At 41.4% G+C, this 144,179-nt stretch overlaps 2 protein-coding genes across 4 annotated transcripts; one reads left to right on the top strand and one right to left on the bottom strand.

Moving 5' to 3' along the window:
* Positions 1–210: 210 nt before the first annotated feature.
* On the top strand, positions 211–8,819 carry DIMT1 (DIMT1 rRNA methyltransferase and ribosome maturation factor). Of its 2 annotated transcripts, none has more exons than XR_003995099.1 (12): positions 211–596; positions 787–860; positions 1,296–1,382; positions 1,761–1,822; positions 1,931–2,024; positions 2,111–2,160; positions 3,892–4,015; positions 4,127–4,219; positions 4,371–5,111; positions 5,386–5,449; positions 5,959–6,065; positions 6,795–8,819. XR_003995099.1 is itself a non-coding variant. In XM_030512465.1 (12 exons), exons 1-12 carry the CDS (start codon positions 536–538, stop codon positions 6,835–6,837), a joined length of 924 nt encoding a protein of 307 aa, XP_030368325.1. In that variant the 5' UTR covers positions 220–535; the 3' UTR covers positions 6,838–8,819. The 2 variants fall into 2 exon arrangements, 1 of the variants encoding a protein (XP_030368325.1); XM_030512465.1 differs by having other exon boundaries at positions 220–596; positions 5,047–5,111.
* KIF2A (kinesin family member 2A) lies at positions 8,772–80,130 on the bottom strand. Of its 2 annotated transcripts, XM_030512463.1 has the most exons (21): positions 79,846–80,130; positions 51,149–51,243; positions 49,640–49,759; positions 49,148–49,202; positions 47,005–47,127; positions 46,338–46,438; positions 43,924–44,019; positions 43,094–43,148; positions 32,479–32,641; positions 31,206–31,296; positions 30,999–31,062; positions 29,948–30,039; positions 29,559–29,701; positions 28,630–28,834; positions 25,182–25,292; positions 19,422–19,489; positions 17,623–17,736; positions 16,319–16,469; positions 14,820–14,921; positions 11,963–12,098; positions 8,772–10,598 (listed from the first exon to the last, which is right to left on the bottom strand). In XM_030512463.1, the coding sequence occupies exons 1-21, from the start codon at positions 79,907–79,909 to the stop codon at positions 10,513–10,515; spliced, it is 2,235 nt and encodes a 744-aa protein (XP_030368323.1). In that variant the 5' UTR covers positions 79,910–80,130; the 3' UTR covers positions 8,772–10,512. The 2 variants fall into 2 exon arrangements, with proteins under 2 accessions (XP_030368323.1, XP_030368324.1); XM_030512464.1 differs by lacking the exon at positions 17,623–17,736 and having other exon boundaries at positions 79,846–80,119.
* Between the last annotated feature and the right edge of the window lie 64,049 nt (positions 80,131–144,179).

A 144,179-nucleotide genomic window follows, 5' to 3' on the forward strand; every position in this document is an offset into this window, starting at 1 on the left:
GCAGATGAGGCCCTCACTGACATAGTTTAGGGGTGGACTTGGCAGTCCTGGGGTAATGGTTGGACTTGATGATCTTAAAGGTGTTTTCCAGCCCAGCTGGTGCTGTGGTTGCACGTCGGTGCCGGCACGGAGCGGGGTGTGCGATGCTCCGGACCCGGCTCCGTGCGCTCTGGGGATACCGGACACTCGACAAGCGCGCTGTCGCTCCGCATGACGTCAGGGCTGCACCCACTCCCGGCCGCGGCACTCGGCCTAGCAACCGCTCCCGGGGAGCCTCCTCCCGCGGGCAGGGGCTCTGAGGTGCCGCGCCGCCCGGCCACCGAACCGGTGCCTCCGCGCGGGTGCCGCTGCCGCAGAGCCCCTCCCGCTCCTCCCGCCGCCGTGCCGCCGCCGAACCTCCCCGCACGCACCGCCGGCCCGCTGCGGGGCGCTGTGCCCCGGGAACGCTGCGGCCCGGCGCGGTGCTGGTAGGGAGTCGTAGGGCCGCGCGGCACGTGTGCGGGGAGCGGAGCGGCGCGGGGCCGGCGCCGCCGTCATGCCCAAGGTGCGGGCGGGGAAGCGGCCGCGGCAGGAGCGCGGGGAGCGCTGCGCCTCCGGTGAGTGCGGGTCGGCGGCCATGGCCGGGGCTGCCGCCCGGGCGCGGCCTGCGCTCAGCCCTGGTGCGGCGAAGTGTGGGTGTTCGGTCGGGCTCGAGGGGAGCGCGAGTGCCGGCGGCGGAGGTGAGCGGAGGCGCCCCTCGCCGCGCGGCCGCGCTCGCAGCGGGTGTGACGCCGCTCTCTGCCCTAGGCATCCTGTTCAACACCGGGGCCGGACAGCACATCCTGAAGAACCCGCTCGTCGTCAACAGCATCATCGAGAAGGTGGCTGGCGGGGCCGGGAGCGGGGCTGGGCGCTGGGGAGCGCCGGGCAGAGCCGGCCGAGCGTTCCCTGCGGAAGCGTGTCCCGAGCACTGTCCGCTTCCCTGGCTCCGGCCTCCCCGGGCTGCGGAGGCACCTGCCCTCTGTGTTGCGGTTACTGCCTTTCCATGCTGCTGGTGTTCGGACTTGGCTCGTTATTTTTAGTTTGCTTTCCGAAAGATTTTTCATAAATTATCATTGGGACACTCTTGTTCTCACCTTTCCCCTGTTACCACTTTCTTAATTATGTTCATGCTCCTCTGCTAGCTTTTAGCTTTAGGTTAGCTTTTAGCTTTAGATTTTAGCTTTTTACCGAGCTGCATGTACCTTTCGTTTTAGAATGAAAAGGTTGCTTGAAATCAGTTCTAGAAAAATAACTGGAATGCCGTTTGTTCTTAGGCTGCCCTACGGCGTACGGATGTCATTCTGGAAGTGGGACCAGGAACTGGTAACCTGACAGTAAAGATGTTAGAGAAAGTTAAAAAAGTACGTGTGAATTTGCCACATACATACCTTCCCAAGCTCCAACCACATTGTGGCTTAGACTCTGGCAAGCAGAAGGATCTTCACATGCTTGATTCAAATAAGTAGAATTACTCTATGAATGTTTTTCTTAACATTTGCATGATTTCATTTATTTTTTTTTAAGTGTTTGTATGGTCTTATCAAACTGTATTGCTCTTACCCATTTATGTGGTAAAGCTTGCATGTTTTTGGGGAAGGAGGAAGGTGCGTAGACTAAGAGGGAATTTGTAAGGATTATTTAAAGCTGTAGCAATAGATACAGAGGTTTTTTTACCATTAAAGTCTTAATCCCAGCTAGGAGAAGTTGTATAAAGTTGTAATGATATACTTTGTTTTCAGGTTATTGCTTGTGAAATTGACCCTAGACTTGTTGGTGAACTTCAGAAGAGAGTCCAGGGCACGTGAGTATCAAAAGTGGAAATAGCGAGCTCTTAAAGCAGTGGAGCTGCGTTGGCAAAAACTTTGGCAACATGCTTCTCTGAGGATAATCACACCATATTTCACTCCAGGTGTCTGGCAAACAAACTAGAAATCAGGGTTGGAGATGTCTTAAAAACAGACTTGCCGTTCTTTGATGCATGTGTGGCTAACTTGCCTTACCAGGTATGGCTAAACAACACGGCAAAACTTTTTTCTTTTTAAATGATAGTTGCCTAGAAAGTATACTCACACTATTACTCTTTCCTCAGATTTCTTCACCTTTTGTTTTCAAGTTGCTGCTTCACAGACCTTTTTTCAGGTACGTGGGAGAACAGAGCTCTGTATTGCCTAGTTGAAAATAAAATAGCTTTAAAAATATTCCCAAATCAAATTTTTTTAGTTCCTAAAATATCAGTTTGATGGGTCAGGGCCACACCCCATATTTTCTATAATGCAAAACCTGCCAATGCCTGGAAATTAGTTTCTGGCAATGTATTGAATATGAGGGGAAATCTTAGTCTTGGCATCAGTGAGTGTCCAACTGGCAAAAACTGGAGTTGGACCTCTTGACACTAGAAATAATTGTTACTCCAGGGATAAGTAGGGCATTGTAGCACTTACAATCATAGAATTATAGAATAGGGTTGGAAAGGACCTTAAGATCATCTAGTTCCAACCCTCCTGCCATGGGCAGGGATGTCTCACACTAGACCATGTCACCCAAGACTCCATCCAACCCGGCCTTGAACACTGCCAGGGATGGAGCATTCAGAACTTCTTTGGGCAACCCATTCCAGTGCCTCACCACCCTCCCAGTAAAGAACTTCTTCCTTATATCTAACCTGAACTTCCTCTGTTTAAGTTTGAACCTATTCCTCTTGTCCTATCGCTACAGTCCCTGATGAAGAGTCCCTCCCCAGCATCCTTGTAGGCCCCCTTCAGATACTGGAAGGCTGCTATGAGGTCTCCACGCAGCTTCTCTTCTCTAGCTTGAACAGCCCCAACTCTCTCAGCCTGGTCTCTCAGACAGGAGGGGCTCCAGCCCCTGATGATCCTCGTGGCCTACTCTGGACTTGCTCCGACAGCTCCATGTCCTTATATTGAGGACACAGAACTGCACGCAGTGCTCCAAGTGTGGTCTCATGAGAGCACAGTAGAGGGGCAGGATCACCTCCTTTGACCTGCTGGTCACGCTCCTTTTGATGCAGCCCAGGACACGGTTTCTGGGCTGCGAGCGCACACTGAAGCCGGCTCATGTTCGGTTTCTCATCTGCCAGCACCCCCAAGTCCTTCTCCTCAGGGCTGCTCTGAATCTCTTCTCTGCCCAGCCTGTATTTGTGCCTGGGATTTCCCCGACCCAGGTGTAGGACCTTGCACTTGGTTTGGTTGAACTTCATGAGGTTGGCATTGGCCACCTCTTGAGCCTGTCCAGGTCCCTCTAGACGGAATCCTTCCCTCCAGCTATCAACTGAACCACACAGCTTGGTGTCGTCGGCAAACTAAAACTTCATATGTCTTCTTTCCTGAGAAAGGAAGAATGGAAGGGGTAGGATTTCAGCTAAGACACTTCTGTTGCCTGGTCTAAAAATGTAACTGCCCAGGTACTTCTGTGCTTTGTTCAGTGCACATCAGTTCTTGAATTCTCTCCCTGAAGTGCTGATATTAGTGGTATTGCTGGTCAGGTTTTGGAGCTTGGAGAGTTTGGATTTGAAGGACTCATTGTAGAATTATTCAAAATGATTACTTGCAGTCAGACACAAAACTCTTGACACTAACCTCCTCTTTGATCCTGATCCACTTAGCAGTATACAGAATCAAATTCTGCTCTGTCTTTAAGGAGAGGTAGATGTCTTTAAAAGGTTTTCTGGGGGTTTTTTGTGGTGGTTTTTTTTTAACGCGCTCTGCGCTAATTAAGGCAGAGTTTGTTTATGGCAAACTTGTATTGTTTCTAAGCACTGAGGCAAACACTGTGCTTTCCAAGCATGTTAGTTGGGTTTTGATGTAGAAGTTGATGCCTTATAATTCATTTTCTCATTTCTGTTATTCTCAGGTGTGCAATACTTATGTTTCAAAGGGAATTTGCACTTCGTTTGGTTGCCAAACCAGGAACTAAACTATACTGCAGACTCTCCATTAATACTCAGTTACTAGCTCGAGTGGACCATCTGATGAAGGTATGTCATTCTGCATTAGCTAACAGAGCTATCAAAGACAGAAGAATGTTTCCAGGAATGTGTGGATTTGCTGCCTATTCATGCAGCTGCCTGACTTCTCCTGACTAACAGGTTGGAAAGAACAATTTCAGGCCTCCTCCCAAAGTGGAATCCAGTGTTGTCAGAATAGAGCCAAAGAACCCACCACCACCTGTCAACTTCCAGGTGAGCATCTACAACAACGTAACATACTAGTGGTAATACTTAATTTCACTTTTCACTTATTACTCAGTTCCATGTGCTGCTTTTACTATGAAGTATCAGCTATTCACTGACATTTACATAATTCCAAAACACTTATTCCTCTGTTGATCAGGCTTGCGTTAGGACATTACCTGAACATGCCGCCATCAATTCAGGTCCAGTTTTATTTACACTATTTCTGACAAGACTGAGGAGCCGTCTCCATGTCAGTTGGAGAGTTGCTAGTAATAATGTCCCTTTCATGGTGGTTTTTATCTTCCAGAGACTCTTTGGGCTGATGACTTTGTTATGATCAAAGGAGTATCTGTGAGAAGGCTTATCTTCAGATGAGTGTGCACAGGATAGTAGTCTTAAAATTACGCTGAATGCTCCATCCCTGGCAGTGTTCAAGACCAGGCTGGACAGGGCATGAGCAACTAGGTTTGAACTAGGTGATCTTAAGGTCCTTTCCAACCCTAACTATTCTGTGATTCTATGAAAATGCTTTTGATCTTCAGGACCATTTCAGCCTTCCCCAAGGTTAGCCAGATTTTCTTCAATTATCTTTCTTCTCAGCACATGAGGACAATTTCAAGGTTTTCAAGAACAATTCAGAGGTTTTTGTGGTTGAAGAATTTTCTCCTCCATTTGTATTGCTTTGTCCAAATCAGGTTTTGTATTGTTTAGAAAGATATTTTCCAGAATTTAGTTTCTGTGTTCAATATTCTTGTTCTGAAGTTGTTAGTGACTTGACTTGTTCGTAGTAGCTGTATGTTCCTCTCTGTAAATTCTGACCTTTTTAATTTCAGGAGTGGGATGGTATGGTAAGAATAGCCTTTGTTAGGAAAAACAAGACACTCTCTGCAGCATTTAAGTAAGTAGCTTCTGTTAAAGGAAATCTTTTTACAGTTTGAAAGCCCATTTAGTTAACCATTTCTTTGGTGCAAATGCTTAGCAGTGTTACATGCACGCCAGCACAGTCTGGGATAAACCATGATGGAGGATTCATGCTGAGGTCTTCCATTTTCTTTTAGAAAAGAACAGCTCTGTGTAGGTGTGACAGTTTTTTATAGTAAAGATTAACAATGAATCGAGTCAAGAAACCTAGTTAAAGTTCAGTTTCTATTCTGAACTTGCATTTCTTTTAGGTCAAGTGCTGTAGAGCAGTTACTGGATCATAATTACCGAATTCATTGTTCCTTACATAATACAGTAAGTTCCTTTCTAATATATTAAATTCTATTTTTGTGTATTTTGTCCTACATACTGACTTTTATAACAGTAAAAAATTAACGTTGAAAAGCTGCTTTAACATGCTAAAAGTTTTTCCGAGACAGTTTGAGGGAGGAGGAGCTTGCCTCTTAAAGAAAAATCTAAAAGGGTCACTAAATCACTGTGAAAGAGCTGAAGGCTGAGTATGTTACTAATATATTAGCTGTACATATCTCAAGGACTTCTACTAATTAAGTAAGAATCTAATGAGAAAACTTTCTGTGTATGCTTAGCAGTACTGTTGTGAGTCATTTACAGTGCATGAGTTGAGGTATTAAGATGTAAGAATACAAGAATACAATAATCCAAACAAGAAGAGAAAAAAAGCCCCTGATTTCTCTACTTGACACAAGGGCCATTCTAAAAGTGGGAAAAGAGTAATTATTTAAATGAACATTTTTCTGTGCTATGAATAAAAAATTAATTTATATGCTATTTTTCATTGACAGGAAATACCTGAAAACTTCAAAATTGCAGAGAAAATACAGTCTGTCCTAGAAAATACAGGTTACTCTGAAAAACGAGCCCGTTCAATGGATATAGATGATTTTATTAGGTATTCTTTTTTCCTTTATGCCTTTCTTTTAAGCTCCTTCAAATTCTATCTGTGCCTGTGTAGCACAGATTATTATTGGGTCACAGAGGAGCAGGACTAATTCTGTTTTCCTCTCAATACTAGACACCCCTTGCTTCCAGTCTGGAACGTGAGCACTTAAACCCTACGCATATTTTAGCTGCTGCTTACATTGTTGAGAAGCAACTAGCTAAAGATCCCTATTCAGGTGTTTGTGTATTAGACCCTTTAGTCTCCTCTAAAAATGGCTTTAATAATGGAATTGATTACTGTAATATCCCTGGAGACTTCCACAGCTCTTCTCTGTCTTGAGGATTAGGCCGTAGCATATAGCATAATTTGGAAATTTGTGTAATTAACTGCTACATTCTGCTCTTACGTCTGGTCAGTCAGTTTAAGTGGCAACACGAATCCTCTAATTTATGATAAAATTCCTAGCTGTTTCACAGTGTGACAATTAATGCAGCTACCACTCTTTAAAGAAACGTAGTAACTTGCTAGGATGCAATATAACTGCCTGAAAATACGCCTACATCTGAAAAATGGCAAATATGCTAACATCTAGTTTAAGATTTTGTAATAATTCTTTTTTGCAGTTGGACAGCAATGGCTGCTTTCATGCTATTTTTATATATTCTTCACCAGCCAGCCCCTCTTAGAAATGCCTTAAGCTGAAATATAAATTGTAACATAAACCTTTCACTCTTTCAGCTTGCTACATGGCTTCAATTCAGAAGGCATCCATTTCTCATAGATTCTACTAGAAGAATTGAAAGATCTTCCATATTTCATCTCCGCAGACTTGTCTAAGTCAGAGTGACTGCAGTGTACGTGCACATTCTGGTTCTTAAAATGTTACATGCAGTTTTATCACAGAGAGTAGGGAAGAAGCTGCTGCTCTCTATTTTAAGAGAGAAATTCTTCATAACTGAAGTGAGGTGCTGGATCCCACATGACAGTATATTTTTAAATATACCAAATAACATGGATGGATGCTGCTGTGATTGAAATCTGTGTTCTCTGATCATGGACTTTGCCTCAGTAAATTCTTGCACCGTACTCAACAGTACAACCCTAAGTCTGGTCTGGGCAACAAAAACAGTTGTAGTTATTTCTTTTGTTTGGGTTTGTTGTTTTAAAAAATGATTAAAAAAAAAAAAGTATATTTAAACATTTTCTTTTCATTTGAAATGCTGGTGTCTTCCACGTGTTCTCTGCTAGCTGCCCGCATTCCAAGTCTGTTAGCAATCTGCTTCTCTTGGAGAAATCCCAGTAACACTTTCTCAGGAAGAGCAGCATTTATCTTGCCAGCTCAGTATCATTTACAAAAACATTACCAAGGTACCTGAAAGTACCAGTGTCATCTCCTTACACCGTCTTTATTGCCATCAAACCACTGCAGGAACGAGCAGAAAGCTACCAAAGGGCTTTCTCATTTTCAAAAAGTCTCATAAGCATGGGCAGAAAGGTTATTTTTGTCAACTGTAAATTCAAGCAGCTATTTTTATAAGAAAAATACTTCACCCATCAAGGGAGGGAAAGGTTTTAGCATAGATCAAAGCTTTCAGTGAGTCTTAGAGGAGTGCATGCCTGTGTCCTGACACAAAGACTTACTGAAGTGCTTTAATATCGTTCAGATTATTATGTATTTGTTATTAAGGACAAGGCAATTTTCCCAAGGAGTTTTGTATTAACTGTAGCAGCTGTCAAAAGAAAAATCCACTTTGGTCTGTCTTACAGGAAAACAGTAACTTTTAACTCTGCAGCATCATGCAGGGGTGAAGGCATGGCTCCATGTATTAGCTACCGTAAGTAATTTTTCCATGTGTTGCACACCTCTTTCAAGACAACCACAGTAAGCGGAGAAGAGGCAAATTAGCAAAAACTCTTCTAAGATGTAACTTCATTTTATACACATCCAATGTTAATTCTCACAAGTCATTGTTTCAGAGGCATGTACAGAAACAGGCACTTGAATTTACAGGCATCCCAAGAGGTTGTCTTGAAAAACCAAACTGCTCATTTGTTTTTTAATTTAATGATTTTAGTGCTGGTTCACTGCATATAGAACCAATGTATGGGTGAGGTAAGCAGCAACAGCAGTATGCTCAGACTAATACAGAAGGAGCAAGTGGTGGAGATCTGTGTCACTTAATAGGAAGCTGTTGAAATATAACTGAGTCTGTCCTTCCTGTCTGCTTTGGTACCTGCTGTAAACCACAGCCTGGTTGTGGCTCTAGGCGTGCATGGAGGAACAGTAGGGAATCTACTATTTCTGATATAGGGTGTCTCGATCTTTAGAGGCATTTTAGAAAGTAAACTGCCGGAGAAGTCTTCAAAGAAGCCCTCTGGTATTGTACGATCACCTGTACTGTACTATCACCTGCTAACAAAACCCGCTGCCTTCTATTTCACTTTTTTTCTTATAATTGTGGTGGAGGACATTCTTAAAACAAATGTTCAGAAAGACACATGATGTTTCTTTTAAGACTTGCTGAAAAACTTTTAGGACAGTGTTCTGGGCAACTTCTTCATGCATGACAAATCTGTACGAAGAGCTGGCTCTTGAAGTAAATACTCATTCTGAAATCAGAGGCCTTTTGTTCAAAAGTGCAACTCCAGTGCGGTTACAAAGTGAAACCCTTCCCAAAGCACAACAGAATTTCCATAGAAGTAAACTCTCAGATGTAATTCATTTAATAGCTTAATTTTATTAAACACATTATGTAAAATCTACATTGTTTCAGTTTTCATGTTTACACACAGATAGATTTTTTTTTTATTATTTTTTTATTTTTTTTTAACCATGATGCGACAAGAGCCTCCCATAGCCTAGCATTCTATGGGAGATAGAAACATTAAACACTACAAGAATTCCTGGCTTATTAACAATCTTTTCAATTGCCTTCCTTTTATCCCCTGCCAGGACTGGCACAAACAAACAGGCTTATATTCCAAAAGTATTTTTTAAACAATTCCAAGGGAAAGTCTGCTAATACAAACTCCTGGAAACTGGGAGAACTCCTAGAGAGGTCTACAAGTCTTCATTTGACAAGAAGTTCTTACATGAAAGGTCAACCTTTTTTGGATACTGACTTGCAAAAATAACTTAAGTGCCACCACCTAAGAAGTGCTGATACACATGGCGCCATTAGTAAGAATTCAGGTACTTGTGTGATTTCTATTAGCGCCAGGTTAAGAGGTATTGTGCAAAATCCCCAAATGATGCAAGTTCAACCCACTTTTCAGCTGCTGGCACTGTACAAAGGGAAAAATAGGTATTAGCTACATTTTTCTTAAAAGCAACAGAGCTACTCAAACTACCTGCAAGCTACGGTTAATGAACATGTAAGTTTGTCATGCATTAAAAGCCAAATTTTAACAGTATGTGAAAGGCCAATATGTATGCATTTAGCTGGATCCCTGAACTTTGACAGTTATCCATATGCAGAGGTCAGATCGTACCTTTACTCTGACAGCATTACCACATACCATACCACATACTGTATATCTGCATTATCCAAAGATACAACTTTCCTCAGTACTTAAACATTAACCCTTTATTATACATCAACTAATTTTTATTTTTGTGGTTTTTTGATCAGTTTTTTGTTGGGTTTTTTTTTTTTTTTAATTACAGAGTAAAACGTTAGAATTATATCACCATTATTCATGGTACTGAAATAAATCTAAATACCATATTTTTACAAGGAGGATGGAATGTCCAGCTGTTTGTACATTTGTAACAGCTCTTGCAGTTCCTGTTCAAATGATATGGCACATCCTGTGAAATGAAACTAGCCACCAAAATAAAAAAAGGTCTCAAAACACAGATGCACACACACTGGAAGTAATTCGTATTGACAAATAAGGAATGTTATTCATTAAGGCTGTGCTTCAGGAAGATGATGTTGAGGGTTAAGTAGCCTTCATCAAGGCACAGAATGGGAAGAAGTAAAGCACAGCTGTCTGTAGAGGAGTAGTTATGTACAACCACTAGTGAGGTGTGCATGCACGCAAACACAAAACTGCACAGCTGGTCTTTGTAACAAAACTGAACATAGTCAAAAGGAAACACTGCGGCTTTTTAATGGCCACAGCTTTACTTCATTGTTAAAAAATGGCAAAGATTCCCAAACCTAAAACTCACGATTTGAGTAAGTGAAATATTTTAAACAAAGTGCTTCACAGATCTGAACCCTGCATGGTTGTGCTGTCTGGTCTAAAACCATTTTGTAGACATCATAGGAGCATTTCACACAAAACTTAAAAATGTCATTCAGGTGAATAAGAAACAGGACATTTCCACAGACATTTCTAATGTTTTTACACTTTCAAGTAGTTGAGTTCTTACAGCCACTGGGTTTTGTAACAAATGTGTGCTACAGCAGTACGGGTTCATGGACTCCTTTAGCAGCAAAGGCCTGTTTCAAAGGGCACGTGGTTTTTTCAGGCTGATCTGTTTACTGGCCTGTTCCTCCTCTTGCAGAGCTGCCCGGAAAGATTTCACTTTGTCTTTAATGAAAAAGAGAGAATAAATACTGATGTGCCTGTGCTCAACACAGATCTCAAAATTAAATCCTGATGCTGCACGTCCCAGCCCCAGTGCATAACAAAGAACATTCCTCCACAAAAATAGCTGACACTACAAACTACAAAAGGATCGAGACAAGCTTAAATTCAATACCATACAAACAAGTTGCAGAGCAACTTAGTCCCTTCTTAGATGCTACCCCTGTCTCTAGGCAGGATAGATCTGGAAACTGCATAATTGCATTCCCAGCATGTAACCTGTTCACACATAAATTCTGCTTCTAACTCAGAGCATGAGGAGATGCACACCACTTAAATCCTTTTCCTTCTCAGCAGCTTCCAAACCATCCTTAGAGGCATACAAAATTGTAATTAGTGTACGATTCTAAAACCTGGCACGGTAAATTCTACTCCCCCCTGTTCTATGAATGTGAAAAGCATCTGTGATCAAATTTTGGAAGTTATTCACTGTAAATAGGGAAATGCATCTTTCATTAGTTTCATCAGAACTATAACAATGGGAAAAACCTAGGAAAGTAAGCATGGCATCCTTTCATAGTTCTATTCCTGAGTAAAAACTAAGGTTTTATCATATAAGGAGTTTCCTAACACAGATCAAAACCACCCCAACCTCACCCCTCAGCCCCCAGCCCCACCCTTGAACTTCTACCAGTACAGCCTGACTCCTGGAGACCAAACAGTTACAGAAACTAAAATGAAAGATCCACCTCCATGAGGTGTACCAAGCCGACAAACTGATTTTAGAAGACAAGTGGAAGGGTCAATTTTGGGCTCTAAGAATTATCTGCAGTTTGTTTTTCAACAAAGAGAGGCTAACAAAATGCAGATAGAAAGGCTGCTGAAGAAAAGTAAGCTAACCACCAAGCTACCGAGAGCTCGATGATGTTCTTAAGCACAGTCTTAAAAATGAGATCAGTGTCCCCTCTACACTACAGAATGCAACAGAGCAGGAACTACGAGTTCCTACTACTTTGTCCTCGTTGCATCACTTTCTTTTTCATACAGTCCATTTGGACTTTCTTTTTCTTTCCTTTATTGTTTTGAGGCAAAGGAAAAAAACCGGAAAGTTACAGGATTGAGTTTACACTTCCTGGAGGTAAAGCATAGATTTTTCCTTAAAACTAAGATGAGCATTGATGCGAACACGTTCTTAGGCAGCAGAAAAAGTGCTCCTTCCACAGGACACAGCAGGGCAGCAGAAGGGGAAAAAAGACCCTAAAACATAACCAAACTTTTTTTTTTATCCTCGTTATTACTGCAAGTCTCCATGGCATATGAAAATACATTGCTAATAAAGCACATCAAAGTGATGAAAAGCAATCTACCTCTAAGTTCAGTCAGAACTTCGATTTTTTGATCTAGAATTACTTCAAGTTGGGTAGCATAAGAATCCACATCGTAGTCTACTTCTTCTGTCATCTCAAGAAGAGCTCTTTCATCTTCCATCCATCTAAGAGATTCCTGGGTAGAAGTTAAAACAAACAAAACAAAAAACAAAACAAATCAGCTAAATACATAAGCAAAGTTTACAGACAAGTTTCAAGACAAAGAGCTGAATTAGACCTTTCCTCAGGACAACCACCTTTTCTCTATATAGTCACCTTACTATAAACAGATTTCAATCTTAAAATGAAACCTTATTCCTAATTAAGCAAAATTGAAACCTTATTGCTAATTCAGCAAAATTGTATGTTTTCTACATTCTTTCTTAATTCCAGTGGTCATACTAGCACAGCAGGTAAACCCCAGCTACCCCAGTTGTCCAAATTCAGAACATAAGATGGTTGTAAAGCTAAGAAACTCAGAAAACAGAACTTTACGTCACAGTTATGTCCCCTTAGGCAGGTATCTAACTTTGAAGTCAGGCTTAAATTTTACATATGGGCTGGTTGCCACTGATTATAATCATAGTGTCCTTACTACAGTTAAGGAGCCAAGATAATTCCATCCATAATCAAATCCAGTTTTGGGAGAAGCTGTGTGAAAGAACTATTTTAAACTCACTATTGAGTGAGCCAACTCCCCAGATAGGTAAAAGAACAGTGAAAGTTGGTTAAAGCAGCTCTTAGACATCTTTGCATTCTGAATATTACCATAAAAAAGGGGGGAAAAAAAAAAAAAAAAATCAGTCTTGCAGCAAAGCAGCATGCAAACAGGAGCTTAAAGCTTTCAGAAACACGCAAAGCTGTGATCAGGAGAACTGATCCCCTTTGAAATGCTTTGATTTAAAAAAAAAAAAAAAAAAAAAAAAAAAAAAAAGGAAAGCAGCTGCCAGTTGTAGGCATGCTGGGCCTAAAATACTAAAATTAAGTCGTCTCCTCTGCTCAGTAGCCCAGGTAATATTGAAAGCATAGTCCAAACCCCATGTATGTTTTTTGGCTTTCAGCACAGATGGAGCTCATGTTGGGATAGGATTCATCTAATGTAAACTCATACACACAAGACAAAAAGGAAGGCCAACACCACTACAGCACAATTGATTCCCCTGATCTATTTCAGATATTTTTGTAAGGAAAGGATGTTTTGTATCAGCACGTTCCAGGAGGAAGCTGACAGGAGACAACTTCTGCCCGGTTACTACTACTTCAGCTAGTAGATTCTGGTGCAACCCACCTCCCCCAGTGGCATAAACTAACAAGCCAGGCTGCAAATGAAGAGAGCTGAGGCTCAGACACATTTTCTCCCAGTGCCTGCTGGGAGGAGCAGTAATCTTCAGAGGACACAGAGACGTAGTAAGATCTTACACTAATGCAACTTGTCTCTCCAAAGTCACAAGCACTGGGACACAGCTATGGCATATAGCGCATGAATTTCACACATCTGCATGTGTTACTTCAGGGCTAATGTTTCATAATAACTAAATCTCTACAAAACGTGTTATTTAGCATCTTACTGCATTATGAACACACATCAATGTTCCACCAAGTTGGACACCTAAATTGAGGATGTGTGTGCATTTCCTACAGGTTTAATGGTCTGCTGTTCTCTTGCAGCAGATGTGTCAAATGGACAGCCTGCCTAAAGACTCTAAGGTTATGAACAGAAGCAACTCATGTTTTCTTCTGAAAACTAGTAACTCATACTTACGACTACACTTTATTTTGTGAATGCAAAAGGCTCCGTGGCCCTGACCAGCATCACACTGCACTTTCTTCCAAAGTCCCTGACTAAAGCAAGTGAAAACCTTTATGCATCTGTAAAAAGGAAGTAAACAGGCAGTAAGAAGTACATGTGTCTCTTCTGTATCTCAGTATCTCAGAGGGAGATGTCACAAAAGGATACTCAGGTACAATACTTGGAGGAAGTATTGCAGTATCTTAGAGGGAGATGACCAGACAGAAATGGTGTTGATCAAACCATTACTATTAGCTTCCAGCCCTGGCATAGGAATATTGGTGGTGAAATTGAAAATTTCAAGACCAATCTGAATTAATACCCTGTGACTAGAAAAAATACACAAATGCTGGGAAACGACTACAACAGAAAATATTGTGAATAATAAAAAACCAGCAATTGTTCTTACAATGAACACAGTCCATCTAGGAATGTTTCATAGAATCATAGAATGATTGGGTTGGAAAGGACCTTAAGACCATCTAGTTCCAATCCCCCTGCCATAGTCATGTTTGTTGAGAAGAAAAGGAAAACTTTACTAGATTTCTGGAATGATATAAAAATATGCTTCTCTTTCATCATAGGGACAAAGTTTAGCGGTTATGGGATCTGTTCCTATTTGTTTGCTGTAGGTAGTTAAGGTCTGGTGGCCGGAAGATATCGCGCTGTACGGAAAGAGAGAGCCCCTCTCCTGACATTTCTGATAGCCAATAGCGTTTAGCTTAGCTTATGATGTAGGCGGACGGAAGTGACATCATAAGACCTAAAGCTATATAATGCGATGTTACCTAACAATAAACGCCATTTGCCATCCACCACATTGGTGTCTGTGAGCTGATGGCCCGAGCGGCCTGGGGTTGGTCGCCGTGCCGTTCCTGAGCCAGGTCGCCACGCCTCAGAAGGCAACAGTTTGCTATACTGGGCTTAGCCTAATAAAACAATTTAGAAGTCTCTGACAGCAGTGGAATATCCAGATGATATCCTACATGTCCAAGAGTATGTGCATTTCCACTAACAAAACCTTAATTCCTGGATTAGGATAAAACAAAATAGAGGTCCATCTTTTACCTGGAAGACAGTCCTGTGGTCTTCTACTACTTGCTCTTCCATTTCCACCATTTGTGACACAGCTTCATGGAAAGTAAACAATTGTGGAGAAACCTCCTCTTCCTGAAATAGTTAAGCTTGTTAGTCTAGAAAGAACCGTAGTTACAGGAAATACACTGAATGTGATCCATCTTACCACAGAACACAAAAAGAAATATGCAGAAGGCAGAACCTGTCAAAAATAGAACTCCATACTTCCAACAAGAAAACCTCCAGAAATGAGTGGAGAGCACAATAAATGCAAAATTTTCCAAAAAAGAAAACAGCAATTACATTCACTACAATTTAGGAAATCAAAATTGAATCAATGCTTTGGGAAAAAGGTGGTATAAATGTAAAGTGAGAAATCTAAAATGCACATAGTGATCAGAAGAACACACAACATGAATTTACAAACTGGGGCAAATGGAGCTTCTTTAGAAAAGAATAGGTAACGATCAAAGCGGAGAACACTAGTAGACTGTAGTTCATGTTTTAGCAAGACAGTATAGTTCCTTATATGATGCATTTGAAATATTTTTTAAAACATATTGTAAAAGCTTAATTTAATTCCACATGAACAATCAAAAAGTAAGATATGAAAGGATATCTGGCTGGAAGGACTGTCCAGTGGGAAGCTCTAGGAATCACTAGCATGATCTTATAAAATAGAGCCCTGGAAGAAGAGCCAGTTACTAAAATGAGAAACACAGCAGATGCCCTGAAGATGTGTCTGAGAAGGCAGATTCTTACAAAAAATAAGTTAGGATGTTGATGATTTTAATTTCCTCTCTTTCATCAGCATTTTCATAAATCAAGTTTTAATCTCTCCTGAACATTTAGGGAACCAGGACTAGACCTGATCATCTGCAGTGAGGGGAAAACGCCCTTTAGAAGATGTCTCTCAGCTCCCTACTCCTGCAGCCCAGCGAGATATGGTGGGAACATGATGTGGCTCTCTCCCAAACAGGACACTGGGGGTTTCATCCCATGAAAATCTGGATGTTGGGAAGAGGAATGACAAGTGGCCAGGTTTCTAAATGCAGAGAAAGGCAAACTCACTTCAAATGGGTGTTGCATGCAGGGTAAGTAATGCTCAAAACCATGAGTGTGTTAAATAAAACAGATGAGTGTCCCAGGATACTTCCAACTGCCTAAAAAAATGTGAAGCTGTACTGGAAAAAATGCACACTAAAGAACACCAGAGCCTAGCGCAGACCCTGCCTAGACATTAAAAGCTCTAATCAGCAAGGAAAATAAAGAAAAGTAAAACATTCTCCTCTCACCTTTCAAGAAACATTTTTGGTTTAGGGTTCTTTCTCCTATGGGAACGTACATAATACCGTAAAAGTGAAAAGGTGAAGAAAATGCTGTATTTTCTTAATGATCTTGCTAACAGGCTATAAATACACATTACTCTGAATTTGTTCTGCCATGCATTTATCATCATCTCTTCCCATGTAATGCTGTAAACCACTCACATTTTGTTCACAAAGCAGTTTGAGATCATCTCTCTGAGGAGAGCTCCCCACACCCCACTGTGTCTCCAAGTCATCAGTCTGACTGGGAGGATGGTGTATAGTGGGACGGTTATCTCCTGTGGCAGTAGGATCGACCGTCAGCTCCTTCACCCTATGAGCGGAAAATGTTTCATTTGTAAATTAGCAACTTCCTATGCAAAGAAGTCAAAAAATAAAACAAAAATAAAGCTCTATGGGTTTATACACAATTAATTCAATTAATAAGGATGATGATGATGTCAGCTTCACAAACTTAATGCACTTTAGTGACAAAAAGATCTTATTTCAACTCCTAAAAAGCATGGGTCATTGAATTTCAATTACTTGGAGGTGGATTACAGTTCATTTTCTAGCAAGAGGCATTTTCTGATTGAAGCCTTACTACTCATTAACAGGGAAGAAGCGGGCAAAAATCTCCAAAATTTCAAAACTAACTTTTTAATAATGAGTAATATTTGAAATAAAAGTTTATTCAGCACCCTAAACCTGACCATCTTTCTTCTTCTGTGCACACAAAACTGTGATTTAAAAAAGTTAGTCAATCACTGCCCCACTAGCTGTTATCCACCACACAAAGCAAATCAATCCCCTCAAGCAAATCCACCACAAATTCCGAAGAAAGTAATGATGCCCAACCAGGTATCTCAGAATGAATAAATCCTTCAATGAAAACAATTTCAAAGGTGAAAATATCTTATTAAAATATTAGGGTCTTTGCGGCATGAAAATAGTTTGAATGGTTTATAACGATATCAAAAAAAGCCCAGTTAAGAGCAAGTTTATGAAACAGACATGAAGTATGCAAGTGTAGCAAGGTTTTTTTCATTTTTTTTAAAGGAAAGAAAACTTTTTTTTTTCCAAGTACCACTTCTATGCTACAATGGAAATTGTTTTGTTCAGAGTGATGAAAAGTTTTACAAATATGTATGCATTAAAATTGTTTTCTTTTTCAATTAGAGGTATTTAAATTACCCTAAACACAGACTTGTCAGATGTGGTCCACTAAATGTATGAAGGTGACATCATCATTTATTTTTTTTTTTAAGTATGAAGGAAACTAGCAAGAGCGTGGATGTTTAAGGAAGATGAGCAAAATACTGGGAAGATGATTGCAGATCATGCAGAACCATTACCTGCCAAACAAAATAAAAACAAAGTATGTGTGGCTCAAGGCAAGGGGACTAAATGAAAGGTTGGTCTGTAAAATTACACAGCCAAAAAGAAAACTTTAAGAATAAATATTCCATGTATAGAACGAAGTAGACCTGGTGATTGAAGGAGAAAAGTCGTCATACTCATAGGAAGGAGAGAGATCAGAGCGACTGCCACTACCCTGTGAGAAGGGAATGTCCGAAGGACTAATTCCAAATTCCTTTACTCTGCAGCAGCAAAATACAGCAGCAAATTAAAAGAAAATGTTCTCATAAACACAGTTAAAATGACAACTCTTTGTTTAGCATTCTCCTTTAATACTTTAACTATGAAATTATTTTTATATTAAAACACAAGTGTGCCAACATATTTAAACCTTCTGCAAACAGCCTACAGATCACTAACAAAAATCAATGCTGCTAATTCGCAGGGAACGATAACAGCAGTGTTCTCAGAAGTGTAATTCCAGATTTCAGTTTCTGCAGTTAATATAATTTGTTCTACATTCAATATTCCATTAAATGTCTCCTTTTAAAATATAAAACCACTCCAGCTACAAAACTGAATTCTATTCTGTCCCCCGTCTTACACTGCACACATTGGTGTCCATCACCTAAAAACTAATTGTGCTATGAAAACTATATATTGCCAGAAAAATCCTAAAATACTACACAATACACATGAAACAACTTTACAGTGATAAGCATTTACTCCCCAACAACAGACGGAGGAATCAAGCACCAGGTTACAATGCAACTATTTAGTATACTAGATACAGATGCTTAATTAGTTCTGCAGTGTCTTTTTCTAGAGACACTTCAGCAACATGTATTCTGTAAGGAGTAAAAGATCCATCGAGCCTTGATGAATGTGCAAGGTCCTTCATTATGTTACTGTAAGAGAGGAAGCCACGTCCTCACCAGGAAGGAAATCACAGAGACTTATCCAAGCCAGGCAGATATGCTACTAGCTTGCTTGATGCAGACACAGAGACTTTCGGGTACCGAGAGAAGCGGGTGGTAAGCTTTCCTAGCAGCCCTTTGTGCTCAGCTAGCAACTGTCCGGAATACCCAGCCAAGCAGGAGCAGATGTGGTTCTGCTCTGCCTGTCACTGGGGCAAGCAGGCCACTAGATGGTAGCCTCTACTAGCAAAAACAGGCTTTCTGGTGGCCCAGAGGCATGTTTGCCGTCTTTGTTCTTCACAGCACTGTTTGGGGGGAGGTCCGTGGGTCTAAGGGCTGACTGCAAGGACACACAGGACCTGATCACCCTATCTCCACAGACACTAAACGAAGGAGAACTGAAGCAGGGAAGGCTCCTTTTGCACTCACTGAAGAGAGACAACAGTTTCAGAGAGTAACACAGGTTTCAGAGGTGCTGCATTAGCCGCTGCAGTGTTAACCTCTATACAAGCGATTGTAAACTCACTGTTGGATTAACTATTTAGGGATCTCAGATATTTGCCTGAATTTGGGAAGCATAAAATTTCAGGTGTGTATATACATATATATATATACGCACACACACACTGCAACTGCATGCAATTCTACCACGGGAATTAAAAGAAAAAAACAAATCACACTGCAGAAAGGTATTTCAGCTAACACCACCAGGAATCACCATGAACACTGACTACCCCTAATGCAAGAGATGGTGCTCAACACTAGTCATGGCATCTCCCATGTTCCCTGCAATCTACATTATCCATTTCTGCATAATGGCTTAAACACAGTTTCTACTGATTCTATTTTAATCATTGTAAAAAGTGACAATTTAAATGTGAGTCTGGATCAGCAATTTGTATGGTTAAATTATTCAAGTCCCTAAAATAATTATACATCGTGGAACACCACTATTCCAGATGTCAGTAACCAACTGCCAATACAGCTATAAGCAATAACATTTTCTGTACCTATTTGCGTATCTCAACGTATTCAGAGTGTTTTCACATGATGCCATTCCTGGAGAAATTGTAGCAATCTGCAGAAAAGAAGCCACATGTTAATAAATCACTTTGTACAGATGAAAGGGTAGATGAATTCAGGTTAACTTTATTTTTCTAATCTCCAGTTCCATTTGAGATCTTCTACAAAAAGTGTGTACGACGTACAGCTGTCCTTATACAGTCACATCTCAAGGAGATAGATGTCAAATCAAAGCTTCAATTTAATTTTTTTAACCATACCTGCAACATTAAGAATTCATAGAAATTCAGTCAATTTCACTCATCTCACTGTCTTGGTAACATAATATGTTAATGCAAAACTCTAACTGAAAAAATAAGGACACCTCAAAAAGGGAAATAGCAACTCAGGAAAAAGCAAGCCAAATATATCCTGCAAACAATTACCAGGTTATTTTTTTAATACATTTTTGCAGGCAGTTTGCCATTCAAGCAATCTGTATACTGATTTGAGAGACCTATTTTGACCACAATCCAAAACTGTACTTAAAGATAAGCATGTGTTTAACTATTTTCCTAAGTAAAGATATACTTTTCCCCTCAATTAAAAGTTATCTGTAAACAACACTTGACAGCTAACTTATTATCAGACGTATCTGGAGTCTACAGGTCTTCCTTTTCCAGCTAAATAAAATACCCTGAAGATCTCATCTTTCCATCACTTAGCAAAAGTAATAACTATGACCAGGCAAGAGTAGCACCATTATTTCGCCTAGTCTCTTTCAGTAGTCCAGTTGTTTCATCTGTGCTCCTTTCAGGTGAGCCATAAGGGCACTACTCAGGACAAACACTTCTATGATCCTATACACTAACATTTTTTGTGGCAGCACAGCATCAGAAGACAGAAACTGAGGCAGATTATACAATCCTGGTCTTCTCTTTCATCCTGCTGCTGACATGACTGTACAAAAGCACAGGTAGTCATCCTGAAAGGAATTTCTCCTACTGGGGAGAAAGGAAGAATATGTGGTGGAAGGGGGTTAGGAAGTTATTACAGTTTAACCCCAGCTGGTACCTCAGCACCACGCAGCCACTCACTCTGCACCACCACACCCTGCCCAGGCAGGATGGGAAGGAGAATTGAAAGAACATAAACCCCACAGGCTGAGAGAACAGTTGGGTAAGTGAAATAAAGTATAATATAACTAGTAAAGTACAATATGATAATAGGAATAATACAAGCAATAATAATACTGATAATAATAGGGAACAACAAAAAAGGAGAAATGAAAATTCAGAAAAACACAAATGATGCACAATACAATTGTTCACCAACTGCTGACCGACACTCAGCCCAACCCAAGCAGCAATCTGAGCCTTCGAAGTAACTCCCCGCAGTTATATGCTGGGCATGATGTGCTGTGGTATGGAATAACCCTTTGCCTAGTTTGGGTCAGGTGTCCTGTCTCTGCTGCCTCCCAGCTTCCCGTGCCCCTCCTCACTGGCAGAGCATGAGACTGAAAAGTCCTTGATCAGGGTAAGTGCTACTGAGCAACAACTAAAACATTGATATGTTACCAGCACGTTTCTCACACTAAAACCAAAACACAGCACTGCACCAGCTACTAGGAAGAAAATTAACTCTATGCCAGCTGAAAGCAGGACAGAAGTCTAAAAAGCCTGCTACCATAGAGACTTAAGTTCAAACTTCCAATACTGATCCACATCAGCAACTAACGAAAAGAAGCGTAGCTTTTAAAAGTTCATATGATCGCATGTCTCTTTATAAAAAGTGTTCTAGCTGCTAATTAACAAAACCTACAAGTTCTTAAAATCCTTCTAAACTCATTTAACGTGAAAGATGCATGCACCTCTTCCACCAGTTTAATGTTCAGAGCACACTACACACAGCAACCGCCACAGCATCAGGGGACTGCTCCAGCGTTTTGAAGCATATACTGCAGGTGCTGTCAGGTACTCCATTCAGGGCACAAAAACCCATGCACAAGACTCAGGCTGTTAAACGCAAACATCCAGTACATCACATGTCCTCCCGCCCCAAGAGGCCCAGTCCAGGCAAGAAAGCAGGACTCCAACCTCTCTGTTGCTCGCTTCCTCATTTGTAATGCCAAATGACAAAGGAAAAGGCTGCACTATTTATGAACGGGAATATCTTTAAGACCCACAATTACCTTTCTTCCTAGTACGTCTACATTGCTCATAAGACATCACAATGGAATCAGTGGCCCTTTTGGGACACAAAGTCTGCAGGTTCCTACTCCCACCCCAGAGGTCCAAGGTGTCTGGCACACCAAGCTATGGCTGCAACACTTCAAGGATGCAACACATCAAGGATGCAGTACTGGTTAAAAAATTAGACTATTACATGTAGCTACCTTGAAAATTTCAAATGATGATACATTACCCTACTATGTAACTCTTCAAAAACAACTTCAAATGGTTTTTTAAACTACTTAAGGACAAGAACTTTCATAAAACTGCAATGACTAATAAAGTTCAAAACAACCTACTCATGCTGACTGTATGCCTCTGGGTTTCTCTAGAATGAAGCAGATCCTAGCCATAACTGTCCACATTGTGAGTTATTTTGAAAGTACTTCTTCTGAAATTTGGAAAAAAAAAGTTTCCAAATCATAGTTTAACCTTACATGCAGAAGAAAATGTTCCACCCCTAGAGATGCAACTTCAAATTGCAACAGGAAGCCCATAAACAATAAAAGGAAAAGTCAAACAAAAATGAGGTGTAGAAATTACCAAATCAATTTGATTCAAATATCTCACTTACAGATTAGAATGTCAAAAATCAAGAGGAAAAGGCCCAGCAGGTATTTTACACCAGGACATTAAGAATTTTAAAAACTTGAAATCACAAGTTTTTACTACATCATTTTATATGCACTCCATATTGAAAAGCACCACCTATTTGCAAAACATCTTACTTTCTAGCACATGCTGCTACAATCCAGAATACTGGATCAAGCCTTTGTTGACCCCTTTACAATAAATGCTTCTTATTGACAAGCAAAAGCAGCATGTTAAAAGAGATCTCACACGATCAATGAGTAGTATTTTCCAATTGAATAGTATTTCTATGTTGCAAACTCTATTTATTTTGCCTGTAACAGGCTAAAACATTTTGCAGAAAAAACAATCATGACCTACATATTTCCTTGTAACAGTTATAATGGTTATCACTAAAAAGTTCTTCTACGCTTTAATTTATTTCACAACTAGACACTTCTAGAGAACACAGCAATGATCTATGCCGTCAACTGTAGGAACGTGAAAAGAAACTACTCCTTATTAAACAATTTTTGCAGTAATTTTCACAAGTTTGAAGCACCACAGTTAATTACATGGCTCTGCTGCAAAATAGCAGTCAGCACACCTGCCAGATAAGCACTCTTTTAATAAAATATTGTTCAACTTCAGCTATCATAAACCATAATGACTTGCCCTTTTCTTTTCCTGTATATTCATCAGTAAAATTTTGCTGGTGCATGATACAAAAATCTACACACATACATGCTTACAAACTAGGTACACCCTGCCAAGGCGCTAAGCGTAAATACCACATTGCAACACTGAATAAATTGTCCTGTTAAAAGAGACAAAAGAAGACCCAGAATATGGGTAAAACTGCTGATCATTATCAACTATTCCTACCACTTGACCACTGGAATGCAAATCTCTCCTTTTCCCAGGGAACTGGAGAGGACTACAAGTAATTCCAGGCTAAGTTATCTCCTATACCTCCCCCAATTCAAAACATGCCGTTCAGAAAGCTCTCAGATCTCTTCAGGCAGCTTTACTCTGTATCCATACAGTTATTGCAGAAACAAGTGCTACAAATGCGAGAGCTCAATTCAAACAAAAGTAAAGATGCACTGCATGTTTCTCTTTTTTCCCTGCTTCCTTTCAACTATAGAGTACAATACAACAATTACAACTTCAGAGTAAGCCACAAGGGAGGGAAGGACATATAAACCTTCTTCCCACATCAGTATCTGTCCTGGTTTTGGCTGGGATGGAGTTAATTTTCTTCCTAGTAGCTTCTGCAGTGCTGTGTTTTGGATTTAGTGTGACAACAATGCTGGTAACACACCGATGTTTTAGTTGTTGCGCAGTAGCGCTTACTCTGATCAAGGACTTTTCAGTCTCTCATGCTCTGCCAGAGAGGAGGGGCACAGGAAGCTGGGAAGAAGCAGGGACTGGAGACCTGAGCCAACTAGCCAACTACAACTACAGGCTGCGCAGAGAATGGACTGAGAGCAGCCCTGAGGAGAAGGACTTTTGAATGCTGATTCACAAGCAGCTCGACATGAGCCAGCAGTGTGCGCTTCCAGTCCAGAAAGCCAACTGTACACCGGACTGCATCAAAGGACGTGCGACCAGCAGGTTAAGGGAGGTGATTCTCCCCATTTACTCCTGCCTCGTGAGACCCCACCTGCAGTACTGTGTTCAGCTCTGGCGTTCCCAACACAAGAAGGACATGGACCTCTGTCAAAGGATTCAGCATGCTCAAAGGGCTAGAGCACCTCTCCTGGGAAGACAGGCTAAGAGTTGGAATTGTTCAGTCTGGAGAAGAGAAGGCTCAGGGGAGACCTTAGAGCAGCTTCCAGTCCCTAAAGCGGGCCTACAAGAAATCTGGAGAGGGACTTTTCACAAGGGCATGTAGTGACAGGACAAGAGGGAATGGCTTTAAACAGGGAGAGGGGAGATTTGGATTAGGTATTAGGAAGAAATTCTTTACTATGAGGATGGTGGGACACTGGCACAGGCTGCCCAGCGTAGTTCTGGATGCCCCATTGCAGGAAGTGCTCAAGGCCAGGCTGGATGAGGCTTTAAGCAACCTGGTCTAGTGGAAGGTGTCCCTGCCCATGGCAGGGGGGTTGGAATAGATCATCTTTAAGGTCTCTTCCAACCCAAACCATTCTGTGGTTCTATGATTCTACCAGCTAGAGGAAAGATTATGCTGCCCCAACACCACGGTTTTCATGTTGTGGTCTGCAGACTTCTCTGGCCTCTAGACTAATTAATTCCAAGGAATCTGTGAAAAGTAACCAACATAAATAAGCCTAGCAATTGGTATCTACTGCAGAAAGTTTGCATTTCCATAAGGCGAAATGTTAAGGATGCACAAAAAAAATGACTGCACACCAGTACTTTTATCTGACAGAAGAATTGTTTTTCACGCTGCTGCAACTGCACATTTATACAATACACAACTATGTCTCCCATCTATCCCAACTACTCCTCCCCTCAACAGCCTAGAACATATTCTGATGTCTTTGATACCAACTTTAAATTTGTCTTTGTCATTTAAAGACTGTAACTCACCACTGTACTTCCAGTCTACATCCCTTTTTTCAAAATTCTGAGTCAACAAACACTACTCTTATCATTCAGACATTACTAAAACAAATCAACCAAACAAACAAACTTCTTGAACTAGAAGTGTTTCTAGCTAGATGCCTAACTAGAAAACTAGAACCAGCAATAAGAAACACCAATAAAAAGTGAGAACGGAGCAAGTTATCTGAAATGTCTCTGCTGAAAGTCTCATTCCACATATAGTGTTAGCGGATAAACTTAAGTCCAAAACATTGCCAGTAGCAAGTGACCAATTTTAAACACAAGAGTTTTAAACATAAGAGTTGAAAATTGGTCACTTGCTACTGGCAAGTGACTAAACTCCCAGTGTCTTTCCTTTTTGTAACTGTTAGAACAAACAGTTAATCAACTTACCATACAGGTACGGGAGTTTTCTCCAATGAATGAATCTCTTAGCACCTGAGTAAGTTTACTTGCTCTGAAGGGTGTATGAGGTTTATTTCGGCCTAAGGCTCTAATGCACTCCTGAAAGAACAAACAGGTTCATGTATTTTAATTTAACATGCGTTGAATAAATATAATACAAATACAACTCAATCATTATACGCATGCCTTAGTTATGTTGCCGTCCCCTAAAATATCATTAAAATTTACCATTAAAGCTTGGATTCATGAAGTGTTCAGTTTTTACATCTCATTAAGCTCAGTAGAGACATAGGAACTTATGAAGTGCTTGAGAACCTACAAACTTTCTGAATCTCATCCAAAATGTTTACATCTGTTGTATCCAACAATAACAAAACAAAAAAAACAAACAAAAAAAAAAAATCAGTGTTGATGTTAAATTTCTGATTATCAGCTGTAAAAGCCAGAATGATCTACAACCTCCATTAGCAGCAGCAGTGTGGACAGGGACACATGTTAAGTCTACCAATTAAAAGGAGTATCTTTCATTCTGGCTCTACCACTGACTTTCTTTACAGTTGAGAATCTTCTGAAAGCTTCCACAGGTCACAAACCTAGTAAGCATAGTTCTCTATTGATGTACTTGATGTTGGAAGACACTTGAAAAAGTAAGTCATTCCCTATTTTAAAATATTCTTCATGTGAATAAACAGAGATAGGTCTCCTCTTTCACTCAAAAAGGTATGGGACCAAACTGGTATTTGCATTTAGTTGGTGAGTTCAGTGAGAAATACTGTACAGATGTAAATATTACAAAATAACTACAGAAGTTACAGCAGCAACTAACTACAACAGTGCAAACCAAGATCATGTTAAACTAAACATTACTTCTGGCCATTCAGAGCTCTAACATCAGTTAATAAATTACTTCTTACACAAAGAAAGTTAAAATTTGAATTTCCGTGGCATTGTTGTCATCTCCATATTTTAATCATTAATTCCAGGTGCTAACTTTGCCTTAATATTTTGTCTACAGGTATCTCTTCAGATGCACAGCTTCCTTGGTACAGTTTTGACATGTCTACACACAAAACTTCCTTGAACAACGATGCTTCAGAATCTTTTCAAATTAGAGCTTTGCTTTTAGCAGCACTAACAGATGAAATGGCTTTTGTGTTACACATAGTTCTACAGTAGTTCTGCGAATCCTTCCACTACAGCCATAATCTTGCTGCTTTTCGAAACTTTCTGGAAACAGCTTCTTCCAAAAACCTAGAAGCTGTGGGATGATAATCTAAGAAAGCATTGCAACTGTGAAACAGCATAAAACAGAATTAAAAATGGGCTCAGAATAAAACTGCCATAATACAGAACAGAACAAACACAAGGGCAAGTTGGTTTTAACTGAAGTGATTACTGAAAAAAATCACCAGCTGAATTTTACAGAATGGACGCAGCTCAGATAAACAGAGACTGAAGCTTGCCGAACATGAATTTCCCATGCAAATGCTAAAGAGGACTCAATACTTACAGGCAAGCAAAGCAGTGCATTTCTTGATTATTTTTTTTAAATTTTTCCATTAATACTATACTTCAGGAGAAAGATGATTAGATACGAAGAGGGGCAACAGATTTTCAACAAGTGGTATTACAAACAAAAAACAGTAACACATGTATGTTGAATTACTGATACAGCAAGCAACAAGTTTTATTATGATATTTTAATTTGCTATAATCTTTTTTAGTTTGCTTACTCCTGAAAAATTAGAATTGGATTATCTCCTTATTTGTAAAAGGATCATAGGAGGACACTACCAGCTTATAAAATTAATGGAATTTTAACTACTTTTGCTTCTCATCACAGCTCAGAAAATGAGGTAACAAAAGAACAACACTAATTTCATGTAGAGACATTACAGAAGTAACTTCCTGTACAAAAAATGTGAACAGATTAGCACAGGTCTGATAGCCAGATGCAAATAGCAAGTCATGGATTAGCACCAAAGGCGACTCCTCCAAACATGCCAGTTTAATTTGAACTTGACAATAACTTCAAGGGTCTTGAATATAAATGGAAAAAGCTGTGTTAACATTTTTAGGGATAGACAAAAAAACCTGAAAACTAACATATCATTGAGAAACTTATTATCTTCCTGTACCACTGTTTAGACATCCACTTGTTTTTAGTTCCCCTTCCCCGTATAATTTAGATCACAACCACTAGTACAGCAGCAGCAGAACCTTTCACTGTAATTAAAAAGCCAAGTTGAATGAAAGCAAACCAAGTATGTTGTACAGGTATTGCCCTGAAGGTACTAGCTAGTACAAAATAAACAAGTAAACTGGAAAAAAAAAAAAAAAATAAAAAATGAAACCCCCCAGAACAAACCAGATTTATTTAATTACATTTGGAAACAGGTGATAACATCAACACAGTCTTGCTTCATTATTTACTTTGATGCTAAGTCAAAACAGGCCACAGTTTTGGAATTGCTGCTTCTACTTTTTCAACATGCCATACAATTCTGTAATAACACATTATAGGTTACAATTTCGTGGTGTTTTATGAGATCTGCTTAGAGTCAGATACCAGTCTTCTCCCATATTTATACTGGGGATAAAAAAGTAAGCACAGTGATTTTGGGATTCAGTTTCTTTATATAAAACCACAGTGTTGCTGCTGAGAGTAGTAAAACTAAGCAAAACTAACCAGCAACAGAGGTTAAGTTTTGCAAGATTCAAGATTAGTCTCCCCAGTTAAGACTAAAAAATTACTTTCTCTATTCAGACTGAACCTCTTCCAAGCATTATAAAACAAACACACAAGGCATGTGAATATTTAAATAATATTTCTTAGCTGTCTTGATATGTCCTGGACTGATGTATGAAAATCTATAAAGTGACTGTATGAGACAATCTGCTGTAAAGAAGATTAGTCAAAAATGGATTCCAATTTTCAAGGATTATTTTAATCTATTTGTTAGTTCTTTATGGATATGTTGTTGTGTTGCTTTAGTGAACTAACTAACAGCAGTAAATAAATATGTTGTAAAGGTAACTTTAATTTTTTTATTGAGAAAAAACAAAATGAGATCAGTAAGAATATTTCCAGTTAGTATTTCAGATCTTGAGTAGCAAAGTCAGTCATCTGTTCCTCCCATTTTAGACATATATCACTAAAGTCTTCAAATTCCACTACTGGTGAATTTCTGTTGAATTTTTACTTTTCTTTTTAAACTACATGCAAGTCAATAGCATATTTCCACAATGTTCCTACTTGGTAATTAACAAGTGTTCCCTCAGGCATTTAGAGGAAAAATCAATACATTATTTTACCTGTCACATCAGTAGACAATGTAGAAAAGCAAAGCCTGCAAAACCACTCATTTTAATAGTCATTGCTATTCTATGTAGAAGGCTTCCACCTACTCAAAGGCAATGGAAACGTTTCAGTTACCTTGAGTGCTAAAAGGCTCTTGTTAATTTCTGCACCTTCCAGTCGAGTCTGCCTATCTGCACTGGAAGTATCTGCTCCTCTTTCATTGCCAGCCAAATCAATCAGAGAAAATTTACCATGCAATTTCCCTTTCCTTCTGAGAATAATCTGAAACACTGCATGGCTTCGAGATGAGTGTGCATTTGCAGATGTCTGGCCAGACGTCCTTTAAACAAAAGGAGAGAAAGGAAGGACATACGAACAGGTGAAGGACCATACATATTAAACACATTAATCTCAGAACATTAGTTTTTCATAGCAGAGTCCTGTATTTGCTTACACGTGTTGACAGCATGTCTAACATTGTTGTGGACACTAGAGATACAACCCTAATAGCTGGATGTACATAGCACAATTATACCCATTTCATCTCTTCAACCAGAAATAGAAGATTAGTAACATTTTACCTCCCTTTTAAAAGCAATAGTCAGATCTTCAAAGATTTCAGATTATCAGAGAGTTTACAAGTAAGATGCCGATGGCACTTTTATCTGATCAGGCAGCTGTCTTTGTACCAGGCTGATTTTAAAAACAATGAAGCTGGGTTTTTAAAAAAATACAAGAATTTTACACTTAACCTCTGCCACTACATATCAAGGCCTTTAAGAGGTGAAGAATCTGGCAGTATTCCAGATTACAAATCACATGAATTCAAGTCAGTAAGACGCTTACATAATGCATGCAGTTCACATCCTGTAGGAAATTCAGTTATTTCTCTCTAGGAGACAGAGAAATTCTAAACATTTAAAAGGTAGGCAGATTCCTAATTTGCAGCCAACATCATCAAAACACCTATATTAAAAAGCCATCACTACAAAGAGCCCCCCAAAAAATTATTATTCTGAATCTTTAATGTACAATGAAAAACTGCAATAAGTTATGGGAGATACCTGCAGCTGTTGCCTATATCAATAAGCTTAAGAACATCTTCAACACATTTAACTTCCCGCTCCTGTAATCCCACCACTTGGACTTGCTGTTTGCCATCTTCTAACACTCTTAATTTTGTCTTCCTGTTCAACAAGTCAAAAACCTTAGGGAGGGGAGAAGAACAGAACAGTTAAAGAGAAGCTTTAAAAGACACTTTTGTTTCAAATCCTGTATCAAAATATGCAAAGCATTCCATGGAAAACATGACTGTAAGAGAAGTACAAAGAATTATTTGAAATACAGCTTTTACTACAAAGGGGGAGGGGGGAACCAACTTTTATGTGACAAGCTCAAAATCTTGTTTGTGAAAGAGAAGTTCCCCTTCCTTAGAGAAAGATCAGGTACTCACCTTACCACTGTAGATCTCAAAAAATGTTGCATATACTTGGAGTTCTAACTTCTTATTGTTTGGTTTCTTTAGCATGAGAAAGACATCTCGAGCTGTCAATACATTTCCACAATAAAAAGAAATCTTGTTACGTATTTTCATTAAGTGAAGACTCACTAATGTGTAATAGTCTATTTTACAGCATCTGTCATATTTTGCAAGTATAACAGATATGGTCAATCAACCAAGCTTAAAACATTGCAGTTTAAACTACCACATTGTACCAGAAGATGTGAAAGACTCTAAAATTATAAAATTACTCATTCATTATTACATTTTTTGAATAATCTATGTATACACATTTACTGTGTAAAAACTACATGTCTAGGAACTACTTATGATGTTACCAAAGCTCCACTGTAATGCAAAATATCATAGAATGGTTTCGGTTGGGGACCTTAAGATCATTTATTTCCAACCCCCCTACTATGGGCAGGGACACCTCACACTAGACCATGTCGCCCAAGACTCTGTCCAAACTGGCCTTGAACACTGCCAAGGATGGAGCATTCACACCTTCTTTGGGCAACCCATTCCAGGGCCTCACCACCCTCACTGTAAAGAACTTCTTCCTTGTATCTGAGCTGAACTTCCCCTGTTTAAGTTTGAACCCGTTACCCCTTGTCCTATCGCTACAGTTCCTGATGAAGAGTCCCTCCCTGGCATCCTTGTAGGCCCCCTTCAGATACTGGAAGGCTGCTATGAGGTCTCCACGCAGCCTTCTCTTCTCCAGGCTGAACAGCCCCAACTTTCTCAGCCTGTCTTCATACAGGATGTGCTCCAGCCCCCTTATCCTTGTGGCCCTCCTCTGAACTTGCTCCAACAGCTCCCTGTCCTTCTTATGTTGAGGACACCAGCACTCCAAGTGGGGTCTCACGAGAACAGAGTTGAGGGGCACATGTAGACATATGTAGAGGGGCATATGTAGACTCTTCTATTTGTACTACAGGGAGTAGAAAATTTATTGGTATCAACTAAACTGCAAAAAGCCAAAAAGCCAATAAGGTCTCACCTGCAAGTGCATATATGCCTTTAGAACAATCCTGGTTCTTTCCTGAAAAGTCACCACCCATAGTCTAAATAAAAAAAAAAAAGAAAAAAAAAAGAAAAAAAAAAAATCACAGAACTGTAACTTACATATTTGTTACTTATTAGAACTTAGCTAAGCGTACCACACATAGAAAGAAGTGTCTTGCTTATATGTAGAAGAAATACTTACATGGGTTTTTCCACTGCCTGTCTGCCCATATGCAAAACAAGTTGCCATCCCCCTTTCAAATATGGTCTCCACTAATGGTCGAGCTGTAAACCTTAAATGCAAAGAACAACAGTACTTAAACTGAATTACTTTAAAGTGCCATTGCTATAAATTTATAAACCATTAAGGCCAGAAGAGACAAAACGGGTCCTGTGCTTTGAGAGCACAAAGGATATCTCTACATTAATTCCTGAACTAAAGAGACTACCAGCCCTAAGGCATTAAAATATCCCAAACAATCAGAGAACAGCTACAAGGTCCTTTACACTTATTTTCCAACAATATTATCCTCCTTCAAGCCCTGAGAAGGAAAAAATTGTTTTAGTTATGTCCCACAGCATAGCTTACTACCTGGAGTTTTGAGCTTCCTATAGAAAAACAAACTAAAAGACATCCAAGTAGGACAGTGGAGCAGATAAATACTTAGGTTTTGCCAATACTAAAATTCTGCTGTATTTTTGGAGGTTTTTTTTCTTCCCAAACACATTTTTTAAAGCTTTGTGTGCATTATTCTGTGCCAGCTGAGGAAATGAAATAGAAAAATAAAAGAGAAAAATGGAGATCCAAATATCTTGGGGCTGAAAGCGGATGTGTGTCTCTGTTGTCGTAGTTCTTTTAAATCAGAAAGATTCAATATTTCAAGCAAGATAACTTAGCACCTGTATGTTACATCAGCCAGATTGCTTTCAGTAGTCAAGCTAGCTCAGGCATCTCAGTAATACAACAATATAACCTCTCTCGCTTTCTTTGTACTCCTTCTGTACCCTCTCCTTATTTGTTTCCATCTCTTAATTATCTTATATTCAGTCTACATGCTCTTTGGGGATGGAGCTATCCTTTTCTTCCAAGTTTCCTGAAGACTAAAAGCCATGACTCAGGTTCCTCAGGTGCTGCACACACACTAATTAGTAAGACAACAAGCCTAAGGCAAATAGAGAGCTCAAGAAGTTGTTCATGAGGAGGTAGGCAATACATGCTAGAGCCTGGAAACCAGGCGGGCTTGGAGGAGAAATGAGAGCAGGACTGAGGTCAATAAGGTGGAGATGACATTGCAGGTAAATAGCTCAGGATATAGAGTTAAACAAAAGCAAATAGGTAAAAGAACAGAGGTAACAATATACGTATCTGATAACATAGAGAATACGGCTAAATGACCAAGGGTTAAGCCCACAGTTATTCACACGGAAGACCCTCAAGAAACAAAGATTCACAAAGAAAAAGCATATACACATACCTGTAAACCATTTCATTAGGAGACGTTTCATCAAAGGTATAATCGAAACGAAAAGTTTGGTTTTCTAGGTACCTTGTTAAATCCACCTTTTGTTTTGGTTCATGTACCATCACAACATCTTTACTAGGAATTGTTATTACATCAAGGTCTTTCATTAAAGTTTCTGTAAAATACGTGAAATATTTAACTAGCAACATATTTTTTCATTTTTTTCATTGTGTACACTCTTACAACATCTCAGATAACACAGCTCCTCTAAGTAACAAGACTGCAATGGATTTGGGGCTTCCAATGCCTAGATAGTAATCTGTTTAGTAAGAGATTTTATTTTGGAAGTCTAGCCATCCCATCCTACCAATTGCTAGAAATTAAAGACAGGTTGTACAAAGCTGGTAAGAAAATAATCATTAATTTTAGCACTATCATTGTAACTTGTTATGTATTCTATATGTATTACATATTCTATGTATTGTTATGTATTCTATAATAACACTTCCCAAAGATTTTGCTTTTTTCTCAGGGCTTCTATACTGTTTTAGGCATTACTGACATATCCTTAAGTTTTTATAACTTCTCTACTTGACAAACTGGATGCTTATTTTCCCTAAATCCTTAACGTTACAGTCATAACCTTCCAAAAGAATTTTGCTTTCATTTTACACAGACATTTTCGTTCATGTATTCCTCCTGTAACATGAAGTATACATCTTTAATATAGAATTTCTCTAGAATAAAATCCTTTCTGAAGATTACCTTGTAAGCAGAAAAAGCTGAAAATACTAATAATCCTTCCTATCACTGGGAATGAACAAAAGCCATCTAGATGTGATTTCAACAGTGAGGTCCCAGGTTATAATTACTACAAAGCACTACAATTTACTGGTAATTGTCGTATGAGATACGAGTCAGCAAAACAGAGAACCCAGTGATCCATGATATGCACAAAAATAAAGATCCTTTGTGTGTACATTCAGGATCACTAATGTGCCCTACTTCCATTTCTATTTAAAATTTCTTAAGGCATGCAGTTCAGGAACTTGATGTGCCTGCATGCAATCAGATAGAAATCTTTTCATCGGCTAACAAGCTGATCAAACTGTACAATGGTTGCCATTGCATAATATTATACACCAACAGAAATATGCATTCAATCACTACATAATCATTTTTTCAACTGCTCTGCAATAAAATAAGATGCAATTACTCTGCAGTAATCACAGAGAAGAAATAAGGAACAGGGATGAGAAGAGATGTAAGTTGGTCAATTCCTTGCAGCAAAAGCTTTCTAGTTTAAGCAGTCAAAAGCTGTTTTTTTCTTAAACAATTGTTCAGAATAAGACATTTACCTGCTCCCAGCTATTTGTTACATTCCTTGCTGTCCTGGGTTCAGCTATAGCAGTCATTTTTCTCCTGCTTAGTAGCTGGTGCAGTGCTGTGTTTTTTAACTTTCAGCCTGGGAACAACGCTGATAACACCGATGTTTTTAGTTGTTGCTAAGTAATGTTTATTCCAACCAAGGACTTTCTCAGTCTCATGCTTTGCCAGGGAGGAGGGGAAGCCGGGAGGAAGCAGAGACAGGACACCTGACCCAAACTAGCCAAAGGGGTATTCCATACCACAGCACGTCATGCCCAGTATATAAACCAGGGGGAGTTACCCGGAAGGCCCAGATCACTGCTCGGGTCGGGCTGGGTATCGGTCGGCGGGTGGTGAGCAATTGTATCCTCTCCCCTTGTTATTTCACTAATCGTTATTATCATTGGTGGTAGCAGTAGTGGTTTTGTGTTATACCTTAGTTGCGGGACTGCTCTTATCTCAACCCGTGGGAGTTACGTTCTTCCCATTCTCCTCCCCATCCCTCCGGGAGCGGGGGGAGGAAGAAAAGGGGGGGGGGGGGAGTGAGCGAGCGGCTGTGTGGTTCTGAGTTACCGGCTGGGCTCAAACCACGACAGTTCTTTTTGGCGCCCAACGTGGGGCACGAAAGGTTGAGATAACGACAGATCTGACCAGAGTATGTTTAATCATATTTGTGATAAGCATTCATTGTTACTACTCGTCACAATGGTGATTATTTGGCTCTCAGACGTGTTGCGCTTGATCTCAGAGTTTCAGCATGTTGTACCTTACTTACAGCCACTATTTGCTGTTTTAGCGTTTATCGGCTGGGGGGCCTGGGCTAAGGTTCTTGTTTCACTGTACTTCATGGTAATGACTTGTAATACAATAGACTCATTGATCATGAAACTGATCTGGTTTGTGCTTCCAGCGTGGCCATCACCACTATACATTGGGAGGTATATAATGAAATATTTTAGCAATTGCATATCTTTTTTTTTCTCCTCGGGGGGTAAACTTACGAAGGAAGCATTCTCTTTCACCCCCCGTTCCCCCACCAGCCTATTTGCAACAGCAGTTGAGAGTTCTGAAGGTTTTAGATGGCCTTTGAGTACCCTTGAAACCTGCCTGCTGATTGTGCTGGGGATCAGCATGTTGGCAAACATACGGAGTGTGTTTTACCCACGGCCATCCCGTCGTAGGAACATCCTATTTCGTTTAATGTCAAAAATTCAGCAGTATCAGGTTCGAATCTGGTCTAGGGTTAGACGACGATATAGGAGGACCACCAGGAGATTTTCCCTGAGGCTGGACAGTTATGAGTGGCAGGGTGTGTGGGATAGTATGGGCAAGTACCTAGGCCAGTGGGCCCCTCCAGTGCTTTGGAACTTCACCACTGAACAAGTGCAACATCCGGAAAAACTAGTAAAACACTTAAACGAGGTGTGCTGTCGTCCTGGTTATACCAGAGAGGGACAAATCTTGGCAACGTGCTGGGGCTTGGCCTATGCCTACAGAGCCCTGCTCAACACTATCCAGCACCTTCAAAGGGAAAAAAATGTCTCTGGATCTGATGGCAAAGCAACAGACAACGCAGCTATGCCAACTACAAGCACAGCAGCTACTCAGACCCTGACCACAACAGACAACACAGCTACTCCAAGTACAGCAGCTACATCAACCCCAGTGACAAGCACAACAGCTACTCAAACCCTGACCACACCAGACAACGCAACTACTCCAACTTCAAATACAGCAGTTACACCAACCCCAGTGACAAGCACAACAGCTACTCAAACCCCGACAGCAACAGACAATATAGCTACTCCAAGCACTGCAGCTACACCAACCCCAGTGACATGCACAGTAGCTATTCAAACCCCGACAGCAACAGACAATATGGCTACTCCAAGCACTGCAGCTACACCAACCCCAGTGACAAGCACAGTAGCTACTCAAACCCCGACAGCAACAGACAATATAGCTACTCCAAGCACCACAGCCACACCAACCCCAGTGACATGCACAGTAGCTATTCAAACCCCGACAGCAACAGACAATATGGCTACTCCAAGCACCGCAGCCACACCAACCCCAGTGACAAGCACAGTAGCTACTCAAACCCCGACAGCAACAGATAATGCAGCTGTTGGTGTTACTCAACTCCCAAGCACAACAGCTGCACCAACCCCAGCAATAGACATTGCAACCACTCCAATCCTAGTGGCAGACACTGCAGCCACTCCAACCACAGTGACAAACACTGCAGCTAAACCAAATGTCCAGTTTGTGACAATGTCTGTTGCCCCTGTAAGCAAAAGCAGACGAAAGGCACAAAGAGCAACCCGCGAAGCGAAGAAAGATGAAGACCCAGTGCCATTACTATATTCAACAGCACCTGAACAAGAGTTACTACTACGTGGGTCAGAGGAAGAGGAAGAAGAAGAAGAGGTCACTTCTCGACCCCGGACCTCAACCGAACTACGGAATATGCGAAAAGATTTCACCCGTCTTCCAGGGGAGCACATTGTCACCTGGTTGCTCCGGTGCTGGGACAATGGGGCCGACGGTCATGAACTAGAAGGTAGGGAAGCCAAGCAGCTGGGATCACTTGCTAAGGAAGGAGGAATTGACAAAGCGATTGCAAGAGAGAAGCGAGCCCTCAGTCTTTGGAGGCGGCTCCTGGCAGCTGTGAAGGAAAGGTTTCCCTACAAAGACGATATTACGAATCACTCAGCCAACTGGACCACGATAGAGAAAGGCATCCAGTCCCTGAGGGAATCAGCCATTATAGAGATGATCTATCGTAGGCCGGATTCCAGGAACACATCCGTAGACCCAGATGAAGTCGAATGTACACGACCCATGTGGCGGAAACTTACACGGAGTGCGCCATCATCATATGCCCACACATTGGCATCAATGACCTGGAATGACGGAGTATCACCAACAGTGGATTGTCTGATTCGTCAACTCCGAGAGTTCGAAGACAATCTCACCCCTTCCATCATTTCAGCTGTGGAAAAACTGTCCCAGGAGTTCAAACAATTGAGAGACGATTTATCCGATCTATCCAGCTCCCCACGCGTACCAACCCATGTCTCAGCTATCAACAGAAGGCGCCCTACTGCTCGAGAAAGAAAATATACGAGGTACACGCCACGGGCCACCCTATGGTTTTACCTGCGGGATCATGGAGAAGACATGAGAAAGTGGGATGGAAAACCTACTTCAGCTCTGGAGCAACGGGTGCGTGAACTGAAGAGGAGAACAATGGTCAAGGATGATCCTCCCAGGAAAGCTGCTGCTCCAGTCTCTGGCGAGCAGTTTCCCAGATGGAGCGAAAGAGCTGATTTTACTCCAGCTCCTGTGATAAGGAATACTAATCCCTTTCTACAAGACAGAAGTGGAGAATTTTGTGATCACTATTAGAGGGGCCCTGCCTCCAGCCAGGTGGAGGAGAGGAATAATCGGGTTTACTGGACTGTGTGGATCAGATGGCCTGGCACATCAGTCCCACAGAAGTATAAGGCTCTAGTAGATACCGGTGCACAGTGTACTCTGATGCCATCAACGTATCAAGGGGTGAAACCCATTTCTATTTCTGGAGTGACAGGAGGATCCCAAGCGTTAACTATGCTGGAAGCCGAAATCAGCCTGACTGGGAGGAAGTGGCAAAAGCACCCCATTGTAACTGGTCCAGGGGCTCCATGCATCCTTGGCATAGACTATCTCAGGAGAGGGTATTTCAAAGACCCAAAAGGGTATAGATGGGCTTTTGGTATCGCTGCCTTGGAGACAGAGGAAATTAAGCAGCTGTCCACCTTACCCGGTCTCTCAGAGGATCCTTCTGGTGTGGGGTTGCTGAAGGTCGAAGAACAACAAGTGCCAATTGCGACCACAACAGTGCACCGGCAGCAATACCGCACCAACCGAGACTCCTTGATTCCCATCCATAAGCTGATCCGCAGACTGGAGAGCCAAGGAGTGATCAGCAGGACCCGCTCACCCTTTAATAGCCCCATATGGCCAGTGCAAAAGTCTAATGGAGAGTGGAGATTAACAGTAGACTATCGTGGCCTGAACGAAGTCACACCACCATTGAGTGCTGCCGTACCGGACATGTTAGAACTTCAGTATGAACTGGAGTCAAAGGCAGCCAAGTGGTATGCCACAATTGACATTGCCAATGCATTTTTCTCAATCCCTTTGGCAGCAGAATGCAGGCCACAGTTTGCTTTCACTTGGAGGGGCGTCCAGTACACTTGGAACCGACTGCCCCAGGGGTGGAAACACAGCCCCACCATCTGCCATGGATTGATCCAGACTGCACTGGAACAGGGGCAAGCTCCAGAACACCTGCAATACATTGATGACATCATCGTGTGGGGTGATACAGCAGAAGAAGTTTTTGAGAAAGGGAGGAACATAATCCAAATCCTGCTGAAGGCCGGTTTTGCCATAAAACGGAATAAGGTCAAGGGACCTGCACAGGAGATTCAATTTTTGGGAATAAAATGGCAAGATGGACGCCGCCAGATCCCCACAGACGTGATCAACAAGATAACAGCAATGTCTCCACCAACTAACAAGAAAGAAACACAAGCTTTCTTAGGTGTTGTGGGGTTCTGGAGAATGCACATCCCAAATTACAGTCTGATTGTAAGCCCTCTCTACCACGTGACCCGGAAGAAGAATGATTTCAAATGGGGCCCTGAGCAACAACAAGCCTTTGAACAAATTAAACGAGAAATAGTTCACGCAGTAGCCCTTGGACCAGTCCGGGCCGGGCCAGATGTGAAAAATGTGCTCTATACCGCAGCTGGGGAGAATGGTCCTACCTGGAGCCTCTGGCAGAAAGCTCCAGGGGAGACTCGAGGTCGACCCCTTGGCTTTTGGAGTCGGGGATATAAAGGATCCGAGGCCAGCTACACTCCCACTGAAAAAGAAATACTGGCAGCCTATGAAGGGGTTCGAGCTGCCTCAGAAGTGATTGGAACTGAAGCGCAGCTCCTCCTGGCACCCCGGTTGCCTGTGCTGGGCTGGATGTTCAAAGGCAGGGTCTCCTCTACACATCATGCAACGGATGCTACATGGAGTAAGTGGGCCGCACTAATTACACAACGAGCTCGAATAGGAAATCCCAGTCGTCCAGGAATTCTAGAAGTCATCATGGACTGGCCAGAGGGCAAAGATTTTGGGATGTCACCAGAAGAGGAGGTGACGCGTGCTGAAGAGGCCCCACCATATAATGAACTGTCAGAGAGTGAAAAGCAATATGCCTTGTTTACTGATGGGTCCTGCCGTATTGTGGGAAAGCATCGGAGATGGAAGGCAGCTGTGTGGAGTCCCCTGCGACAAGTTGCAGAAACTGCTGAGGGAGAGGGTGAATCGAGTCAATTTGCAGAGGTGAAAGCCATCCAGCTGGCCTTGGACATTGCTGAACGAGAAAAATGGCCAGTACTTTATCTCTATACTGACTCATGGATGGTGGCAAATGCCCTGTGGGGGTGGTTGCAGCAATGGAAGCAGAGCAACTGGCAACGCAGAAGTAAACCCATCTGGGCTGCTGCATTGTGGCAAGATATTGCTGCTCGGGTGCAGAACCTGGTGGTGAAGGTACGCCACGTAGATGCTCATGTACCCAAGAGTCGGGCCACTGAGGAACACCAGAATAACCAGCAAGTGGATAAAGCTGCTAAGATTAAAGTGGCTCAGATGGACTTGGATTGGCAACATAAGGGTGAATTATTTTTAGCCCGGTGGGCCCATGACACCTCAGGCCATCAAGGCAGAGATGCAACATATAGATGGGCTCGTGATCGAGGGGTGGACTTAACGATGGACACTATTGCCCAGGTTATTCACGAATGTGAAACATGTGCTGCAATTAAGCAAGCCAAACGGTTGAAGCCTCTCTGGTATGGAGGACGATGGCTGAAGTACAAGTATGGGGAGGCCTGGCAGATTGACTCTATCACACTCCCACCAACCCGCCAAGGCAAGCGCTATGTGCTTACCATGGTGGAAGCAACCACCGGCTGGCTGGAAGCATACGCTGTGTCCCACGCCACTGCCCGGAACACTATCCTGGGCCTTGAGAAACAAGTCTTGTGGCGACACGGCACCCCAGAGAGAATTGAGTCAGACAATGGGACTCATTTCCGGAACAACCTCATAGACACTTGGGCCAAAGAGCATGGCATTGAGTGGGTATACCACATCCCCTACCATGCACCAGCCTCTGGGAAAATCGAACGGTACAATGGGCTGTTAAAAACTACACTGAGAGCAATGGGTGGTGGGACTTTCAAACACTGGGATACACATTTACCAAAAGCCACCTGGTTGGTCAACAGTAGGGGATCTGCCAACAGGGGTGGCCCAGCCCAATCAGAACTTTTACGTACCGTAGAGGGGGATAAAGTTCCTGTGGTGCACATAAAGAATTTGTTGGGGAAGACAGTCTGGGTTATTCCTGCTTCAGGTAAAGGCAAACCCACTCGTGGGGATGCTTTTGCTCAGGGACCTGGATATACTTGGTGGGTAATGCGGGAAGATGGGGAAGTCCGATGTGTACCTCAAGGGGATTTGATTTTGGGGGAAAACAGCCAATGAACTCAATTGTACGCTGTTGCCTGCTCTATAACACTTTTATAGCCCACCAGCTAGATATCTTCAGGTCACCAGCCATTGACCTTGACTTCCCTCCGATCATCACCTCAACAAAGAATGAATTTTGAGGAAACCAGACGAGCTCAGCAGTGACCAGATGAGTTTGGCAGTATCATCAGCAGGCAACAACCCAACACTACGTACCGTCCCTCCTGCCCTGAAAGACTATTACAAGGGACGGAGCCTGACATCATGGACTGGATGAGTTCAGCAATTTTGCAGGGATTGGTCCATGGACTAGGGAACGATATCTTTCTCTGTGTGTGGGTGTGGGTGTATATATATGTGTATATATGGGACAGGGGTGATGGTGTGCTGAGAGATGTGGGATCTGAGCATGACGTGAATGGTATGGAATAAGGGGTGGATACTGTCCTGGGTTCAGCTATAGCAGTCATTTTTCTCCTGCTTAGTAGCTGGTGCAGTGCTGTGTTTTTTAACTTTCAGCCTGGGAACAACGCTGATAACACCGATGGTTTTAGTTGTTGCTAAGTAATGTTTATTCCAACCAAGGACTTTCTCAGTCTCATGCTTTGCCAGGGAGGAGGGGAAGCCGGGAGGAAGCAGAGACAGGACACCTGACCCAAACTAGCCAAAGGGGTATTCCATACCACAGCACGTCATGCCCAGTATATAAACCGGGGGGAGTTACCCGGAAGGCCCAGATCACTGCTCGGGTCGGGCTGGGTATCGGTCGGCGGGTGGTGAGCAATTGTATCCTCTCCCCTTGTTATTTCACTAATCGTTATTATCATTGGTGGTAGCAGTAGTGGTTTTGTGTTATACCTTAGTTGCGGGACTGCTCTTATCTCAACCCGTGGGAGTTACGTTCTTCCCATTCTCCTCCCCATCCCTCCGGGAGCGGGGGGAGGAAGAAAAGGGGGGGGGGGGGAGTGAGCGAGCGGCTGTGTGGTTCTGAGTTACCGGCTGGGCTCAAACCACGACACTTGCTCAGAAAAATTCGGAATACTGTCTCTGAAACCCACCATATATTTCTCAATTATAAATATATGTCACCGGAATAAAACCTCAATGTCAAAATAAATTGAAGATAAGTTTTTAAAATTTAATTTTAAAAAAATAAATATAAAAAATATTTTTTTAAATTTAAATTAAATAATGAAAATATCAATGTGAACACTCACTTCCTGCAAGGTCAATCCACAGAATGATTGGTACTGAGAACCCTAAAGATTCAGGTGATAATTCTGTGTTTCTGAGACTGACGAAACAAACTGATTTTATTTTTAACTCTTCAGGGGGTTAAACACTAATATCTTTGATTCTTTTTTACTCTTCAATTCTAAAATATGGCATGAGAAATACTGTTTCTTATGAAGTGTGTGTTTTCAGAAAATTGTATCGTGGGTACTAGATTATGTCTACAGATTATTTCACTAGTACCTTTTTACTACAGGTTATTCTTGAAAATGCAAAATAACTTCAGTACCAATCTCATTTTCATAAACTCACCTTCCTACAAACAATTTTAACTATTTTTTTAAATAGCCTAAACCACTAATACCTAAGATATGCAACTTTCACAAGATCAAATCCTACTTCTGATCCCAGTTCATGCTCCATGACAACTTGTTCTCATTTACTGTAATCTCATTTTGTCCACTTTTAGCAGAAGGTGACATTTTCCCTAAAGGCATGAGATTTCTCAGTCATATTTTATTCAAGATAACCTCCAACAATGAAACAGAAATTCAACTGCTACCAGACCTGTACATTGAAAGCCCTTATTAAATAGATTGTGCAAAATATTTTCAATTAATGAATTTTTGAGATTATGCATTCTTTTCAGATCGGTAAAAGAGAAAAATAGAGGGAATAGGAAAACAGTAAACATAAAAATGAAGAAAAAAAATAAAGTAGGGTAAGTTAAAGGTCTTTTCCAACCTTGTTGATTCTATGATTCTAAACAGCAACATGGGGGAGGGAGGGGGGGGAGACAAAAACCGTATATTGCTATCAAAATGTTTTCCCTTTCCCACACAATTCTCCTGTTTGCCTCTGAAAATGCTCCAGATAATCTTGCGTGTGTAGTTCTGACAGTACAAAAGTAAGAAAAGCATGCCATGTTGTCTCAGAGTTAGAGTGATGCTCTTTGAGCCCTTTAGCTGAACAAAATATAGAATCACTGAATCATAAAATGGTTTGGGTTGGAAGGGACCTCTAAATATCATCTAGTTCCAAACCCCCTGCCTTTGGCAGGGACACCTTCCACTAGACCACTAAAGAGAAGGAAAAACATCTTCCAAAGTGAAAGTCATCTTACTTAAGCACTGGATTCAGACAGAAGCATCTGCATTCTTAATTTCCCACTGAATGTAAAGAACTTCATGGGAAGATTGAGATTTAATTGGAGTTGAAAACCTCAACTTTTTTTCTTTTATACAGGCTCCAGTCTGTCAAACAGACAGTAAGAAGTTGTAATACTAATCTCATATTTAAAAAGTGAGAAGTAGTGTAATAGTTTCACCTTTGATCAGTATTCCTAGATCTCTAACATGAATAATATTACTATCAGAAGCAGCTTTTCGGGGGGGGGGGGGGGGGGGGGAATAAATAAAATCAGCAAAATCTTTAATGGTCATACCTTTTTTATTGAGTGGTCGTTTCCGTACACAAACACATATCCTGTGCTCATCAATCTGCAAAGGAAATAATCTTTCAGTGAACTATACCCCAATTCCAGTTACACAATAGCTTACTTATTTTACTTCTATTCTTGAATTAATTAACCAATAATTTAAACAAAGAGAAATATTCAAGACAGTGAGTCATCTGAACATGGAAAAGCCCCTTGTGTTTGCACAATAGCAAAGAACCCAGAAGGGAGAACCATGCGTTAACAAAATCCCTGCAGACAGTGGTCTAATCCTGCAGCGTCCCAAGTACATCTTGGAATGTTGCAAGCAAATCCAGCCCTAACAGGGTAGATATGCTATTGGCAGAAATGATCACCATCTCCAATTTCCACAGAGATCTGAAAATCTTCACCATTTAAGAATCCTGATCTTCTGACTTCTCTGCAAACCAAAGGCCCTCATCACCTTCAAAAATCAAATATTAATCTTTATACTCAACAAGGTTTCTGAGAGAAGCTTAATGGTTCTGTGTGCATATCCCCTGGCATCCCAGGAAAATTTACAATACAGAGGCTGAGTGACAACTTAGTACATATTGGTACTATTTTATAGTAAAAGGATATTTAAATAACATAATTAACAATAATTTAGGATTTTCAATACCTACTAAGTTCTATATCATCAAATTACTGAAAAAAAACCATGTCATAATGAATACTAAAACATATTAAACTACTTACTTTTCATGTTTATAGACAGAAGTACACATTGAAAAAATGGAAAACACATAGCAAAAATACAGATGGATAAGAAATATTGATGTTATTGGGGTACTTACAGGATCTGCATTTGTCAGTGGTCTGTAATCCAAACTTGCCCTGAAATCTCTTATCATACACATAATTTCATAATTTGGGTTTGTAGCATCAACATCCTAGGGAAGTAAACAACAGAATTTCTAACATTTTTTACTGAAACTGACTATCTTCAGCATCTTCTGTATTTGTTTATGAGAAAAACACACAGTACCCGAAATCTTATTTTTTCTCCAAAACGCCAGAAACATCCCAAAATGCAAGTTTAATGCCTTTTTGCATTCTGATGCAGCTAAACCAAACCAATTATATGCCTTCTATTTAATGTTTTTGGTTGGCATGTAATAGAAAATAATTTTTACTTTAGGACTCATTAACAGACTACTCAAAAAAGAGAAATGATTTCTGCCTTTGACAGATTCTTCACACCTCTGAACGACTGCACAGCACCTGATAGCATACACCATCAATGCTTCTTAATCAGAGGTAAGGCAGTTCAATAGGCTGATGGATACACTCCATTACACAGGTACAACACACACCCAGGTGCCCCAAACACAGCTCTGCTGGATTCAACTTGGTTAAATGAGCTTTATCCTGCTACTGGTTCTGAGTTAACTCGTACATTTACTTGGATGTATTGCAAACACTTCTAACACTCCTAGACCCTTGCTAACAAAAGCAATTCCAAGGATACAAAGTAGGCTACATCCAGGCTTAGGCAGCTTCCCATCCCTAAAGCTGGAGCCATCAGTACCAGAGCAAATGGATATATAAGAGGCCATGCATGGAGCCTCTCCAAGCCTTGCTAAGCCTAAACCTACTGTGAGCTGAACTGGTTCTCTGCAGAACTGATCAAACGTCCTTCTTGCCACTTCTCTTTGAAACTGTATGCTTTTACAGCATTTCAGGACATGCTGATGATGCCATACATAGTCAGCTCCGGTGCATGTACCTTAAGTTTCGCATGGCTCCCCCCAAATTATAGAATGATTTCAAAGGATAGGAAACTCCTTCGGGGTCACAGCTGGTTATGGAAACAGCATAGGCACTCTCAGAAAGCACTGCACCGGTGTTAACAAGCCAAAAGGGAGCCAGCTCATGTCCCTGCACCTGTGACATAGCTGATCCTCAGCTCAGATAAGACTGTCCTGGAAATCAGAAGTTGACTGTACTTGGATGTTTTTCAGCCTGACAACAGTGAACTAAAACTGCTGTCAGTAAGTCCACAAAAAAAAAAAAATGTATTCCCGCTGAAACATTTCCTTCTAACATTCAGAAAGGAGTATTGCTTATTACGGAAAAAGTGTTTGCCTAAAATCCTTTAAGCCCTGCTTAAAGATCTTGTCCACTAGACAACAATGCCTGGCTAATTACTGCTGCATTTCACAACAGTAACAACAGAATACACAAAGCATCAGGAAGCACAGATACATACAGGTTATCAAGACAAACAGAGCTTCCTCATACAGAGGTTTAAGACTCAGACGCAAAGGGAGGCTTCACAGGAGTGATAAAATTTTAGGTGTAATACCAGGCTAAAGTATTTTAATGTTGCAGGATTTTTAATGTTTGTTCCTCACACATAAAGACATAGTAATGTTTTGCATTTGTGTAAATGATGGAAATTAGAGAACATGAATTCAACATAGGTGATTTTAGGTCAACTTAGAAACATCATTAAACCCTGATGTAAATTGTCTGAATTATTTACTTGGTGGTGGTACTTCTCCTGTCAGTAGCGGATTCCTAGTACCTCTTTAGAGACTAACACATACGCACAGGACTGCCATCAAGATTACACTACTAGTTTTGATGGAGCTTTTACACCACTGTGACAAAGTCATTTAATATTAAGAGATTTTTCTCACAGGATTAGCAACTTCATTTTCTTTCACACAAGTTTCTAACAACTTGCTGCCAAGCTGCTTGCATGATGAATATCTAAATTATAAATGCATAGACTGGTTTAAAGGGGGAAAAAAAAAAATCCTAAAAGTTAATGATCAAACTTGAGCCTTAAAATGGGTCTCCTACAAAGCATCAAAGATCATATATAACAATTTATCATCATGTTGCAATACCTCACATACAGTAACCGGCATATCTAAAAGCGAAAGGTTTGAGTATTTTCAGTAATATATTTTCCCTAAGAAACAGCTATCACCAGTACTTAATCTTTAAAGAACACTCAGCAAGATAGACAATTGTAAGCAATTATTTCTGTAGGAAGAAAAATAGGGGCAAAACTGTCTAAAGTAATAGTTATGAGAGCAATGCAACCAAGCACCAAAATATTTATCAAACCTGTATACAGTATGAAAACACTTAATTTCAAGATTATTGCACTACATACATTGAACAGTGAAAAAAGCACAATGATTTTGCAAACTTCTCTTACTGTCATACATTTTCCATCCAAGCTAAATATACTAACCTGAGCTCTTTTTTCTCTAAGTTCCTGCTGCTGTAATCTTCTTTTTTCACGTTTCTCTTGCAATTTTTCAACCTCTTTTACACAATTAGATTTTCTACGTGCTTAAAGGAAACGACATAATTTTAAAATATTTTCAGTGTTACATGAATTTAGTATTTATGCTGAAACATTTCAATTATATTAATTTATCAACCATTGGAATGCATTTATATCAACTATCTTCTCGAGCAAATCAGTATTAGTACATAATAATTATGGCAATTTAATTTATAAAATTAATCAAATAAATGAATTGGAAAAAAGTACTGGGAATGGTACAGTAAGTAGACGACCAAAAATGTAAGGACAATGACCATTAAAAAAATAATTGGACAGTTACATGTGATCTCGTGGTCTGAATTAAAGAAAGCCCAAGCAAACAAAAAAAAGAAACAAACAACACTGCCATGGTTAAAACAAGGTAAATTAAAAACAAATTCCAAATACCAGTACAACTGTGACAAAGGTGAATATTGACTTAGCCACAGCTCTCTGAAAAAGCTCCTCAGGGAAGCCCAGAGACAACTGTGCATGTAGACCATTTGTCATTTATGGACAACAATGTAATCCACGAGAACGTACACGTAACGCCCAGAATGAATGAATCCTTGATACAAGGTTTACATACAAGGGGGTCCAAATTCCTTTTTTGCAGCTTGAACTGGAGATATATCTGAAACACTACCATTCTGTTGAGAGGCGAAAGACTGCTCGGGAAGCTGAGAAGGTCGTGCACGTGCAGAACCAGCCACTGCAAAAGAAAAGCACAAAGCTTATCTGGACAAGGAAGAGTAACATTTCTACCTGATTCTGAAATGCTTTGTTATGACAAGATATAACATGGCCTCTTTCCATACATTTAGAAAGTCTATTAATAAAGATATTTGGTATGCAGGCTTTTTTATCCTACTGTTATACACCAACACAAGATAATTATTAAGCACCAATGCTGCATGTGCACATTTTTAAATACTCCACTGCAGGATTAGTACAACTATGTGCACAGGCTGAAGCACGTACTTGAAGATATTCAGTCCTTCAGTGCTGAAATTTTATTTACATTGTGATTATATGCAAAAAATTAGTAAGCAAAGAAGCCCCACTGTTCCACAGTCTCTAGAGCTCCAAATGGTTCCACCCCCTCGACCCTATGATCTCAAAGATACAAATGAAAGGCAGCAGAGTGCAGCTCAACCTGTGAGTGGAAGAAAAAACAAAAAAAAGCAAAAACAACTAAAAAAAAAAAACCCCACCCAAAAAAAAAAAAACCAAAAAAAAACAAAAAACAAACCACAACTTTTTAACACTGTACTGGAAGGGATACAGGTAAAATCAGTATGGCTAAACTTAGGCATTGACTCTGTATATGCCAATCATGCCAATTTCTGAAGATGCAGTGTTGTCTGTTCCCAGTGAATGCAGTTGGAGTGGTGAGCATGCAAGATGCTTTGGTAGAGCTAAAGGCTGTTTTTCAAAGAGCTGCTTCAAGCAGCTCTGCTTCAGCTGGCCTGCTTCCTGCACATGCTCCTAACAGAGTCTGCCAGAAGAGTACAGAAGGTATCCGCTTTGATTAGCAGCCAGAGATGGCACTCTGAACAAATGCCAGCTCACATGGAGACAACTACAGAAACAGGTATTGAATGGGACAGACAAGACAAATGCCCAGACCATTACAAATATGGTAGGAGATCTAGTTTGTACCACAAACTGACTACACAAAATAAGACTGTGTTGAGAAAAACTTAATTACAACGACAAGAAGAGACAAATACTTAGGCTGAACAGTAAGATGCATAGGACCTATTAAAAGGACCTATTAAAAAGTTACAGCACTATTCCATATTAAACAGACCATTTACCACAAACAACACGTATGGATGTGAGGACAGTCCCATCAGCAAAATGGGTCAAATTTAAACCACATTACTTCGAAAAAAATTAGCCCCTCCTTAAGAAATTTCCAATCTGCTTAACAACCCCAGAGGCAAACGGCAGAACGGCAAAAGTGGTCCCAATCATCCACCAAAAGAGTCTGAACACTTGCAAAGATATGCAAGCCAACTTGTTTTTCAAGTTTAAACAGATGGACTGGAATCTAGTCTGAATTAATGACAGCAGATTCATGTTTGGAAGAAGAATCATCGTCCTTATCAATACAAGTTAACTAAGTTTAACACAGAGAAAATGAAAACAGTAAGCAGCCACTATTTTTTCTCATGTTGTAGATACATTACATCTGTATTAATCCAATATATTCTTTTCACATATCCTCCTGTCGTATTTCAGCATTTTTTGTAGATTTTCCACTATTAGCTGAGAGTGAAAAAAACCCCTAGGGCTTAAGTACTCTTTGAAAGAATGTTTACACACAGACTGTTAAAAAACTAAGTTAAAAAAATTGAAAGTGTAAGAATTTTAAGTGCATTACTTAGAATATATTGAAAATCTCAATTATACTGAAGCAAAATTGAGGGTGCTTTAACTTGGAAAAGGCCACACAGGCTTTAATGTAGCATAATTTAAAATTTTTGCACCTTCAGTTCATTCAGCTTAACTTTCCTAATGCTACATTGCTCAAACTTGCACATAAATATTAGTCCTACAGCATGAATTTCTAAATATACATAGGAATTGTAGGAATGATGTATCATGTCTTTTACATATCACATGCATACATGCTGAACGAGAAATACAGAACAATTGAGTGTTAGATGAACAGGAGGTTAAAATGTTCCCACATTTTTTACTTCCTTGAAAGAGAACACATTTACCTCTGTTATCTCTGATGGGGTTGTCATTCTTAATAGGCATCACACTTCGACGAGTCTATAAAGAAAGAAATCACTGTTACTCGATCACCATCTTATTGAAAATGTAAATTGCAGCCCCACCTCTGCTCCTTTCCAGTGAATGAAAATAATATGACATCAGCAATAGAGAGAGGTGATTGCTGCCAAATCCCTCCATGAAAGCCTAGGGTGAAAATTGCTTGAACTATACATTCTGTTTCAAAACAACCTCCCTAAACCTTTTTGTATTTTTCCTTGAGACATATTTAGTTATATAAGTATTAGTTCCCCAGTTCCTCTCCACCAAACCTACTTTTAGAAAAATTTTAGAAACCCCTATTTATCATAGGAAAAGAAAGGAACACAGTTATCAAACAGCTCCACAGACACAAAAGTTGAAGTAAAAAATTCAAACATAACATGTATAGGAGTACTACAAGTTTAACATGAACATGTTGCATTGATATTACCAACCTTCAGGATTTTGTTTACTTTGGCAGATGGAGCAGGTGGTGGTAGTGTCTCTGGACCAGGTTCAATGTCTTCATCAGGTGCAAGATCTGGGTTAAGTGAACATATACTCTCCAAGTCAATCTGAGTAAAAGAGTATAAAACACATTTATGAGTCTTACAACAATATTCACCCTCTTCATTTCTCCTGCTACATTTGAGAATAAACATTAAATGTATTTAGTGATTTTATCCCACAATTTGTTAATTATACAACCTGAATTATCTTGTTTTATGTTCACTAAAAACAGTGTAAGCTTTGGTCTTCGTATTAATTGAAAACACACCCTTCGAGAAAGGTATGAATTAAAAATGACCAGGAGATACTTATGATTTTGCAAACTGATTAAACTAAAACAAAAGTAGATAGTATTACTGTGGTAATTTGACAATTACCGCAAAATACAAAAGATATTCTGTAACATAAAGATATCTCAATTCTTTGAAATTTCCCTGGCAGTGAAAAATAAGCAGACAAATTACAACCACCCAAGAAACAAAAGCACAGTTCATGCTAAATTTATCATGTTTTGGTTTTTGGTTTGGGGTTTTCTTGTCTGGGGGGTTTTTTTGTTTTTTCTTTTGTGTGGTGCGGTGTTTTGGTGGGGGACTGGGGAGGAGGGGAGGAGGTGTTTGTTTTTCCTTTCAGTGTTTCTCATTCAAAACACTGTAAAATGTATGGGGGGAGGGGCAGGATCTTAAAAATAGCTGGCTTCAGCTCTATTGAAACTTGGTTTTCTAAAAATCTGAAATAGCTTCGGTCTCTACAGACTGCCACTTCCCCTGGCTGGACCTTTCAAAGACCTCCCTACTGTATAGATTCTGTGTGTCCAGAGGGACAAGCTCTGCTAATGAGATCACCAGGACAGTCTCACATTTTTTTTCCTCTTTCCTGTGTTTTCACAAAACTGGTGAAGAGCAATTATTTCTGAGATGCTTCTCCAAATCTCAGCAGAGACTGTCTAACATGGTCCAAAATTTAAAGGAAGAGGGAATAGAGAAGTGTTACACGCAAAGACATGTTTCTCAAAGAAAGCAAGGCTGGAAAATTATTGCCAAAACAAAATACATAGTAAACACTAGCAGTTAAGTTCCTCAATAATACAAACACAAAAAAATCTTTCTAACCTAGCTCTTACACTGGTTTCCTGTCCAAACTGCAAATCACTTCTCAAAAAATTGATTTTTCTACTTGTAAGAAGAGGATAATAAGGTCAGCCTTTGTTAATCAGGTTCAAAATCAATAGATGAAAGTAACTACTTAAAAGCTATGACACAGCTCAGGAAGTCAAATTTAATACTAAAGAAACCAGCATCTGCCCAGCAGCTTCCATACAAAAGTGTCTATAACCAGAGAATCATCAAGTACATTAAGATTTATATCTTCTTTTTGTTTCCACTGCAAACTCCAAAGTTATATTCATGTAGACTACACATATAAAAAGAGGAAAGTTCTAAAATAATTAAATTTACCTCTTTGCCTTTAGTATCTCCATTTTCAATCCATTCAACAGTCACGCTTTCGTTTTCTTCATTTAGGGATGTTACCATAGCTTGGTGGATTCGGCCTAGAAAGCAAACACAAATGATCATTTATTAACTGGTGGAAAAATTTTCCATAAATGATATTCATTCCTGCACTAAGACATGCAGAGAGAGGCAGGAAAAGGGTTAAAAAGTATTAGGTGATAAAATACAAGATGATTCCTGGCCACACACTGTGAAGTGGCTCAGACCTGATCCATCAGTGGAGAACCTAATAGCCAGCGTACTAGTGAAGAGCAAAATGAACAGAAAACTGAGTGGTAAGCAAACACAATACCACATGAAAGCCACACCACTTAGACTCTCTTTTCATGAGAGAGGAAAACCCCAATACCACGAGTCTCCCACAGGCCCTAAGTCTCCCAAGGTATGCTCCACATGGGTTTGTTTGTCCCCCTTCTAGGCTGATACAACATTGTATGTCCAAACGCAGGAGCAAAGCTCTCTGAAATTGTACTCTGATATCCATTTCTTATGGGTATCCAATCGGTTGGTAATTTAACTACAACTAAACTGCCAGCAACTACAATACAAATCCTCATTTTAAAACCAGCTGTTTACACAGACTGCTGAGCTGGAATTAAGGTGCCATTGCTTTGACTTCTCCAGTGAAACACCCAGCAAGCTCCCGAAAAGTACAATAAAACCAACAGGAGTAAGGATTTTTCTTCTTAAATACTTGGTGTGTAGCAATTTTATGTCCTACTTGCTAAGCACAGTTGCAAGGAGCAATTGGAAGAGCAGAACAGGCATGCACTGACATAAAAGGATCAAGACCCACGTGTCACACTGATTTCACATCTTTGCTTTTCTCTAAGACTCCCAAGAATCAGGGTTTCTAAAGAAAATGAGCCAAATGAAACGGTTCCTCTAAGACCCTCCTTTAACGAGCCATATCATGGACAAGCAATCCCTCATTCCACCCACCCCAAGCCACCCCTTATGTGCCCAAGATCATGTACAGCTCCCGTTCTGGAGTAGTCCATGCATATGCTGCTGCCCAGCACCCACTGCCAGGCAACAACAGCATGGTCATTACACATCTGCTTCAGTCTGAATCTCCTCTGCCTTGCACCTTCTATTCTTCTTCCCTAAAGCTCCCAGACCACAGATCCACTCCGATGATTGTTTCAAACTTTTGGTTTAGCTATTTCAGTCATAATTTGACAGTTTTCCAAAGTTAATGTTTTTACACAGTCTAAGCCTCTCAGGGCCTGCTGAGGGACAGAATGGAAGAAAAACTTTGCCTGATATCTTGAATTATCACACTGTCATGGTTTAAACCCAAGTGGTTCTGTCTCTGCTCCCTCCCAGCTTCTTGTGCCCCTCCTCACTGGCAGAACATGAGAGGCTGAAAAGTCCTTGATGAGAGGAAGCACAACAGAGAAACAACTAAAACATTGGTGTGTTATCAGCATTGTTGTCACACTAAATCCAAAACACAGCACTGCACCAGCTACTAGGAAGAAAATTAACTCTATGCCAACCAAAACCAGGACACCCACCTAACAGCACAAATAACAAATATATACTGTTAATATTTCTTTTATTGCAAAGGCTGCCTAAATATTCACACCTAGTTAAAAATTAAGCAAGAAGAGTGTCTATGGGGAAGCATCATGGAAGGTAACAGCAAATCTGCATACTCTAATATGATGTCCAGAGGAGGAGACTAACTGAAATTCAGGCAAGGCACAGCACTAAGGGGGCTCACAGAGCAGCCAGTCCCCTGGGCAGCACTGCTCTCACATCTGCAGTGCTCACCTTGCCAGCAACACACATTACACATGTATTTACAGCCTCTGAACTTGTCCTTGGCCAAAGCATAACACTCGCTCGACCACTAAAGAAGGTTAAGTGGGCTTTTTACCTAAAAAGCACCTCCCCCTTTTCTTCATTTGGCTCCTTTCCTCCAGCATTCACTCATTTTTATTTCCCTGACCCATGCTTTGTCTTAACAGGCCCTTCCATTTGTGCTTCCCAAGCACCATTCTCCTGAGCAACGCAGCTATGTGTGCTGCAGGGACCACCTGTCCTGCATTCCCCACCGAGGTGCTGCCAGATGTGCAGACAGGGACCACCAGCATGGTGGGGCACTCCTGCCTTTCCCCTCGCCCAAAGAAGGTTGTGCAGGCATGCATCCTGCCCTCAGGACTCTGCCCAAATTCTGCTGGTGGCTGGGCTGAAGCAGACTCACTGAGCATGATGCGCTCTCACTTTATTTTCTTGGAAAAGCATTTTTTGTGGAAGTTTTCTTTGTGTAATGTCCTCAGCACCTTTCCATTAATTTTTCTGCATTTAATAAACTCTTTTGTACAAGAACACCTGTCGTGGTTTGAGCCCAGCCGGTAACTCAGAACCACACAGCCGCTCGCTCACTCCCCCCCCCCCACTTCTTCCTCGCCCCGCTCCCGGAGGGATGGGGAGGAGAATGGGAAGAATGTAACTCCCACGGGTTGAGATAAGAGCAGTCCCGCAACTAAGGTATAACACAAAACCACTACTGCTACCACCAATGATAATAACGATTAGTGAAATAACAAGGGGAGAGGATACAATTGCTCACCACCCGCCGACCGATACCCAGCCCGACCCGAGCAGTGATCTGGGCCTTCCGGGTAACTCCCCCCGGTTTATATACTGGGCATGACGTGCTGTGGTATGGAATACCCCTTTGGCTAGTTTGGGTCAGGTGTCCTGTCTCTGCTTCCTCCCGGCTTCCCCTCCTCCCTGGCAAAGCATGAGACTGAGAAAGTCCTTGGTTGGAATAAACATTACTTAGCAACAACTAAAACCATCGGTGTTATCAGCGTTGTTCCCAGGCTGAAAGTTAAAAAACACAGCACTGCACCAGCTACTAAGCAGGAGAAAAATGACTGCTATAGCTGAACCCAGGACAGTATCCACCCCTTATTCCATACCATTCACGTCATGCTCAGATCCCACATCTCTCAGCACACCATCACCCCTGTCCCATATATACACATATATATACACCCACACCCACACACAGAGAAAGATATCGTTCCCTAGTCCATGGACCAATCCCTGCAAAATTGCTGAACTCATCCAGTCCATGATGTCAGGCTCCGTCCCTTGTAATAGTCTTTCAGGGCAGGAGGGACGGTACGTAGTGTTGGGTTGTTGCCTGCTGATGATACTGCCAAACTCATCTGGTCACTGCTGAGCTCGTCTGGTTTCCTCAAAATTCATTCTTTGTTGAGGTGATGATCGGAGGGAAGTCAAGGTCAATGGCTGGTGACCTGAAGATATCTAGCTGGTGGGCTATAAAAGTGTTATAGAGCAGGCAACAGCGTACAATTGAGTTCATTGGCTGTTTTCCCCCAAAATCAAATCCCCTTGAGGTACACATCGGACTTCCCCATCTTCCCGCATTACCCACCAAGTATATCCAGGTCCCTGAGCAAAAGCATCCCCACGAGTGGGTTTGCCTTTACCTGAAGCAGGAATAACCCAGACTGTCTTCCCCAACAAATTCTTTATGTGCACCACAGGAACTTTATCCCCCTCTACGGTACGTAAAAGTTCTGATTGGGCTGGGCCACCCCTGTTGGCAGATCCCCTACTGTTGACCAACCAGGTGGCTTTTGGTAAATGTGTATCCCAGTGTTTGAAAGTCCCACCACCCATTGCTCTCAGTGTAGTTTTTAACAGCCCATTGTACCGTTCGATTTTCCCAGAGGCTGGTGCATGGTAGGGGATGTGGTATACCCACTCAATGCCATGCTCTTTGGCCCAAGTGTCTATGAGGTTGTTCCGGAAATGAGTCCCATTGTCTGACTCAATTCTCTCTGGGGTGCCGTGTCGCCACAAGACTTGTTTCTCAAGGCCCAGGATAGTGTTCCGGGCAGTGGCGTGGGACACAGCGTATGCTTCCAGCCAGCCGGTGGTTGCTTCCACCATGGTAAGCACATAGCGCTTGCCTTGGCGGGTTGGTGGGAGTGTGATAGAGTCAATCTGCCAGGCCTCCCCATACTTGTACTTCAGCCATCGTCCTCCATACCAGAGAGGCTTCAACCGTTTGGCTTGCTTAATTGCAGCACATGTTTCACATTCGTGAATAACCTGGGCAATAGTGTCCATCGTTAAGTCCACCCCTCGATCACGAGCCCATCTATATGTTGCATCTCTGCCTTGATGGCCTGAGGTGTCATGGGCCCACCGGGCTAAAAATAATTCACCCTTATGTTGCCAATCCAAGTCCATCTGAGCCACTTTAATCTTAGCAGCTTTATCCACTTGCTGGTTATTCTGGTGTTCCTCAGTGGCCCGACTCTTGGGTACATGAGCATCTACGTGGCGTACCTTCACCACCAGGTTCTGCACCCGAGCAGCAATATCTTGCCACAATGCAGCAGCCCAGATGGGTTTACTTCTGCGTTGCCAGTTGCTCTGCTTCCATTGCTGCAACCACCCCCACAGGGCATTTGCCACCATCCATGAGTCAGTATAGAGATAAAGTACTGGCCATTTTTCTCGTTCAGCAATGTCCAAGGCCAGCTGGATGGCTTTCACCTCTGCAAATTGACTCGATTCACCCTCTCCCTCAGCAGTTTCTGCAACTTGTCGCAGGGGACTCCACACAGCTGCCTTCCATCTCCGATGCTTTCCCACAATACGGCAGGACCCATCAGTAAACAAGGCATATTGCTTTTCACTCTCTGACAGTTCATTATATGGTGGGGCCTCTTCAGCACGCGTCACCTCCTCTTCTGGTGACATCCCAAAATCTTTGCCCTCTGGCCAGTCCATGATGACTTCTAGAATTCCTGGACGACTGGGATTTCCTATTCGAGCTCGTTGTGTAATTAGTGCGGCCCACTTACTCCATGTAGCATCCGTTGCATGATGTGTAGAGGAGACCCTGCCTTTGAACATCCAGCCCAGCACAGGCAACCGGGGTGCCAGGAGGAGCTGCGCTTCAGTTCCAATCACTTCTGAGGCAGCTCGAACCCCTTCATAGGCTGCCAGTATTTCTTTTTCAGTGGGAGTGTAGCTGGCCTCGGATCCTTTATATCCCCGACTCCAAAAGCCAAGGGGTCGACCTCGAGTCTCCCCTGGAGCTTTCTGCCAGAGGCTCCAGGTAGGACCATTCTCCCCAGCTGCGGTATAGAGCACATTTTTCACATCTGGCCCGGCCCGGACTGGTCCAAGGGCTACTGCGTGAACTATTTCTCGTTTAATTTGTTCAAAGGCTTGTTGTTGCTCAGGGCCCCATTTGAAATCATTCTTCTTCCGGGTCACGTGGTAGAGAGGGCTTACAATCAGACTGTAATTTGGGATGTGCATTCTCCAGAACCCCACAACACCTAAGAAAGCTTGTGTTTCTTTCTTGTTAGTTGGTGGAGACATTGCTGTTATCTTGTTGATCACGTCTGTGGGGATCTGGCGGCGTCCATCTTGCCATTTTATTCCCAAAAATTGAATCTCCTGTGCAGGTCCCTTGACCTTATTCCGTTTTATGGCAAAACCGGCCTTCAGCAGGATTTGGATTATGTTCCTCCCTTTCTCAAAAACTTCTTCTGCTGTATCACCCCACACGATGATGTCATCAATGTATTGCAGGTGTTCTGGAGCTTGCCCCTGTTCCAGTGCAGTCTGGATCAATCCATGGCAGATGGTGGGGCTGTGTTTCCACCCCTGGGGCAGTCGGTTCCAAGTGTACTGGACGCCCCTCCAAGTGAAAGCAAACTGTGGCCTGCATTCTGCTGCCAAAGGGATTGAGAAAAATGCATTGGCAATGTCAATTGTGGCATACCACTTGGCTGCCTTTGACTCCAGTTCATACTGAAGTTCTAACATGTCCGGTACGGCAGCACTCAATGGTGGTGTGACTTCGTTCAGGCCACGATAGTCTACTGTTAATCTCCACTCTCCATTAGACTTTTGCACTGGCCATATGGGGCTATTAAAGGGTGAGCGGGTCCTGCTGATCACTCCTTGGCTCTCCAGTCTGCGGATCAGCTTATGGATGGGAATCAAGGAGTCTCGGTTGGTGCGGTATTGCTGCCGGTGCACTGTTGTGGTCGCAATTGGCACTTGTTGTTCTTCGACCTTCAGCAACCCCACACCAGAAGGATCCTCTGAGAGACCGGGTAAGGTGGACAGCTGCTTAATTTCCTCTGTCTCCAAGGCAGCGATACCAAAAGCCCATCTATACCCTTTTGGGTCTTTGAAATACCCTCTCCTGAGATAGTCTATGCCAAGGATGCATGGAGCCCCTGGACCAGTTACAATGGGGTGCTTTTGCCACTTCCTCCCAGTCAGGCTGATTTCGGCTTCCAGCATAGTTAACGCTTGGGATCCTCCTGTCACTCCAGAAATAGAAATGGGTTTCACCCCTTGATACGTTGATGGCATCAGAGTACACTGTGCACCGGTATCTACTAGAGCCTTATACTTCTGTGGGACTGATGTGCCAGGCCATCTGATCCACACAGTCCAGTAAACCCGATTATTCCTCTCCTCCACCTGGCTGGAGGCAGGGCCCCTCTAATAGTGATCACAAAATTCTCCACTTCTGTCTTGTAGAAAGGGATTAGTATTCCTTATCACAGGAGCTGGAGTAAAATCAGCTCTTTCGCTCCATCTGGGAAACTGCTCGCCAGAGACTGGAGCAGCAGCTTTCCTGGGAGGATCATCCTTGACCATTGTTCTCCTCTTCAGTTCACGCACCCGTTGCTCCAGAGCTGAAGTAGGTTTTCCATCCCACTTTCTCATGTCTTCTCCATGATCCCGCAGGTAAAACCATAGGGTGGCCCGTGGCGTGTACCTCGTATATTTTCTTTCTCGAGCAGTAGGGCGCCTTCTGTTGATAGCTGAGACATGGGTTGGTACGCGTGGGGAGCTGGATAGATCGGATAAATCGTCTCTCAATTGTTTGAACTCCTGGGACAGTTTTTCCACAGCTGAAATGATGGAAGGGGTGAGATTGTCTTCGAACTCTCGGAGTTGACGAATCAGACAATCCACTGTTGGTGATACTCCGTCATTCCAGGTCATTGATGCCAATGTGTGGGCATATGATGATGGCGCACTCCGTGTAAGTTTCCGCCACATGGGTCGTGTACATTCGACTTCATCTGGGTCTACGGATGTGTTCCTGGAATCCGGCCTACGATAGATCATCTCTATAATGGCTGATTCCCTCAGGGACTGGATGCCTTTCTCTATCGTGGTCCAGTTGGCTGAGCGATTCGTAATATCGTCTTTGTAGGGAAACCTTTCCTTCACAGCTGCCAGGAGCCGCCTCCAAAGACTGAGGGCTCGCTTCTCTCTTGCAATCGCTTTGTCAATTCCTCCTTCCTTAGCAAGTGATCCCAGCTGCTTGGCTTCCCTACCTTCTAGTTCATGACCGTCGGCCCCATTGTCCCAGCACCGGAGCAACCAGGTGACAATGTGCTCCCCTGGAAGACGGGTGAAATCTTTTCGCATATTCCGTAGTTCGGTTGAGGTCCGGGGTCGAGAAGTGACCTCTTCTTCTTCTTCCTCTTCCTCTGACCCACGTAGTAGTAACTCTTGTTCAGGTGCTGTTGAATATAGTAATGGCACTGGGTCTTCATCTTTCTTCGCTTCGCGGGTTGCTCTTTGTGCCTTTCGTCTGCTTTTGCTTACAGGGGCAACAGACATTGTCACAAACTGGACATTTGGTTTAGCTGCAGTGTTTGTCACTGTGGTTGGAGTGGCTGCAGTGTCTGCCACTAGGATTGGAGTGGTTGCAATGTCTATTGCTGGGGTTGGTGCAGCTGTTGTGCTTGGGAGTTGAGTAACACCAACAGCTGCATTATCTGTTGCTGTCGGGGTTTGAGTAGCTACTGTGCTTGTCACTGGGGTTGGTGTGGCTGCGGTGCTTGGAGTAGCTATATTGTCTGTTGCTGTCGGGGTTTGAGTAGCTACTGTGCTTGTCACTGGGGTTGGTGTGGCTGCGGTGCTTGGAGTAGCCACATTGTCTGTTGCTGTCGGGGTTTGAGTAGCTGTTGTGCTTGTCACTGGGGTTGGTGTAACTGCTGTATTTGAAGTTGGAGTAGTTGCGTTGTCTGGTGTGGTCAGGGTTTGAGTAGCTGTTGTGCTTGTCACTGGGGTTGATGTAGCTGCTGTACTTGGAGTAGCTGTGTTGTCTGTTGTGGTCAGGGTCTGAGTAGCTGCTGTGCTTGTAGTTGGCATAGCTGCGTTGTCTGTTGCTTTGCCATCAGATCCAGAGACATTTTTTTCCCTTTGAAGGTGCTGGATAGTGTTGAGCAGGGCTCTGTAGGCATAGGCCAAGCCCCAGCACGTTGCCAAAATTTGTCCCTCTCTGGTATAACCAGGACGACAGCACACCTCGTTTAAGTGTTTTACTAGTTTTTCTGGATGTTGCACTTGTTCAGTGGTGAAGTTCCAAAGCACTGGAGGGGCCCACTGGCCTAGGTACTTGCCCATACTATCCCATACACCCTGCCACTCATAACTGTCCAGCCTCAGGGAAAATCTCCTGGTGGTCCTCCTATATCGTCGTCTAACCCTAGACCAGATTCGAACCTGATACTGCTGAATTTTTGACATTAAACGAAATAGGATGTTCCTACGACGGGATGGCCGTGGGTAAAACACACTCCGTATGTTTGCCAACATGCTGATCCCCAGCACAATCAGCAGGCAGGTTTCAAGGGTACTCAAAGGCCATCTAAAACCTTCAGAACTCTCAATTGCTGTTGCAAATAGGCTGGTGGGCGAACGGGGGGTGAAAGAGAATGCTTCCTTCGTAAGTTCACCCCCCGAGGAGAAAAAAAAAAGATATGCAATTGCTAAAATATTTCATTATATACCTCCCAATGTATAGTGGTGATGGCCACGCTGGAAGCACAAACCAGACCAGTTTCATGATCAATGAGTCTATTGTATTACAAGTCATTACCATGAAGTACAGTGAAACAAGAACCTTAGCCCAGGCCCCCCAGCCGATAAACACTAAAACAGCAAATAGTGGCTGTAAGTAAGGTACAACATGCTGAAACTCTGAGATCAAGCGCAACACGTCTGAGAGCCAAATAATCACCATTGTGACGAGTAGTAACAATGAATGCTTATCACAAATATGATTAAACACACTCTGGTCAGATCTCTCGTTATCTCAACCTTTCGAGCCCCACGTTGGGCGCCAAAAAGAACTGTCATGGTTTGAGCCCAGCCGGTAACTCAGAACCACACAGCCGCTCGCTCACTCCCCCCCCCCCCTTTTCTTCCTCCCCCCGCTCCCGGAGGGATGGGGAGGAGAATGGGAAGAATGTAACTCCCACGGGTTGAGATAAGAGCAGTCCCGCAACTAAGGTATAACACAAAACCACTACTGCTACCACCAATGATAATAACGATTAGTGAAATAACAAGGGGAGAGGATACAATTGCTCACCACCCGCCGACCGATACCCAGCCCGACCCGAGCAGTGATCTGGGCCTTCCGGGTAACTCCCCCCGGTTTATATACTGGGCATGACGTGCTGTGGTATGGAATACCCCTTTGGCTAGTTTGGGTCAGGTGTCCTGTCTCTGCTTCCTCCCGGCTTCCCCTCCTCCCTGGCAAAGCATGAGACTGAGAAAGCCCTTGGTTGGAATAAACATTACTTAGCAACAACTAAAAACATCAGTGTTATCAGCGTTGTTCCCAGGCTGAAAGTTAAAAAACACAGCACTGCACCAGCTACTAAGCAGGAGAAAAATGACTGCTATAGCTGAACCCAGGACAACACCTCTTGTAGAGCTGTTTCAATTAGCTATCTGGTTCATCAGCAAAGTAGCAACAGAAGCCACTGTCTTTCTGTAGCAATGCCACTCCTGCCACTCCTACAAAGAGCATGCTGATAAAACACAAGGAGGACATCAGTGTGTTATCAGCATTGTTCTCAGACTAAAGCCAAAACACCAGCTGCTAGGAAGAAAATAACTCTATACCAGCCATAAAAGGACACAAAAACTGTGGGAACTGGAAGACACTTAATTGGTATAATCTGCTTCAGTTTTAAGGCTGGATCTAGCTGTCAATCCAGAATCAAGAGAAATGTGATACATAAAAAATGCAAGTTTAGCAAAACACATTCTATACAATACAATAATAAGCTACAGTATGTTACCAAATTTTATAAATTTTGAAGAAAAGCACTATTCACAGTTGAGATGTGAGACACTGTATTAGTCATGCAGCCACCAGGTAAGTCCTATTACCTGCTCCTGTGCTCTATTACTTTTGACTGAGAATGAATAATAAAAATAATAATTTAAAAAGGTTTTATCTTTGCCATAACAAGTGAAAGGAGATCAAAGCACGCTGATGAATGAACAGAAAATACTGAACACTCTCACAAACACAATAAGCCAGCATGCTTTAACAAAAGAATCACAATAAATCTTCCATCTCGGTGCCAGATTTCGTCCATTCCCTGGCCAAGAAAGTCAGGATTGAATAAAAAAAATAAAGAAAAACCCACACTAAACAAAGTTATGTCCATCTTCCAAATATTCTCAAAATATTCTCAGCTTAAATAGAAAATGTATACTATAATGTTTAAACTGGCAATCTACCCATACAACTTGTTCCTAAAAATTCTTTTGTGTTACTAAAAGTTACATGTTATTGACGTGCCAGAAAGCACATTTACATCTTTACAATTGCCTCTTGCTCTCTGCAAACAGTATTCCATTATATTTTTCTAGTACACAGCTGAATACAGCAGCTGGGAAATTCAGGAATGCCAGCAACCAATTAGGCTGGCATAAACCTCGTCTAGCATATAAAGCAAGACCAAGCTGCAAATACTAAAGCATAAGAGCCAAATCAATCTGCAGAGAATGGTTGAAGGTAACGTCACTGATTTTTGGTGCATTTTCTAGAGTCAGTATCAAAATATGAAATGTAAACATGCCCATGTAAACACAAACATGCATTAGGACAAAGTGAAAAAAGAACAAGTGATTCAAGAAAGACTATCTTCACACACATATCAAAAACAAAAGAAGAAAGTAGAGCCATAGTGCTAACACGCTGACTCTTCACTTGGCATTTCTTTAATTTCAAGTGCCTTTCCTCACATGATTAGAATTCACATCACAGGCAAAACTTTTTCTGCGAAGTCATTCCATTGCTATAGGGCTCAAAACTAAGGGAGAAGTTATTTGAAAAGCCTATTACTTGTGTGAATATGTTCTGTCATATAGTGTGTGGCATCTGGCTTATCTTCTACTGACCAGAGAATGCAGAAAATACTGCTGCAAATACAGCAATGCAACACAAAAGTATGTGAAGCCAACACTTTACAATTACCTAAAATACACAAGTTATAAAATTCTCCCCCTAATCAATACGAGTGAAGAACATCAATTCTCCATTCCTTGCCTTCCTAGTCATCTGATGGACATTTGACAAACAGAAGAAAGCAAGCATCAACATCTGCAGAAATATCAGATAAATCTCCTCCACTGTAAGAGTTCTTAGGGCAGTTATTCATGCAGAAAAAGGTTCAGGAAGCACCAGCAAAAGCAAATAGCCAGGACTAAATCAAACATTTTAACTAACCCTCAACAAAGGTAGCAGTGGCAACAGACTGCAAATACCAAGCTGTCCTTAGATTCCCATCCCTAAGCAAACTGAACAGCTTCTACCTGCAAAATTTCTCCAAACCACCAAAATTTTGAAGCAGTGATCAATGACAGTACTAAAACCACGGTCCTTTCATCTTCTTAATACTTTTCAGAAACCTGCATTAGCAGTATTAAATATTGGTTGATGTTTTCTAAATTACAGCCCGGGAAACAGCATTGGCTAACATGTGACTCAAACCCCTTTGTGCTCTCCCAAATCACTCAAGAAATAAGGCTGGAAAAAGACCACAGCCTTCCCCACCCTTCCTCGTAATTAAAAGTTCACCCCCCCAAAAGACACTGTACTCACAGATCTCATGGAAGAGTTTTGTGAAATGTTAGAAATATCTTTGAGTTGTAATAATTAAAAATCTACACATAAGCTCTGGATCAGGCCATGGAGAAGAAAGGTTCATCATTTCTACTGTGACCCTCTCATTCCTCCCCCAAAAACAGGAGCAGGACTCTGCCTGGCAGTGTTATGCTATGACCATACTACAGTTGTTTAAGCCTTGTCAGTTCAAAGCCAGGCAATCATTTTTAGCAGGACCAGGCTATGTCAATGTTAACAGACCCAACACTCAGTAAAGGAAACTCACAGCTTATGTTATATCCTTGCTACATCTTTAGGAGCACAAACGCATTATATTAGCTCAGGCAGTGGTCCACCAGCAGAGCACTTAGCTTTCTAAGTGTATCAACACTAGATGTTTCATAGGCAAATGCAAAAATATACTACAGCTTAACATCTGCTACAGAGTCCTGCTGAGGATGACCACTGCAAAAGAAGCTGCCCAATCACTGAAAGGATTGTAACAAGTATTTGTGAAATAGCCAAGATTTTTCTAATCACATTAATGAGGGACTCATCTCTCATCTAGAGACACCTGGACGGGATTGACCTTCACCTTCTGCCACTTGATATTCAAAAAGTAGGATTACAAGAAGTAAAATTTTCTTCACTCTTTTGAAGATAATACAAACCCCAAGTTACATATAAAATATATATGTGTATGTACATATATGTTTAGGAGGAAAATGAGGCTGCAAATCCAGAAGCAGCATTTATTAGAATTACCATGTTCCAGAAAATAGTCTCCTGTGCTCTGGGCTCCAATCCTGGCAACTCTTATGGAAGGATTTTCCTGCTGTCACAGAGCTCAGGGAGGTGAGAAATAATCCTCTACTCACCCAACAATGCTTGTAACCAAACTTGCAAGGAAAAAGATAATTCAAGACTTGGTGCCTCCAGCAATGTCAACTGTGGCGACATCTCTGTGCAAGTGATCAGCGCTTGTCATGGTCTTCCCTGCACTAAACATACAGTCCTGCTGCTAATCCCCCAAGGAAAAACCAGCAGTTACCAGTGACAGATGTTTCCGTCTCCACAACAGGAAACACGTTTGATGTTATTTTGTTTCAAAGTTTCATTTACCCACAAACAAGTAGCCTCGTATTTTCTTTGTATCTACCACAGTTACACTTTAGTTTTGTCTAACTTAATCATACAGATACCGGTTTTGCCAGCCTTCCTTATTGTCTTTTCTCTTACCTTAGTTACAGTGTTATCATACACAGTACCTGACATATTTCTAAGGCAAGTTCTTAAATATGTATAAAAAGATAAATATATTTATTTTGTGAATGATCCCTAGTTACTAACTCATTTTTATTCTCTAAATTATTACAGCAATAGCCAAGTCCTTTAAACAACAAGCATGTTACAACACATTTTATGACCTCTACAGCCTCTACAGTGTAAGAGACAGGGATTTTTGAGAAAGGAAACTAGTATTCCTCAAATCAAGTTTCCTGTATCTGCCTGTGTATTACAGCTCTGAATTAAAATTCAACTTAATCTATTCTTGACCCCATCTAGAAAGCTACCAAACTCAGAAAAATCCCCATCTAAGTCATGTATCTAATTTCTGTACAAAACCCAGTCAAACACAGTGTTTTAGAAAAACAGAAGTTCACAGATCTTACTGACAGTCCACTAACATATGAGGAAGGGAAAAAAACCCAGAGACAGGCCACAAACAGCACATTTAATGTCCCTCATCCAGCAAACAGGACGAGAGTGATTTTTTTCATTCCTTTTGCATTCGACACCAACAAGCCCATCGACTCCAAACCGCTAAACTGTCCTTTGCCATGCTCAGCCTAGCTGAACTTGTTAGCTGTCCATACTGTGCACCTTCCCTAAAGCAGTCACCTAGAGCTGCATCCCAGCACTGCTGCCACAGCTTTTGTTTCTCTAATAACTGTCAAATCTCCAATCTTTTCACATTGTGATTCATTGGGTTTTTCTGCTGACCCTTCATTTTGCAAGCCAATATGTAAAATTTCCCTTTATGTTCAAAACAAGTTTCCTGTGGTTTCCCCAATTAAAGGAACATTTTGGGGTTTTACTTCCCTTCAAGGCAGGTCCAGTTTCTTTTTGGGGGTGGGGAGCTAATGCTCTTTTAAAGCACATTTCAAAGGGCATTATTTTACATTAATGAGCTCCTCCTAAAACATATTCCCTTTATTTGCTTTCAGAAGCTTCAACTGACAGTGAAATCAATGGCAGCCATCCCATCTGTCATAACAGTCTTTTAAGGCAGAAAAGATAGTGTGTGGTGTTGGATTGTTCCAGGCTAGCATCAGTTCCGATGCCATCACTGCTGCGCTTGCCTGGTTTCATCAAAGATCCTTCCTCATTACCATGGCAATAGAAAGGGAGTGGGATTCAGATCTCCAAATCTGGAGCAACAAAGATGGGTGCTGTGCCCAGTGTGGTGATGGGCATACAGCTGCCACAGAAGTGATAATATATCAATTAACATCATAGTTCTATATCAGTTAACATCATAGAAGTTAATTTATTGGCTATTCTCCCCCAAAATCAAATCCCCTTGAGGTATACACTGGACTCCCCCATCTTCCCGCATTACCTACTAAGTATATTCAGGTCCCTGAGCAAAAGCAGTCCCACAAGTGGGCTTGCCTTTACCTGAAGCAGGAATAACCCAGACTGTCTTCCCCAGCAGGTTCTTTATGTGCACCACAGGAACTTTATCCCCCTCTACACTACATAAAAGTTCCGATTGGGCTGGGCCACCCCTGTTGGCAGATGCCCTAGAGATGACTAACCAGGCGGCTTTTGCTAAATATGTATCCCAATGTTTGAATGTCCCACCACCCATTGCTCTCAGTGTAGTTTTTAACAGCCCATTGTACCATTCGATTTTCCCAGAGGCTGGTGCATGGTAGGGGATGTGATATACCCACTCAATGCCATGCTCTTTGGCCCAAATGTCTATGAGGTTGTTCCGGAAATGAGTCCCATTGTCTGAGTCAACTCTCTCTGGGGTGCCGTGCCGCCACAAGACTTGTTTCTCAAGGCCCAGGATAGTGTTCCGGGCAGTGGCGTGGGACACAGCGTATGTTTCCAGCCATCTGCTGGTTGCTTCCACCACGGTAAGCACATAGCGCTTGCCTTGGCGGGTCAGTGGGAGTGTGATAAAGTCAATCTGCCAGGCCTCCCCATACTTGTACGTCAGCCATCGTCCTCCATACCAGAGAGGCTTTAACCGCTTGGCTTGCTTAATGTTTCATGTTCACAGATAACCTGCATGATAGTGTCCATGGTCAATTCCACCCCTCAGTCAAGAGCTCGTCTATATGTTGCATCTCTCCCTTGACAGCCTGAGATGCCATGGGCCCACTGGGCTAAAAATAACTCACCCTTATGTTGCCAATCTCAATCTATCTCAGCCACTTCAATCTTAACAGTCTGATCTACCTGTTGGTTGTTCTGATGTTCTTCAGGAGCCTGACTCTTGAGATACATAAGCATCTAAAATATGTACCAGGTTCTGCACCAGGGCAGTGATATCTTACTACAGTGCAGCAGCACAGATGGGTTTACCTCTGTGCTGCAAGTTACTCTGCTTCCAGGAATGAATAACTAATGAATGGGAAAATCCAGCCAGCCAGTTATAAAACTGATCTCAGAAGGCACTCTATTAGGTCAAAATTATTAGGTACGCTATCAAATTCATTATCATTCTTGTATTAAACTTAATCTGAATATTTTTTCATACTCTGTGAAACATTTTACTGGTATTCAGAGAAACTTGTGGCTGACCTTTGTAATGGATCAATACCAGTAATGCTGCACAAAGCCCCTACCATACTGACAACAAAGCAGGGCTAAGCTCAGGTCAGGTCACCCTGCACTCAGCTCCAGGACTCAGCACTACGTTTACCTGCTCCGTCCCCAACACAGCAGAGACTAGAAGCACTTTGGCATCTGTCTTCCACTGTCTGCTACTACTTTTAACCAAGGAACTACACATTCCTACAAAGCTTCGGTTTGTAATTTTTCCCCTTGTTTTAGTGTAAAATCAAGCAGGGTGAGCTGTTATCACTTCTAAAATTGATGTCAACGTTATGGCCAATTGCACCATGACCTAAAATCCTTCTATTCAGTTATGCTGGTTTTGTTGTTGGGGTACCACTACATTCATTCTTTTTTTGACAGGGTGTGGAGGCAACTCCTGTAAAGCCCTGTCACTTGCTGTCAAGTTAGACTCTGTCATATTCTTAGTGAAACATGGCATAACCCATGACCAAACTTGTCATTCTCAAGCTGCAGGCAATTCTAGGTTGCGGGGAGGGGGGGGGGGGAGGAACAAACAACACCCACAAAAAACAAACAAAACAAAAAAAAAAACCACACAAAACAAACAAACAAAAACACACCACAACACTCAAATCCTGGAGATACCTCTGTGTCTTTTGTTCTAGATAACACCATGGACAGAAACCCTAAGAGGATTAGTATAGGTTGGTTCATGCCCACAACAGCCCTTGGACAGACCTTTCATGGCATATTGCTCACAACTACAGCACTTATTGCTCAGCCCAGGTTCATTAGCTGTGCCTATGACAGCAAGTAGCAGAGCTGCAGAGCAAAGCAGGTGGTGCTAGGGATCAGACACTCACACCACACATTTCAGAGGGGACTGGAGAGAGCCTAGTGTCACAGACTGAACTCCCCTATTAGTGCATCATGTACGTATCTGGAGTGTACCCTGCAGCTAAATTTCATCCAAAAGGAATTTAGTGTGCACCAAGGCCACTTTCAAAGTGAACTAAAGCATAGCATGAGGAAGCAAGGGATGATCAGAAGATACATGTCCAAAGTCCATTTTCAATCTGAACTGAAATCCTTCTAACAGATGCACCCTTGTGGTCCCAAGTGGCATGCCTTGAGCCCTCAGATCTCTCCATTTTTTTTTTATGGTTACCCACCTTAACCTAAACAAAAGTGAGAAAACTGCTCTGCAGCCTCTGACTATGATGCTTTTAAGAGCATGAACAGGAGCATATGCTGTACACCTAGGGACATACACAAGCACATGGAAGTGCAATGCCTACCGAAACACAGAAGGACTATCTGAGCAGTGAGAAACAAAATGATGCAGTTTAGGTCTCTTCTCAAGAAGCCAAGGAAGTTTAGGTTTCCTGTAAGAGGTAGGTCATCTGATTCTCTCCAGACGCGAGCCTCGAAGTGAACTAGCACATGTGCAATGAGAATTTTCATGGTACCAGGACATGAGACTAAAACCAGATGCAAGATAAATTCACAATCAGAACAGTCCAGACCATGAAATACTGTAATCCTGTGTACAAGAGGATTACATGCAAACAAGTGCTAACAAAGGACAGGACCGAGGAAATGAAGCGCTGTCTTCTTTTATGATACAGGCCTTTGAAAATACTAGCTAGAAACTTATACATCATCTTCCAGCCTGGTGTTCAGTCACACTCTGAATTAGACTAGTTTTGGAGTCTGACCCAAAGATGGCATTTTGGGTAGTCAGATGCCATGACTTCAAAAAAGCCTCTCAAATAGAAGGGAATACACAAAAAGATGGCAAATAAGCTTCAACACAGACAAAAGATAGCTAATGCTGCTAGAGAAAAATAATCTGTATTATGGGTATACAATCCTGAGAATGGAACTATAAGTTACACCTCAAGAGATCCTTTAGTTAAAACAATTCTCTTAAAACTTAGACTCAACATGCAGCTACAACAGAAAAAAGTCTGTAAAACATAAAAGCGTCATTTTCAAACTATACATAAAACTTTGCTACACACACATCTCAAGTACTGTGACACTATTCTTCACACCTCAAAAAAAGATGTAGTGGAATTAGAGGAGGTATGGAGAAGGACATTTAAGACAACAAAGAGAATGAAGATACTAAGGGTGGGTGAGACTGCTCACTTTTGAGGAAAAGACTGGGTGGATTTGGTAGCACACTACAACAATAAAGGACAAAATGAGCAGAAATCGTTCCTCAACAATTCCAGCAACACTGAAGGTGGGAGCACTCCCTTAAGGCCCACTGGTTGCAGTAATGTAAACGTAGTAATGTACTTTTCCATGCAGCAAGCAGGGAACTTCACGATCTTGCTTCCACGAGAGGTTGTGGAGGCAGAGTGTAAGTTGGGTCAGAAAGGTATTCAATAAATTCACAGACAATAGGTCTATAAATGGTTATTTAATAGGACCAGGCAAAGCTGTAGTTCTAATATCCCAGATAAAATTCTGGGTATGGGGGAAAGACAAAGACTGCAGACAGTAACAAGGCTGACCTGCTTTCCCTATATAGTCTCTCCTACTGTTGTTGGGCTCGATGAACCATCAATCTGATCCACTACATACTTCTTATGCAGTGGTAAGTGTACATTCAGAAGATGGAAGAACTTCCAAAAAAAGCAGAAACACTTCATAAGTGTTTTGTTGTGGGTTTGTTGGGGTTTTTTTTAATAAACACATTCTCCAATAAAAGTCTTGTAAAGGGGAAGGGTGAGGGGGGGGAAGTTTTCGTTTGCTTTTCTTAAAGTAAACTTTCTCACAGAACAATCTCCCTTCAAAGTGTAAAAAAAAAAAAAAAAACAAACAAAAAAAAAAAAAAAAAAAAAAAACAAACAAAAAAAAACCCCAAAACAAATCAACAATAATCTGCCTGTTTTCAAAATTCCTGCAAGGTTTTCCAACACACACTGTCCCTTTCATGGCCCATATAAACCCCCTCCAGTTCTCCAACTTAAGAAAGATGAAGCAATCAGAGCAGCAAACTTTATTCAAAAGAGAAGATGTTAATGTATGCCATGATAGTATTACCCATCCTCTATCACACTTTCCTTTTACTGCTGCTGTGTAAGTGAAGGTTTTCATTCAATTTCTGGTATGACATTCACATATTTGCTATCAGTTGACAACTTGTAAACAAGTTCCAGGAATAGTTCAATGTCCTCTATATATTTTAACTTTGTAAAACTGAACATAATTTGACATATTTTTGTACATTTAGTCAGCAGTTCCTTGGAGACTTTAGGACAATTTCACAGGCAGCTTCTTTAAAATCTTTTAAAACTGCTTCTGAAAATTCCTCTCCAGAATACTTTGCTATATGCTTTTGCAGATCAAAGTCTTCTGTGTTCAGTATAGATTTCAATACAGTTATGGTATATAGAAGCTAAAATAGATTCAGTCAAGTATCTCTTTCAAACAGTATTGGGGTTTAGGGGATGTTGAAGTTTTTTTAGCAACAGGATTTAAGATTGTGGCGGATTCAAATAGTGTGGTGAATACCCTCTGCCAAAAGATTGAGATGACTTGGCCAGTCTTCTGCCTCTCTTTCCCCTTCCTCATTTTGTTTGTTACCTGAATAAATGGCAGAGACCTCCTTTTTGTGATTTTCTCTACTTTCTCTGAAGCTGCCTAGAACAATAGCTTCCTGCTTCACACAGAAAATTTCTACCAGCACTTTCTATAGATGTTTTCAAATAGTAGCATTTGCTTTTCATAACCCACCATGTCAAATAGTGTTTTGTTGTTTGTTTGCTTTTTCAATTTCCCTTACTTTACTATGTTATGTTTAGTAAGAATATTTACCATTACTTCATTTCTTAGAGCTGCAAACTGTTTCTTCTGGTTAAAAAAAATCAGAAACCTTTACTCTCAAAGGTTGTATTTTTTCCCTACCTGAACAAGGTTCTAAAAGCTCAAACCAACAAGAAAACTAGGTAATATTTTAATTCTTCTTTGTATTTAATGAAAGCTTATTGTAACTTAAAAATCATCAGTTGTGATTTATAGTCACCTCATTCATCACCATCTGAATTCAACTACATGAAAACATAACCCAAAATTGAATCAAAAGCTTCGAGCATTCCAAAATCCAGGTGTGTATGTGCTTTTCAAGCTGAATTCATTCCCCCTGCCTTCTTCCTAGAGCCAGAGATCCTCATCACCACATCACTATGCATGCCTGCATCTCTAGCAAATGCTTTTATAGATCCGTCAGAAATACACTTCAAACTCCATCTGTAATTCAGCCACAAGGAGAAAGTAACACATTTGAGTGACTGTAAAATATGCACCACTGTGCAACAAAAATTCTAAAGCAAAACTCTGCAAGGGCACAAGTATGCTATGCATCTTTCTTCTGATAAAAAAGTTTTAAGCAAAGCCCACCTCCATCCACTCACACATTCAGTGCGCTCATCTACTGAAGGCAGCTCCTAACATACTACCTGTAAGTAACAGAACACACCAAAAATACTCATGCTTCCAACACCTGAGATTACACAAAACTGTCAATGCCTGATAGGAGCCATGAGAAGCTCAAACTTGCACTTGACAAAGTTTCAGTGGTAACTTGAGAGCAAGTAACATTCCCTTGCATGAAAAGCATGACCACCTCTCATAAAAATGAAGTAACAGTAAAAGACACTTATCTGCACCTTACCTGAAGTTACTTTGTTACTGCTTGGGATTGGACAACTAGTTTTACAGTGCCACTGGTACTGAAGTGGCAAGGAACGCCACAGACTATCCCCTTCACAAGTCTGGGAAACTTAAAAGCAGCTTATGCCTGATGCAAAAGCAAAATTTAAAAACTCTACTACCACATTCAAGTATTTAAGCAGCAAAATCCTCATTCTTTTTTCTCAGAAGTCAAATACAAGATCAGACTCAGTGTTGCTAAACAAGACCCCCTTCAAAACAAACAAACAAACAAAAAAATCAAGTGGCTTAATTACTAAATCTAACTGATAATTCACAGTTTTTAAAATGTCACTTAAAGCTTTGGTCGGGCACGCAGTTTTATAGCATTATCTTCAATAACCTCTACCTACTGCTTTTAGCTAAGCAATTCTAAAATTAACTTGAGTTCCTAGCAACATGGAACAACTGAATTTAAACGGTAATAGTAAAGAGTCTTCTAGGCATGTTCTGCTCATGTAAACAGTTTAGTGCGCTACACACATTTTATAAAAGCTAGCAAGCATAAGCCTGAAACTCATTTTCTTTTCCATGAAAAGTAATTCTAATTTTTCCACACAGCTTTATTACCTTTTGTCTAACAGATGTAAAAATCCAGTTTTACATATTTAGCAATGGCCAAGTTCAAAGACAGTAAAATTAACTGCACGGAACACTTTTCAACAAGGAAATGGCAACGTCACCTTTGTAACATCCTCCCAGAGAACGACTGCCTGTGGCTGCTCTATTTCCCAGGTGTGATTGCCAGGAATGGAGAACAATGGCACAAGAGAACAACATCTAACCCCCTCCTTTACCTCCAGTGGTACCTCTGCTTGAGAAAAGCATTTAACACAGTAGCTGTACTTCACCAACTTCCAGCAAATCAACTGTTTATGGACGCTCTAAGCCACAACTGACCTGTTTACTGTGTGTGCCTTCCTGGGACGTGAACAAAATGCATTTCCAGAGTATCAGACACAGTCAGTACTGTTTCACAGCTAAACACTTACTACAGAATTCAAAGCATCCCTTTACAGAGATCAAAGATGTGGGAAAACCATGTCAATCACCCGTTATCTATATACTGGGAACACTATAGGAAACTACAGGCTTTTTAATTCTTTGAGTGAAAATAAAAAAATAGTACTCAAACAGCAATACAAAAGTGTGAATGTTTTAAGGAATAAGAACAGAAAAAGAAGGAACAGCGCATGTGTCTGCACATACATAATATGAACAGATTTGAGGATATAGCTAACAGTAGTTTAAGAAAATCTACATCTGGATTACAATAGTTTTAGTTCCCTGCCTGCCCTCTCACCCTTCCTCCCTCCCTCACCTCCCCACAACACATTTAACTAAAAACTAACACAGACAGAGTGCACAGACAAGCAATCCAGAGTTAAACATGTGAAACAGCTGTGGAATCACATCAATAGTCAAAATTAACTGTCACTAACTGAATTATGATGGATGTCCAACAGTCTTACATGAGTACAAAAATATGTACCAAAACCCAGGAAAAACTGATCCAAAGAGTATAGCTAGGAACATTTGTTTTAGTGTCAGTGTTCAGTACTAAGAACAATTTAAATAAAACCCCAAATACCAAGTCACAATAAAACCCCAAGTACCACATCACAATAAAACCCAGCAGTTTGGAATATATAAGTGCAAGCAAGTTTTAAAAAAATTACGTTAGAAGGAACTGTAACTATTTCCTCCAAAAATGCAAAAAGACTTCTGAAAAGATGCAAGTGGTAAAACTGGAAAACATACATAGGCTTTCAAACAAGCAAAAAGAATTGTTCATATACCTGCAAGCTTACTTATGGTTTTGAAGCAGATGAACAGATATAACAAAGAATGTATTACAGCTCCACAAAACCTTTCTACCCTACATCTGGAAATACACACTGAAAGCATCTATGCTTCCAAATAGTTTTAACTATGCTAGAGAGGCATAATGACTATTAAAAGCCAATGTCTTCTTAAAAACTCTTCAATTTTAAATTACAAACACCATCATGCCTGATCATGTATTTTGTTTACGAGACATTCCTACTACTGGATAAAGTCAAGATTGTTTCGTAGTCCTTACTGTGGATTTCCATAGTTTGCATTACATTAGAAATTTAACTTAACTCTGAGAGGTTAACATAAACCTTTAAAGTACCAGGAGTCATTTAATTCTTTTCCTCTACGGACTAAACATACTGTGAACAACTATAGTGAAGACCACATCTTAGCGCTCGCCATGGGCTGAACACAGCATTCTCTTCCTGATCTCAGATCCAGTCATACGGTATGGTGAGGAAGACAAGCCAAGCCAAAAAACAATATGGGAAAAAGCTTCTTTAAACAAAACAAACAAACAAACAACAACAAAAAAAAAAAAACCAAAAAACAAAAAAAACCCAAACCACACAAAAAGAAAAAAAATGCTTTATGATGTAAGCAGTGAATGTTTACAAAGGAAGAACTTAAACAAGAACAAAGCAACAAAGCACATTTAGTACACTGTCACTTACTCCTCAAGCACAAAAATAATCACAGTGGCCCATTCCACAGGTCAAACCAATAAATACACTACAGATTTTGTGCTCCAGGAAAAGAGCTCACCTTGTAAATGCCTCATACACACTCTTCTACGTTGTCCTAGAGTAAGTGAATCTATTAAAAGACCTCAAAAGACTAATTTATCTTCTAGAGCAAGTAGAAAGAGGTACTTCTGCAATGACATTACTCTTACGTCAGGCATGACCTCTTCCCAGTGATTTATTGTCTCTTCCCACTTCAGCAAGGTAGGAAGCTGTGCTTGGTGCCACACTAGCACAGCAAAGTCTTCATTTCATAAAGACGTAAGAAGAAAAGATAAGTAAAACTGGGTCCAGGCAGCAGGCCACTATAAAAACCAGGAGGAAAGAGCAGTAACCTATCAGAGACACAGGATAGACTCTCACAACATGATCAGAGAGGAAAAAGACATGCAATGCAAACTGTGTAATCGTAGTAGCCACATACAGCTCTAAAGACATTTTGCCAGTATGTAATGCTGTATTAGACACACTTACGGAGCAAAGATGAGAAGATTGTCTGAAGACTCGGACTCAACTCTTGTCATTCAGAAGTTATTTATACAAAATACAGAAGGCCTACAAAAATATCCGAGAATCTGCGAGTTACAGTGAAAATCCACTTACTGATTAACAAAAGCTGAACTCTTAAAAAGTGATTTTCAACAGAACAGAGAAACTCCAACACTTCTGTAGGAACAATCCCCACGAATGCCATATGAAACAATATGAGAGCCATAGATAAGTAAACCAAAATTTTGGACCCATGAGCTCAACCAGCAAGAGCAGACATGAAACCCTGTGTGTGATCTGACCACAAGAGAAGGACAAAGACATGTTGTGTCTGTATGGCTTACATAAGGATTAGGTAATTTAGTCAAATGATCCAAATGTGGCAACAAGAAAGTCTAAATCACAGGGAACAAATAGATATATGTTACAAAGGAAAGAGTAAATGCACATTACCACTTAAATCTATCCTCAAGAGCTTGTAAAACAGGGTGACTACCCAAACCTGAAGAGAATTTTTATAGCACTGTTATGCCTTCTATCCTACTATAAAATCATTGTTGCTATTGGGAGTTGCACGTAAAGATCAAGATCATCATACAGAATTATCCAGAAGACAAGAGGATGCTACAGACTCTCAACTCTGAAAAGCATCAATTTCACAGAAGCTGGACTTTAAAGAAAAAGAGGTACAGCCCTGACTGCCACAAAAATTTAGACTTGTTTGTGTTTGAAGGTGAAAACAGTTACCATGATGTTTTGGCAAGCCTAAGGAGAGAGAAGCTGCCAGTAGGTTTTCTGGACTAGATGGATTACCTTCAACTGTGACCAGCTCCAGCTGCTTCAGAGACAAGATAATTCTTAAGTAGGCAATTAAAAAAATAACACAGCCACAGGCAAGATTCCTTCCTACCTTCCATCAGTTAGAGGTTATTTAAACTCAGGATGAACTACGTTCTGGTTGCTGTTGTATTTTTTTAATTTTTAGTGTAAAACTGGATATTCCTACCTTAATATTCTGCTATGCTTCTAGCCTCCACCTCCCCAGTAACAAACTCCTCACAATAACTGTACCTAGCCTATTCTCCTTTATCAGTTTTAGATTTTCTTTCAAGCACTGCAGCTCTCCTGTTCTTGTGTTATGAAAAAATGGGCACAAACTCATGATCTTTCTTTTTATACCATTTGATTGTTAATCCCTAAAAATTCAGCATTTTTTCTTTCCTGGAAGTTCCCTTGAATCTTCAGTCACTCTTCCAACTACAAGAATGTCCCTCTCCTCATACCTGCTACATTATTTCTGACACCATGAGATCAGAATTGTAGTCCTCCCACTTTCAAAATGAGCAAATATGTAATTAATTTCTCTATGAGTAGTGTTTCAGATCTCCAAAGACAGGGAATAGGAACAGCCTGAGGAGGAAATGGACAGAACACAACTGGACTGCGAAAGGAAAAACTATCAGTCAACTAAAGGGCTGCAGGGAGTAAAAAATTCATCCTATTTCAGAAGACTGAATTTATGGGGGGAAAAAAAATGTCAGATATTCTTTCCCAAAGTAGTTATATAAGTCTTTCTTATCATTAATGAGATAATGCACAAGAAGTGCAGATACAAGTATAAGTTCAGAGATAAAGTGGTGGGCTATTATTTAAGTAAAGGGAATTCATCACCAGACAAATGCCCGTGTTTAGACCTCAACAAGGAGCATCATCTGGACAGGAACACTACAGCAAGTCTCGCAGATACCTTCCGTTTGCCTACTCACTTCCCTAAGGTTCCATGTGTTAAGGCACATGTTTCAAGACTGGAAATGCAGTCCACTCTTAGCGATTCACAGCCTAAATGGAAGGAGGACTTTCCTGTTTCCAAGATGGACTACCAAGGCATATTTCAAGCAACATGCATAAACTATATTGAAATAAGTAGTAAATCTCAGTAGCAGAAGTTATTATAAAAAGTCAACTAGCTGACCACCCAGTACACTCTTATGTTACATGAACATAAGTAGTTATTCGAACTATAACTGGAAATATTATCTGCAACTCTAGACAACATTTACACTAATGTTTACCCACAGAGAAAAAACAGACACACAGTAAGCAGCTCGGCAGCGTCAGTCCTTGAAAATGCCAAGTTTTATTCAAACACTGTTTTTCATGTGTTTTTGGCCATGATTTCTAACAATGCCTTTTGTTTGTACAACATCTATTTTCTATTCAGTCCTACAAGAAATCTCTCATGAAACACTTTAGCCTAATTAGAACTTTTCAGAATGACAGAATATGTAACTTTTCTTTCCAGAACATTCTGGTTTCATTCTCACATTTATTGTGTTTTGCATGTCTTTGCAATTTTATTGTAGTGACCAAGTATGACTTCTAACATTCATGTTTCACAAAAAATTCTGGTAGGTTTTCTTTTTATTTAAGGAAAACTAGAGTTATCTGGAATTAATAAAACTCTGCATGCAGAAAAGTGTTTAATGTAACGGGTAGATGGGGAAAAGTGCATTTTTCAAATGAACTAACAAAGCAAAATATTATTCTTCTCCAGATTCAGCAAATAAACATGTAAATAAGGAATCTAAAAGAATTACTACACATACCTCTCAAGATAAAATTTAGTTTTTAAAAAGGACTCCTTATAGACAAGAATATATATGTGTGTGTATGCATATATATATGCATATATATAAAAATATGCATATATATATTTATAAAAAAACAAGAAAAAAAGCTCAGACCAACACACTGCTTTCTCCAAAAGTTTCTTTAACAGTTTTAATCTTGCCTTCAGCCAGGGGTAGCTGGTATGATACACAGCCCCAGTTCTCTACCCAGTTCTGGGTACGGCAGATCCAGATTTCTGTTACTGAACCAGAATACCATATGTGAAGACTTTCACTTCATCCTGGCCATGCATTTCCTACACACCAATACTGCTGGGGTCAGTTTCCCCTGTGAGCTTCTGGAACTAACTGATGATGTAGAACACGAGCACACAGAGAAGTTTTCTACTGTGTTTAGTGACTAAAATCATCAATTACTGTGTTAAATCTTAAGGAAGAAAATCACTGGCCACACTGGATGGCAGAGAGGGTTTATAGAACACCACAGCTGACAGAGGCACGGGCAGCAAGACCCTCTTCCCTTGTTCAAAGCAGCTAGATCAATTTCAATTGCCTGTGCAAACACAGCTCAGGCTGGAAACCCACGTTCTGAAAGGCAATGCAATTTATTGCCAGCTGTCCTTCTTTATCTTTCTCAAAATGCTCCCTTCCACATACCTAGGTCAGTTTCTCCTATAGCTTAAGGAGAAGACAATGACAAAGCTGCAGTAGCCTGAGCCAGAGCAGGACACCTCCTCCTCCATTCCCAACAAAAACCAAGCAAACCTCACAGTAACTAGGACTGGTATGACATGGCAGTCTGGTTGCTCACATGAGAACCAGCACAAATGATCAAAATCCTACAGTTCAAGCAACTGCTGTGAAGGCACCCCCCCCAGTATACTGCTGATCTGTAATGTATTTAATGTGCTGCATTGTATGTGAAAGTGATACAGCAAAACATGTAAACCACTAACAGTAATTAAAATAAGTATTATTACATTCAAGAGTTACTGTCCTTACTTCTCACATTAGAAGTGAGCAGAACCCTGCAGAGGCGGGGTGGGGGGGGAGCAGCAAAGCACTCTCCTGCCTTATTTTCTGAAGACATAGAAACCAAACAGTAACATTCATCAGAAGTTCACACAGACCACAGAGAAACAGCTTTACAAGTTGCTACAGCGAGGTTTTCTGAAACCCCAGGCAAAGATCTGCAGAAGTTATGCAAATAGCAGCCAGACCTATCAGATTCCTCATGTGACACACAAGCCATTAAGCACAAATTGATGGGTTAGATATAACAGTGTCCAGTCAACACCGACCATTACTTTATGACAGGGTTGAACTGCAGCGTAGGACACAAAACAGGCAAACTGCATAAAGCTTGTCAGCTGCTTGTTTCCTGCCTCATGACAAAATCAAGCTAGCTAACTTCAGTGCCTTTGACCTCCAGATCTTTCCTCCCTTGGAAAGATCTGCTTATTCTTTAGCAAGCTCCTCAACCCTGAGGAAATTTAACCAAAAAAAAAAAGGAAAACAAAAAAAAAAAAAGGAAAAAAAAACCCCACCAACAAAACCACATCCATCTTTCCAGAAAATCCCAGCAGAACCCCACCCTGGTTCAGCAGGCTTCACAGACCTCGCAGAGGCCGAGAGCAGATGACATATTTGCACTCAAATGAAAGAGCTGAGGTCTCGGGTGACCTGCCATTGATTCAGCCAGTGAACTTCCCATCTTAGCTCTCCCCTACCAGACAAACGTGAAGGGTTGGCACCCCAGACCTGTCACACACGCCTCCTTTATTCACGTGTGTTTCTAGACAGCACCACACATCCTCCCGCTAGGAGATGCTGGGCAAGATGAGGAACACTGGGTCCCCAGCGGAGCAGTAACTACTCGTGGGCATAAATAGCAAGCACTCGTCTTACATTTTAATCACGACGAACACCTGAAATAACACCATCAACCCTTTTGTCCAGGGATGGAAGTGCCCGAAGGCATTCTGCCCGCTGTGCCGTGTTCCCAGCGCGCTGCCCGTGTACCAAACAAGTTATTCCCCCGCGTCGAAGGCTCTTCCGCCCTCCATCACCTCATGCCCCCACCCCAACCGCCCCCCGCCCCGCCCCTCCCCGCTCCCTGCCGACAGCTCCCCGGGCTCTTCCCCACTCCCCCCCCCACTCCCCCACCCCGCGACCCCCCAGCCCCGCTCGCCGCCGCTGGCCCCGCCATTGCCCCCCGCCCGCTCCCCTCCCCCGCCGCACCCCGCCCTGCCGCAGCCCCCCCCGGGCCCCGCCGCTCGCGCCCCGCGCAACCGCGCTGCGCCGCCAAGCGCGAGCGCTCCCCTGACAACCGCAGCGCGCGCCAGGCCCTGCCACTCCCCGGCCCCGCGCACACAATGGGCCCCGCGAGCGGCTCCCCCACCCCGCCGACCCCGCCCCGCGGCCCGCCGCCGCACTGACCATCGCTGCGCTTGATCTCCACGTAGATCCCTATCTGGATCTTGCCGAAGTTGGCCGCTGCCATCGCTTCATGGGGCAGCCGGGCAGGTCGCAGGCGCCACCGGCCAGGCGTGCGCGGGGCGCGAGGGCAGCGAGGGAGGGCGCGCGCGGGACCGGTACCGACCGCGGCGGCTCCGACACGGCGGGAGGGAAGGGAAGAGGGAAGGAGGGAGGGATAGACGGGGAGAGAGAAAAGGCGCCGGCCGGATATAAAAGGCGCTGGCAGCAGCTGCGCCTGCGCGCCTCGCGTCACGGCCCCACCGGCGCGCGGGGGAGGGGGAGGCGGGGGCATAGGCGCCGCCGTCGTCAGCTGCCCGCGTTCGCGTCTTTCTCCTTTATCTCCTCCTCCCGCCACGGTTGGGAAGCGGGGGAGGGGGGCGTCCGGTGGCCTTACCTGCGGCCGTGGGCAGCCCCGCCTCGCCCTTGTTCTCCCTCCCCGCTCCCCGAGGCCCGCAGCTGCTCCCCACCACCGCCCTTGGCGGTACCTCGGCCGCGCTGGCACAAGATGGGCGCTCCCGCCGCCCCGGGGCCGGAGCCCCGCGGGAGAGCCGCGCTTCTGGCCCCGCTGCCGCTGGGAGCCGCCCGTCCCAGCGGCAGGGCGCCTGTGGAGCCTCGACCTCTTGGACCTGTCCCCGACTTAGAAGCACGACACGCGCCAGTTTGGCACCAGATGGTGACTGAGCTGCCCTAAGTTTTAATGTAATAGCTTTATCTACCTACAGTCTGCTCATACGGTTCCCGTGTGCCAAGTAGCACAGCCTAGAAGCGTTCTTCATGCTTCCCAACCTGACAGCAGCTCTTGGGTCCAAGGAAGGCCACACTGACAGCAGTCATCCATCTTGACTTCCCCATGCCTTTATACAGCTGAAATAAAAAACAAAACACACTTTGTTCCTCATTTCCCTATAATGACTCCTGTACCTCAGGCAAGCCACTTCGTTAAACATTGTCCCTTGGGTTTCTCTTACGAGGGCAGTTCCTGGTGTGATGAAGCCAGCATCAATTTAAAATTGTCCTTTCTGCACAGCTTCCTGGTCACCTTGAGCAGCATCACAATAAATACCCCAAACACACAACCACTTCTTGTCCAGCAAAGCCAGTCTGTTAAAAATAATCTCTGAATCCAATCATCGACAGATAATATGTAATGACAGCTGACACTGAGACACACCCCCCCCCCCGCCAAGAGCTGCACCTTCCCCCCAGCCTGTCATCCTCCTTCCTTCACATATTATGCCTGCCTCCACTGGCAATTTCAGACTAAAATCGGTATGATACGCAGCAAATCAGAGTCAAGAAATTATGGCTTCCAATTCTTACAGGCTTTATATATACACACATACATATTAGAGAGAGCAGCTCTCTGGAAAAGGACTTGCTGATACTGGGGCATGAAAAGCTGCACATCACTCAGAAATGTGTGCTTGCAGCCCAGAAAGCCAACCGGCAGCATCAAAATAAATGTGTCTAGCAGCCAGCAGGTCACGGGACCCCTTTACTCTGCTATTGTGAGACCCCACATGCAGTACCGCATCCAGCTCTGGGGACCCCAACACAAGAGGGGTGTGGAGCTGTTGGCACAAGTCCAATGGAGGCCATGAGGATGCTCACAGGGCTGGAGCAGCTCTCCTAAGACAAGAGGCTGCAAGAGTTGGAGTTACTCAGCCTGGAGGAGAGAAGGCTCAAAGGAGACCTTAGGGCAGCTCCCAGTACCTAGAGGGGCCTACAAGAAATCTGGACTGGGACTTTTACAAGGACCTGTATGGACAGGACAATGGGGAATGGCTTTAAACCGGAAGAGAGTAGATTTAGATATTTAGATTAGGTATTAGGTATTAGGAAGAAGTTCTTCCCTGTAAGGGTGGTGAGGCCCTGACACAGGTTGTCCAGAGAAGCTGTGGCTGCCCCATCCCTGGCAGTGTTCAAGGCGAGGTCAGACAGGACCTTGAGTAACCTGGTCTAGTGGAAGGTGTCCCTGCCCATGGCAGGGGGGTTAGAAGTGGATCATCTTTAAAGTCCCTTCTAACCCAAATCATTCTGTTCTATACACACACAACCAAGAGCCAGAAGAGAAACTCAGAGAAAGTTAAAGCAAACAGCAGCAACCATCTTGCACAACTTGATTGCTATGTGTATTGGCTCTAACTAGTACAAATCACCCTTTTGATGAAGTCTTAAGGAAAAAATCACGAATGAAAGTTTAACACCTTTTTAAAACTGGGCTTTACTCTTATCCTTGCCCACCTTTTTTTTATTTTTTCTTTTTTCATGTGAAATTTAGGTCTTAACCACGTTACTCGTGGAAGGTGTTGCTCACTGTGGTATTGGTGGAATTATAATATTAAAGATATCAAGATATGTCCAGCAAAATCACTTTGGCTTTTTAGTTTTGTCACTGTCCATTTGATTTAGACTACTGACAAACACCGCGAAGAATTACTTCTTTGAAAAAGATCTCATGCAAATAATACCACAGAGTCCAATGCCTTTAATAAGGCCTCTTCTAATTATAACAGAATTAAAGATATGCTCTTTTTAACCCATAGATATTTTTGAAATACAACTAAAATGTAACAAAAATGTTTTAGACTTATGTAAGAATTAGGCAGAGACGAACTTTGATTTAAAAAAAAATAATTCTTCTACCCACTGTAATTCCACATCATCTCCATGACTTGAACTGAACATTTCAAAATGTCCTTTCTGTACAAATTCTGCTGCATAAACATACATTTTATAGTTCCACTTTGGTTTGAAGAAGTACCAATGACAGACTTGGATAGCCATTGCTTGGTCTGTCTTTAACTGTTACATTTCAATGATCAATTACTGAAGCTTTGGCACTCAGTTGCAAATTTTGGCTGCTTTTGGATTAGACAGGTATGAAATTAGTGGAAAATTATCATGCACCAGTTATGTTGAATTCTTCCGTTTTCAACAAACGCTAGCATCTGCTTGCATTTTACACAATCATATTAATTAAAATTATTAATTTGCTGTATTTGTTGTCAAAATCAAGTTATGAATATCAGTCTACCTCCCTGATAACTTTAAAGTCATTAATTATTAAGTATTTGGGCTATTTCACAGCACTAATGAACAAATATGATAAATCATTTGTAATCATACTGATATGAAATGTTTTATTTTTAAAGCTCAACTCCAAAAATATTTTTCTAGTTGCATGCATTCAGCTGGTATTAAATGTGTATGCAACGCAGTCAATAGCCAGGTTTAAGGAACATATGGTCATTTGTAAGATTAAAAAAAATCATCAACATATTTATTACATAATGACAATTTTAAAAAAGGAACCACCATAGTACAGTAGCTTCTTAGGTCATCAAGATAACCTATTTCAGCATAAAAAAGAGTTGCAAAATTAGTAATGCATTATTTCTTCCACTTAAGAATGAGTAAATACACAAGAAGTGCCTGAAGTACTTTGAGATCCCCACTTAGACTGGTAGACTCTTCTTGTTCCATTCAGTACCTTTGTGAAAACAGTAGCAGCTGAGCTGCCTCACAGATCTGTTCCTGCTCTTTTTTCCTTTTAAGCATCTCTTCACCTGTATTGTATCACTATTTAAAACTTCTCCCCTGCTGGACACAGCACTTCATGGGTAATAGCGCTATACAATAGTATGAGAAAGTGATAAAAAGAGGGTAACCGCCTTACTTATAAAGTATTTTAATGTATTTCCCACTGCTTTATTAGATATAAAAATCTGATTTTCATGTAACTACCCCTGGATAATAAATTATTGTGACATTCGTAGCTTTTTGACTCCCAGCTGCCTTGTCTGGGAGTCAGAATATTTTAAACCAGGCACTCAAAGCTTCATAACTAACCTCTTGTCTTCCACAAATGCATCCTAGATTCTATTGCATTAAGTGTCTACAAATTCTGCTGGTTATCTTCAGCAAGTGAACTGATGACTCATTTGAGCTACAACACTTTTGGGATAATAATTAACTAATTATATGTTAGAAACAACATAGATGGTTAGGTTTCCTGGTTTAAGCAAATATGTCTAAGCATAATAGCTTTTTCTGTATTAGAGAATGCACGTGCTAAAACTCAAAATTGATGTAAAACTCAAACATGCCTGTCATATGTCCACCATAACAGAGCTGTTAATGAGCTACCAATGTTCATGCATGATGTGAATTGGAAGCATTAAGTTGTTCTTTAGCTGTGTTTTGCTAAGAGAGCAAATTCGAGCAAAAGTTTGCAATTGCTTTGTGAGTCATCAGTGACATCCCACAGCACTCTGACAATTCCTAACATGGCTTTTCTGGTCACTCGTCAGTATGATTCCTAAGAAGGTCAGGTTTCCTAAAAGCCTGTCATCTGCTTGTATGTTTTTGCAATTCTATTTACTTTTCTTAAATGACTTCATTTCCATGAAGCTTCTCAGTGTAATTCTGGATCTCGTAAGAATCCTTCTAGCAGTGTGCATCGGGCTGGCATAAAGGTGCATGATCAGGCCAAAGACTGTAAGAAAATATGAGGATGACTTGCCTCTGCCATTGTGAAGAACATCACTCCATGTAGAGCAATTTTGGTACGCTTCTACTGGTTTGGATAGTCAGCCAAAAATGCAGAGAAAAGTAATTATTGAGCAAATTTGCCCCTAAAGCAAGTGCAAATATACAAATAAAATTGTTATTTCACTTACTGCTTTATTATACCAGAATGAGGTGCATTTCTAAAGAACTTTTGCATGCAGGAAGGTGGAGCATTGCTAGATGCTAGGTAAAGAATTAGAAGGTGAAGAAGAGTGTGAATGTATTCCAGTCTCTTCAAAGCAGAAGATGTGAGAGAAACGAAGTACTCTGGGAAAAGCACACCTCCCTCTCTTAACATGCCTTTCACTCCAGCTTTGCATTTGTAGCCATGGTGACAATATCTTTTGCTCTTCCCTGTGTTCATAGCTACTTGTGAACATCAGTTGAATTAGTCATAATATGTAGCTAAGGTTAAAATGACAGTCCAGAAAAACTACGCTAGTTCAAAAGTCACAAGATGATAGAAGGGCTGAAGAATATCAAAGCTGGATGTGCTTATTGTAGTAGACAGTGGTGTGGTCATTATGGCTGTGGCACATACGCTACGTATTCTCTTACTCATTCCATATGCTGCTGCTGAGTGTCTGGCCTAAGGCTGCTATGTATCTGGGGTCATATTTCATTATGCTTTCCTATTGATTGCATGAAACGGTCAGAATTTCTCCTAGATAGCAATCTGCTTCAGAAAAAACATGAGCAAAAGAAGACGAACTGCTGTCCGAGCCTCTTGCCACCTACAGGTAAGTCCAGAACAACTGTACTGTGCATATTTATATTTAGTCTTCAACCTCCTCTTCCTTCTTTCTTTTCTCACTTTTCTCTCCTCTCCAGATCTCCGAGGGAAATCTCAGAGGGATTGTGGTAAAACAGTGTTACAGCCAGGCTATTCAACTGAGTGATAAATATAGATTTCCTACATTCTTCTGCTATCCAATGTAACTTTTCTGTCAGAAGGAAATATCCTGTGTCATATTATATATGAAAATAATATTAGCATGAATGCATCTGCCTTGTAGCTCAATCTGATAATTACATCCCATCTTTGCACCACCAGTAGGGCTTCTGCGGCAAGTCATGTAGACCTATTCTGCCTTGTAAAAATTGAATGGTTTCTTTACTTGTTCTTAGAAGTTGTTCTATTGCTGACTATATATTTCTGCATCATTAGCACACAGTATTAGAAAAATACCTCATATGTTCATATCTGAGGAATTTTTGTCTTCACACACAGTGTCTTAGCACATTTTTGTGTTGAAATTTGAACTCATGGATTGTCAATGTGCTTGTGTATGATTTTAGCCCTTTTTAATGCCCTTTCGTAAAGCCGGTGTAACATCTGTGTAATTAGATAGAACTACATTGCTCAATGCCACGGCAGCATCCAAACAGACGCTGGGCTTGGCAGTGCACCCAGAGGACATGGAACTCGGTCCTGAACATGCCTGTTCCTCAACACACAACATAGAGATGAAAAAAAAACCCAAACTAGCTATTTACAGTTTCTCAATTGTGAGGGAGTCAGGACCTAAATCCAGTCTATTTTAAAGGAAGATTTGATTCCACATATCCTGGAAGATAGAAAGCATTGAAATAAGTATGACGATATATCAGCCCCAACCTTCCTTCTAAGTGGTATCACAGACCTCTGACCATAGATACTCTTCTGCTAGTATGCTGACTGTGCAGCCGAAGCACATTTCAAACTATAATGATGCATACTTTTACAAAGTAAAAATAGGGAGGCTTTTTTTTTTTAATCAAAGTCATTACAACTGCACTTTTCGTATCCACCATCCTGCAAGAGAGAATTTGCTGCAGTCAGGTGCATTTTTGTTCTCTGTGTTTTTCTATATAACAAACTTGTGTTGAATCTTCTAAAACAAAAAGAGATAGTAAAATTTGCTGTAGAAAAGAAAATCACTGCTAAATAGAATTATTTTCTTAAAATGCAATTGTTGTCTAGTAATTTGATTAAAATATGTTTAATCTCTCCTGACAGATTCCTTGGAAAAATAAAGAAATTTGCTTGCAAATGTATTCATGCATGTTTTTGTCTTCATTAGTGTTGGAGAAAAAAAAAAGTTGAAAAGATTTATCAGCTTTTGCACCACTGCATATCTCACTGCATTTCCTACCCATTCACCTTGGAAACTAGACAGAAATGATACATTCAGACTATTCTGATCAACAGTGCATTGGACAAATTAAGTTGCTTGCATTTATCATAATAAAGATTTTTTAAAGTATTTTAAAAGTAATGCTGTGTCCTTACAGTTAAAAAAAAAAAAAAAACAAAAAAACCAAAAAAAAACCCCCAGACATTGTAATTATTTATTGTAATAACCAGAAAAGCTAAAAGTTATTAATGCCCTTCTTCTATCGTAAACCAGCCCATATGTTATTTTCCTATACAATACATAAGGAGGTATAGTCGAACTGTGTTCCTTTTTCCTGGGTTTTAGAAACAGTGAAACTTATAAAACTGAATAACCCTAATGACTTCCAGTCCATAGGCAAATGTCTTACTGCTCCTCACTTTGCCATAGCAAATATTGTGATTGGAAGAAATTACTGCAGTAACTTCCCTGTCAAAGCAGATGTTAATTACAGTACTGTTTCAGCTGAACTGCTGCTTTAAGATTATTTGAAAGCAAGGATTCCTTTACATTAAGTGAGTAGGAGGGCAACCTTCTGAAAGAACCTAGGCTCTTTATAGCAGGTGACATGCATAAACACTTAAATCCTACCCATGTCTTAAGAAGTGAGATGCACTGGAATGGATTCCATGGCAGACATCTGTCAGGTTCAAAAGATAGATGGGGTGAGGTTGCACTTTGGTGTGGAATGGCTCCAGCAGGCTTCAGTGCTTGGGCAGGTCCTTTTCTGCCCAGAGGTGGTGGCAGGAGCTCTGGTCTCTCTGAAGCTGGAGGCACAAAAGCTGTCATATTGAGCTGTGGACAGCGGCACCTTTGAAGAAGATGCAGTGCCTGGCTGTAAGGCATGGCATGGCTATGGTCAGAGGCAGCTGCTGCTGGCAAAAGAGAAGTTATTTGGAAATACCAGTATGCCCCAATACACTGTGAATCTAGTGTAAAGTTCTTTCACCTGAAGCCTGTAACTCAATTCAAATGTTTTCAAGCTCACTAGATCAAGAGCAGGAAGGAAGAAGTGAGACTAGAATATTTTGAATCCAACTACTGGAATATATTTAAATATATGTAAGGTTTTTACACTTGTACTAAGTAGTACACACATAGTGAAAATATATTGGGGAAGAAAAATGATTTTTTTCTTTAGCTATGAAAGTGAGTAGGCAATGTTTTGAGGTTGTTTTCTTTCAGCTTAAAGAAACATCTTCATTTAAATTTCTGGTTACTAAACTTGTGGATCTATACTTTTGGAGTGCTGCATTTTATCATCTTGAGTCACAGAGCCTTCCATAAGGAAGATAATTTCTTACTTTCCTTATTTCTTCTGGCAAAGGTTTAACAGAATTTCTCTTTTTTAGTGCGGCATTGATGAAAATTCAAGCGTAGCTAGAAAGGCTTGTGAAAGACAAGCAAGTTTCATTTTACCCCTTTTGGACTTGTCCATAATGATAGCCTGCAGAGTGCCTTGAAGAGCACCTCCACAAGACATATTTTTTCCAAGTTTTGTTTTAAAAGTGACATTTAGTTCTTCTTCTTAACACCCTGTTAGAAAACAGGGAGTGTCAAAGAGACACACAATGGTAGATAGTATTGTGATTATCTCAAAAATTTAACCCCAAAGAGCAGCTTTGTCCAAACTTGCAGACCTTTGCCATACACAGCTTCTTGCAGGAGCTGAAAAGAGGGTAGTGGGATAATGTTGGCTGGCCAGGCAGGCAGGCTGATCTGGCACAGGCAGGCTGTTGATACACTGAGTGTGTGGAAAAAATTTACAATTCCTGAAAATTAATACATCGACAATACTGAATGTGATAATGACAATGTTAGACTCACAAATGACAAGCCAGATCTTCAAATGTACTACTACAGGACACAGTAATAGTGCTTTGAAAAGTCCCCTGGTTTATACCATAATGCTGAATACAACCGAGGGTCAAGCTCTTGCAGAAGCAGCAGCCAGTTCAGCCTGGATGTGTTCATAAAGAGTACTGTGGGATACATTATAGGAAAAAAACTTTCAGTTCAAGAATAGTTTAAGCATAGTTAAGCCCTGGATCAGATCATACAGGGCGTTTGTCATAATTCTCCAGCAAAGGTGATTCAAGAACAGGTTAAGTATCTGTTAGAGGTGGTACATACCCTGTCTCTGAGCAGGAGGATGGGCTAGATGACCTTTCAGATCCTTGCAACCTTACATTTCTATTGTATTATGACAAATCCTTTTTCTCCTGCCTAAATCCTCTGCCCCACCTGGATTAACAGATTGCATTTGAACTTCATGGCAGTTACAGTTTTAGCGATGAGTTTAATGCTGTGTGTTCAATGACCACTCATATGATTTACCTGATAACTTGGGCGTGCCTGTACTAAGGCATCTGAAGAAAGAATCTCTGCGTTTCAATATGTTAGCAGAAGAGGCAGAGGCTTCTTTTCTGAATAGTTATATACAAAACCACTGAAGTGCCCTTCAGGGGCATTAAAATGAAGTTACTTAGTAATTACTGAGGCTGTTACAGTTTCTATCATTTTTCATTTCTAATTCTGAGGTTATAACCTCCGCTAAAGAAATGCGAAACAACACAAAAAACCAGGCAAACCCAGGCAATTCTGGGATATATACATAGGTGTACATGTCAGAAACTTTCCTAACAAGTTGTTTTCTGTTGCTTATGGGACAACAGCCATCAAGATAAAACAAATAAGAAAACAACAGGGCCCAGTTATGGCAAGAAAAAAATCCCTATCCTGTAACTTTCCTCCCTTCGTGACTTACAAATTCTTTGTATTAACTTCCTTCTAAAAGAGCTTTACACAAAGAGGAGAAGTTTTTTGCAAATTGTTCATCCTCAGAGAAGAAAGAATTAGTAAAACAAAGCCAACATACTGAGAAACAATGAAATGGTGGCCATAGAGGGTTCCACTCTGCAGGTTACAACCCATGAGGATGCCACACATTTTAGAGAACAGTGTTTCCTTTCCAGGTGTTAGCTTACAGAAATTTTAAAATTTTGTTCTCAGCTGTGATTATTAATTAAAAAAAAAATAAATAAATAAAAAGAATAATTTTGAAGTCTTTAATTCTTTTAGGTCTTATGAAGGCAACTGTGGGCACTAAGACCTCACCCTGAGAATGAGGGTAGTCGAATATTTAATTTTATTTTAAAAAATCATCTCATAACTTCAATGTGTTACTATCTTATAGGTGGTCACATCTTTATTAAGCCATCTTTCCACAATATCCCAGTGTTCACCAAACAAGAGGCAAACAGAATGACTCTGGATGATGACCTGTGGTCAACAATGTACAGCTTTTTTGCATGAGGTTTTGGTGTGTTCACACAAATGTATTTTATTTGTAATTGTCCTGATTTGTCTGGGATAGAGTTAATTTTCTTCCTAGTAGCTGGTGCAGTGCTGTGCTTTGGCTTTAGTCTGGGAACAATGCTGTTAACACACCGATGTTTTAGTTGTTTTGAAGTAGCACTTACCCTGATCAAGGACTTTTCAGTCTCTCATGTGCCAGGAAGCAGAGACAGGACACCTGATGCGGTGAATGAGTGAGCAGCTATGTGGTACTTATTTACTGGCTGGGGTTAAACCAAGATAGAGATGTAGAATTGTTTATAGAATGTATTCCTAAGTAGTTTAAGGAAATAAATAAAAATTCAGCATCTTCAAAAATTATAAATTTTTAAAATCTTATAAGTTTGAATTACTTAAATTGCAATATACCAGCTTGACCAAAGTGATAACATTTACTGCTGCTGTGCTGTTTTGATGAAATGCGACTCCCGAGTGCAGGTGCCAGTTCCCCTTTCACTTGGCTAATACATTTGTTAGCAGTGTAGCTTAGAAGCCATGGCATCTCCCATGAGATGACTCAGAAGCACTTAAGACAGTCCACTTACTAGTTATTATTTTAGGGAAGGATCTGAGAATTTCATTCTTTTTGGAGAAGAAAAAGCTGTTGAATTTTAAAGCTGAACATGAAAAGAAATCCTCTTTCATAGATGAAGAAGAAACTGTCATTGCTTCATCGCTTAAACTTATTCCAAATATTCTTGTGCCCTAGATTTCTTCTCAGCGCTCAGTACATGGTTTGAGATTAAAGTTGTTCTTTTTTATAATCAGAAATAACGAATATGGCTGCAGCGGCTTCATACAATGTAATCGTACTAGTTTTGGCAGTACTTTGGAACTCCAAACATCAAAACCTATTAGAAAGCATAGGAAAAAATAATATGAGGGGAACAGAAGGAGATTCTTTTCTTCCCTTTGCATTTTTCCTGATTATTTTGCCTGATAAAGGACTGCAGTCACTTAGTTTTGTTTACTTCCCTACAAGCATGGTATGCATATGCAAGGTATAATTACTGGTGCCTGGAAATTAGTCATTGCTGTATCAGCCTCTGAGGCACCTGGCCCAACAGTGACACCTAGAATCTTGCCACCCATTTTTCCTGGCTGAGAACATCACCATAAGGATTCCAGCCCAGGACGGCATGCTGAGCAGGAACCTCGCGGGCTAAGTGGGTACACCAACAGTGTTTAGCAGTGAACCCAGCTCACAGCCGTCCTTTCTGAGATAGAGAGAGCATGTTGAAGCTGCTCCCTAACTGCAGTGAAAGATTGGTCTCAATGCAAGCTTTTTCATGGGTCTGCTACTCATAGCATCCCTCAGAGCACCTACATTTTTGGGACATCATGAGTATCTGGATCATGTTATCTAGAATGACCACCATACCAGAAAGGTGTATTGACTTTAAATCCACCAAAACCAACGCTAACTAGTCTGTCCCCTTGATGTGTGAATTCTGTCTATTTTGAAGATCTTTTTCTTCCTAGTAGCTAAAATGTATGCAATTTTTTAATGGATCTTAATTTTTAAATGTTTTGTAACAAACTGAACTTGGCAAACTCGCTGTGTGTGTAAAATGCACTCATTTTGTATGTCACTGTGACCACTGACCAAATACCAGCCAAGAGCTAGTCACTACTATTTGAAGAAATTTGCACAAAAATATACAAAATATAATATTTTGTCTGTTTTACAGAATGTGATTCTTTAATCCAAGTGACAGTTATATCAAAATAATAAATTGATTACACATAAGTGCCCATAAAAAAATGAAAGTATAATTCCTTCTGAAATTCCTTTTTACTGGCCTTTAGTGTGTTCAGAGCAGGTCTTTGAAGTACACATGCCATTAATCTTTTCAAAAAACTTTTGATGTTCTGTAATGCTGGCAGCTTTACTACTACTTTGAGAACAACCTGATGATATTAGATTTTGTATTGTTCTAAAGGTTCTGCACATAGATAGATGGCCTTGATGTCTTCACGGTGCCTGCAGAGAGAGCATGTCACATCCTAGACAACTGTTTGCAGAGAGACCTTTCAACAGCGATACAGTTCTGTTGTAGCTAAAGTAGGTTTCTAATTGACTTCTCTGGGGGCTGAGTTGAATGTCAACAGTAGGGAATGGGACTATTGCCTAAATTAAGCATAGGAGTAAAATTATTCTTTGCTAAAGTGGCATTCAAGAAAGCTGTGAGGCTTTCAGAAATTCTAAAAATGGTGCTTGTTGTGGAAAGAATTTTGTTCTCGTCAACAGTAATCTTACTCTGTAATGTTGGTGGATTAAGATTGTGAGCATTACCAGTGTAACTGAATACAGAATTTGATACAAAATCCACACAGCCATTGCATTGTTGGGGTCTGTTGAAGATTTGGTCTACTATGTGTGAAAACAAAGGTGGACTGATGCTGGCTGTCTAATACTAAACTTCCAAGTTTGGCACTCAAGCCACTATATGGGTTTTGAGATAAATTTGCCTGTGTAAAAGACTAAATGGTACAACTTTGGTAAGAGAGACAAGAGGAGCAAAGAAGGGGTTTTGGAACAGGGTAAGCAGAAACTGGATCTCTTCTAGCACTTCTGCAGACAGCATTTCCGCAGTTTGCTATTCTCATAAGACAACAACCAGAAAGAGCCCGTGCTGGAGTCTGACACTTATTTTTGTGGTAAGCCACAAAAAGCATCTTTGATGTTTACAGTAGGAAGCAAGATCAGAGTTGATCAGACAGCTGCTGACAAGCTTCCCTGAAAACACAGCACAATGAGGTTGCTATAGTCAAGAGTCTATTTCTGTTTCTGTTAGAATGAAGCTAATTTGTTTTGTACAACATTAGGAGAAAAATCTTCAAAGTGAAGCCTGGAAAGTTCCATTTCCTGCTTTCTGCCCTTGGTTAGCTGTCTTGTAATAATTAATAAAGCTCGTGGTTGAATAACTAGCTCCCCAATATACCATGATTACAGTCCAGAAATTATGTTTTGTGTAAGTATAATAAAGAATTTTTTTAGAAGCTTGGTTTTATTTACTGTCTTCACGTAGTGTAAGGGAAAAAGAAATTAACAAGGACCCTCTAAAAGCAGAGGAAGTAGAACACACTGAAAGCTTCCCCATCTCTTCTTTTCTAAAGCCCCGTAAATAACTCAGTGGGCACAGCAATTTCATAGCAAGTGAAAATAACCCACCCAAATATAATATAACATGTGCTGGTTTTGGCAGGGGTCAACTTATTTTTCTTCTTAGTAGCTGGTATGGGGCTGTGTTTTGGATTTGTGTTGGAAACAGTGTAGATAATACAAGGATGATTTCATTATTGCTGAGCAGTGCTTACACAGAGCCAAGGCCTTTTCTGCTTCTCACCCCACCCCATCAGCAAGCAGTCTGGGAGTACACTAGAAGCTGGGAGGGGACACAGTCAGGACAGTTGACCCCAACTGACCCAAGAGATATCCCACACCATATGGCATCATGCTCAGCGTGTAAAGCTGGGGGAGAAGGTAGTGAAGAACATTCAGAGTGATGGTATTTGTCTTCCCAAGTAACCATCACACGTGATTGAGCCCTGCTTTCCAGGCTGAAAACCTGCCTGCCCACAGGAAGTGATGAATAAATTCCTTGTTTTAATTTGCTTGTGTGTGCAGCTTTTTCTTCCCAATTAAACTGTTTTTATCTCAACCCATAAGTTTTCTCATGTCTTCCAATTTTTTCCCCCATCCCACCGGGAGGAGTGAGCGAACAGCTCTGTGGGGCTTAGTTGCTGACTGGGTTTAAACCAAGATGAAATGTCGCTGTGGTTGAGTTGGTACAACAGGTCAAATAGTAGTCAAACCCCAATCTTTTCATAGGATATGAAAAAAATATGAACATTTACCCTTGTCAGAGCTAATCAGAAGTTACATAATGTCACTTCATAGATTTTGAAACATCCAGGGATGGAAAAAGATGGATGTGCTGCCATAACCCTGGAGACTTTCAGGGCTCCTGCGGGAGTTCATGCAGCAGATGGTAGAGGCCACTGAGTTATTTCAAAGCATTTTCATAGAATCATAGAATGGTTTTGGGTTGGAAGGGACTTTAAAGATGATCCAGTTCCAACCCCCTTGCCACTAAGTAACTGCTTAGTGAAAGAAATTACTATAGTGTTAGTAAAGCACAACTTTTGGTAATTCATTCATTTTTTGAAAAATGGTACTATATCATTTTCACCTTTGGAAATTGTATTGTATTATCTAAATATATCAAACTTAAAACCTTCAAATGTTACGTACAAAGGAAGCAGGGTCTTATTATAGCTGCTGAAATACTGTTGAGACAGGAGGAAGTTGGAATTCATTTTCATTGTTCTGGATACATGTGATTTTCTAATCACCTGGTACATGGCAAGAAAAAGATTACTGGAAGAAACCACAGATGTTAGTATTCTACATAATGAGAGAGCATTAAATTCTAAGTACAGATTTGCATGCATGCTTTGCTGTTAAGCACCTGCATAAAGAGGTGGTTTAACCTCTGGGTGGATGGAGTATAGAATTGGCCCCAGTTGCCCACATGGATTTTTGCAATTACTTTTGCTTCACATGCATTCAGTTATACTATTTTAACCGGGCAGATACTCTTTAGGCCAAGAATTACAAAGATATACCTGTCTGCTTGTATCTAAGTGGATTTTTGTTGACCATGAATCTTTTAATAAAAGGTCTTGATTTTCTGCCATGATTATGAATTTTGTTATGTGTTCCATTTTTTCACTCAGAAGTCTGTGGTATTCTTGACTTTCTATAGGAATGAAGCTTGACAAAATCTGTTTAAATATAGCCATATGAACATTGAAGTCAGTCTGTTGAAATGATGCTATTCATTTCAAATGCGTGATAAAAATGTTGTCACAGAATAGAGCTATAGAAGGTGTTTTGGCAGCTGCAGCAGAGGCATTTGAAGCATCTTCATAATTAGAGTTATCTAAAGCTTATTTACTATTCAGATTCACTGAAATTTGCTGCCCAATTAACAGTTTCTGCTCTCTTAGGATTTTTTAAATAACATGGTCCAGCACACAGTTTTATTTCCAGCTTGCCTCAGTTATCTTTTTTTATTATTATTTTTTAATAAAGCTGACTATTTGCTTACATCTTTTCTTCTCTTTTTCTGATGTCCTGTCTTCTTTTTCTTTAAAAGTTCAAAGTAAAACATGTACAAATTTAGGATTAATACAGGAAAACCTCTACAATCATGAAGTTGTAGGGAAGGGAATGTAAGTATAAGGGAATGAAAAAGAAATCTATGGTGCATAATCTATATGAATACTACTGTTGCCTCTCCTGGCCTGAGCTGTTATTTGGTAATTGAGGCAATCCATTAGAAGGAGACATTAATGATGCAGGAAACCCTGTTTATTACCACAGGCACAGTCAGAGTATTTTTTGTTGTAAATGAACACCTAATTTCTGAAGAGGGGTAGAGGCTATCTATCTCCCTTTGGCAAATGCCAGAAGACCAACTGCTGTTCTATCACAAAAGTAAAAGGACTCCAAAACTGTGGCTGACAGACTGGTTTTGTGGTAGAGAGAGGATTAAGCTATGAGTTTACCACTTGACTTTTTAGTCCTATGTGGAAGAGTTTTAACTTATTCCTCCCCAGGTCATTGCTGTACTCTCTCTGTCGTCAGTAACAGAGTAAGGTTGCTGTGTTGTTCTATACATCAGTTGGGAGAGAACCAGCCTTTCAGAAAGGCTGACATTCAACTTACCTTTCCCAGATTCAGCCCTGGCCAGAAGAGGTGAAATCCTAATGCCTGATACATCTGCCTGTGATTCAGCACTCACTGTAGTCAGCCGAAGTTTTCTCCCTGACTGAAGTGGTCTTGGGTTTTGGGGGTCTGGGGATGAAGGCTCTGCCCACTGGATTTTGCCTTCTTGTGAGGGTCCAAAACAGCTACATGAAACAGCCTTACCCAGTTTGGTGATCGGCTCCCTTCGGCGTTGGCCTGTACACAGAGATTGATTGGGTGCGTAAGACTGTCCAGAGACAGATAAGTAGTGGACCTGAAAGGTCCATGAAGAAATCCATAGGAAGGAGACACTGAAAACCTCACCGGTGAGTACATGGAGACTTTGGGAAGTAAACAGTAAAGGACATCCAGGGAGGGTAGTAAAAGGGGTCAGGAGGGAAAACTGACTGTTGGGATAACAGTCCTGAAATACCCCTGTTAAGCCTATTGGAAAGAATGTTCAGGCATTGGGATGGCCTGAACATTATTCCTCCAAAAGTATGGGGACTTTGAGGAGTAAACAGGGAAGAACATCCAGGAAAAGTGGTAAAAAGAGGTCAGGAAGAATGACCTGAACATTCCCCTGAAAGTAACCAAGGAAATAACGGTTATCTAGGAAATGCAGATTACCTGGAAGGATTAGGATTTTCTGTTAGGAATTGTGTTCAGGCCGCAAGAAAAATGGATGATCTTGCAAAAAGCCAGTCAGCTATGTGAAGATGAACATTCACAGGTGGCAGGAGGCACAGGGCAAAATGCGCCTCTGGTGGATGATGAAATACCTCAAGGGGACCCACAGTGGGACCCTAATAATCAAGTCAGTTTGTCCCATCTTCAAATTATCGAGCTTATCTAATTAGGGCAATTAAGACAGCGGTCCCTAGAACTAATAACATATCCAAGGCCGTGTCTCTAGAATAGGAAAAAGATGAGAGCCCCTTCCACTGGTTGGAACGAGCTAGGGATGCAATGTGATAACAGGGGGGTTAGACCCTGAAAAGCTAGCCTTTGATGCAATATTAAAAGTGCAATTTGTTACTAGACCATGGCTGGATATAAGAAAAAGGATGCAGAAAGATGAAGTGTGGCAGGATAAGCCCCTAGAGGAGTTAGGACAGCTCAGCAGGTATCTGTATGAAGGGGTGAACAAAAGGTGAAAGTAAAAGCAAAGGTGATGGCTCAATTGTTGCAATCCCAGGGAGGGAAAATGCAAAGGGCTCCAGGGCCCAAGGGAGGGGGATGACCACCAGAATTTGTTAAAAAAGTATCTTCTTCAGTAAAGGGTGGCCAACCCGGATATAAATTGGGAAGAAATAAGTGTGCGGTCTGCAAAAAGGAAGACCGTTGGAAGAGAGAGTGTCCACAGAGACAAGTGGACCCTAATGAGGAAGAGATTCACCAATTGATGGAAATGGATTGCTAGGGGTGCCAGGGGCTACCAGGGACCCAATGCATTGGAGCACTTGATAACCTGCAGGGTGGGTCCAGGCTAGGAGGAGGTGCACTTCCTGGTGGATACAGGAGCCTCTCGATCAACCTTGAATTTTATTCTAAGGTGGGAGACAACTGTCAAAAGGATCTCAAATTATCCAATGAATAAGTGGAAAACATGAGTGAGTACTGTTCCTCCAACCACTATTAGCAGGTGTGGGAGTCAAATATGAATTTTTGTTCATTCCAAACTGTGACTGCAGTTTGTTAGGGAGAGATTTAATAGCTAAATTAGGAATACAAATTAACATTGAAAAGAAAAGGGCAGAAGCAGACACAGTTATAATCTTGTGCAAATTATCTGATGGCGCTTAAGCCAGGGTAAATCCAGAAGTACGGGCAGTACTGGGAAATGGTGGAAAATTAGAAATGGAACCTATAAAAATTACTCTGAAATAACCTGGTCAAGCAGTGTCTAAGAAACAATACCCTATTTCAGAAGAGGGGATAAAGGGGTTGCAACCTATTATTGAATCTTTACTGAAGGCGGGCCTGTTAGAGCACTGTATGTGCCCTTATAATACTTTTATCCCACCAGTTAAGCAACTGGATGGAACCTACAGAATGGTACAAGACTTGAGGATAATAGATGATATTATTAAACCAAGGCACCTCACAGTCCCAAATCTTTATACCATCCTGAACCAGGTTCTCTTCTCACACCACTGCTATTCAGTATTTGATTTAAGGGATGCTTTTTGGGGATGCCCACTTGCAGAGGATAGTAAACAGTATTTTGCCCTCGAATGAGATCAAGAGGAAGAATGAATAATAGTAAAGCAGCAATTGACATGGACAGTCCTTCCACAGGGATATACGGAGGCACTGGTCCTGTTTGGGCAAGACTTGCAGAAAACATTGCAGAAATTTACTCTGCCCCCATGGATTAGGTTATTCCAATATGTGGATGATTTACTCCTATCAGAAGAATAAGACGATATGCTTGAGGAAGCCACTGTAACAGTGCTTAATTGCCTAGCTAAAAAGAGGCTTAGAGTATCTGAAAAGAAATCACAAATGGTAGAGAAAATGGTTAAGTATTTGGGACATATTTTTTCTGAAGGCTTGTGGTGTATTGACCCTGAAAGGGTCCAAGGAACTTTAAAAGTACGTTACCCAAAACTAAAAAGGAGTTGTGACAATTTCTAGGACTAGTAGGATATTGCAGAACCTGGATTGAAGATTTTCCTGTTTTAGCTCAACCCCTGTATGACTTTTTAATGTAAGACAGCCCCAATGTGGTGGTATGGACACCAGAGGGAGAGCGGAGCTTTAAAACATTGAAAAACAGACTGAGGATCCGGCTCTAGCCCTTCCAGACCGGTAAAAAGAGTTTGAATTACATGTGGATGTTAAACAAGACCATGCTAAAGGAATTTTAGTGCAAGAACACGGGGCTACTCGGAGGCCGGTAGCTTATTCTTCCAAAATTTTAGACCCAGTGGCTAGGGAGTGGCCTCATTGTTTACAAAATTGTACAGCCACAGCTTTAATGGTTCTGAGGCCTGAAAACTGATGGCAGGAGGATCTCTTATTGTTAATGTCCCGCATCAAATTAGGCTTTGTTGAGTGAAAGAGCTTCTGAATGGATGACCAGCGCTAGGTTATTACAGTATGAAACTTGTTTAATGGAACAGGAGGATTTAGAATTAAGAAGCGGCAAAAGGTTTAACCCAGCCTCCTGTTTAACTGGTCTCAGGGGAGGAGACTTGGGGGAAACTCATGACTATATTCAAGTAATAGATCTCCACACCCGGGCTAGGGGAAGATTTACTGGATACTCCATGGCCAAATGGAGAAAATGTGTTTATTGGTGGATCTTCAAGAGTAATGGAAGGAAAACAAGTGACAGGATATGCTGTAGTAAAACGAAGAAAACTGCAAGAAGGAGAGAAGCTACTATCCACATGGTCAGCACAGACTGCAGAATTGTATGCCTTAGTAAGAGCCTGAGAATTTTATATATATATATATGCATAAAAAAGGTAAACATATTTACAGATTCAAAATATTCATATGGGATAGTACATGTATTTGGAAAACTGTGGGAAGAAAAAGGTTTATCAACCTGCAGAGTAAAAACATTAGCTCATGAGGGTTTAGTTACTTGCATATTGGAGGTGGTGAATTTACCAAAAAAAAAGGTGGCAATAATACATATGAGGGGACATCAGGCAGGATATTCAGAAGAGGCAATATGTAATTGGCTAGCAGGTGAAGAAGCTCGGAAAGCAACACTTTTGCCGGAAGTATCTAAAATCCTCCCTTTGCTCCCAGTGGTTCAACTGCTGCCTGAGAAAATGTCTTCTCCAGCAGAAAAGTTGGAAATAATTAAAAATAACGGGGCAGAAGAAATGGGGGACAATTGGTTTAAACAATGGATACGCAAGGCTTTGGTATTACAAATATTGAAACAACTTCATGAAGGGAGTCGCTGAGGCTCCCAAGGATTGGCAGAAGCCTTCCTTAAAATCTATGCTGCCTTGGGTCCTTTTGTTCTAGCAAAACAAGCTATTGAAGGTTGCTTGATTTCTGCCAAAGCAGATAGCCTGGTTACAAAGAAAGTTACCAGGGCAGGGGAACCCTGGGCTGTACATCCATTCCAAAGGTGCTGTGTGGACTTTACTGAAATGCTCCAAGCAGGAAGGCTCAAATATGTTTTGGTAATAGTATGCCAGCTAACAGTGTGGCCAGAAGCATTTCTGGTCACTTCAGCAAATACTGGGTCTGTTATTAAAGTATTTTTGGAACAAATAATTCCTATATATGGAATAATAGAAGCAATAGATAGAGAAACTCATTTTACAGGAAAAATTCTTCAGGGGGTTATGGCAGCTTTAGGGATACAATGGGACTTACACACCCATTGACATCCTCAGATTTTCAGGCCTCAGATTCATTTAGAGAAAATGAATGGGGAAATCAAGAAACATCTTTTGAAACTGGTCTTAGAAACTAAAATGCCATGGACATGACTCTTGCCACTAGCTTTGGCTAGAATAAGACCAAGACCTAGAGGTGTTATTCAACTATCTCCCTTAGAATTAATGTTTGGAATTCCCTATCCTGTTAACTCTTGACTGAGTGAGGAGATAATAATAAGTGATGTGTATCTAAACCATTATGTGTCCAGAATACTGTCTCTTGAGAAATCTCATCAACAGAAAGTTCAGCTAGCACAGACCCTGCCTTTAGACTTTGCTGTCCACAGCATCCAGCCTGGAGGTTGGGTCTTGGTCAAGGTGTGGGAAGAAGCACCGTTGGTGGCAAGGTGGTGTGGACCATACCAAGTGTTGCTAACCAGAGAAGCAGCAGTTAAGGCAGCCAAGCACAAGTGGACCCATCATACTCAGCTCAAGATTTCCAAAGCCCCAGAAAGCTGGACCTCTCAATCAAAGGAGAAGGACAGAAGACCGTGGTTAATGCTCCGCAAAGGTGGACCCAATCGGTAACTGGAGTGCACTCGTAGACGGAAGCCTCACATGTTCACGTATGGTTGTCCACTAAGTCAGCCTATGATGACATACTTCTTGATTACTGTGCAGGAGCTCAAGATGATACCCTGGATGATGTTTGCGATCTCTTTCTGTGGCTAGCAGGCTCAAGGGCTAGAATGGGAAAACAGATTTTTAACCTTAGGGGAAGAGATAGCAAAAATATTTAACCTTAGCAATTGCTAGGTCTATAGAAGTCCTGGAGAATCTGAGGACTGAACATGGGTGGCCAGTCCAGTCCAACCTAAATGTTGAGTAAGCAATTTAAGTACAGTTCTTAAGGGAACTGAATTTTAGACTGAAGAAGGGAGTCCGTGTCGACTCTGATTCCCTGGGAAGGGGACTTATTGTTTAAATAGAACAAAGGAAGGAGGGGTAGATGTAGGTAAAAGTACTTGTCAATGGACATTCTTTCCTGGGAATGACTGTCTAAGCAAATCTTGTCCACCAGTCAATTGCTTTAAATATCGAGAAAAGTGGAACTGGACTCATGCCCAACTTTCTAATAACCACTGGGTAAAATGTTCATATAATGACTTCAGAGGAAAAGAATGTAAACAAGTTAGTGCAGACCGCTCATTTAAGTCTGCAATTCTAACCTGCCAACAAGCCAACACCACTGATGAGAAACATGTACCTCGGGTATTCTGACGGGCATGACAACATTCAAATGGAACCAAAACTGATTTTCAAAAATTCTGGTCCAGTACTAATTGGAAAGGTTGTAGTTGCATTTGGCAACCATTTGTGGGAGCATGGAGGTGCTCTTACGAGTGGACCAGCTGCTATATAATAGTAGGAATTCCCCTTGGACATAACAGTATCCTGTATTATGATGCTTCTAAAAGAGATGAAGGGATCTGGAGTGGTCTGTACCCCAACGGAACATGGGCCTTAAAAGGTCATTATCAGATTTGTGGACACGATGCATATCAGAAATTACCTATAAATTGGTCAGGAATATGCTATGTAGTATATATTATGCATTTGTTTTCTTAATACCACAAATCCAGGGAAATCATTTAGGAATCAGTGTAAATGATGATTTGATAAGAGAAAAACAGTCTATTGATACTTCCCTAGTTGGAAGTAGGACCCAAAAATGGGAAAAAGGTGAATGGCCACCCAAAAGGATGATACAGCATTATGGGCCATCCACTTAGAACCTGAATGAAATAATATTGAGGCAAGAGAACCAATATACAATTTAAACAGAATAATCAGGTTGCAAGCTATTCTGGAAATCATAACTAACCAGACAACAGAAGCCCTCGACTTGTTAGCAGACCAAGCTACTCAAATGAGAAATGCAATCTTTCAGCACAGAATGGTCTTAGATTATTTATTAGCAGAAGAAGGGGGAGTTTGAGGGAATTTAAATGAGCCCAACTGTTGTTTGCAGATAGATAATAATGGGAAAGTAGTAAAGCAAATCACAAAAGAAATAAGAAAACTAGCCCTTGTGCCAGTCCAAACATGAAAAGGATGAGACTGGGATATGTTCTCATGGTTACCAGGAGAACTGTGGATAAAAACAATGTTATTCCTCTTTCCCTGCGCAGTAACCACGTTGATTTTTGTAGCATGTATGATACCTTGTTTCATGCAGCTTATCCAGCATGCAGTTGAAGGAATGCAAGTAGTAGCGATACTTAATGATCCTGAAACTGCTAGTAAAGGACATAAGATCATGACCTTGCAGATATTCCCAAACTGATAGAAAAAAAAATAAAAAGAAGATAAAATTAAGCAAATGATAGCAAGGGCTTGTAAAAACAATTATTAAGAAAACAAAAGGAGGGATTAGAATGAAAATAGAGAAGGGGAATATCTTTTGCAAATAGATTAGAGAAGCTGGGAGGACAGGAAATGGGGGTATCTTTACAAATAAATTAGAGAAGCTGGGAAAACAGGGAATGAGGATGTTTTTACATAAGTTAGGGAAATTGTGTAATCAGCAAACAGCACAAGAACGGAGACAGGTGTGCCTTCACAAAAAGAGTGTTATCTGCAAATAACAAAATGTTGCAAAACTGTGAAGTTTAAGGCCGTGAAGTAAAGAGTATACATACTAAGGGGGAACATGTAGTAAGCATATTGGGAAGTCTGTACCTCCTGAGTACCTTAGCCAATGGGGAAACAGAGAAGGGGGTATGCAGCTGAGTGCATAGGGTTTAAAGAGGCTGCATTCTCTAGCCAATTTGAGAGACATCGCAGGGGACTGTTCCTGTGAACTCTCCTTTTATTAGAATAAAGTCATTAAAAGACTCCTCTGTCTCTTTTTTGGACATTAATTGGCGATTGCAAGGTACGCTTCTGCACAAGAAGCTGGGGGATAGATCACATACCTTCCTTCAACCAACATCAGCAGCTCAGTGAGAAGGCTGTTCCCCTATACCACACCCCAGTGTTGATTCCATGTGAAAAGCCATAGGGAGGTCCTCTGTTGTTTTGCGAGTGGTAGATTGTCATACTGTGTGATGTAAGGCTTGAGGAGCTCAGCAACTGGAATCAGCCTCCTTTTACTCTTCTGCACTGATGTCAAACTCTGGCCTTTCTCGCGTGCTGTGTAATACTGCTTCAGAGAGTGTTCATCCCTTCAAGAAGGATCTAGTCCCTTGTTAAAAACTTAAACAACAGGCATTCTTCAGAAGCATTAAAAAAGATGTTCACTGCAACTCCCAGTAGGTTGTCAGATTTTTAATGCCCCATGTGGAATCTTACCAAAGTTTCTGAGATTTTCTCATGGAGGTTTATTTCTTTCTGAGTTTTGGGAATGTAAATCTACAAAATGCTTGCTTTTTCCTTCTTGTTGTGAAGACAAAGGAATGCTAAATATTTTATTTCCCTGTCTGACAAATCCATACTTTATAGCATTCAGAGCTTAGTCAGAGTGCTATCACCATTTAAAACAAGGCTGTTGCAAGGTTGAAAACCTGTGAAGCTAAATTGGGCTACATCAAGCATAGCATAGCTAGCCAGCCAAAGAAGGTGATTGTCCCACTCTGCACTGCACAGATGTGGTCCTACCTCAAGTACTGGGTGCAGTTTTGGGGCACTTCAGTTTAAGGGCTTCAAACTGTTAGAGTGTTTCCAGAGGAGGGCAAGCAGGATGGCGAAAGGCCTTGAGGGCCAGACTTAGGAGGAGCTGCTGGGGTGATTTGGTTTGCTTAGGTTGGAGAAGTGAAAGCTGAGGGGTGCTCTTAACTGCCTCAAGAGGGGCATTGAAGCCGGAGGTGCTGGTCTGTGGACGATGCTCTTGATCATATGACTTAGTCTTAGGTAGTCCCGCAAGGAGTAGAGAGTTGGACTCAATGATCTTTATGGGCATCTTCCAACTTGAGATATCCTGTGATTCTATGTCCTTTTAAATCATTTGTAAAAGGTTCTGCTCAAGATAATCAATAATAAAGGACGAAGAGTAATTCTTTCCTGTTTCATTAGTTATCCAAGTTATGGAATGAGAAAGAGAAGAGGTGAGTAAGGGGATTTAAATAACCCGTAACTTTTTTAGTTTATCAGTAAATACCACCTGGCATTAGGTAACCCATTGCAGATCATCAGTCATGGCAGGGAAACACCAACATGGGCTATACCTGCTGCGAAATCTCCTTTGAGAAGGGCTGGACAAGCACATGTGAGGGACAGTGTAGAATCTGCCTGGTGCAGGCTGGAGCTAAAGGGCTTTCTCCCTATCCTCTGGCCCTGTGGCACTTCTTTGTATGGCTCTGCCAATTTGGGAAGGATGCTCTTAGCCGTCCTTCTTCAAGCGTGACACTGGCCTGTGGTGGGATCTCACTGTTGTCCCTGGATGGGTAATGAGGTAGCTGCGCATGCATGGGTTTGGACACCACTGATGGAAGGGCACATGCCACTTGCTGCCTGACATGGGAGATGTCTCCCCTTTTCATTGTGCCCTGTGCAATATCTTTCCCATGCCTGCTTCCTGCTTTGAGATCTAATTACTTGTAGCAGTGAGTCCTCTTCTCCTTCCAGTGTGCTTTGATTGGTTTTACTGAGCTGCACATGAGCCTCTTCTACTACAAAGCTGGTGTGGAGATGATGGACATGAGTCGATGATGGACAGCTGCTTTTCAGGAGGGTTTTGTTCTTCATGCCCTGCACATGGCAGGGCACTGTAGGGACCAGCAGCTCTCCAGGGGCCAGGACCATTGGACTTCCTGGGACAGCAGAGCAGGACCTTGCTGCCAGTGCTGTCCCACCTCCCAGCCAAGCAGATGGAAGAATGCAGGGACAGTGGGTCAGCCCCCTCCCGAGCACTGGTCATCTCCCTGGGGATGGGGACAGGCCAATAGCTGCAGCAGGTTGCCGCAGCTTTACATATATGTATATAAAACATATGCTTGATTTGAAGGAAACAATATGGGCATATAACAAGTAGTTAGAAAGGGACCTAAATTTCTCTTAAGTGCTCTACTTGCCCACTTTCATTGGACAGCGTCACTACTGTCTCTGGGAAAAAGCAACCCAGAGGCCCTACAGCAACTCCTTGTAGCTTTGCTGAAAATAAATGGTGCCTTTTCAAAAAATAACTTACACCAGCAACTGTCTGTGACTCCAAGGACTCTGTTAAAGGCCACCAGGCAGTGGTCATTAATAGGGCATTCACCCATTAATGAATCAAGTCTGTTCCCATTCCCTTTGTTTCCCCTCCTAAGCCCCTCAGGTGCTCTGCTGCTGGTAAAAATCCATTCCTGTTCTCTCAAATGATCTGAAGTCTCAGTAACCAACCTGCAGGCCTCTGAAATAGAGAAATGATGCTTTAAGTGATAATAACAGCTTCAGAAATACAGACTGACAGTCCCAGAAAATGACAGCTGACAAGCAGCAATATTTACAAATCTACTATTGCTGGGTAAGAAATAAGCACCCAGCAGTGCTCAAGCTCCTAACCCCATTGAAAGTGGTAACAAAAGCCCCATTAACTTGTAGGGAACTGAGATTTCAGGACTCATATTTAGCAATTCAGCTGCAGAGTTTGTGGCAAAATGTAAGGTATTTGTATGCAATGCTGACCACCCAAGAGATGGGACAACAGCCCTGGCAGTGAGCACAGAACAAAGGAGTGTTGAGCTGGATCCACATGCACTGCACAATACACTGGCTGCTTTTGTACAATTAGACCGTCATGACGTGAGTCACAGATAATAAAGAGCTGTCTGTAATCCCACACAGCAGCAGCAGGCAGGACATGAGGAGCTGTGGCTGCGGCTCTGCAGGCAGGATTCCTTGAAGAAGCATAATCAGGTCACTTGACATATGTTTGGCATCTGCATGGCTGTGAAAACAACTCAGCCAAACACCTGGAAACATCATGGGATTGGTAAAAGCAAATGTGTGACTACAGGAAAATTCTGCAAGCTCAGTTTCTTCTTCGTTGCTTTTAAAAGTGACCATCATTTTCCTTGTGCACTCACTGGGGCAAATACAGATCTATATCCACTTTTTTGTAATTAAACCAATTTTTTAAATAAATGAAATGTTCTGGTACTTTTGGTAAAATGAGTCCCACATGTGTGTGAGTTAACAAGAGCAGCAAGTTTTCCAGGAAATGTTATCTCAGCTTTTCAGGACTTCAGTCTCAGCCAGCAGACATTATCCTTTCATACATCTGTAAGAATGCCTCTTCATTGTTCAGCTTCAGGCTTTGTTCATTTGTGAACCCTCATAGAGACAAATGTCATCTTGGCTAGTTTGACAGAAAACCAACAGTTCTCTCTTCTCTGCCACTTTTATAATGGACACCAAGATCTCAGAGGCTGGCTGCAGCATGACAGGCAGAAGGCCATAGAAAAGTGTGTATAGCTGAAGTTTGGTTTTCAAGTTCAGCAGACTCCTGTGAATATCTCAAAACTCCCTGAGAAATGCTGGAGTGTTGGCAGTGCTCCATAGCTTGAGAAAGATAGGAAATCAGGGATCTGAAGGATTATAAACTAGCAAAATCTAGCACTCAAGACTTTCTGCTCTTTTTGTGTCCAGTTATAGGTAGTTCGGTCAGCTCAGGCTCATAGTTGCTTCTGTAAAACTAGATTGTGAAGGAGACCATCACTCCTGCAGTGTTTCTGTTTTCAGTGATACGCTCAGGCTAATGTTCTTTTGGACAATCCTACTCTCAAATAACTGACTCTGTTACTAGGTTTGTGTTCCTTCTTGCAAGGAAACATTAACATTCACTGATCTGTTAATATAGCTATCATCCCTGTTGTTGTTTTCTATTGCTTTTTAAGGTGTTTTGGTGGGATGTGTAGTGGTGGTTGCTGCTGTCTAAAAAGTCTGGATTCATTTGTCCTTTGATTTAAGCAAAGATTTTAAAATAAATAAGGAAAGCTCCTTCCAGCAGAAAAACACTGACAAAGTATTCGTTCAAAAGAGCTGGTGATTACAACAAGAAGGTTTGATTTGAGTGTCACTTAGTATCCAACTTGCTGCCCTGCACTGATGAACTGAAGTGGTTTGATGGGAGATTGCTTAAATAAAGTACACAGGGGCAAGCTCATTCCTAGGGCATGTTCTCTGCTCAGCATCAAGAAAATATTCGTTAAGTCTGGGTAGGCCAAGCTAGAATTTTTATTGCTTATATTAATCAGGGAGAGGTTAGAAAAGGATTTAGAAAAATTACTGTTTACGTTTAAGCCTTCAGTACATAAACCTCCCAGATCGGTGCTGTGTCAGAGACTCTCTACTCCCATCTCATGGTGATCAGAGACCACCGCAGCTCTGGGTCCAGAGACCCTGTCCCTGGAATGTCTGTATTTTGCGGGGACTGCAGACATTTCCAAAATATATCCAAAAAGTCCAATAGACAAAAAGTCCAATAAAATCACCCCGTTGAATAAGATATTTTCAAGTCATACACGTTAAAATCAAACGTACCATTCTGCTTTGATTCAGATTTTCAATAACATGTATCACATCATCCAAACTTATTCCTTTCTTTTGAAGCTCTAGTGTTTTAGATCCACTCTTCAATGCTGCTAGGAAAATAATCCTCTGTGAACTCTCACTAGTACAACTGAGTGAGAAAGAAGATAGATCAGTAATGGATACTTAAAAGCAACTCCACCATTTATGAATTGCTCCTACTTGGAGAACCCACCCTTCCCTCAGTGACATGTCTCTTCTGAGAATGACCAAGAATGTTTCTCCTTTCTTCTCTGTCACACCTATATTTTAGGAGTACCCCCATATACAATGGCAGATCTCCTTAAGAGAAATGAAACAATGAATTTCTTTCTAAACTGGAGAATAAACACCGGATGCTTTTCTATCCATGACCCAGAATCCATGGCTGGGCACTCAGAGGCTGTGACAAGACCTGCTTCAATGCTCGACTATTCTTGGGAAATCGGGTCCTATTGCTGGCATGCAGAGCTGTGCTTGGAAGAGGTCAAGGTCTTAGGCAACATCTTCAGTTAGGACACCTTTGCTTGCATCAAACTCCTGCTTAAGTCCATAATCACTGTTCCACATGTTTTCAATTTTAGCCCATCCAGCATGAGCCAGCCGACTCTCTCACTGAAAAAACCTGCCTTTCTAGCCTCCTTCCCATCCCCATATCCCCATATGCCCCCTCACTGACATCCCTCAGGGCTCAAAACATTACCATTGTGCAGAACAGTCCCCTCATAAGAGGGAAATTCTGCCACCCTCACCGGTATATGGGGGAGTTCCTTCAGTTGTGGGATACCACCATGCTAATTACATCTTGAGGGGTTTTGTGCAGGAGCAGCCTTGGTGGCAAGCCACTTGATCAGGTATACCATGTTGTAGCAACTTAAGGTTGTGGCTAGCAGCAATGGCTGACCAGGGCAAGAAGACACTAAAAAAGCATGAGGGGTTCACTTTAAGATCAAGAATTGAATCAGACCTCCCTAGCCATAGGCCTCTTCCTGCTGGGGTGCGGGCATCTCTGGCACCCAGGGCAGAGGGAACTGGCCGACAGCATGCCACCAAGAAGGATGATCCTTGCCTGGTATCACATCAACACACCGAGCCTTGTTTCAACCCTGCCTAGGACCTGGAAAAGGGAGATTTTGTGCTAGCTACATCCGTTAGAAAAAGTTGGAGGATAATCTTGGTCTAGAGACTATTTTGTTTGATTTTTCTGGACTTGGACAGGGGTATTGACCTGTCAGTGGTGAGGATCCATGGTTCTTGGGTGACTTCTGAATGTCTTTGGCAGGTAGTTAAGAAGCAGTGCTGTTGCCAGTCATCTTACATTGGTATAAAGAGCCAAGGGAAACTTGTAGAAGTATCTGCAAATCTATAAGCCTGTTCTGTTTGATTCCTTCGGGTTTAAACAAAGTCTAAGAGCCTTCTATTCTATTTGTTTGGTGTCAGCTAAAGGTAAGGAGTCTCTGACTTTATGTGACCTATTAAAGGCAAGTTGACACTACTCATGTAAGTTCATGTTATTGACTTGTTCTGCTATAGTGGACAATATGGAGCCTCTACTAGCCCTGTGAGCACTTCATTTTATATCCTGGGCTCCTCAGGGAAAGGTGGTGGGGTTTACTGACATAGAAAACATTTATTTTCTATATTCCTAAGGGTATGGCATCAGCCTCTTCTGGCCTTATCTTTTGCTGTTACTTTGCAGTCATGGTTTATAATGTCTATGTTGCCTTAAGGTTTCTTTATTGCTTGTCTTTTGGTGTAGGCCAAAAATGGTCAGTTTTGTAATGTTTCTGAAGGAATTCATACATTTTTTCTGTCAGAACCATCTGTTGTTACCTCTTATCCCTCAAGACTGATATCATCTACCTAGACTTGCACGAAGAACTTGACACTGTCCTGCACAACATCCTTGTCTCTAAACTGGTGATGATTTGACAGATGGACCACTCAGTGAGTCAGGAATTGATTGGACGATTGCACTAGAAGTTGGGTTCCCACCTGCAATACTGTGCTCAGCTCTGGGGCCCCCAACACAAGAGGGATGTGGAGCTGTTCGAGTGAGTCCAGAGGAAGCCATGAAGATTCTTATAAGGCTGGAGCACCTCTCTTATGAAGACAGGCTGACAGAGTGGGGCCTGTTTAGTCCGGAGAAGAGAAGGCTCTGGGGACACCTTATAGCAGCTCTGGAACCTAAAGGGGGCCTACAAGAAGTCTGGAGAAGGACTTTTTACAAGGACATGTAGGGACAGGACAAGCGGAAATGGCTTTAAACTGGAAGAGAGTAGATTTAGATATTTAGATTACGTATTAGAAAGACATTCTTTCCTGTGAGGGCGGTGAGGCACTGGAACAGGTTGCCCAGAGAAGCTGTGGCTGCCCCATCCCTGGAAGTGTTCAGGGCCAGGCTGGACAGGGCTTGGAGCAATCTGGTCTAGTGGAAGGTGTCCCTGCCCATGGCAGGGGATTGGAACTGAATGATCTTTAAGGTTCCTTCCAACCCAAACCATTCCATGCTTCTATGAAGACTTTACTGGGAATTTTACTCACATCATCAGTCTTGCTGTCCTACAGAAGAAGGACCTCAGAGGCAGGATGTACAGTAAGAAAGCATATAGGTAGCATGAGGCATGGGGAAGGACAGAAATTGATTGTGGATTTGTGAGCTTGCAGAAGTTTTAAAAGTAGGCTAGGGAAAAGGATGGACTGTGGGAGAAGGGCTTGAACAGACCCATCCAGAGGAACAGCGCTTGTGCCAGGTAGGCTCAGAAATCATACGCTTTGCTGCTGGGCATTGGAAACACAGCTAGTCCCAGGCATGGTCTTCCCTCACAGAAGCCCTGACATCTATAGTGATGGATTTATGAGGTCCTGAGTGCTCTGCCCTGGCAACAGGGTTTCTCACCAGTGTCAGGGAAACAATGCAGCATGTGGTGGGTTGTGATGATGCAGTTTGTGCTAGGAACACTGGCAGGCAGGCAGTCTCTAGCTCTGAGTGTGCATGTGAGTGCCTGGAGGCACGCTCCACACACCCCTCTCAGGGACTGAGTGGGTACCAAATGAGGGCTGACAGGAGGTGAGCAGGAGCACATGACCAGACAGGTACAGGGTTTGTAGTGCCACCCACCAGGCTGAGCTCCTCTTTAAGAGAATGAAGATGGCATTATCTGGCCTAGGCTAAAAATAGCCCCTATGTCGGAGTTCACCTGTATGTTTTTAACCCTCTTAATAGTATTTTCGTGTGAAAATTGTCTTTATTAATATAACCCTTATTTATGGTTAAAAAGACAATATACCAAGAGAAACCTTTTTGATTTCTGTAATCCCGTGTTACTTTCTGATTCAAACCAATCCTGCAAGTCCAAGCTTGGTAAGTTAAGTAGTTTTTCTCATGTGTTTCCTTAGTAGTATAAGCTCTTTAAGTAATTTTTTCCCCCAGTAAATATATTCTAAGCCAAGGAGTTATAAGGCCATAGAGTGATTGAATTATATGAACTAAACTCAAGATCTGACAATCTTTTCATAAGTAGAGCAAAAATTTGTTCAAAAGGCACTTTAAGATTTTTTCCTCTTACAGCATGGTACTTGCAATCAACATAGATTTTATAGGGCTAAGATCAATTTTTGGTTATGCTTGTGCACAGCCATAGCTAGGCAGTAAAAACTCCCATGAGGGGAAACGGGTGTATATTTCAGAGCCGTTTGAGTTGCTTTGTGCAGACCCAGTGCCAAAGCGTGTCAGACCTCTCTCACTTTGGCTTTATATTTGGAATGAGGCGGTTGTCATTTAGCAGTCAAGCAAGCATGTGTTTGCTTGTGATATTCTATACTGAGCTGAGACTGGTACTCAATTCAGCTTTCAGACACTCTCCCACACTCCTTTAGGAAAAGCCGTTTTTCACAGCTAAATTCAACCTTTGGAAAGTTAGATTTGTATATGGTTGAAAGCATTTCTCTAGCTATATCTCTAAAAAAGAACACAGTGGGAACTTAAGTCTTTCAGGATCATACTTGCAATTTGTTGAGTTTTAGAGGCCAATTAAGTAATTCAGTTTTCTTTTCTTGATATATGACCTAATCATAAATGTTCTTATTAAACTAATTTCATGAAAGCCAAAGATATTATTAATGTGAATACATTTATGCAAGATTAATTTCATTTTCAGAGGTTTGTTTCTCAAATTCAGACTTATTTTTCCTAAAATAAATCAAAAAAATATTTTAAAATGTCAGCAGTCTAAACACTCATGAGCAGTGCTATAATAAACCACCACTTTAACATGCTGCAGACATTTACTTTAATGAAGGAATAGGTTTAAGCAACCAATAATGGGGCACATTCAATGCTATTTTGGGGATTTTTCCATGGCGTTCACCCACGCAGTATCTAGGCACTGATTTATCCTGTATGGGACTACACAATAAAAATTTTTCTGGGACAGACCAAAGCTGTACCACCAGCTTTACACAGAACCTAGTACCACGGGAAGATTGCAGACTTCCCTCGGGAGGGCAAGGCAGTACAGGGAGACTGTTGCATGCACGTAAAGGCAAATGCTGACTTCAACAGAGGCAGGCAAGCAGCCCTGCCTGCAGCCGGTGCAGGAGCCTGGCTGCCTGGCCTTGCCTGTGCCCATGTAAATCTGTGCTGAGCAGTACAAAGGGCAGGGGGTTCAAATTAAAGGGCTTTGAGCAATGATTAAGCACAGGTGAAAGTCTAATGGTGTGGATGACTCAAAGTGAATGAGAGCGATGGGGGAAGGGAGAAGAGTGTGAGGAGGTGGGGCAGACTGAGCAACGTGCAGGTGCCATGACAGGGAAAGAGATTCAACCAGCCTGAGTTAGCATCCTCTGGATGGAGGATACCGAACTCTTCATTCATGCTCAGCTCTAAGCCAAGGGGTGTGTTTTGGGGTGGAGGAAACAACATAGCAGGCATTGCTGCGATGTGAAAGGAAACATCTTTTCAAAGCTGTCAGGATAGGGAACAAGGGGGAAAAACGCAAAAAAAGTACAATGCTATTTCATAGTATATGTGTGAGCTTTTTGAGGTAAAAGTCACTGCTTCCCTCTACCCATCTTAAAAGACCTTAGTTTAACAGAAGACCTTCGTTTAACAGTCATCCACTGCAGTGAAGAGAGTACTATGATAGTTAAGAAGTATTCAGTATTTCCTTAGATGGGAGCATCTATTGCTGCATTAGAGAAGTTTCACAACTTGATGAGACATAAACACTTGTTCTCCAAACTCTCTCCATCAGCTGTTGAGTGTCAAAGTGATAAAGGTCTATAAAAAGTGACTCCCTAACTGGCCAGTACAGATTTTGTGATAATCCAGCTCCCTAGTCTGGCCGTGGGTAGGGTTATGTCCATCATGACCTTCCTTTTTCCCAGCTGCAAGAGCACTGCAATCACTCCTGCTGGTCTCAGCATGGTTCATTCCAGCAGGCTGTGCAAATTTACCATTAATTAGCCTTAGGAGATTAAAAGCTTAAAAATTAATAATGCCAGTAAGAAAAAAAAACCACAAGAGAACAAAAAAATAAACCAAACCAAACAAACAGAAAAAAACCCCCAACAAAAAGCCCCCCCCAAAACAACAAACCAACAGGGAAAGCTAAGCATAATTTTAGAAATGAAAAATTAATTTTGCATAATGCTGAATAGGCACTCACTTGATGCTAGAAGAAACATATTTCAGTGGTCCTATATGAAATAGGACCACTTTTTTCCTTTCCCTCAAAATTAAAAGGTCAAGACTAGATCTCCCCCTCTGTCATTTCTGAGGAACATTATCATATCATACTTGTTGACTACAACATAAAAACTGAAGGTGTAATGGCCACAGCACCTGCAGCAATAATTTTTACCTTCAACATTTTTACATTAAAACTCCTTCTATTTCTGTATTATTTCTCATTCTATATTGTAACTTCAGTGATTATAAATATACATTAGCAATAGCTCTAAGAGTGCTTTGTACATTGTCCATTTATTAAATTAATTATGATTAGTTTGTTTTGGTATGTCTTTCCTCTGTGTTGATCTTTCAGTTTTATGTTTTGCAATTTGAGCAACTTTTTTTCACATACTGTGTGACTGTGTGTATGACCAACTGACAATTCTAATATCTTGTGTACTGTCCTATAAAATCCAGGCAGTATCATATGTTAAGGAGACTCAGTTTAAATTCTTTTACCAGAAGACTATGCACACTTGATATAATGGTCCAATAAATGAAAGAAATGTTTATTGTGTTTTTCTATTATATACAAAAGCAATAGGTTTCTATTAGCAGATTAGTAAGAGATATTAACCTTGTCTGTCATTGATGTGCTAGGTTTGAAATGTTTGTAAAATAGGGTATGGGAGCGTTTAAATGCAAATGTCCTTACAAGACACCAATGAAGTTATGTTGTGCTTTAAACTAATCAGTGTTGTCACAGCCATTCCCCCAGTATCTGGTGATCTTATAACAGGAGCATTGCAAGTGAAGTGGCAAACTGGAGGATAAGCTGTTAGAAATGCAGAGTAGTTGTGGCTAATACATGTGTTTGTAAAGGCCACCATGGGGGATAAAGGCACATATTTATGTATTTGGTTGGAGAACCGTTTTCCTCCAAAGATAGATCTGATAGATCTTATTCATTTAGTTTCTGTTGAACAACATATAAGCCAGACATTACTTCCACTAGGCTTATGTGAGTCCTTTATGTCTTTAGAAACAGGGTGAGGTACAATTCCAAGGCATTGGCCACCTACAAGTTGAGGTATCTACTGTGAGCTGTATGTCCAGGCTGCCTCTAGGGTGGACTTTTCTGGAAGGTTGTTTGTTGCACTGGGTTTAGGAAGTTTTTGCGGGGGAAGGACTCGAGCAGTGTTTCTCTGCCTCCAGCAATCATGCAGGGATCTTACCTGACCAGCTTCGACAAGATGCCTGCCTCCAAGATGGCCTAAGTTAGGTAGGAGAATATTAAGCTTTGATCTTGTTGTGCTTATTGCACAAGCATACACTGTTTCCTATAATAACTTCAATGACCTATACATGACAGCTTAGGAGGATGAAGCTGATTAACAACAGATGTTTAACTGTCCTATCTATCTCTAGCTAACAGTGACCTGTACTTTACATCCAACTTTAATAAGAAGAGCAATTATAAACAATCACAAAATCCTGGAGAGAAGCCAGTCCTACGTATACAATGTGGGGTTTAGGTGACATTTATCCAGTTTACTAAACACATACTGTAACTTCTAGCCAGGTTTCCATTTAAATTAAGAAAAGCAAATAAAAAGAAAGTACATACAATCTCAAATATGTTCAGTAAAATCTGGCAGACTGTGCAAGGAAATGTGGTTGTAAACTTACACTGTACGCTTTACTTGCTCATTTCATGACAGATTATTATAGTCGTGTGGCTCAGAGCTGCGGGTTGCAGCAACAGGTCAGTTCTCACTTTCAGAGCATCTCAGCGGCGCGGGAGAGGAAAGCAAAGCAAATACATTGACCTGCTACGCATACGATGCGCATAGTCGGGATTTTTTTTGATGAATAAAATGTATGTTCTTTCATGTGGAGATTCTCAGACATTAGCTGAACTGATTTTCCACCGTTTTACCTGGAGTTTCGCCCAAGACTCGGCTGTAAAGGCATGGAGTCCTGGTAATTCAGAAATTCGACATCTGCGAACAATTCTTCTGCGGCTCTCCAGGTGGTGGCAGCCCAGCCCCGCTTTTCTCTAAGGCAAAAAGTAAGTGCCCTGAGAAGTCAAGGGGAAATAATGTACTGTTTCATATAATTTGTTCCATTTGTAAGTAAACATTTAAACTTCATTTTAAGAGTCACATTTGAAAGGAATCATTATTAAAACAAAAGAAGGTCTTCTTACTATGGTTACCTATAGTATCTCATTTCTTTCCTTCATTTTTAAATACCCTGTCATTCTGTACACAGAAACTGTTTATTATTTCATGCACTATTTACTCATGTTAAAAAATGAAGTGACAAATAATAGAGGCAAAAGTCTCCTGCTTGCATGGAATAGTGGATAAATATATTTGTTTGTACTACGGGATTGCAGTTCCACTAGAAGGAACACTTGACATTTTGATGAGTGTCTCCAGGGAAAAAAGGTACTAACTTCAGAACTTAGTTTTAATTATACTAAGGAGATTACATTATTCAAAAGCATCCCACTGGTAAGGTGCAACATTTCCTGAAACAGTTTAGTGGAAAATGCCACATTAATCAGTTCAGTATTTCACACAAATGGTTTAATGATGGGAAGAAGTAGAAAGCACTGTAGTATGACCAAAAAAAAAAAAAAAAAAAAAAAATGAAAAGAGTCAAAATGTTCATTTAAGGGAGTAGGATCACATTTAAATGACCTCTTTCAAGAACAGGCTTTCGAGAGGGGAATGATAGCGGGGAGGAGGCAATGCTGTTTTATTCTTGTTGGTGTGATAGTACCTAAAGTGGCACTGGTGCTGTACTCAACTGGGAGAAGATACAAAGTTCACAACCCAGCAAGCTGTGCTCATGGCCTTTCACTGAGAAGTTGCAGTGTAAATATAATCTGTTGTTGACATGTTGGCATTTACGCTGTTGAGATCAGAACTCTAATGAGGAAGGCAGACCAAACATCTCCAGATGCACTTTGGCCTGTCTGCCATTACAGTCAAAACATAAGACCGCTACTGTTCAGATGGAGTTGTTTCTTGTCTCTTCAGAAAGATAAAGGCCAGACATTTGGGACCAACTATCTTTTGAGTAGGTAAAGAAATTAACATGAGCTATATGAGTGTGAGTTATAGCTGTGTGCAGTCACTGCATTTCTGCATTTCACATACAGATATGGCCACTTTTATTTTCTCATGCGCCCTTCATAAGCATTTGTGATATCTCTGTTGTGACGCAAAACATTACCCATGTGTTTTGCTGCCACATAATGTGCCTAAACCTTTTATTACCCTGCCCTTTCTTCTGATGTTCCCTCATTCCCACCTGTATCTCCGGGCCATCAGAAAAGAGTCTGCACAGCTGGTTCAATCCCAACCTGCATGAAGTGAAATAAAGTCGTCAGTCAAACTATTAACATTTTAAAGGATTGGAGTGTGGGCTGCAATTTTCCTGAAGCAGTGACACACAGAGGTCTCTCCACACAGAACAGTGATGTCCTTAGTAGTATAAGTGCCCCTTGTGGGTAAGCACATTCAGCTAAGAGAAGCGAGGAGTCACGCTAAAATTTCAGCCATACCACTTTGTCTTAACCTCTTCAGACAGAGAAAATGGATGCATTAAAGGGCCTTTTTGAATAATGATATTGATAGAAAAGCTAAATGCAGGAAAACAGAAGGATGCTAGAAGTCCTCTCTTTACTTACTACCACTGAGATACAGTCAAATTGCACTATCTGAATCTTCCTGATGTGCATGCTCTAGGAAATTGCCAAGAAGTTCACAAAGTGGTAAGTAACTGCCAACATGGGTTTGTCAAGAACATATCATGTTAAAGCAATCTAATTTCTTTCAATGACAATATAAGTAGATTTGTGGTAAATGGAGAAACTGCGGATGTGACAAATCTTGACTTTAGTACGTCTATTGCTCTGTCTCCCATGGTGTGCTAATAGGCAGACTAGTGCAATGCTATCCAGGGAAAAGTATTGGAAGTTAGGATAGAGGTCTTGAGAAAACCACCCTTAGGAAGGAACAGCAGACAATATGAACACCTCCTATATGAAGACAGGCTGACGAAGTTGGGGCTGTTCAGCCTGGAGAAGAGAAGGCTGCGTGGAGACCTCATAGCAGTCTTCCAGTATCTGAAGGGGGCCTACAAGGATGCAGATCTCTTCATCAAGGACTGCAGCAATAGGAGACAAGGAGCAATAGGTTTAAACTTAAATAGGGGAAGTTCAGGTTAGATATGAGGAATAAATTCTTTACCGTGAGAGTGGTGAGACACTGGAACGGGTTGCCCAAGGAAGTTGTTGATGCTCCATCCCTGGCAGTGTTCAAGGCCAGGTTGGACAGAGCTTTGGGCGACATGGTCTAGTGTGTGGTGTCGCTGCCCATGACAGGGGCTTGGAACTAGATGATTTTAAGGTCCTTTCCAACCCAAACCATTCTATGATTCTGTGATTCTATGAACTACGAGTTCACCATCAGCTTGGCCACATGTATCAGATGGGGTTGTATAGGCAATAGTCTTGTGTTGGCTGCTATTGGATATAGACTTGGTTAATAAATGAGAGAGGATTCCTGCTGTATTTTCTAATGTCTAAGCTGGGAAGTATTGCAAATATTTTAGGTTGCAGGGCTAGCATTCAAAAGGATCTCAATGAATAGAGAGAAATGGACTGAAATAAATAGGCTGCCATTCAGTGAGGATAAGCAGAGTCTGTACCCATTGACTGAAAAAGTGAACTGCAGTGTCGGGGGGAGGGAAGGGCAACGAGATAGGCAACAGGAACACAGATAAGGATCGGCAGCTTTTAGCAGGTCACAAAACGAACACAAATTAACAGTATCATAATGTTGTAAAAAAGCAAACCTCACAGTGGGATATATAAAAGCTGGACTATGCCAGGCATGTAAAACAATCCATTGCAAATGAAAACCTGTGAAAAGTATGGTCATTGGGAACAGTGAGAATAATTTTGCATGTTTCACACATGTAAATAGGGAGTTACGGTGGCAATCAAAACTGTAAGTCAGGCTAATGTTAGAAAGACCCCTGCCCTCCTGAACATGCGATATTATTAAGAAGTCTCCATCAGGATGCACTAGAAGCCTGATGTTAACCAGCTTGTTACTGCCACCCTTCAGTGCCTCAGTAAGTAAAAATCCCATCTTCACTGTTAGTGAGAAAGATTACTGCACACAGGTATAATCTTTCTCTAACTTTTAAGATTCTATGAAAAAAAAAATCCACAACTTGTTTGTTTCTTTTGCTGCCACGTTATTCACAAAATTATGTAATTCTCAATCGGTTTTCCTTTCATTAGTCCAAAATAATTCATCTATCTTCAAATAGAAATTGCTTCAAGCTGAGATCATTATATTTGATATTCACTAAGCACACAAGAAAAAAACAGATTCACAAAGGACTCCTGTTTGCTTCATCTTTTCACTTGGGTGACTACCTGAATTCCTCCAGTTTGGTCCTCCCTCCTTTCTCATCATTTCTGGGATTTCTAGTTCATCATTGCTGAATAAAAGTCCAGGTCTCCTATTCAAGAACTGCAGCTGACTGTCAGGCCACGCACACAAATATCACCAGTAAGAAGATGAACTATTTTTATAGGGTGTATAAGCTTGTGGAACATTATCAATAATAGACAATTCCTCTCACACACCAGAGTTCGTGACACGCTTGCTGAGTTGTGAGTATATCATCCTGAACATCATACCACCCGTGCATTTGGAGGTGAAGAGACAATCACCTATATCAAAAACAGATAAGCTTTTTGCTATCTCTGGACACTGATAAATACTGGGTCAAATAACTGAGATGGGTCAGCAGGGTCTTGCAGTGCATGCTTAGGGGCTAGTACCCTGCTAGCCTGCTTTCTCCTCTTTCTTCCTGATTTTGCTCTTGAGGTCTGCCACTGGGAGTGCTGGGAGCCTTTACTTTCTTTGTCACTTGCTAATCCCACATGCACACAGCAGTTTGGTAGTCATTTGTGGTAGAGTTTTAGCCTTTTCACACTTGTTGGAGGTCTGGTTTTCTGCTGTTTAACGTTTTTGGGGTAATACTGTATTTGATCACGTTTGTACTCTCCTTAAAAATTACCGTTTGTGTTAGTGCTGTAGCTACCTCTCCATTGGTAGAGAAATATAAGGAAGATGCTATGAAAGGACATTCCAGAATGGAAGTAGCCAAAATTTTACTTTGTTTCCTCTTTTCAGCAATATGGCTCTTCAAAAACTTTTGCTCAAACATCCTCCCAGTGGCTAGAAAAGAAAAGAAGCCCTCACTTTTATTCTTTAAAAAAGATAGACAATTAAACAATCACTTTCCCACAAGTTGTGAGCTGTTGTGGGTGCCTCTGGAGCCAAGCATTGTATGGAGTGAGCCATGCTGCTGGGTGCTGGGTGTCCCCAGGACACCTCCTCTGTGGGACCACGGCTACAACCCCAAGCAGAGTTGCTACCTCCTAATGCAGCTTTTCAGCCTGGAGACTCAGTGCATCACAAGGATTATATATATTATCCTTCACCTTATTTTCTTTTGCTTTAAAACATCAACTTTTATTCTTTTGCATACTTCAAATGGGCATTGTGGTTATGAAGCCTTCAGGGTATTAAAAATCTATTTCATGGTAACAAGCAGGTTTTTTTCCTTAGGATTTCCAACTGAAATTCTGTACATCCCTCCCCACTCTTGACATTTACCGTTCCAGCTTACTCTAATTATCCCCATGGGTACAAATAGGCAAGTACACAGTTACCACCAATGGATGCTTGGCTGGCAATGCTTTTTCTTGATTATGAAATTTAAAAACTCACATGGGAAAAAGTAGTCATACTTTCTTTACAAAGTGTTGACAGTCTGAGATTTAGCCACTACAGCTACTTTGTAATGACTCATTCTACCTGCTGTCATTGCAAATAATGGTCAAAACTTTGCTGTCAGTTTTGGAAAACTCCCCAGATTTTACAAGGCTGACATCTCTTTACAAGAAAGCAGGCTTTCCACCATGTTCTCTCCCAGCTGGATAAAATCTGGAAGAATACTGAAGACAGAATATTGACAGAACTGATGGGAAATGGAAGTGGGATAAAATCCAACAGAGGATGCTTGACACAGATCAGTCTCTCACTTTACTATTATTTTATAACACAACATTGTAAATTCACTGGTGTTGATTGAGCTACTCTGGAGTCATACTGTGAAACGTGAGGATTTCACCTGGCCTCTGCAAGCAGAGGTCACCAGAACAGGAGGAGAGAAATGGAAAGATTGGGTTTTTGTGCTGGATCTGAGTTAACAGTTACAGCTTCTCTTGGTTTAGCTGCCATTAAGGACTGCAGGAAATCAAGACGAGAGATAGAAAGGAGAGGAAACCTAATTTAGAACCAAAGGAGTTGCAAGAAGATTTGGCTGAGTGGTGCCTAGTACTTTCACTGTGGGGATTTGGAGGGCAAGACCTCTGGGACTGATTACAGGTAATGATTTTATGTGGAAGAGGAGAGCACCTCCTTATCAAAATATGGAAGAAGGAAAACTGCTTAAAGTGAAAAGATTTTATTTGTGGAAGCAACGAAAACATAAAGAAAGGAAAATGGCAAGTCAGAGGAATATTTAATCTGAAAAGAAATCCCTGGGGTTAAACCAGGAGTCAAAGCCTCTGGCTATCTGAGGTTCCTCCCACACTTTGTGAAGCCATGTGAGCAGTGTGTCAGGTTACTTTGGCTGTGGGACTTCAGGTCTCACAGATTCCTCAGTTTGAGTTTGGCAGTGGACTGGGTAAAATACAAAACTGCACAAAACCCCGTTAATGAACCAACCCTACACCCTCCCTTGCAAATAATGTGCCTCTTCTGCAGTGCTACAGGACAGACTCTATGATCTTTATGGCAGAAACTTCCCTGTTGTTTGTTCATTGTGCAGCTGCTGAGAGCTGGAGGTGATATTGCAAGGTAAATGATTACAAAAATCTTCCTTATATCAAGGAGAATATCAAAAAAGAATGGAAAGAATATAAAAAAATAATAGAAAGAATATCAAGCTTCGTAAGCAGCTGTGGCAGAGGAACTTTTAATTAAAAGCAGAATAAACAGAAACTGCAGAAGAAAGCTAATTAAAGGTGAGAGAAAAATCAGGGAGTCCTGATTGATACTTCTTCTGGGATTTCTTTGTTTCAGTGGTGGTGGTGTTTTGTTGGGTTTTTTTGTTTGTTTGGTTGGTGTTTTTTTGTCTTTTTTTGGGGGGGGCTTTTTTAATGCTGCTTTTTATTGTTTGTGGAACAAATGCTTAAACAAGCACTACTGGCATTGTCAGGAATAATGTTAACATTTGCCTTCAGTCCCTTTATTGCTCAGGGAACATGTCAGATTTTAAGCACATTTAGCCTTCCTATTTACTTCACAAATCACAGCTGCAGAGTGGCACAACCAAGCCAATTTTACGAGAAATGAAATGCTAAGCAAATGAAATTTCTCCAGTGATGTTTCTAGGTATTCTGAGTTTAGGGTAATCTTTTCATTAATTTGGTGCAGCAAAGACATAAGCTATAAAACCACAGTATTCATGTAGGATTAAATAATAAAGATCACAGGTGACAGTTAAAGAATACAACATGTGTACCTTTGTGGGTCCTAGTGCAAGTTTGTATCAACAGAATTTCAGAATATAAGCACCCAATATTAAAAAAGTGGGTAACAAGAGATCGTAGAATCATGTAATAGTTTGGGTTGGAAGAGACCTTAACGATCATCTAGTTCTAACCCTGCCCTGCCATGGTGGGGGGAAGAGGGTTGGTAGATGAATGTAAATGACAAAAACCTCTGAAGCTTTCAATGTAAATTCACAAGCTGGTTTGAACTAAGATGAGATGTCCTCTTCTGAATGAAAAGCTGTTAGTCAAGGTATTTCTTGCTATAAATTTTTTATCTTGTATAGAAGTGACAAGCTTTATTTTTAAGGCATTTGCAGTGACCTTCAGGGCAGACAGTAGCAAAAAGCTGTTTGCACTGAATAAAATATTTTTTCTGAATTCCAGACATGGGACACAAGCAGCACATGTAGCCATCTTTGGCTAATCCAGCAGCTAGAAAATAATGCTATTGGAATGCACCATTTTTTACCCAATGAGAATTTAATTCCATATATTTCTTTTGCGTAGGTTGAAGAGCTCAAAGAATAAGAAAATGAGAAAGGAAGTTTACTTTCTTCCTCATGAGTGAGCACTGGAAGTATTTCTAACTAACTTTAGCAGGGGTCAGATGCACACTGTCTCACAACAAAGTAAGAACCATAGACAGAAATATTCCTAAACCACAGTGGTACTGTAATAAGATTGAGACATTCAGAAACAGACAGTTGACTTAGCTCTAGCCTAACTGAAGCCAAGGTTTCCAAAGCCCTTTTTAGCAATCTCACTCTTGTTTAAAATCTGATTTGGAAGGCACTGGGAGACAAAGGTGGTGGGTGAAAATGAAAAGCCTCCAGGCAGCTAAGCACAATGATGCCAAGGAGGAGAGTGGACTGAAGGCCCAGTGCTTTTGCAAATCCACTTGAATGCTTCCAGTGCCTTCTATAGAATAAGGACATTTCCCTCCCTTACAGGATGACATAGTAACTCAGTAGCAGAAAAATCGATGTTTGTTTGTGAGCATGGTGTGATTTCGATGTTGCATGAGAGCTTACACAATGTTAGGCACTTCCTTTATTTTAAAGTACTCTTGTTTGAAATGAAGGGAAGGTTACTATACAAGGGAATCACAGTGATAACTTGGCATAGTCTTCTAGTCTGTAAGACAAAAAGCTTGAATTCAGATAAACATTCACAATGAAAGTTTGGTCAAACACAGGTGCAACTAATTAAGACAATTAAAGATTTTCTTCCTCATCATTATCTGATAACTGGCATATAGTAATGGCTTGTATGTGGTGGAGGAATTCTTTTGCTGTAGAAAAGCTGCCATAAGTCACCTGAATACTCAGGTGTAGATTCAATCCATATTTCATACATTCTTTCAGTATCATGGATCCTGCGTTTCTGCAGGAGCGTTATAAACGTTACAAAAATAATTTTCAAAGTATGTATTAGTAAATGACTTTATTTCTTCACAAAATATTTATATGATAATATTTTTTGCTATAGGGGAAAATAATATCTCTTGGCAAAATCCAGATTTCTAAGTACTTGGCTTTTCTGATGTCTTTTCTGTTTCTTGAATCTTATTCTACCAAGAGACACATTTACATTGATACTACCCCATAATTCCTTCTTTAGCATAATTTTTACTGAAACACTATATTATTGTTTTTGCAACTTGAACAGAAGGAGAAATTGCAGGAAGAGAGCAATGAAGAGTAAAGCAAACTCTGCTATATGCTGCTTTTTCCTGCTAATTACTTTGTAGGTCACCACCTCTTTTCTTTTCATTTCTTTTCTTTTCTTTTCACCACCATTTCTTTTCTTTTCTTTTCAAAGTGCTGCCATTCACACAACAGCAAACTAGTGGCAAGCAAATTCCAAGATATTTTCATTTTCTCCCTTATGCTGCTGCTGATGTCAGCAATACATATGTCTGGAAATGTATCTCCTCTTCTCTGTAATGGAACAGGTGTTTTGCTATTGATTTCAGCAAGATCCAGTGTTTAGCTCTGCATTTTCTGTGCCTCAGGTTCTGAATTACTGCTCTGAACAGAGCACTACTTAGAAATCAGAGTCATGTGTACATAACTGAGGAATCTTTTGCTGTAATAAAACATGTTCTGGAGTGTTAAACTTCAAGCCTCACAGTGACAAGGGTATCTGAGCATTTTAGAAACAGTTCTTGGTCTGAGTTTAGTCTTTGTCCCTTTGGTGGTGTGGATCTCTCTTTGCCTCCTTCATGGCTGGATCTCTCCAATACCATCTTTAGCTGTTCACTCACTGATTCTGCAGCCGTGGAAAAATGTGTTATCATGCCTGTTAGATGTCCTGCACTTCACATCAGTAATCTGTTCACAAAGTTGTTCAGTTTGGAAATGACACATCTGATTTGCTTGACATTCCCTTTTGCAGCAGGGCAAAACTGGGGGGAATGTGGGGCAGAGCACTAGCTGATGGCAGAGGCAATAAGGAAAAAAAGGGCACTTCAAGATAACAGAAAGAGTTTAAAAGCATATTAACCTTGCTTACAATTAACAGCTCATGATAAAATCAGTGGAGCAAAACTTTCCAAATGGACAATGTGATGACACCTTCACAGGCTGAATGTCTTTTGGAGAAACTGCCTTAGTGTATGAATATGGTACCCAAAAATATTTCATAGCATTGAAAATATATTAGAGGTTTCGGGCTGATCCAGACTGCACTGAAACAGGGGCAAGCTCCAGAACACCTGCAATGCATTGATGGCATTATCATGTGGGGTGATACAGTGGAAGAAATTTTTGAGAAACGAAAGAAAATAATCCAAAGCCATCCAGCTGGCCTTAGACATTGCTGAATGAGAAAAATGGCTAGTACTTTATATTGACTCAGGGATGGTGGAAAACGCCCTGTGGGGGTGGTTGCAGCAATAGGAACAGAGTAGTAGTAGTTGTAGTTGTTGTTATTATCATTATTGCTACTACTGCTCCTATTATTGTTATTGTTATTATATTTTACTTTATTTCAATTATTTAACTGTTTTTATCTCAGCACATGTGGTTTACTTTTTCTGATTCTCTCCCCCAACCCACCGATGGGAGAAAGGCAGTGAGTGAGCAGCTGTGTGGTACTTAATTGCCAGCTGAGGTTAAACCGCAACAATGCCCTAGATTGCATTCAAGCCCTTGTTCTGCCCTTCCTGCTGCTGACCAAAATCTATAACAATGACCTCACAGAGATAAACACCTTATCCCCTACCTGTACCTTTCTGTTCCTTCTGATGTTGCTGAATATGCTCCACATCTGAAACTCTTGCTGACCCTCCTTCCTGTGGTGCTGTCTTCTCTTGTGCCTGTTCCTCCCCCCTGGCACCACTTTAAGAACTAACTATCCCTCCTCTTCCCCTCTGGGGAACAGTCCTTGGTCCCTGACCACTCTCATTCTGTATCTTTCTTTGGAAGCTATTACCTGCCTAATATGCTTCAAATGCTATATTTAACATTAAACAAGCCTCCCATTCTTTTACACTATTCTGTTACCCACAAGGAGCCTCCTTTGATCAAATACAGTATTTCTTTCTTCTTTTCTTCAGATATCTAATCACCATCTTAAACCTAACTTGGCCAACAGTGAACTCCTTTCAATTCCTCTACATCCAGCTCCCTTGCTTCTCTCAATCACTGATCACACCAGTACTTTACTTTCTGTCACTCTGGTTCACAGTCTGACTGCAAGTTTTGACACTTCTTTCTCCCTTGCTCTGTATATCTACCTTCTGCCATTTTTGTCTTCCCAGTACTTTCTAGACTGTAGCCCTCTCTATCTGCTTTTCTTCCCTTTACTGCTTGCTGCACTCAAACTGCTGCCTTAAAGAGGAAAGCATAGCAGATGTATGGATCAAGATCTAGTTCAGTCACATAAAACAGGAACAAAAAAACCCCAACAAAACAAAGCCACCTGCAATGGCTGTGTGGGAGGCTGTAGGAGTGGGATATAAGGTTTATTTACTTTAGAATTTTCAAATGATTCAATATGATGAGGTTGCAGCCCAGGTTTTATTACTATCCTTTTCACTTTATTACTGTCTTTCTTCCACTGCCTGATGTGCCATGACTTGTCTGATTTCCAAACATGTGAACCAGCTGTGTGACTGTCTATTGATGAAGCTAACATTCTTGAAAGTGAGTTTTTAAGTTCAAATTAAAGCAGGGTAGCTGTATTTTTGACTGACCTTTAAAACCGTGATAATAATCAAGTAGTGGGGCTGAGGATAAAGTGTTACTGCTTTAGTTAACTTTTATTTTGTACCCATTCAGTTCATGTGCAGTTAAAAGTATGTCGAGGACATTATAGCTCAATGATGAGTATTTTCTGAATAAACATATTCAAATAAATAAGCATTTTCATGCACATTAATCCAGTCTTTTCAAGTTTCTAGTAGACTGAGTCAACTTGCAGACATAAAGACAACCCCTTCTCTAGAAGGTTTTTAACCTTAAAGTAAGGCGAGATGGAGTAGTTGAAACAAACAAAAGGAGGCTAAGTACATAGTGGGTATCCAGAGGTCTCCAGTAGTCACACAGACAGTTCTGGGGAAGGAAGGTAGGTGATGTGTGCCAGATAAAGGGCTTTTACGAGGTTCTTAACAGACACAAAGGATCACATTAAACACATGTACTTTAGCTCATCACTGCCAACTCAGAATAAGCAAGCAGTATTTAAAGGTCATGCTATATGAATTACAGGGGGAGAATTCAAAGGAAAAACACATGGATTTGGGTAAAACACTGCACTTTTTTACTATTCTGTCAGTCCCTTTCGCCTGTCTTGTGTTTTATTACACTCACTTAGACAACCTTCTTCCCCTGAGATTGTCATATTCAACAGTTCCTCATGTATACATCTTTCTGGCTGCACAGCCCTAAGCAAGGTGCAGCCTGTGTTTGCACCTTGTGTGATGATTGATAGCAAAACTTATCATAATACCTATTCTGCAATTCTGTGCCCTGTGCTTTGCTTGTGAAGTTGAGCAAGAAATAGAAACATCAACAGTCAGAGCACTGATATCTTTAAACCCCCACCTGTATATCTCTCATGTACACTGAATGGGGCATAAGCTGATAGAAAGATAATATCTGGGCATACAATTTAAACTGATGATAAAAGTGATTAACAAGACTTAGGGTCTTAAATTACTTGAGTAGGTATAATACCCATATCTTAATCCTGCATGTGCCAAAATCATCATATGGCATGGCAACATCTGTGTCACACAGCCCCAAGGGAGGGGGTGAAGTCTCCTACCCTGTACTGCAGAGCAAAAGAGGATAGAGACACATGAAGGGTGCTGCACCAGCCTCATCTGTGTCCTGAGACTTCCTTCCACTGCCAGGAATAGCACGGCATACCATGCACTGCACACCAGGTGCTATGCATCATACACCACACAGCACACCCTACACACCATGCACCACGCACTCTACACCGCACGCTGCAGCATTGTGTGCCACAACACTGCATGGTGCTCACAGCACACCAGTGCTACACAAACCACCTGCTCTGGAGCTGCACACTGACCATGTCTCCTCTATATAAGACCTATTTCAAAGGATACAACTGCTTGACTACCTTAAGTCACATATTTCAGTATGTTTAACCACTTGACTTCACAAATCTAAATCATGTTTGCTTTGTTTGCAATTCACTTTTTATTTAAGAGGCTGGAAACAAATTCTGTGAAGTACAACACACACTTTTCTTCAGTGTACCTTGAGCCACAAACTCAGCGAAAAGCTGCTGGCACCATGTAAAAGTTTAAAAGCTTTTAAAGAGCTCTTGAACTCTACAAAACCATGGAGATTTGCTGTTCCCAGCTGGTGGCTGTTACCGTAAGGGGCGGCTGGCTGCTGAGCAGTGTATATTTTAGCAAAATCTAAGGAGATTTCCTGGGGTGAAGTAGGTAGTCTTTGTAACCTGAGGGCTTTCTCCCCACTCCATGATGTGATGCCTGCAACCATGTAAGTGGCTCAGAAAAGACAAGACTGGAAATTATCTAAATGAATGAATGAATGAATGAATGAGTGAATAAGTGAATTGTACGTTATAGGCAGGGAACCTGAACACAGGTGTTAATCTAAGAAATTACTAATATATCAAACAACTCATAGTTTGGCTAACTAATGTGTTCCCAGTCAAGAATAGAAAAACAACACTCAGATGTTGAACTCTTAGCTCCATTCCTTTATCCGTTCCTTAATGATGCGCTGTGCCACATTGAGGATGAAAATCTGAGCAGAGCAGAATCCTTCACTAGCTATTTGCAAGGTATTTAAGGGGAAGTAATGGATATATCTTTCCCAATACTTAAGATACACTACTTCACTAAGTGAATATATTGCAAAGGAATACAGCTACACCCTTCAGTAAATAACTCATTAAGACAAAAAAAGGAGGAAGAGGACAAAAAAAGGAGGAAGAGGACAATTAACGACAAGGGGCTTCCTCCTAAATCTGATGCCCCACTCAGAACCGCTTTGCGGTTCTGCAGGGGGCTAATGAGAAAGCACCCACCACACCTAATGAGCACCCTGCTGATGCACCAGTAAAGAGGATTGCTACTGGTGCCTTCAGGAAAAAGAGGAGGGTCATAGTAGTAGGGGACTCTACTTTGAAAGGCACAGAGGCACTCATCTGCCGGCCTGATCCAGTCTCGAGGGAGGTGTGTTTCCTGCCGGGGGCTCGGACCAGGGGTGTTGCTGAGAGGCTGCCTGCTCTAGTAAGTCCTGCTGACTATTACCCCCTCCTAGTGGTCCATGTGGATGCTAGAGATATAGATAGCAGTAGCCTGGAAATCATTAAGAAGGACTACAGAGCCCTTGGAGAGGTGGTTAGGGGCTCTGGAGCTCAGATAGTTTTTTCATCGACTCTCCAGGGCAAAGGGGAGGACCTTAAAAAAGCTAGGCGTGTCTGGCAGGTTAATAAATGGTTAGAATGCTGGTGCCATAGTCAGGGGTTTGGCTATTTAGAACATGGGGCTCCATTTGGGAGGCCAGGTCTACTGGAGGCTGGTGGAGCTGGTCTGACAAAGAAGGGGAAGAGCTGTTTTGGTACAAGGCTTGCCACGCTGGTCAGGAAAGCTTTAAACTAGATGTGTTGGGGGAGGGGAGCATTGATCCATCCCAACATTCCTGGTCAGTTGCGAGCACCTGTAATAAGTGCTTGGAGCAATGCAGAGATGTTCCAGCTGCCCCAGCCATTGAGTCGGCTTCATTTGGAGCTCGGCTAAGGTGCCTCTATACAAACGCCCGTAGTATGGGGAACAAGCAAGAGGAATTAGAGATGTGTGCAAGGCTACGGGAATATGATGTCATTGGTATCACAGAAACATGGTGGGATGGCTCCTATGACTGGAGTGTCGGAATGGAAGGTTGCAGGCTGTTTAGAAAAGACAGGCCAGGCAGACGGGGAGGGGGTGTTGCTATCTATGTCAGTGATAGGCTAGAGAGTATGGAACTCTGTCTGGGGATGGGTGATGAGGTAACAGAGTGTTTGTGGGTCAGGATCAAAGGGAAAACAGCAACGGGGGACATTACGGTGGGGATCTGTTACAGGCCGCCTGATCAAGAGGACTCTGTGGATGAAGCGCTCTGCAGACAGATAGGAGCAGCCTCACAATCGCAGGCCCTTGTCCTCATGGGGGACTTCAACCATCCTGACATCTGTTGGAGGGACGGTACGGCCCGGCACAAGCAATCCAGGAGGTTCCTCGATTGTGTGGAAGACAACTTCCTCTTTCAAGCAATAGAGGAGCCGACAAGGAGAGGTGCCATGCTTGACCTCGTGCTCACCAACAGGGAGGGACTGGTTGGAAATGTGACGCTCCAGGGCAGCCTTGGCTCTAGTGATCATGAGATGGTTGAGTTTGAGATCCTCAGGACGGTGAGAAGAGCGTGCAGCAAGCTCACTGCCCTGGACTTCAAGAAAGCAGACTTTGGCCTCTTCAGGAACCTCCTTAGTAAGGTTTCAGGGGATACAGTCCTAGAGGGCAGGGGGGCCCAAGACCGCTGGTCGATATTCAAGGATCACCTGCTACGTGCTCAAGAGTGTTGCATCCCGCCTAGAAGAAAGTGCAGCAGGAGGGCCAGGAGACCTCCATGGATGGACAAGGAGCTGCTGAGGAAACTTAGAGGGAAAAAAGAAGCTTATAGAAGGTGGAAGCGAGGACAAGCAGCCTGGGAAGAATATAGGAGCATTGCCCGAGAAGCTAGGGACCAGGTTAGGAAAGCTAAGGCCCAGCTAGAATTAAGTTTGGCAAGGGATGTAAAAGATAACAGGAAAGGATTCTATAGATACGTAGCAAATAAAAGACAGACTAGGGACAATGTAGGCCCTCTCCAGAAGCTATCAGGAGAACTGGCTACCATGGATTTGGAGAAGGCTGAGGTTCTTAATGACTTCTTTGCCTCAGTCTTCACCAGCAAATGCTCTGACCACACCATGAAAGTCTTGGAAAGCAAATGCAGGGACTGTGAAAATGAAGACCTTAGGCCCACTGTAGGAGAGGATCAGGTTCGAGACCATCTTAAGAACCTGAACGTGCACAAGTCCATGGGACCTGATGAAATCCATCCACGGGTCCTGAAGGAGCTGGCGAATGAAGTTGCTAAGCCACTGTCCATCATATTTGAAAAATCCTGGCAGTCAGGTGAAGTTCCCGATGACTGGAAGAAGGGTAATATAACCCCCATTTTCAAGAAGGGGAAGGTGGAAGACCCGGGAACTACAGACCAGTCAGTCTCACCTCTGTGCCTGGCAAAATCTTGGAACAGTTTCTCCTGGAAAACATGCTAAGGCACATGAAAAACAACGAGGTGGTTGGTGACAGCCAGCATGGCTTCACTAAGGGGAAATCCTGCCTGACCAATTTGGTGGCCTTCTATGATGGAGCCACAGAACTGATGGACAGGGGCAGAGCAGTTGACGTCATCTACCTGGACTTGTGCAAAGCGTTCGACACTGTCCCGCACGACATCCTTGTCTCTAAATTGGAGAGACATCAATTTGATAGATGGACCACTCAGTGGATAAAGAACTGGCTCGATGGCCGCACGCAAAGAGTTGTGGTAAATGGCTCGATGTCCAGTTGGAAACCTGTAACGAGTGGTGTCCCTCAGGGATCGGTGTTGGGACCGGTCCTGTTCAACATCTTTGTCGGCGACATGGACAGTGGGATTGAGTGCGCCCTCAGCAAGTTTGCGGACGACACCAAGCTGTGTGGTTCGGTTGATACGCTGGAGGGAAGGGATGCCATCCAGAGGGACCTTGACATGCTTGTGAGGTGGGCTGATGCCAACCTTATGAAGTTTAACCAAGCCAAGTGTAAGGTCCTACACCTGGGTCGGGGCAATCCCAGGCACTGCTACAGGTTGGGCAGAGAAGAGATTCAGAGCAGCCCTGCCGAGAAGGACTTGGGGGTGTTGGTTGACGAGAAGCTTAACATGAGCCGGCTTCAGTGTGCGCTTGCAGCCCAGAAAGCCAACCGTATCCTGGGCTGCATCAAAAGAAGCGTGACCAGCAGGTCGAAGGAGGTGATCCTGCCCCTCTACTCTGCTCTTGTGAGACCTCACTTGGAGTACTGTGTACAGTTCTGGTGTCCTCAACATAAAAAGGACATGGAGCTGTTGGAGCGAGTCCAGAGGAGGGCCACGAGGATGATAAGAGGGCTGGAGCACCTCCCGTATGAAAACAGGCTGAGAGAGTTGGGGCTGTTCAGCCTGGAGAAGAGAAGGCTGCGTGGTGACATTATAGCAGCCTTCCAGTATCTGAAGGGGGTCTACAAGGATGCTGGGGAGGGACTCTTCCTTAGGGACTGTAGTGGTAGGACAAGAGGTAATGGGTTCAAACTTAAACAGGGGAAGTTTAGATTAGATATAAGGAAGAAGTTCTTTACAGTGAGGATGGTGAAGCACTGGAATGGGTTGCCCAGGGAGGTTGTGGGTGCTCCGTCCCTGGCGGTGTTCAAGGCCAGGTTGGACAGAGCCTTGAGCCACGTGGTTTAGGGCAAGGTGTCCCTGCCCATGGCAGGGGGGGTGGGAACTAGATGATCTTAAGGTCCTTTCCAACCCTTATGATTCTATGATTCTATGATTCTATACAAAACATAAAATATTTTAAATATTAAGAAAACGATAATGTTGTTGAACGTCACACGTAAGCGACTATTACATCAGCATGACAGTATGTAGTTTTCACATTAGGAAAAAAGAACATGTAGTCTGTAGAGAAGGAGGCGAGAGTGATTCTGCGATTCTGTGATATTGCAGAGGGTAATTGATTCTGAGTGATTTGGAGGGAGTAATCGAAATACAGACCCGTGTTCTGTAAATTAGTGCTGTTGTTAAGTAAGAGGGAACACTTACAGCTAACTATACTCACGGTGAAGGTATGCAATAAACACTGGGGTGTAGATAAATCTATAGCACTTACCAGATGGCTGAGTTGATAACCGAAAGGGGTTTCCTCTCTTCTCCTTCAACTGCGTGACTGCTTTTGAAAATTCTTTTCATGTATTGTGCTGCTTTTATGCTTATAGAAATGCACTCTTCCTCATAGCTTGCCCTTATCAAACCAGCTTTTTTATGGGAGTCAGTTTAATGGCAGGCAGACATAATTTCAATCCCTTAAGGTCATCCTGCCCTCTTCAAAGGTTAGGACATATGCTGGAGTTAGGCTGGCTTTTTGAGGTAGCTACATTATGGCTTTTAAAGAAAGGCTTGTAATGGGCAACATGTTCTTATGGAAATATCGTATGTTATTTCAAACTAATAGCCCTCAAGGGATTTTATGAGGCATAACCTATCCCTGTTTATAGACTAGGAAAAAGTTGTTATCTTTCATGTTTAAAACAACTGGCATGTGTAAACATATTTATACCAATAAACCAGCAATTAACAGTTTCACAGAATATACCTGTCTTTCCTGCAAGTCACAAAACCATAAACTGATGGGCAACCTGAGATTAAAGCTCTCAGCAAGAATAGAATGTCCAGAGATCTCTGAAGCAAAAATCTGAGTGGCTGGGGAGGACTGCCCCGGAGTGAGCAGCCACTTGTCAGATCCTCAGGGAAGTGGCTTCCTGAGTTGTGGTCTTTACCAAGAGTATGAACATAACCATTTCCTGTTTTTTGTTGATTTTTACTATTATACCTCTCTCTCATTTTGGCTTATTTCTCCCCATGTATGTTCCCACACCTGCCCCCAGGGGTCTAGAAGGGAACAGAAATTCCAGGCCAAATATTAACAGATTTAAGTAATCTCTAGTATTTCATAATGACTCACAAAGACTTATATCCCACAGTTGAGAAAGAACTAATGTAATTATGTCTAGAGTCTGCTATAAGGTATCACAACCTGCTGTGATAGGACGTGGTTAGAAGAGTGGTCTTCCAGGATTTCATATTTTTAATTGGTCAGGAGGACTTGATGTAATCCGTATTAGAAGTTCCAGTAAATGTATAAAATGTATTGATGGAGAAGAAAAGATTTATTTGGATTTCTCCAATTTATCTTAGCTTTTATTTCTATGCAATATTCTCCTGAAGCCCAAAGATAAGTACATTGCATTCATCCAGACTGGAGATCACAAATTTATGGATCTTTTCTAAAATCTTTATCAGAGAAAAATTGATTAGCTTTGAAAAATAGTGGTTCTTCTCTTAAGGACATGGCTATTTCAGAAAGAAGCAGATCTCTACAAGTTCCTCCATCTTCCCTTTATGGAAGTTTCTAGGGTAATTGTGCAGGAATTGAGCTATACCTGCTGTATTGAATGTTTTCCTCAGTGAATTTGAGGTAAGTATAGCATTACAATGCTCTAAAATTTGTGGAAGTCAAAGGACAGTCACAAAAAGAGGTCTCTTACCCTGAGCTGTTCCTTACATGCAAGTGTAAGAGTATCAGTTAAGAGCAAGAGTATAAACCTAACTAGAAGGGTGGCACTGCCGGGGCTGTGTGGAGGTCTGGTTGTATTCATCTGGAAAGAGCATTGGCAAACTGAATACAGAAATAGGTCTAGAAAATGCTTAGTAGAAATGTTGTACAGTGAAAAACTTACAGAGTTATTTATCTTACCAAAATTAATAGTGAAAAATGTCTTGGGTTACAGGGGAGAAAATACAGAATATTATAGGTTCCTTAAGTTTTTCAGAGAAAGACCTAATAAAAAGATGCAGTTATGCTGAAACCAATTGAATTCACATTACTCTGATTTTAATAGTGAGGATGGTTAAGGACAGAGGAGCATGGCTCCAAATTCTTGCTTCTCAATAGTTTAGTAGAGGGGTTTGACCCAGGGCTGCTCACAAACCTGTGGATCTTGGGCAAAACTGATCCAGAGGCCTTGGGAAGCGTGAATAGCTAGAGCCTAGGAGCTGAGGAGAGCTGACTCTCTCCAGCCCTATAATCAGAGCTGACTCCCTCCAGCCCTATAAGACCATGGCTAATCTATGAATTGAAATTTGAGGGGTAAAAATGTTTCTTATTTAAACAACTCTGTGCAAAATTATTTCAGAATTGGCAAAATAATTTAATATTCTCTAGCTGGGTTCAACTTGCTGCATCGTGGCTCACAAACCCTAGTTTACTCCAGTCCAAGCTGATACGGTTTTTGTTCTTGAAGAAAATAGAAACTGAATGTTGTAGACAGCATTATAATCTATTCTTTTTTCATCATCATCATTATTATTGTGGTTGTCATTGTTATTATTACAATATTTGAGTGTTTTTATTATCCTTTGTTAAACGCTCACAATCTGCTTGGCGTTGTAGAAGATGCAGTAGACAATACCCGCCCCTGAGTATATATAATTTCAGCCTCTGATCTGGCAATTTAAAATGCATGGCTGGAATCCACATTAAAGTTAATGGTGCTCCACTTGAGCACAGTGGTCTGCCTGAGCATTATAAATTGCAGGATTGGGGCCGTAAGTATTTGCATGTGGATATAAGATTCCCCTTAGTCTCTTAAAGTCAAAGTTTATGGCTAAAGCAGACAGTGAAATTTCCATCTCTTAGAAGGGTACAAGAATTGCTCTGAAACTAGGTGTGCAGCTTTGTGGGTTTGACGTTATTTACCTTATTTTGGGTGGAAACTATTCTCTGACCCAAATTTCACATGAACCGGAGGCTCCTTCAGCCCACCAGCCTGCCTTTGAAATGGCTGTTGGTGTCAACTTCACTGTGGACAGGAGCCCTGGAAATCACCCATGGTTCTGGGGCAGTGCTGCCAAGAGGTACCCATCACCCCCAGCATCCTTCACCAGGGATGGACAGGCCAGCAGCACCTGCTGCAAGGCTGGGAGTCTGGCTCCTGGACCGCCTCTGCAGCTCAGGTGGGCACCTGCACTGCTTTAGTCTCCTCACAGAAGCTGGTGGGAATACTGAATCTGACCCTGGGTTCAGCAAAAGGGCCATCCCAGGATGTTTTGAAGATAGCCCATTTGGGTTTGGCAAGCTGGTGTTTCTGGAGAAAACTGTGTTCATCAGAAAATGGTCTTGGATCTTCAGTCACTTTAATTACTCAAGTCTGCCTAAGTCCTATTTACTCATGTGTTTAAAATTGAAAAATGCATGAATAAAAAAGAAGAACATAGACAGTGGAAATGAATTCCCTGTTGCACTTTTCTTTCATCAAAGAAGAAACTGATGCAGCTGGGGACGAGGAAGGCTGTGGAAGTGATTTGCAGGCAAGGTATGTGGGAAGGGCACCATTCCCGTGCAGCACTGTGAATCTGAATAGAGCATACAGCATCCACCACCAAGCAACACTTCTATATTTAGAGGAGCCTTGCAAAACCTACTGAGTATAGGATGTTGAACAGAAACAGCAATTTTCATCAATGTATTATCTTCCCCCTCTTTACACTGGTTCTTCAGGATAAAACAGCCAGCTAAACTCTAGCTACTATTAGCAAAAATAGCAGCAACCCAACTGGAAGTAATTTCACTGTTGACTGCATTGCAGTGCATACAACTGATTTCATTGCAGGTTTGGAAGAGAGCAATAGTAACATGGCTGTGTTGTCCTTGACCTCTGCCAGGTATAGCTAGTTTCCTAACCCAGTCAGCATGATACAGAAATAATATTTCTGTCCCTGAAATGGCAAGGTTTTTTTGTTATGTTTTTTTGTGTCTGTTTTTCTTTTTTCCATTCTCATTTCAGGTTGAATTTTCAAGCCAGAAGCTTATTGGAACTGAGCTGCCTCTCATTAACTGGGTTGTCAATGGCCCCATCCCCTCTTACCTCTGATGCAAACCTGCCTCCCTTCTCTCTTTAAATTTCCAATTAGCTTTTCTAGTGTGATACTCTCCTGGACTGGAAAATATCCTCCAAATTTGCTAGGCCTCTTGTGTTAGAATTTAAGATCACAAAAGTTACAGCTGGAGAAGAACACATTACTTTCTTAAATGTAAGCTGAGTCTAGCATGGGGTCAGGTGCTGCCCTCAATTATACCAGTACATATCTGGAGGAATTTTGTTTTCTTCAGTGACATTAATCCTGTTAACTGAAAGTCAAGAGTGCTGCCTGCGCATTTCCCTTTGTACCCTTTCCCCTTCTCCCCTTCAGTTTATAAATGACTCCGATCATACAGAGTTTAGGGATATTCACTATAGTGGAATGTTTATAAATATTAATGGTATCATACCCTGCATGATGTGAGACTCAAGCCAGGTAGCCTGCTTAGAAAGAGCTTGTTTATCCTCTATGGGCACCGTAAACATGGCCAATCCGATTTATGAAGTGCAGAGATTTCAGGGGAAGAAGGTACGAGGTATTCACATCTTCCTGCAAATCTGAAACTGTCCTGACGCAACACAGTGTTTGATCTCCCAAGTTAAGCTAACCCTCTTCAAGGAAGTATCTTGTCCAGAATTTTTAAAGGTGAAGGAAGACATGCCTTGCTTCTCTTTGCCTCTTTCTTCTTTAAGTCCTTCCTATTCTTCTGTTTTCCCCTTCTGGCCTCTGCCTCTCCTCCCCATATAACTCCTCTTCCTGTTCTAATCTGTCTGGGAGCTTTCTTCACCTCACCCTCTTTCATTTCTCTGTCCACTGGAGAAGACCCATGTCCGATACATGCTTTCAGGTTGTGACGAGGAGAAATTTAGCTTAGATGATTGCATAATTACTTGACCTTTTTAAGAAGCGCAGCTTGGAAAAATTGCTCTAATTTGTGTAATTTTTCTGGAATCATGCTAGCACAAAATTTAAGTAATTGGAACATGCTTTTAAACTAAAAACTCTGGACAATTCTTTTAACACTTTCTGTTTGAAGTTGTATAATTATCATCATCTTTACACTCCCCTCAGTTCTGCCACAGAGTGTTTTTTGAGCAAAATTTGTGTGGAAACTTTGTTTGAATGCAAAAGAAACTGAAGGGTTCTGCCTGGGTGCTCTGTGCCTGTGGTGGGCTGCCGGCAGGGTTCTCACAAGCTGAATTGCTTCCGCATGGAAGCTGTCTTCAGTGCAGTCATGACCTGCAACAAAACCCCAGCTGTGTGTCCGTGCCATAAAAAGCACTGGATGTGCATCTATAATTAATGACTGTAGTCTTCAGCAGAGCTGGTCCAGAATGGAAAGAATAGGAAGTTATCATCTATCCTATATAAACCGGCCTCAAACAGACGCTGGAACCTCGTCCCATGGCTTTGATAATAGTCTGTGCCCCATGAGCATGTAACAGTAAACAAAGATACTTGTTTCTAAGCTTTTTTGGGGTGGTGGTTTTTTTTTTGAGGACGGTTTGTTTTTTTCCCTTGAAAGGAGACCTCTGCCCTCAATCCATACTTTTTTTTTTTTTCTTCTTCTTCCATGTTTTGTCTTTTCTCGCATTAGTATTACAGATATGCAATTTCTGCCTGGCTAAGTACCAAAACTATGCATAAAAGCAGCAGATAAAAGTTTCAGGGGGCCAAGGTCTCCCACACCCAGCTCGATAAGAGTTATCTCACCTAAGGCACCAAAGCAGCCAGATAAAGAGCAGAACTTCGCTGTCACACAAGTTCAGCTGTGTTTTCCCTGAAGTTAGCACTGACATGCTTTTAATAGCCCTGTTTATCTCCAGTTTTACATATCCAAACTGCATGAATCAGAAGCACTCAGTTTTGTGTTAAAAACTTTCCTTAAGCCATCTTAAAACTTCCTTTCACTTCTTGACTTTTTGCTTGGTGACAATGATGCTGAAGAGGAGTGGGATTGACTCCACTGGAGGAGGAGTGGGACATTGCTTGGTTCCTCTGGCCTTTCTGAAAAAGCTGAAGAAGACCCATGTTGGCTTTGCTGGCAGTCATACGGGACAGACACTTGTTTCCTAGGAGCTCGATATAGGCCATTTTGCTTTACAGCCACCAAATGCCAGTGATTGCTGGAAGGAGCTCTGTTGTTTCTTGCAACAAACAAGCCATACACAAGCTCATTGCTACATTGACAGCGCACCAGCAGCAGCAGCAATCCCAGTATAAAAGCTGTTGAATTACACTCAGAAAAACATCCCGCCTTAGAACTTAGGGAGTGCTATAGTGTATTTGTATTATAAGATTTGTATTCAGGGAAGGGCTTTGCAGAAACAAATACAACTGCTAGTTGTGCAGTGTTTGCCTGGTGCATCAGGATTCTAGACACAGCCGTGAGACTGACAGGGTTCTTCACAGTGGCCAGGCGGCAGGCACAGCAAAAATCTGCATAACACATCACAAGAATAAATTTGATTTAAAGATCCTGTTTTTTTTAGAAGCAAAGATATTCTGGAAGTATCTTAAAACTAGTACCTTAAATCTGTCAGAGTTCCCACTAAATTCAGTGAGAAAATTAATGACAATGATGGGCACTAAGTAAATTCATACAGTATTTTAGTAATTAAAGAAAATATTTCTATCTATTTGAAAAGTATTCTGAAGATGCTGATATATTTAGTACATCACAACCACAGTTCTCTCATAACTTCCTTCATATCTCTTGCATAAAATACAGCTGCTTTGTTGACACTGTACACATTTATGTATAACGGTGCATTTTAAATAGAAACTGATGTGATGATCGTGCATTTTTTCTTCTTGTTTGCTTTGAACTAACAGAACATATGCTAGCTTGATATTAGAAATAAGAGGGTCTTTAGAGAAAATAACTCGTTGAGTAAGTAAATGACTTACTTAGAAATAAGTGAGGGACAAAGCCATCTACAGGTTTGGCCTCATTCAGACCATGGATTAACTGTCCAATAATTCTGTCATCACTGAACCCATTTGTGCATCAGTTTACATTTACATTTATTTATCTGAAAGATATGTATAAAAAGAGTTATTTAGCAAACAGTGGCTTTTTGCTTCCCCGTAAGCTAAAGAATCATTTACAGTGTCACCCCGGGACAAAAAATAAACAACAAAAAAGCGTATCTTCATGCTTGGGCAATTACCACAGCTATGCCAGGAAACAACTCAGGTGGAATATGTTAGACTTACCAGCCTCGGGAGAAGTGTGAAGATACATTTAAGTAATGCCAATTTAGTGTAATTCCCAACTGTTTTACATAAAAGAACAGAATGTTATAAAATAAACATTGCAAAATATCTCCACTGCTTAGAAACTAGTCAAAACCCAACAAACCACCAGAAGAAAAATGACTGCAATGCAGTGGGGCAGTTTTCCTTCATACGAATCCAGAAGAGGGTGGTCTAGACAACGTAAGGTAAAAGGATAAACAAAAGAAGTGCATGCTAACATAATACTCAGTAGGCTGGAGATTTACCGGATGGCTTCTGCCATACTATTTCTCAAAGGCTTTTGAATCCCTTCTCAAATATTTTTCACTACCATCATCTGAACTTTTGCATTGTTCCTTTACAATAGCTGTGGGATATGTGATTGCTGCCTCTGAAAGTCCCTTGGAAGTATTCGTGAGAGAGTATGCAGCATTTGGCTCTCCAAGACTGAAGCTAAACCCCAGGGTTGCTTGCCAGGTCAAGAATTGCGTCTGAGGGAACTTTAACAGCTCAGTATCTTTGGGCTGATTGTCTACAGCACGGCTAAAACATCAAGGAAGATTTCAGGTTTCTGCAGACAGCTGAGATAGGTTAGTCTCTATAACAGTTATCTAACAGTGATTGGCAGGGCTCCACTTCAGGAAAGCCAGTGGTTATGTTGCTTTTCGTCATACCAGCAGACATATACTCTTCATACCCACCCAGGAGAGTCAAAAAGAATAGAAAACAGGGTTGCAGGAGGAACCTCTGATAGAACTAGCAAATGAGATGTAACTCTCTGCAGGTTCTGGGAGGTGAGACTCTCGGTATCGCTTGCATAGGAAATTTGGAGGAAGGGAAAATCCTCCTTTCTGCTGGCTTCTTCTCTAATGCTCTTCTAGGGCATTAGAGGGACTTTGTTTTAGCAAAGTGAGTTGCCATGTCCTCATGTTCTGTTGCTGCTGCAGAGCAGGAGGCTAGCAGGAATAGTGACACCACAATGAGGCAGTGATGCCAGCAGGAGTATTCAGAGGGGACCCAGCCTGAGGAGCGGCATCAAGCCCCTGCACAGTGCTTTGCAGTGGGCTGTCACAGCACTAGACTTGTCTCGACTCTACATTTGTGACTTGAAGGAAAGACTTTATACCTATTAGTACATAAATATGGAGTAACCCTGCGGGTTTGAATGGATATATTCCTCACTTACACTCCTACCACAGAAAATAGAGTTTGACCCAGATAAACTGGTGAAAAACCCACAGCTTGGTGATGGATTGTAAAAATCTACCATTCCACATGGGATGTGACCTTCTCATTAACTACAAAATGCTCTATCTGATTAACTCTAATGTGATTCCATACTTTAAAAATCTTCTATGTGAAACAGAATTTGGGCAGGAAAAAAAGAGAGTAAAGAAGGAGATTTTGTCCTGTGCAGCAGCCCCATCTGTTCTGGATGTTCTGTACTTTATTTCTAATTGCATAAGGACAAGTCCACCTGGGAAGTGACATTTGTAGAGTTAGCCCACCCCGGGATGTCAAATGTTTTAAAATGCAGAATAAAAAATACATAACACTAACGAGGAAGATGTAATGGACCCCGAAGAGATTTTTCTATTTTAATCTATGTGAAATAGATCATCTTTTCCCTAGACAATCCACATTTTTTACTGTTCTCAGACAAGCAAGGAATCATCCGTAGTTTTGTCATTTTGTTATCATCAGGCTGAAACAATCTGCACAATTCTTAACAAGTGAAATAGATAGTTTTCTCCCATGCATCACCTTAGTATCATGCAAGGTAACTCTGCTGATGTCAAAATTGAGACACATTGTAGTAAGACTGACAGAACTCAGACTGTGTATATTTATTACAAAAGCAGCTTAATAAGTACCATATGGCCTAGGGTGTGGGAGCACAGTGAATGTTTTGAGACTATGAGAAAACAAATCTAAACACTGGTTCCCAGCTAGGATGTGGGTACTGGGAAATGCTGAAACAGCCCAACCTGGCACTGGATCTGAAGGAGCCCATCACTAGCCAGGCCCTCCTATGCCCCCAAACCTTGTTTTACCTTCCCAGCATCTTGTCAGAATAATCTGAATCCTTCAGGATAATGGAGAACATCCTAAACTCTTAAAATCCTGGAAAAACATGGAATTTTCTCAAGCATCATCTCATGCAGCTGCAGGTGCTTTTATCAGTATCTGCCTTTCCAGGCTATGAGTAGGAGGAACTAGAAACAAAACCAAGCCTGCTTGCTTGGGTCACATTTGCACAGATCCTCACACAGCCAGCCTTCCATCCCTATGCACACGGGTAGCCTCAATGCCATAAATGTAATGATGTACATAAGGCTGGGAGGTATATACATGTATAGGAAGATAGAGAGGGGAGTTTTTCCAGCCAAGAATCTTCCAAAGTTAAAAAAAGTCACAACACCCTCAGCTCAATCCATTGGGATCTGTCTGTGCATACATATATGTTTGCAGACAGCTCACGTAATTACAGTAATTATGTTACAGCCCTAAAAACTTGGTGCTAGCTCTGTTTTTCCATGTCATTAATTGCTAACTTCCTGACAGGCTTCTGCTTTCCATGCAAATTTTGAACTTCATGTCTACATTGCCCACTTAAGGCAAGGTGCCTTGGAAAATTAATGAAAAACTTAGAGCCATATTGTTAATTTCACAGCATTAGTTCTTCTGGATAAAGGTTGGTGAAGCATAACTCTATATCTCATCTTAGAAATGCCAGGACAAGCTGCAAAGACTGGCATTTGATATATAAAATCTTCTTACACTGATGGCACATAGACTTGCAAATACTGAAAGCTATTTGGGCCCAACACAATCACAGGATTGTAATTACACTTAGTGGCTGTTCACTGGAGAAGAAGAGAGAAGGTCTCATCTCGTTTTAGACTTTATCTTGACCTGAACCTTCCAGGGGTCTTCCTAGCATCTACAAGCACAGTGAAGCTCTCTTTTCTGCAAATAAATTTACATTTTTGACATTCTGTCATCCTCTGTATAATAGTGTACGTTAAATTAAGGGCCAAGTTCTATTTTCATGCAGCAACATCAATCCACAATAACCCAGGAGAGTAATGCAATTAAATATCAAAGGCTAGCTTAACTGAAGTTATTGCAGTTTGATATGGGCAACAGAGAACAGAAATTGCCCTGCAAGATATGCATTATGTGTGTGCCTCTGAGCCTCTGTGTCTTTTTCCTAAGAGGAAGAGACTAGAGTTATCCCACTGGCTTTCCTATGGTGTAACTGAGGTCTGACTGAGGAGTGGTCATACTGGGAGCATCACTGTTCTGCATTCTTACCCATCACCATAAGTATCAGGAGACCTTTTGTTTCAGTAGCTGAAGGATGAGTAGTAAGCATGAAAAGGGAGAGTGGCAGAAGGCACTTCAGATGGATCCCTTTGGACAATAGAACATACTGAGATACATATCTGCTTCTGCAAACATAATCTCAGAAGTATTCTGAAAACAATGGATGGATTATTTTCAGGAAATTTCTCCTCAGCCTAAGGAATCAAAAAATAAAAATTGCTGGTTTGCCTGCTTAAGGCTTCTTTGGTAGCTAGGAAACAATTGCTGCCTTATCTATGTCATATTATGTTATTCTTAGGAGAGGAGGCTCACTGTTCAATGAAGTGTTTAGTTAAAACATTGAGTCAAAGGTGCTTGATCTGTGGTCAGAGTAACTGTTTGCATACGGCAATACTAAGTGGCAATGAATTCTGTGGGTCAGAGGTGAAACTACTGACCCATTTCAGGGCATACAAGGCTTGCACTACTGAACATAAATAGAGAATGTACATGAAAACATGTTAAGTGAAGCACCAGCCTCTTCCCTTTGTATTAAAGGAGTAGTAGTACCCCTTTAGCAATCAGTTGCACGCTGGTTTCCTGTACTCAGCCGCCCAAGGAAAGCCTCCTGGGGTTACAGCCTGCAGAGGAGCATATGGACTGCTCACCTGTGTGACCCCCTGCATGTTAAGGAAAATCCACTTAATAATTTCCCCTCTTTGGCCTCCAGTGTTGCTATTTAACCAAGAACAACCTTCTCAGCCAGGGCATACTTAGGGGAAGAAAAGGCTCCCCACTGACATGTGCTGTGCTCCACACCGGCATGGTGCACTTCCTCCCCGTCCTCTCTGGAGACAGCAGCTCTGTGCTAATTAAAGATCTGTGCCAATTAGCTGCATCTAGTTTATCAGTCAGAGTAACAGATCATAGAGTCTGTTTTGGAGTATAGTTCCCAGTGTGGATCATTTACTATCAGAAGCGGCTTTCTTTTTGGTTTCTTCTATTTTGCCTTGACTTGCCTCAAATGCATAAATCTTTCAGAGGAATAGATAGTGAAGCAGCTGCTTTCTCTATTGCCACTGATTTTTACCTGGCTTCTTTGAGACACTTATGCTCCCTCTTCCCTCAGGTAAGCACTGAGCTCTCCAAGGCACACAATGCTGACGAAGGGCAGACTACATTTGTTTATACCACTCCCACAACTGAATCAAACAACTTCCTTCTCATTTCAATTGTGCAGAAGTCTGAGCTGTACACTGCATGAGTGGCAGAAGAACATGGCCCTTAACATCTGCAAAAGATATTGGATTAAGTTTGGTTTATCTGTTTCAGGTGTTCAGCAGTATTTTTTGTCAGTAGTAGGTAGTAGCTAAATAAAAAACAAATATCTTTTGAGGAAT

The sequence above is a fragment of the Strigops habroptila genome, chromosome Z (assembly GCF_004027225.2).
Source record: "Strigops habroptila isolate Jane chromosome Z, bStrHab1.2.pri, whole genome shotgun sequence".
Lineage (NCBI taxonomy): Eukaryota > Metazoa > Chordata > Aves > Psittaciformes > Psittacidae > Strigops > Strigops habroptila.

Bases quoted from the DNA above. Each gene is read 5' to 3' on its own strand.
- DIMT1 (XM_030512465.1), top strand. From the start codon at position 536: ATGCCCAAGGTGCGGGCGGGGAAGCGGCCGCGGCAGGAGCGCGGGGAG. The intron at 2,161-3,891 runs GTACGTGGGAGA...TGTTATTCTCAG, and splicing joins CTTCACAGACCTTTTTTCAG to GTGTGCAATACTTATGTTTC. The intron at 4,016-4,126 runs GTATGTCATTCT...CCTGACTAACAG, and splicing joins GAGTGGACCATCTGATGAAG to GTTGGAAAGAACAATTTCAG.
- KIF2A (XM_030512463.1), bottom strand. From the start codon at position 79,909: ATGGCAGCGGCCAACTTCGGCAAGATCCAGATAGGGATCTACGTGGAG. The intron at 49,760-51,148 runs GTAAATTTAATT...TCTTTTACTCAG, and splicing joins GAGATACTAAAGGCAAAGAG to ATTGACTTGGAGAGTATATG. The intron at 49,203-49,639 runs GTTGGTAATATC...CTTTCTTTATAG, and splicing joins AAGTAAACAAAATCCTGAAG to ACTCGTCGAAGTGTGATGCC.